General features: G+C 54.1%; 4 protein-coding genes and 2 long non-coding RNA genes across 11 annotated transcripts; 4 read left to right on the top strand and 2 right to left on the bottom strand.

Annotated features, from left to right (window-relative positions):
* The first annotated feature begins 5,581 nt into the window (after positions 1–5,581).
* On the top strand, positions 5,582–17,116 carry LOC105464481 (galectin 2). Its single transcript, XM_071080546.1, has 5 exons — positions 5,582–5,607; positions 14,415–14,532; positions 15,101–15,183; positions 16,627–16,786; positions 16,950–17,116. The coding sequence occupies exons 1-5, from the start codon at positions 5,597–5,599 to the stop codon at positions 17,097–17,099; spliced, it is 522 nt and encodes a 173-aa protein (XP_070936647.1). The 5' UTR covers positions 5,582–5,596; the 3' UTR covers positions 17,100–17,116.
* An 84-nt stretch (positions 17,117–17,200) lies between these two features.
* Positions 17,201–27,015, bottom strand: LOC105464482 (CDC42 effector protein 1). 6 transcript variants are annotated; one of them, XM_011712439.3, is made up of 4 exons: positions 26,862–26,985; positions 25,213–25,385; positions 20,613–21,352; positions 17,201–19,270 (listed from the first exon to the last, which is right to left on the bottom strand). In XM_011712439.3, exons 3-4 carry the CDS (start codon positions 21,073–21,075, stop codon positions 18,537–18,539), a joined length of 1,197 nt encoding a protein of 398 aa, XP_011710741.1. In that variant the 5' UTR covers positions 21,076–21,352; positions 25,213–25,385; positions 26,862–26,985; the 3' UTR covers positions 17,201–18,536. The 6 variants fall into 6 exon arrangements, with proteins under 6 accessions (XP_011710741.1, XP_011710739.1, XP_011710740.1 ...); XM_011712437.3 differs by lacking the exon at positions 26,862–26,985 and adding an exon at positions 25,440–26,459 and having other exon boundaries at positions 25,213–25,340; XM_011712438.3 differs by lacking the exon at positions 26,862–26,985 and adding an exon at positions 26,016–26,459.
* An 8,733-nt stretch (positions 27,016–35,748) lies between these two features.
* Positions 35,749–38,950, bottom strand: LOC105464484 (uncharacterized). The gene is made up of 2 exons (XR_976835.2): positions 38,631–38,950; positions 35,749–36,303 (listed from the first exon to the last, which is right to left on the bottom strand). It is a non-coding gene; the product is annotated as an uncharacterized lncRNA (long non-coding RNA).
* Positions 38,951–41,605: 2,655 nt separating this feature from the next.
* Positions 41,606–53,690, top strand: LOC139358955 (uncharacterized). The gene is made up of 3 exons (XR_011614451.1): positions 41,606–41,670; positions 47,847–48,063; positions 53,521–53,690. It is a non-coding gene; the product is annotated as an uncharacterized lncRNA (long non-coding RNA).
* A 15,368-nt stretch (positions 53,691–69,058) lies between these two features.
* On the top strand, positions 69,059–99,058 carry LOC105464486 (caspase recruitment domain family member 10). Its single transcript, XM_011712444.2, has 21 exons — positions 69,059–69,202; positions 69,330–69,581; positions 70,439–70,576; positions 72,869–73,194; positions 78,727–78,924; positions 80,212–80,367; positions 80,933–81,058; positions 82,491–82,682; positions 84,395–84,529; positions 84,862–84,977; positions 85,967–85,995; positions 86,460–86,583; positions 91,981–92,140; positions 92,565–92,676; positions 93,120–93,363; positions 93,540–93,609; positions 94,907–95,009; positions 96,279–96,437; positions 96,532–96,647; positions 97,215–97,327; positions 98,055–99,058. The coding sequence occupies exons 1-21, from the start codon at positions 69,064–69,066 to the stop codon at positions 98,287–98,289; spliced, it is 3,243 nt and encodes a 1,080-aa protein (XP_011710746.2). The 5' UTR covers positions 69,059–69,063; the 3' UTR covers positions 98,290–99,058.
* A 3,905-nt stretch (positions 99,059–102,963) lies between these two features.
* Positions 102,964–120,768, top strand: LOC105464487 (MFNG O-fucosylpeptide 3-beta-N-acetylglucosaminyltransferase). Its single transcript, XM_011712445.2, has 8 exons — positions 102,964–103,452; positions 109,168–109,216; positions 109,629–109,731; positions 110,432–110,585; positions 112,831–112,916; positions 115,058–115,223; positions 117,317–117,402; positions 119,832–120,768. Exons 1-8 carry the CDS (start codon positions 103,198–103,200, stop codon positions 119,896–119,898), a joined length of 966 nt encoding a protein of 321 aa, XP_011710747.1. The 5' UTR covers positions 102,964–103,197; the 3' UTR covers positions 119,899–120,768.
* The last annotated feature ends 14,607 nt before the right edge of the window (positions 120,769–135,375 follow it).

Below are 135,375 nucleotides of genomic sequence, written 5' to 3'. Positions count from 1 at the left end.
TTCCGGCCCGGGGCGGCTGCTGGGGGCCGGATCGCGGGGGGTGGGCCACCCCCCGGCGATGGGGCCCCCAGCCGCCGGGGGGGCGTTCCGGGGCGGCTGCTGGGGTCCGGATCGCGGGGGGTGGGCCACCCCCCGGCGATGGGGCCCCCAGCCGCCGGGGGGGCGTTCCGGGGCGGCTGCTGGGGTCCGGATCGCGGGGGGTGGGCCACCCCCCGGCGATGGGGCCCCCAGCCGCCGGGGGGGCGTTCCGGGGCGGCTGCTGGGGTCCGGATCGCGGGGGGTGGGCCACCCCCCGGCGATGGGGCCCCCAGCCGCCGGGGGGGCGTTCCGGGGCGGCTGCTGGGGTCCGGATCGCGGGGGGTGGGCCACCCCCCGGCGATGGGGCCCCCAGCCGCCGGGGGGGCGTTCCGGGGCGGCTGCTGGGGTCCGGATCGCGGGGGGTGGGCCACCCCCCGGCGATGGGGCCCCCAGCCGCCGGGGGGGCGTTCCGGGGCGGCTGCTGGGGTCCGGATCGCGGGGGGTGGGCCACCCCCCGGCGATGGGGCCCCCAGCCGCCGGGGGGGCGTTCCGGGGCGGCTGCTGGGGTCCGGATCGCGGGGGGTGGGCCACCCCCCGGCGATGGGGCCCCCAGCCGCCGGGGGGGCGTTCCGGGGCGGCTGCTGGGGTCCGGATCGCGGGGGGTGGGCCACCCCCCGGCGATGGGGCCCCCAGCCGCCGGGGGGGCGTTCCGGGGCGGCTGCTGGGGTCCGGATCGCGGGGGGTGGGCCACCCCCCGGCGATGGGGCCCCCAGCCGCCGGGGGGGCGTTCCGGGGCGGCTGCTGGGGTCCGGATCGCGGGGGGTGGGCCACCCCCCGGCGATGGGGCCCCCAGCCGCCGGGGGGGCGTTCCGGGGCGGCTGCTGGGGTCCGGATCGCGGGGGGTGGGCCACCCCCCGGCGATGGGGCCCCCAGCCGCCGGGGGGGCGTTCCGGGGCGGCTGCTGGGGTCCGGCGCGGGGGGTGGGCCACCCCCCGGCGATGGGGCCCCCAGCCGCCGGGGGGGCGTTCCGGGGCGGCTGCTGGGGTCCGGATCGCGGGGGGTGGGCCACCCCCCGGCGATGGGGCCCCCAGCCGCCGGGGGGGCGTTCCGGGGCGGCTGCTGGGGTCCGGATCGCGGGGGGTGGGCCACCCCCCGGCGATGGGGCCCCCAGCCGCCGGGGGGGCGTTCCGGGGCGGCTGCTGGGGTCCGGATCGCGGGGGGTGGGCCACCCCCCGGCGATGGGGCCCCCAGCCGCCGGGGGGGCGTTCCGGGGCGGCTGCTGGGGTCCGGATCGCGGGGGGTGGGCCACCCCCCGGCGATGGGGCCCCCAGCCGCCGGGGGGGCGTTCCGGGGCGGCTGCTGGGGTCCGGATCGCGGGGGGTGGGCCACCCCCCGGCGATGGGGCCCCCAGCCGCCGGGGGGGCGTTCCGGGGCGGCTGCTGGGGTCCGGATCGCGGGGGGTGGGCCACCCCCCGGCGATGGGGCCCCCAGCCGCCGGGGGGGCGTTCCGGGGCGGCTGCTGGGGTCCGGATCGCGGGGGGTGGGCCACCCCCCGGCGATGGGGCCCCCAGCCGCCGGGGGGGCGTTCCGGGGCGGCTGCTGGGGTCCGGATCGCGGGGGGTGGGCCACCCCCCGGCGATGGGGCCCCCAGCCGCCGGGGGGGGCGTTCCGGGGCGGCTGCTGGGGTCCGGATCGCGGGGGGTGGGCCACCCCCCGGCGATGGGGCCCCCAGCCGCCGGGGGGGCGTTCCGGGGCGGCTGCTGGGGTCCGGATCGCGGGGGGTGGGCCACCCCCCGGCGATGGGGCCCCCAGCCGCCGGGGGGGCGTTCCGGGGCGGCTGCTGGGGTCCGGATCGCGGGGGGTGGGCCACCCCCCGGCGATGGGGCCCCCAGCCGCCGGGGGGGCGTTCCGGGGCGGCTGCTGGGGTCCGGATCGCGGGGGGTGGGCCACCCCCCGGCGATGGGGCCCCCAGCCGCCGGGGGGGCGTTCCGGGGCGGCTGCTGGGGTCCGGATCGCGGGGGGTGGGCCACCCCCCGGCGATGGGGCCCCCAGCCGCCGGGGGGGGCGTTCCGGGGCGGCTGCTGGGGTCCGGATCGCGGGGGGTGGGCCACCCCCCGGCGATGGGGCCCCCAGCCGCCGGGGGGGCGTTCCGGGGCGGCTGCTGGGGTCCGGATCGCGGGGGGTGGGCCACCCCCCGGCGATGGGGCCCCCAGCCGCCGGGGGGGCGTTCCGGGGCGGCTGCTGGGGTCCGGATCGCGGGGGGTGGGCCACCCCCCGGCGATGGGGCCCCCAGCCGCCGGGGGGGCGTTCCGGGGCGGCTGCTGGGGTCCGGATCGCGGGGGGTGGGCCACCCCCCGGCGATGGGGCCCCCAGCCGCGGGGGCGCGTTCCGGGGCGGCTGCTGGGGTCCGGATCGGGGGGGGTGGGCCACCCCCCGGCGATGGGGCCCCCAGCCGCCGGGGGGCGTTCCGGGGCGGCTGCTGGGGTCCGGTTCGGGGGTGGTGGGCCACCCCCCGGCGTTGCGTTCCCCAGCCGCGATGGCGCGGGCCGATGCGACTGCCTGGGTCCGGTTCGGGGTGGTGGACCATCCCCCGGCGTTGGGTCCCCAAGCTTCCGGGGGGCGGGTTTTGGCGGCTGCTGGAGTCTGGATCGGGTGTCGTGGCTCTCCCTGTGGCGATGGGTCCCCCAGCCACCGGGGGGCGGAGTGTGGCGGCTGCTGTGGTCCGGATCCCAGGGGTTTCCTCACTCCCTGGCGATGTGGCTCCCAATAGCCGAGGGCCATGGTGATTGGCTCTTAGTCCCCAAGACGCTGAGGGTGCGTCACCGATATCGCAGAGTTTGTGTTCACCTTCTGCCATTTGGGGATTAACACCATCTTCTCCTCTTCCGGATATTAGGAAGAGTATCACACGGGGTTGTACAGTCTCTGCGATACTGGGAGTAATATCAAACTCTCGGCCTTCGAATATTAAGAAGAATGTCACAGGGTGAATGTACACTCTGCCGTATTGGAAGTAGTAATAGCCTGTGCCCTCCTTGGATATTAGGAACAATATCCCAGGCTGTGTGTACGCTTCCTGCTGTACGGAGTGTAATATCACCCTCTCCCTTCCAGGATATTAATAACAATATCACAGGGCCGGTGAACACAGCCTGCGAATCATTATCATCCTCTCCCCCTCCAGATAGTAGGAACGATATCACACAAGAGCTGTACCCTCCTTGCGATATTGGAGGTCATAGAATAGGCTTCTTCCGGGAATATTAGGAGCAATATTACTGGGTGGCTGTCCAGTCATGGCGATGTTGGGAGTCATGTTGTACTCTACTCCCCGGGATGTTAGGATCAGGGTCACGGGGTGTGTGTACAGCTAGTGCGATATTAAAACTAAAATAATGCTCTCCGTCCCAGGATATTAGGAACATCACAGGTAGGTGTACCCTGCCTGTGGTATTAGGAGTAATAATATGATTATTAAACATTAATGATCGATTTTAATAATTATCAATCTTACTAATAATTAATAGGATACCATCATTAATTACGGATAATCATTTCAAACACATGAGTATGCAGGCTAAAAATTAATGATTAATATTAATGTCACTTAACAATCTTATTAGTCCCTAATACTAAGTATTAGTTTGTTACCAGCATCACTGTCTATGGATATAAGTAAAATTAATTTCTGATATCATTATTTGATTATTAATAGTGATATTATTATTAATTAATATTACAAATCGTTCACATTTTAAACCACTCTGAATGTTTACTATCTTCATTGTGATCATTAATTTCTATTATTATTATTAATTTTTATTATATTTATTAATATTAATAATTAATAGATTCGTTCATGATATCCACTGGAAGGAGGATGATATTACCTTAAATATCACAAAAAGTGTACACGCCCCCATTGATATTGCTTCGAATATCCACTTGGGAGAGGAGGATAGGACACCCAACATCGCATGTAGGAGAAACATTCTTGGGATACCGTTCTTAATATTCGGGGGGAAGAGGATGATATGATTCCCAATACAGACGGTTGTACACCCTCTGAGGGTGTACACACTAGGGGTGTACACCCGTTTGTGAAAGAGTTCATAATTTTCAGAGAGGGAGATGACATTACTCGGAATGTGGGAAACAGGCTGTGAGTCCACCCTGGCTCCCAGCCGACAGGGGGCGGGCCGGGGCCGCTGCTGGGGGCCGGATCGCAGGGGGCGGGCCGGGGCGGCTGCTGGGGGCGGGATCGCGGCCAGTTATTCTGGTGGCTGAGGCAGGAGAATCATTGAACCCAGGAGGTGGGGGTTGCAGTGAGCCGAGATTGCGCCACTGCTCTCTAGCCTGGGCGACAAGAGCAAAACTCCATCTCAAAATAAAAATAAAAATTAAAAATAATAAAATATCTTTGTAGAGATGAGGTCTTTCCATGTTGCCCAGGTTGGTCTTAAAGTCTTATGCTTAAGCGATTCGCCTGCCTTGGCCTTTAAAACGTTGAGATTACAGGTTTAAGGCACTGTACCTGGCTCCCACATTTTTAATGTATAATATGAATATATTCATTTGATGAAGCTGTAAAATAGAATTACATATATGTGCACACATATTTATGTATATTAACTATGTATATGTGTGTAGGAAGGGGCGGAAGTGCCTCAGGCAGATGAAAGTCATAATGGAACCCTGGGGCCTTGTAAGGAGAACATTCCCAGAGTCCTTAGGGCTGAGACACATCTGCCAGGTGGAGATGACTGCCTCCTGCATAGCTGACACAGGTGGGGCACTGGGCTCTCTGATAATAATAAACAGCATCCGTTAAGTATTAATGAAGGGCTGGACTTTATCTGCCTTTATACTTAGTGTTCTCATTTCACACACGAGGAACCTGAACTTAGAGGTCAACTGACTTGGCCCAAGGTCACACAGTTAGGAAGAGGTAGAACCAAGATTTGAGTCCCATACTATCTGCCAAGTGGCTTTTTTTTTTTTTTTTTGAGACGGAGTTTCACTCCGTTGCCCAGGCCAGAGTGCAGTGGCATGATCTCTACTCACTGCAACCTCCACCTTCTGGTTTTAAGCGATTCTCCTGCCTCAGCCTCCCAAGTAGCTGGGATTACAGGCATCCACTACCACACCCGGCTAATTTTTGTATTTTTAGTAGAGACGGGGGTTTCACCATGTTTGGCCAGGCTGGTCTCGAACTTCTGACCTCAGGTGTTCCACATGCCTCGGCCTCCCAAAGTGCTGGGATTACAGGTGTGAGCTACCGTGCCTGGCCTGTAGCATCATTTATTATTACGTAGTCAATCCTGTTTTACTGATGTTTCACATTCTAACTCCTCCCTGAAGATGACGGTGGGGATGACTGGTATCCAGTTAATCAGTCAGTAAAGATTTATTAAGCACAGTTACTGAATGCTGAGAACAACTTTCTGACCCTCTGTCTTAATTCAAGGGTAACATTTACAGCGTTGAGGAGAACACCTCAGAACCTGTGAGAAATGGCCAAAGCGGCAGTCAGAGGAAAATTTAGAGCCTTCGATACATTTACTAGTAAACAGAGAGGATGAAAAACAGGTGAGTGAAGCATTCAACCCAACAAACTACAAAAACAGCAGTTAAATAAAAGAAAAACTAAAAGAATGCCAGGTGCAGTGGCTCGAACCTATAATCTCAGCACTTTGGGTCGCTGAGGCAGGAGGATCATTTGGGCCCAGGAGTTTGAGACCAGCCTGGGCAACACAGTGAGACTCCATCTCTAAAAAAAAAGAAAAAAAGAAAAAAGAAAAAAATAATTTTAGTTAGCTAGGTATAGTGGCATGTACTTGTGGTTCCAGTTACTTAGGAGGTTGAGGCAGGAGGATTGCTTGAGACTGGGAGGTCGAGGCTTCAGTGAACCGTCTTTGCACCACTGTCCACTCTAGCCTGGGCAACAGAGTAAAACCCTGTCTGGAAAAAAAAAATGCAGAAAAAAAATATGAAGGAAACAAAAACCAAGGTCTGGTTCTTTAAAAAGATTAGTATAGGCCGGGCACGGTGGCTCACACCTGTAATCCCAGCATTTTGAGAGGCCGAGGAGGGCGAATTACGAGGTCAGGAGTTCAAGACCAGCCTGGCCAGCATGGTGAAACCCTGTCTCTACTAAAAATACAAAAAGTTAGCTGGGTGTAGTGGTGGGTGCCTGTAATTCCAGGTACTTGTGAGGCTGAGGCAGGAGAATTGCTGGAACCTGGGAGGTGGAGGTTGCAGTGAGCCGAGATGGTGCCATTATACTCCAGCCTGGGTGACGAGAGCAAGATTCCATCTCAAAAAAAAAAAAAAAAAAAAAAAAAATCAGCATAGTATTATAGAATATCTGTGGACATCTATGGACCAAAGATTCTTTACTCAGGAGGGAGGGAGGAATATTTTTTCCTCCTACCAACCTTCCAGTAACAATTGCTTGGCAAAATATATCAGTTATCTGTCACTGTGTAATAAATTAACCCAAAATGTAGGGACTTAAAATAAGAAACACGTTTCTCATGGTTTCTTTGGGGCAGGAATCCATCTGGGGTTTAGCTGGGAGCCTCTGGCTCTGGGTCTCACAAGGCTGCAGTTAGGGTGTCGGCTGCACGAGTTGTCTCCAGGCTGGCGTGGGGTGACATCCAATGCCAAGACGTGGCTGTTGGCAGGTCCTGGTCTTCATTGGTGGTTGACTGGAGACGTCAGTTCCTTGGCACATGGGCCTCTCCATAGAGCTACTCACAGGGTGGTTTCATTGCTTCTTCCCCAGGGCAAGAGCAGAGCAGAGGGCGAGAGAGACACCGAGACAACAGTTTTTTTGTAACCTAACCTTGGAAGTGACATCCCATGACTTTTGCCATATTCTAGTATTCTTTTAGTTAGAAGCGAGTCCCGTGTCCAGCCATGCTCAAGGGAGCTGATTAGGCAAGTGTGTGATTACCAGGAGCTGGAGATCATTGGGGCCATCTCAGAGGCGACCACCACACAGAGGGCTCGAGGTCACACTGGAGGTCAAATGTTCTTTTTGCTAAGTGAGGGCAGTGCCACACACCTTGGCAGGTGCCTAAGCCAGGGATTGGCTGCTAGACAGTAAGCTCTGCTACTTTCCAGTCACATGAGTCCTGGGATCCCTAATTCCCCACCTGAAAAATGGGGTGAGAACAGAGATGAGGGCTGGAGAAAGTGGTTTGCAAAGTGCAGAATGCCCTTCAGAAGGTAGCCATTGTTAAGAGGACAAGGTTACGGAAGTGAGTATCGGGATTTCTGTTCTTCTTTTTTTTTTTTTTCCTTTGAGACAAGGTTCGTCACTGTCACCCAGGCTGGAGTGCAGTGGCACAATCACGGCTCACTGCAGCCTGGATCTCCAGGGCTCAAGTGATTCTCCTACTTCAGCCTCCTAAGTAGCTGAGACTACTGGCGTGTACCACCATTCCCGGCTAATTAAAAAAAATTTTTTTTAGTAGAGACAGAGTGTCTCACTATGTGGTCCAGGCTGGTCTCGAACTCCTGGACTCAAGCAATCCACCCACCTCAGCCTCCCAAAGTGTTGGGATTACAGGGGTGAGCCATCACGCCCAGCCATTCTTTTTTCTTTTTTTTTAAATCTTTCATTGGTATAAAACATATACACAGCAAAGTATATAAATCATATGTATGGTCATGTTCTCCTGCTTTTGAACATTCTTTTAAAACAAGTGAACTTTAAGTTCCTTTAACTTTGTGTACTTTCTGGAACCTTCTATGGTGAGATAATATTATTATGATAATCAGAAAAGTGCCACCTTTAAAAGGTATAGTTTCTGTTGATTAGTTTCCAGGGAGAAAGCGTTTTAAAATTCCTTATCTCACTGGGGTTTTACCATGCCTCTGGGAGAAAGGCCGAGAGAGGATTAATTTCCTTGTGGGTGAAAGGGGGAAGTCACTCCCCACTCCGGGCTGGCAGGGGACTGAAGGTGGTGTCCTACATGGGCACTGGGCAGTGAACCACCTGCAGACTCCTGGCACCGAGGGCCCTGGGCAAGGCCAGCTCCCCACATCCTGCCCGGAGTGGCCACCGCCAACTCTGATGGAAAAGGCACTGGCTCACCAAATCCTGGGCTCTAGAAAAGTTCTTCTGGGAATCTGCCCTCCATAAGTTGTCACAATGCAGCCAAACTTTATGTCCAAATAGATTTAATGCAGCAGTATTTTTAATAGCAAAAATTTAGAATTAATGTGAGTATTCAACAGAAAGAAATTGGTTAAATAAATCCAGTTGTTGAAAGGTAGAATATTTCACAGGCGTTAAAGTATGGTTCTGAAATATAAATTTATGGTCTTTAATGTTTCCAAAATGAAGAAAGATAAACAAATGCGCAGACAGAGGGATGTCTATAATATAAATCTGTGGAGAACCGCCTGGAAGGAAATGTGCCAATAGAGTAAGCCGGTTCCGTCCTGCCGGTGGCATTATGAGTGATTATTTTTCTTCTTATTTAATATCTCTAATTGTCTATAGTAAGCATGCCAGTTACATAAGTAACAGAAGTCAACAGCAAAGCATTTTAATCCTCCATGTCCCCCACTCAGCCCTCCCAGTCCTTCTCCACTTTTATTTATTTTTTATTTGAGACGGAGCCTCACTCTGTCGCCCAGGCTGGAGTGTAGTGGCCTGATCTCGGCTCCCTGTAACCTCCGCCTCCCGGGTTCAAGCGATTCTCCTGCCTCAGCCTCTGGAGTAGCTGTGACTACAGGTGCCCGCCACCATGTCCGGCTGCTTTTTGTATTATTTATTTTTTATTTATTTATTTTTGAGACGGAATCTCGCTGTCGCCCGGGCTGGAGTTCAGTGTTGTGATCTCGGCTCACTGCAAGCTCCGCCTCCCGGGTTCACGCCATTCTCCTGCCTCAGCCTCCCGAGTAGCTGGGACTACAGGTGCCCACCACCACGTCCAGCTAATTTTTTGTACTTTTTAGTGGAGACGGGGTTTCACCGTGTTAGCCAGGATGGTCTCGATATCCTGACCTCGTGATCCGCCCGTCTCGGCCTCCCAAAGTGCTGGGATTACAGGCTTGAGCCACCGCGCCCGGCCTGAGGTCTCTGATTCTTTGCTTCTACAACTGACTCTGCAGCTTTACTGTGTGGCCTTGGCCAAGTCGCTGACCCTCTCTGAGCCCCAGTCTTCCTTACATCTGTGGAATGGGATCACAGGCTGATCTTCTGAGGATTAGATGGTGTATTCATTGCCTAGGGCTGCAGTAACAAACTACCACCAAATTGTGGGTGGTTTCACACAATAGACGTTTGTTCTGTCTTGGTTTTGGTGACTAGAAGCCTAAAACCAAGTGCTATGCTCCTGTTGAAGGTGTTAGGGGAGGGTTCTTTCTTGCCTCTTCCAGCTTCTGGTGGCTCCTGGCATTCCTTGACTTACATCACTCTAATCTCTGCCTCCGACTTCACATGGCCTCCTCTGTGTCTCCGTCTCCGTGTTTGTATTTCTCTCTTCTTATGAGAACACTGCTCGTATTGGATTTAGGACCAACCCTAAACCAGTTTGACCTCTTAAGTGGATTACACCTGCAAAGGAACTATTTTTAAATAGTTCGCGTTGAGGCCGGGTGCAGTGGCTCACACCTGTAATCCCGTCACTTTGGGAGGCCAAGGCAGGTGGATCACCTGAGGTCAGGAGATCAAGACCAGCCTGGCCAACATGGTGAAACCCTGTCTGTACCAAAAATACTAAAAAAAGAAAAAAGAAATAAAATTTAGACAGATATTGTGGTGGGCACCCATAATCCCAGCTACTTGGGTGACTGAGGCAGGAGAATCGGTTCAACCCGGGAGGCAGAGGTTGCAGTGAGCCGAGACCGCGCCACTGTACTCCAGCCTAGGTGACAGAGTGAGACTTCATCTCAAAAAAAAAAAGGTCACATTGACAGGTTCCAGGTGGACATGAATTTTGGTGGGGCGCTATTCAAGTGCAGGGGGGATGCAGGACGTGAACGTGCCAGGGGTCCTGCGTGGAAGGGTCTATGCCCTCATCACCCTCTGCCTCTTGGGGAGGACTGCTGTGACCACAGACTCTCCCAACCTTCTCTTTCCTGGTCATTCCACCTCTGCCTTTTCTTTCCTCTCTCTCCGTCTCCAGAGGCCACATCATCCAAATTGCTTATATGATAGATAAGGGAACCAGGGCCCAGAAAGGGGCTAGGCTGGTCCCAGGCCCCTCTACCAATTAGGGGCAGAGTCGGCACTAGAGTCTGGGTCCCCAACTCCCCACCCCCCAGCTCTAGGGACGACCCCACCCCCACGAAGTTCTGCCTGTCTCTCTCTGAGACTTTGACTCTTTTGGGTGGGGACAAGGCTCCCAGGCCTGCACCCTCCCATCGCTCTCAGCATCCCTATTTGTCCAAGTGCACCACCGATCCTGGCCTTCCGAGTGCCTCTGCCCTGCAGCAGTCCCCACCTCTACCTTGGGGTTCGAGCTTTGCTGTTTCAGCCAGGCAGCCCCCAGGAGCTGCAAGGGGAGTGGGGGTGCTTCTTTTAGCCCAGTCCCAGCTCCCGCACCCCGGCCTGACTGTTGCAGGGCTCGGGGTGTGGGCACAGGCTGCTGGGAGGAGGCAGGGAGCCATCTCCTGATGCTTGGTGTTAGACGTGTGTGCGCGCAGGGCATACGTCTGTGAGTGCCTGCTGTGTGGCAGGGCACACCTGTGTTCTGCTTCTTGTTTGAGCCCCTTTGGGACTGTCCTCACTGGGTAACCTCATCTCCCAGAGGTAATGCTCTTTGTCAGCGAGAGACTGATTTTAATCCCATCTGTCTGGCTCCAAAATCTGGACCACCCCCTGTTACGTTAAGTGCAGACGTTGGGGGTTAGATGTCCAGCCTCCAATACCCACTTTCTCTAAAGCAGGGAGGTTTTGCCCCCAGGGAACAATGGATCCTGTCTGGAGACATTTTTGCTTGTCACAGCTCAGGGGAGGGTGTCACTGGCATCCAGTGGCTAGAGGCCAGGGATACTGCTCAACATCTCACAACACATGGGACAGATCCCAACAAAGAAATGCCTGTCCCAAACGTCCAGAGGCCCAAGGCTGAGAAGCCCTGGTCTGAGCAGCCTCGTGTCTGACATGCTGCCCACTGTCATGGCCCACTGTTCTGGGTTAAGCATTGCTGCCTCCTCCAGGCTTCTCTTCTAAAATGTACTGCCAGGCCGGGCACAGTGGCTCACACCTGTAATCCCAACACTTTGGAGGCTGAGGCAGGAGGATCCTTTGAGCCCAGGAGGTCAAGGCTGGCCTGGACAACATAGTGAGACCCCATCTCAAAAAAAAAAAATCAGCTGGGCCAGGTAGGATGCCTGTGGTCCCAGCTATTTGGGGGGCTGAGGTGGGAGGATTGCTTGAGCCCAAGAGGTCAAAGCTGTAGTGAGCTATGATTACATCACTGCACTCCAGCCTGGGTGACAGTGCAAGACCTTTCAAAAAAAAAAAATGTATTACTGGCTGAGGTGGGAGGATCACTTGAGAGTCAGGAGTTCCAGAGCAGCCTGGGCAGCATAGCAAAACCCTATCTCTACAAAAAATTTAAAAATTAGCTGGGCATGGTGGCACACGTCTATAGTCCTAGCTACTTAGGAGACTGAGGCAGGAGAATCGTTTGAGCTCAGGAGGCTGTGAGGCTGCAGTGAGCTATAATTGTGCTACTGCACTCCAGCTTGGGGTGACAGAGTGAGACCCTGTCTCAAAAAAAAAAAAAAAAAAACCAAGAAAGAAAAGGAAAAAAAGTCAGGTGTGGTGTCTCACACCTGTAATCCCAGAACTTTGGGAGGCCCAGCAGGGAGGATCACTTGAGGTCAGGAGTTCGAGGCCAACCAGGCCAAAGAGGTGAAACCCCGTCTCTACTAAAAATATAAGCAAAATTAGCTAGGTGTGGGTGCCTGTAATCTCAGCGACTCGGGAGGCTGAGGCAGGATAATTGTTTGCACCCAGGAGGTGGCAGTTGCTGTGAGCCGAGATCGCACCACTGCACTCCAGCCTGGGCGACAGAGTGAGACTCCATCTCAACATGTCAAAAAAAAAAAAAAAAAAAGAAAAAAAAGAAAAACAAAAGAACTTAACTGCCTGTGGGAGAGTTGGGCAATACCTTACAGTCTCCCCCTATGTGTAGCCAGTGTATCACTTCCTCCTCTGCAGAGAGGAGGTGGCTGCCAGTGAGAGGGCACTAAGGGTCTTCCCATGGCCACTGTCCTTGACTTCTGGCAGATTGCCCCAGTTCAATGAGCTCATTCAGGGCATCTCAGATTATGCTCTTTTTTTTTTTTTTTTTTTTGAGACGGAGTCTCGCTCTGTCACCCAGGCTGGAGTGCTGTGGCCGGATCTCAGCTCACTGCAAGCTCCGCCTCCCGGGTTTACGCCATTCTCCTGCCTCAGCCTCCCGAGTAGCCGGGACTACAGGCGCCCGCCACCTCGCCCGGCTAGTTTTTTGTATTTTTTAGTAGAGACGGGGTTTCACCGTGTTAGCCAGGATGGTCTCGATCTCCTGACCTCGTGATCCGCCCGTCTCGGCCTCCCAAAGTGCTGGGATTACAGGCTTGAGCCACCGCGCCCGGCAGATTATGCTCTTTCTGGAAAAAAAAAAAAAAAGAAAAAAGTCAGTGAGCAGAACTCCTACAATGTAAAAGTGTCCTCTTATAAGTTGTTCTAAATCTTTGGTGCCTGTTGCATCCTGGTCAGAGCAACCCTTGCACTCTGGTCATAGATGTGAAAACTGGTCTTCGGTAATGAGGTTTTTTTTTTTTTTTTAGACAGTCTTGCTCTGTCGCCCAGGCCAGAGTACAGTGGCACAATCTCAGCTCACTGCAACCTCCACCTCCCAGGTTCAAGCGATTCTCCTGCCTCAGCCTCCCAAGTAGGTAGGACTACAGACACCACCACCACGCCTGGCTAATTTTTATAGTTTTGGTAGAGACGGGGTTTTGCCATGTTGGCCAGGCTGATCTCAAACTACTGACCACAGGTGATCCACCCGACTCGGCCTCCCAAAGTGCTGGGATTATAGGCGTGAGCCACCACACCCAGCCTTGGGTAATGAGCTTTGAAAACCCAGCTTAGAAATCTTCCCTAGTAACCACCGTGAGGCTAGAGGAGGCTCCTGCTGTACAGAAATTCAGGTGCTACTTTCCTGTGGAAAATAAGGAGCAGATGAATCATAACAACGAGTAATCAAAATGATGGTCATTCGGGCAGACCACTGTCCAGAAAAAAAAGAAAAAATTTAAAAAAGAAAATTAAGGCTGGGCTTGGCTTGCACCGGTAATCCCAGCACTTTGGGGAGCTGAGGCGGGCAGAGCAGTTGAGGCCAGGAGTTTGAGACCAGCCTCGCCAATATGGTGAAACCTCGTCTCTACTAAAAATACAAAAATTAGGCATGGTGGTACATGCCTGTAATCCCAGCTACTCAGGAGGCTGAGGCAGGAGAATCGCTTGAACCCGAGAGGTAGAGGTTGCAGTGAGTTGAGATTGCACCATTGCCTGGGCGACAGAGCAAGACTCTGCTAAAAAAAAAAAAAAAAACTACACACACACACACACACACAAAACAAAAATGGAAAAGGAAATTAAAACAATAAATGATGGTGGCTCTTTGATTTGCTGTTGGTCTATGTGAGGCCCTGTGCATGGGATTTCACAAACATGTTCTTGAATCCTCTCAAAACCAGCTTGAAGGTTGGTGGCGTCTCCCTGGTGTGACAGGGTGTGTCATACATCTGGCGTTCAGCAACAACAACAAAAATATAGAAATGGGGGTCTCGCTATGTTGCCCAGGCTGGTCTCCAACTCCTGGGCTCAAGGGACTCTCCTGTCTCAGCCTCCCGAGTAGCTGGAATGCAAGTACACACTTCCACACCCAGGCTAGCAACTGTTTTCTAAATGAATAAATCAAATTAGTCAATTTTACAGAAGGGGAAAATGAGGCTTGGAGAGAGACTTTGATGGACATATTCAGACATGGGACTTGCGGAGTTTTATAGTTTTATAGATTCTTAGTTTTTTTTCTTGTTTTTTTTTTTTGAGACAGAGTCTTGCTCTGTCACCCAGGCTGGAGTGCAGTGGCGTGATCTTGGCTCACTGTAACCCCTGCCTCCCAGCCTCAAGCAATTCTCCTGCCTCAGCCTCCCAAGTAGCTGGGACTATAGATGCGTGCTACCATACCTGGCTAATTTTTGCCTTTTTAGCAGAGACGAGGTTAAATGTTAGGCAGGCTGGTGTCGAACTCCTGACCTCACGTGATCCGCCTGCCTCGACCTCCCGAAGTGCTGGGATTACAAGTGTGAGCCACTGAGCCCGGTCTTTTTTTTTTTGTTTTTCTTTGAGATGAAATTTCACTCTTGTCACCCAGGCTGGAGTACAATGGTACGATCTCGGCTCATGGCAACCTCCACTTCCAGGGTTCAAGTGATTCTCCTGCCTCAGCCTCCCGAGTAGCTGGGATTACAGGTGCCCGCCACCACGCCCAGGTAATTTTTGTATTTTTAATAGAGACGAGGTTTCACCACGTTGCCCAGGCTGGTTGCAAACTCCTGACCTCAGGTGATCAGTCCATCTCAGCCTCCCAAAATGCTGGGATTATAGGCGTGAGCCACTGCACCTGGCCAGATTCTTAGTTTTGGATGGGCCAAGACCTCGTGCCTCTGATACAGTCATTTTCCATATCATATTTTTGTTTCTGGCGTTCTGCAGAGGGCAGTGTGATTTAATCACTTGAACACTTTGTGGAACTGGGCAGGAAGCACTCTGTCCATTTCATCGATGGGCAAACTGAGCCTCCCCCAACTGGGCCCTGTGCCTCCTCGGGTTGGGGTGGATAACAGCAAAACAGTGCAGGGAGTGGGGAAGCTCTGGGAGGCCTTGATCAGAGCGCTCTGGCTCTGCTACTTTCCAGCTTGGTGGCCTCCTGCATCCTCATGTGGGCAGGGGAGTTATGAGACCTGCTGCTGGGTTGGGATGAGGTGGATGAAGGTGCTGGGCAAGTGTGGGATTGATTTTCTGTGGGGACTCGAGTGGAATGTTTCTCTGTTGGCTCAGGGGGAACTTGAGGTTAAGAACATGGACATGAAGCCGGGGTCAACCCTGAAGATCACAGGCAGGATCGCTGATGGCGCTGACGGGTGAGCAAGGTTTCAGGGTGGGGGGAGTCTGCAGGCCTGGAACAGGCAAGGCGGGAGGGGCGGGAGGGGCGGGCAGGGCAGCCCTGTGAACTGGTCAGGCAAGAGGGACTTCAGGCCAATGGGCCCTTTTTCACACCCTTCTCCCCACACCCCTGTTGGCCCCCACTTCATGTCTGAGGCTAGGTTTGGGGACCTGAAGAATTTCAGAGTTGATGCCGTATGCTCTGTTCTTTTGCCCCAACAGCCATTGAAAGGGAAGGTGGAGAAGTCCCTGGAACTCTGCCTGGCCCCCTGCGGGGCAGGTGCCTCTAGGGAACCCCCAAATCCCCAGAGACACCACCCTCTTTACCCAGTGGAATGGCCACAGGCTGGCCTTTCATGCTCATTAAACCTGGGCAGCCACCAGGGAAGGCTGAGTGGTCTCGCTGGCATCCTCTTGGTTAGAACCAGAGGCCTCACCGCCTCCGTGAGTCACAATCCAGTGAAGGGCTGTCTCGCCTGCAGAACATGTTAGTGCCATCTTGGAACTATGCTTTATCTACCTTTTTTTTTTTTTTTTTTTTTTGAGATGGAGTCTCGCTCTGTCGCCCAGACTGGAGTGCAGTGGCCGGATCTCAGCTCATTGCAAGCTCCACCTCCCGGGTTTACGCCATTCTCCTGCCTCAGCCTCCCGAGTAGCTGGGACTACAGGCACCTGCCACCTCACCCGGCTAGTTTTTTGTATTTTGTAGTAGAGACGGGGTTTCACTGTGTTAGCCAGGATGGTCTCGATCTCCTGACCTTGTGATCCGCCCGTCTCGGCCTCCCAAAGTGCTGGCATTACAGGCTTGAGCCACCGCGCCCGGCCCTATGCTTTATCTACTTTTGATTAGAGAGGGGGCGGGCAGATGCACATCATAGGAGCTAAGAGAAAAGTGACTTCTTTCTCTTACTTGGGCCCCTCAAGTTTGCCAAAATGTGTGGTACCCTTGGTCTGAGACTCCCGAATGAAGGCACCCCATGACCCAGAATGCCCCACTTTCAGGAACCCTGCAGGTCGAGGCCAGGATCCTGTGGTGATCTTGCCTAGAAGTCATACAACCCCGGTTGCATACCTGTAGTGACGGGGAGCTCACCACCTTAGGTTGGCTGTTTGTGGCTAAATTTAATAGGTCTTCAGATATCTAATAGATAGCATTTCTCTCTCCCAGGAGAGCCACCCCCAATTCCTGAAGCTGTCAGTATAAGTTACCCTTCTCTCAACAACTTGATCCCTGCTCCAAATGGAATGTGCTACCACAGTGCTAAGTCTGAGCAGGTTGTTACCTCCCTTGTTTTAAGGCACAGATCTCAACTAACACAAGCTTTGGTTCTTCCAGCTTGTGGCCAACCAAGATCCTCTAACCCAAGCTGCTTTATCCAGGCCTGAGCCCTGAACCTCACCTGCTACCTCTTCTCCTACAGCTTTGTAATTAACCTGGGCCAGGGGACAGACAAGCTGAACCTGCATTTCAACCCTCGCTTCAGCGAATCCACCATTGTCTGCAACTCACTGGATGGCAGCAACTGGGGGCAAGAACAACGGGAAGATCACCTGTGCTTCAGCCCAGGGTCAGAGGTCAAGGTGAGGTCAAGAGGGGAAAGGGCACTGGGGATGATGTCAAGGGGAGGGCCCAGATGGAAGGGAGCCTGGCCTGGACACAGGCGCTGGCCTTGTTTGAGCCATCAGGCACTGCCCTGGTCCATTTCCAGGGCCTCCTGCCTCCTTGACATCCTCCTTTCCACAGTTCACGGTGACCTTTGAGAGTGACAAATTCAAGGTGAAGCTGCCAGATGGGCATGAGCTGACCTTTCCCAACAGGCTGGGCCACAGCCACCTGAGCTACCTGAGCGTGAGGGGCGGGTTCAACACGTCCTCTTTCAAGTTAAAAGAATAAAAGACTAACAACCGAGATTCCCCGTCTGAGGTCTGAGTCACAACAGGATCAACAGCCCTTGGGTCCTGGGTGTGTCCCCCTATCTCTACCTGCAGTTCCTGCCCCAAGGCTAAAAGCAAACAAAATAATCCATTTTTATGGAGTCTTCCTGTGGCAAGAACTGCGGTTCAAGACTTCTTTCTCTCCTGGGTCCCTCGAGTTTACCAAAACATGGGATACCTCTGGTCTGAGGACCTCTGAATGCAGGCACCCCATGATCCAGAATGTCCCGCTCTCAGGGATCCTGAGGTCCCGTAGTGATCCTGCCACACATCCTCTGGTTGCACACCTCTAGTGACAGGGAGCTCACTACCTGATGTTGGCTGTTTGTGGCTAAATTTAACTGGTCTTCTGATACCTGAGGGCATTTCTCTTTCTATGCGTTTTAATGCTCCTGGCATTTCCAAGATACTGAGGAGGAAACTGAGATACGAGGACACCCGGCTGCCACGTTGGGAGGCTGAGACATGCTCCCAACAGTTCTACGCACTTGTTCCTGTCTACTTGCCCCCACTATCGCCAGAGCAAATGCCACGCTACTCTGTGGGATTATGGGACAAACACCAGTCCCAGGCACCTGGGCCAGGAGCTGTTCCCGGAACTGTAGATAAGGCTCCCACCTGGGTCTCTTATCTCAGGGGCATTCCAGCCTGGTTACTCATTACCCTCCCCTTGGTGTGTCTACTTCCCTCCCCTGCTGGGGGCCTTGATTGGGGGGGGTCCTTGGCTTTCTAAACTCCCTGGAGGGGAGGGGACTGAAGCAAGTAGAGCTGATGCTGTTCTCCCTGGTCCCCAAGCATCTTGCAGGACACCTTTTATCAAAACAGCCTTATTTAATCAGGCCCCAGAGGCAAGTCTGGGGTATACAGGCAGGTGGGATTCCTCCCCGGGAGGTCATACCTGACCTTTCTGGGGTAAGAGGGAGGCTGGGGCGGGGATGTTGGGGAAGCGGCCTGGGAGAGGGCTGTCAGGGTTACAGCGGGGACGCTCTGGGATGAGCTGGGGGCAGGCGGTTCCTTTGGGAGGTGGGACAATGGCCCTGTGTGGTACACTCCCTGCCCCCCACCCCCCACAGGCAGCTTAGTCTGGCACAAAGGCCACACTGTGAGGCTGGGCCCTCCAGCTGGTGGGGGTGGCGTGGAGTGGGGCCTAAGGAAGAGCTATTAGGTCCAGAGTGGCAGTGGGAGGAGGTGGTCAGCTTGGCAGGGCCTCTGGGAGCATCCAAGTCCCAGAGCAATCCTGGCCTTCCCTGTCTTCCCTCCCATGTCTGTCCTGCAGAGGTGGAGAGGGGTTTAGGGGCAACTCGGCTTCTCCCCTCTCTGGTCTGGTAGGAACCAGCTGTTAGGTGAGGGGCCGGCTCTGCACCTAGGTGGGGCCCCGGGACCATGTCCCAGCCCCTCACACCTTGACCTCATCATCCTCCTCAGCATCCGCAAATTCAAAGGTGTTTGCTTGCACCGTGCTGGGCACCGGGGTCCTGCTGTGTGCCTGGGGTGCCCTCCACTCTTCATCCAGGCTCTCCCAGGAGGCCCGGGCTTGGGGCAGCACCTCCACCCGCTCCTGCCGCGCATCCATCTCCGGGTAGTGGCGGCCACCACCCCAGCCTGCTCCCCAGTGCCTGCCGAGGGCAGGGCCAGCAGGTCCTCGTGGACCCCCTCCCACTGGGCTGGCCTTCACCTCAGCCACTGGGCCCAACCCAGCTGTTACCCCATTGGGACAGTGTCCATGGGGTGTGGAGCTTGTGGCAGGGGCTGGGGGGTTTGCAGCAGGACCCAGGGGGGTTGTGGCAGGGGCTGGGGGGTTTGCAGCAGGACCCGGGGGGTTTGCGGCAGGGGCTGGGGGGTTTGCGGCAGGGGCCGGGGGGTTTGCGGCAGGGGCTGGAGGGTTTGCAGCAGGGGCTGGGGGGTTTGCAGCAGGGGCTGGAGTCTCAGCTGCAGGGGCTTCCGCGAGGCTCATGACCCCTAGCAGCTCACTGAGGAGTGAGGGCCCAAGGTCGAGGTCCAGGCGGAAGGACAAGAGAGAGTCTGAGCGGCAAAGCCCGGGCTCAGAGGGGAAGGAACCATCCCGGTCTCGGTCATGCAGCTTTTCCGAGCGGGGCAGGCGGGAGATGGTGCAGAACCCAGAGTCCAGGCCTAGAAGAGAAATGGGCAGTGGGCTCAGAGCTGGGGTCCCTCACCAGGAATTCAGGAGGGGAGACAGGAACAGTCCTGGCTTGCTGTGTGGCTTCTGGCTAGTCCCTCCCCTCTCTGGCCTCAGTTTCTCCCATCTTTCCAATAGAATATGCTCCATGGTCACCTGTGTGATCTTCCTGTCTACCCTGAAAGCTGAAAATCATCATTATCCTCATTTCCATTATGCAGATGAGGAAAGTGAGGCTCAGTTTGGGATGGGGCGAAGGGGCTAGCCCAAGGCCATAGAAGTCTGATGAGGTGAAATCAAGCCTGGAGCTCAAATCTCCTCTCAGTCCCAATTGTGACCTCAGCCATGGCCACCGGCTCCCTGCCATGACCCTGGTTGATGGCTGCAGGTGAACCCATAGCACGTGGGCTGGTTTGTGGACACAGGATGGGACCAGCAGCCAGGGTCTGACTGTATAGAAATGAAGGACAGATATGTGCCTTCCCAAAGTCATCTAGTCCAGCCCATGCTTCCAGGACTACAGACCTGAGACAGAATCGAGTTTCTGTGGACCAGTCCTCAGTGTGTTTCTGAGCAGCTGCCTGGGGCAGTGGCGTTAGAGCATTTGCCCCAAATGCCGCAAGGCAGGGAGTGGCCACCAGGTGGCAGCAGGGGCCCATGGTTCTCAGGTGAACTCTGCCCAAACCGCCAAGGTGGCACTTCTGGCTGGGCAAGAAGGCCCCTGAGTTGTGGTCCCTGTGAGTGGTTTTCCAAATTTGTCGAGTTACAGGAAACCAAGTTCAGATAACAACAGCTCCAGTGTCCTGAGCACCTACTATGTACCAGTCCCCCTACGCCTCCCCTGGCACTGAATCTTAGCAATGACCCCGAGAGAATCATTATCCAGGTGAGGACTTGAACTTACAGAGGTCAGTTGACTTCCTGAAAATCAGGCAGAACTGGATTGGAATCCAGAGCCCAGGCCCTTCACCTCTCCATGATATCATTCCAACATGAGGGGAAGGCTTTGGTTGAAGGGGGCAAGAATGGGTGGATGAGTGGTTCAGTCGAGGCCCAGAGAGGGGGACGTGCTTGCCCAGGTCACATAGCAAGTAAGGGGAAGCCAGAACTCAAACTCCACCTCCTCACTCTCAACCTCAGGTGTTCTGGGAAGTCAGCTTGTTCCCACCACTGCACCCCCTCCCCATCCTTGATGTGGGGTTTGGGCCTGCCTTCTGTGGTGAGACCAAGGGACCCGGGCAACAGAGCTCACTTGGAGTTTGGAGGAACCACTGAACCCCTCTGGGCCTCAGTCTCAGCCTCTGAAAAGTGGGCCAAGATAACCCAGGCCCTCACCGTAGCTGGAGTGGCCATCCATGGAGCTGCTGGGGCTGCCGTCGAAACTGAGCTTGCCAACCACGAGGCTGTCGTAGGCGGCCTGGTTGAGCTGGGGCAGGGAGATGGCATTCTTGATGATGGGGGAGATGGCCGGTGGAGCCGGGGAGGGTGCAGGGGGAGACGCCATCCTCCGGGGGGGCGCCCCCACCCTCCGCACCAGCTGCAGCTTCTTGGCCAGGAAGTTGCGGGGTGAGCGATGGGTGCCCCTGGAGCTGCCACCGTGGTTGCTGAGGAAGGAGGTGTCCCCGAAGACGTCCCCACCACGGCCCACATGCATGGTGTGGCGGAAGTCCCCGAGCGGGGGGCTGATCATGTCTGCAGTCAGCCGCCTCTTTCCCTGTGAACTGGACCCCCATACCACAGGCGAGAGCTTCCCCAGGCTCATGGTGGGGGCGCTGCCGCCCCCCTGGGGGCCGGGCATCAGCTCTGGCCGCTCACAGCTGCTAGTCCATGTCCACCAGGGGCCGGGGGAGGGAGGGGGGCCGGGCTCGGGATGGCTGCTCAGCTCCTTTGCCCTGGCGGAAGCTGTAAATGACGCTGTCCTAAAGTGAGGTCACCGAATGCTGAGGCTGTGGGGGGTCCATGGCTCGCCTCTCCCCGGGGCCGGCTGCCAGCCCCCCGGAAGCAGCTGTAGATGTTCAAGCGTAGAGAAAGCACCCCCGCGGTGGTCGGCTTCTCTCCTGCCCAGGGGTGGAGACCTGGAAGGAAGACAGAAAGGGCGGTGATGGCAAGCCCAGGACAGAGGAGGAAATCTGGGGTCCAAACATTAGTAGCTGAAGAGGATAGATCATCACACCCCACCACATGGATAGAGGCCCCCAACTGATATGGGGCAGAAGCTAGGCACAAGGGGACCCGAGTGAGTCTGTATATAGAAAGTTCAAGAACACAGCCAGGCGCAGTGGCTCACGCCGGTAATCCCAGCACTTTGGGAGGTTGAGGTGGGTGGCTCAACTGAGATCAGGAGTTCAAGACCAGGATGGCCAACATGGGGAAACCCCATCTCTACTAAAAATACAAAACTTAGCCGGACGTGGTGGTGCGCGCCTGTAATCCCAGCTACCCGGGAACCTCCAGCAGGAGAATCACTTGAACCAGGGAGGCAGAGGTTGCAGTGAGCTGAGATCGCACTACGACACTCCAGCCTGGGCAACAAGACCAAAATTACGTCTCAAAAAAAAAAAGAAAAGAAAAAAAAAGAAAGTTCAGTAACAGGCAAAACCAATTGATGCCATTAGCAATCAGAATGATAGCAGCCTCTGAGCAGGTACTGACTCAACAGGGGACGAAGAATTCATCAAGCTATACACTTAAACCATGTATGAGGGAAAAATAGAAGCACTCATTCCAAGTCTGAGCAACGTAATGAGACCTGGTTTTCACAAAACATTTTTAAAAAATTAGTTGGGTGTGGTGGTGTGTGCCTGTGGTCCTAGCTACTCAGGAGGCTAAGAAGGGAAGATCCCTTGAGCCCAGGAGGTCAAGGCTGCAGTGAGCCATGATTGTGTCACTGCACTCCAGCCTGGGCGACAGAGCGAGACCCTGTCTCAAAAAAAAAAAAAGAAAAGAAAAAAGTGCTTATTCTGCAGGGCCCACTTATGAAGCACTTACTAAGTGCCAAGACCTCACCTGCCTCATCGTTTAAACCCACATAATACTTCTGAGGGGCTGGGCGTAGTGGCTCACGCCTGTACTCCCAGCACTTTGGGAGGCCGAGGCGGGGGAATCACGAGGTCAGGAGTTAGAGACCAGCCTGGTGGTGCTGGTCTCCACCATGGTGAAACCCCGTCTCTACTAGAAATATAAAAAATTAGCTGGGCATAGTGGCGGGCACCTGTAATCCCAGCTACTCAGGAGGCTGAGGCAGGAGAATTGCTTGAACCCAGGAGGCGGAGGTTGCAGTGAGCCGAGATTGCACCACTGCACTCCAGCCTGTGCGACAGAGCGAGACTCTGTCTCACAAACAACGACAACAACAACAAAAACATTACTCCTGAGGGCAGCATGGTATCAGTTAGAGAGGGGAAACTGAGGCACGAAGTGAAGTAACTTGCCTGAGGCTACATAGCAAGACATGGTGAAACAGGCCCCACATCCCAGAGCCCTGGGGCCCCAGGCTACTCTGCCTTCTGCTGAGTAACTGAGTAAGTCACCTCCCTTCTCTGTGCATTAAAATCTCTGCCACCCAGCGAAGCCAGGAGGGAACAGATGCCTCACCAAGGCTTTGTGAAGCTGGGTAAACAGCCAGAGCAGAGGTTCCTCCAAACCATCCACCTTCAAGGAGCTTCCTGGAATAAGGATCCTGTGGTCAAAAGTGGCTTTTTCCAGCTGCCTCCTCCATGCGTGAGCATATTCAAGGCTCTGAGAAGGCCCACAGGAAAAGACTTGATCACAGTTTGTCAAATTGATGTAGGAGCCTTGTTGTCCGGGAGCAAGCTTTGGAAAAAGCTCAGCTGGTGCCAAAAGCTATTTCTTGCCCATCTCTCCCTTCCTGATTCCCCATCCCCACCATACACACAATCTTCCCCAGCTCCAGCCTCTTTAAGCATTTCTTGTTCTGACCCCTTTCCTTCTGACCCCTTTTCTTCTAGTATCATACAAAGTCCAGGCTACAGCGCACCTGTGATCCTATGCTTTTCCTGTGGCCCACTGAGGGCAAAGCTGGCTCAAGGTCAGATCCACAGAGCTAGTCGAGACTTGAACTCAGAGCCTCTGACTCACATAAGTCCTTGACTGGCTTGTGGAGCCCTGTCTCACCTCCTGAGATCGGCAATGCACTTGGAGGGTGGGGCAGTCGCCTGGATTTTCCTGCCTTTCTCCCTGGGGCATCCAGCTAGGGCTCTGCACTTAGCAAGTGCCAAATCAATGCCAGCTGAATCACAGATCTCCATGATAACCTGCATGCCAAAACATCACCCTGGTCCATTCTGAGAGTGGGAGGGCAGGCTGGGCTCGGTGTCCTCACGGTGTGACCTTGGGCAAGTCACCTACCTACACAGACCTGGGACCTCAGCTGATGAAAGTCAATAGTGATCCTTAACAAGAACACCCACATCTGCGGCTCAGCCTTCTTCCTTTTTAAAAACCATTGCTGCCACCTCCAAGCATAAACATCTCAATACCGCCCTTCTAGTGTTATTTGAAATTCAAAATAGGTTAAATAACAAGATAAGAACAAAGAAGCCAATAGGACAAAGCTAGCTTTGTTTTCTGACTACATTCTCTTCCCTTCCCACCATCTGATCCTCCCCCAACCCTAACTCCTCCCCCTTGGAGGGGAGGAACTTCTGAATCACCTTTTTCCCTCCCTGGCACCCCGGGCACCGAGAAGCCCTCGTGGAATGTTTGCTGAAGTTCTGAAGCGCTCCACAGTTGGCCAACCATTACATGATGTCATCTGATTCTCCAACAACCCTGCAAAGCCACAGCTTGGCCTATCTGACAGGCAGCGCTGAGGTTCGGAGGGAAGGGAGACCTGTCCAACGTTACGTGACAGGTTCATGGCAGGGCCAAGTTTCCCTGCTCAGCAGGGATGAACGATGCATCTCTAGGGGAAGGAATGGGAGTGGGGAGGGTGTTCCTCTGTAAAAAGCCCTGTAGAAGGGTCTGCCATGTGGCCTCACCCACTTGCTCCCACCCCAGCTCCCTGTTTTTTGTTTTTTTTTTTTTTTTTGATGCAGGGTTTCACTCTGTCACCCAGGCTGAGTGCAGTGGCTCCATCACAGCTAACTGCAGCCTCGAACTCCCAGGCTCAAGCGATCCTCCCACCTCAGCCTCCTGAGTAGCTGGGACTACAGGCGCATACCACCATGTTCAGCTAAGTTTTTCCACTTTTTGTAAGGACAGGGTCTCACTCCATTGCCCAGGTTGGTCTCAAATTCCTGAACTCAAGCCATCCTGCTGCCTCAGCCTGCCAAAGTGCTGGGATTACAGGTGTGAACCACCACACCTGGCCTCCCTGACTTCTTGAGGCAGCACCTCTTCTCCCAGCAAAAGGGGCTCCTCCCCCCTGAACCCCCATGGCCACTTTTGACTTGGGGCACCAGCTTCCTCCCCAATCTTGTGATGATCCCATCTTTCAAATGTTTCTGGGCACCCCCCAATAGTACCCATCCCCCACGCCACCCTGCCTACTGCAGTATAGAGACTCTGCAGGGCTGTGGAGCTGAGGGCAGGGTACTGGGACCTGCCTCCCCATGTGGAAAACGGGAACAGCACACCAGACAGTTCCCCTCCCAGGGGAGTTGCAAGGGTAGAAAATGTAATGAAACCCTCAGATGCTGGATAGAGCAGGGCAGCTATGGGTTCAAATCTGACACCTTTACACTAACATCTCTCATTCCAGGGACCCCTGGTGGCAGCCACGTGACACTTGCTGCCAACCACAGGGCACTGCTGGCCATCAGGTGTGCCTCACCTGGCACTAGGAGTAAGCACGGCTCCAAGTGTCCTGGTGCCAGGCTCACCTCCCCTCACCTGCCCAGGAATACCACCCGTTAGTATTGAGAACACCCCTTTTACAGATGGAAAAAACAAAACTTAGAAAGGAGACATTTACCCTCAATCACAGGCCAGCATCGCTGATAAATGCCCCAGGGTGGGGGTGAAGACGATGGGGAATGGGGAAGAGGATTTGGAGGGCTTGGATGCCCAGTGCTGAGCACGGTGTGGGGTGCAGGTGCAGGCCTGGGAAGACAGGAGACCAAGCTCTGCAGATTCAGCGTCTGTGACCTGGGCAAGGAGGTCATCACACAGCTTCAGTGTCCCTGGAGTCCTTATATTTACCCTATAGAGGATAGTCAGGGCCTGGGCGCATGGCCTGAGCTCACTCAATGGTGGGAATGACGCAAGAACAAGTTTTGGAGCCAGGATCCGGCCAACAGGGGCCGCTGTGGAGGCACATGTGGTCGCGGGGAGGCCAAGGGCCGCTCTGAAGGAGAGCGGGGACGGCTGCAGCCTGGCATTCACCTGGGGGTCACCCGCAGGCCGCAGTGCTGGCCAGGGGCCCACGTCTCATCCTGGAGGTCACTGCTCGGGTGCACACAGCCCCCTTCCTGCGGGCATCCAGCTGGGTGATGCCCCCGCCCTCTACCGCTGGACAGCGGGTCCCTGTCTTGGTTACGGCAGCTCGCCCAAACTTGCTCTGGTCCCTGGGTTAAGGGGTTAACCCGGGCGGCTGGCTTCTCCTTCCCCTCAAAGTCCAGACGCTTCAAGGTGGAGAGACGGGGAAACAGGCCAGAACGGGGTAGCTAGTTGTTCTCAGTCGCGCTAGGGGACCCGGTCCTCCGTATTCCAAGGGGGGCACCGTGGGCCATTGGGGAGCGACGGGAAAAGTGGAAAGGAGACGCGCTTCGTGCCCACCGCCCCGAGTTAGAGCCAAACCAGCCGTGGACCAGGCGAGGAGGAGCGGCTGCGAGCTGCGTCTCGGGTTCCCGCGCCACGTTTCGTGTCGCTGCGGCCTCCCGGCCAGTCCTCTCTCCTCTCTAAGCCTCAGTTTCCCGGTTTAGGAAAGGGGCTTCGAATCTTGCGGGTCTGGCACGGCTGGGGCAAAGGCAGAACAATCTGGAGGGCGACCGGGATTGGAAGTCCGGGAAAAACTTCGACCACCCAACGTTCCCTGGGGGTACGCGGGAGCCTGGGGCTCAGGACGCGGAGGGTCGCTCCGCGGGGGAAGGGGACGGCCAGCTGTCTTGGCCAGAGGGGAACCGGACGGGATGACCTCATCCGCGGCTCCAGCCTGGAATGCGGCGGTCGGGGAGGGGGCAGGGTGCCTGTCCATCTCCCCGGGTCCCCCACCCCCCACTTCCCGCTCTCCGCGTGGGCCTCGGCGGAGGGGATACATTCCGCCGCGTCGCCCGCTCCCCGCCCCTGCCCTTCCTTCCCCCGCGCAGGAAGGCGCGGAGACAGCCCTCGCTCTGTCCCTCGGCTCGCCTCCTCCTCACGCAGTTTGGCCGCTGAGTTTCGTCCGATCCTCTGCCCCCTCCGCCCGCCCGGAATGGGACACGAAGCCCGAAAGTTCGGAGTTTCCCCGCGTGGCTCCTCGGCCGCGCCCGGCCTTCCCGTGGGCACCCGGGGGCGCCTCTCCCGGGCGGGTCCGGTCCCCGTCCCGGCCCCGAGAGCCTAGGAGGGTGCAGAGCCCTCGCAGGCGCCCGGACTCGCCGGCCTCCACGGCCTCCGCCCCGAGGACCCGCGCGTCCCAGCTGTTACCTGGCTTCGCGAGCCCCGGGGGCGCGGGACGAGGGTGGACTAGTCCTGCAGCGGCGGCGGCCGCGCGTCCCGGCTGGCAGCCCGGGAGAGTCGCTGGGCCGGTCTGCGCCGCCCTGGCCGCGGGCTCCGCGGGCTGGATCCGGGGGCGGGGGCGGGGTGTGGGCGCTCCCGCCTCCCGCCCCTCTCCTCCCGCCAGCGGGCGGGGCCCGGCCCCCTCCCCGGCCCCCTCCCCGGCCCCCTCCTCGGCACCGTCCTCGCCGCCGCCGAGAGCTGGCGGGGACGCGACTGGGGGGCCAGGCCAGGCCTCTCTCCTCGCCACCCCGGCCAGGGTCAGATGAGGAACGTGCGGGCTGCCCCGGGGAGGCGACTCCGGTCCCCGGCCGCCAACCCCTCCTCCACCGGTTCCCCGCGTGGCCTTGGGGCGTCCAGGCCTGATGAACTCTCCTCCCTCCTGGGCCCTCCAGCAGCGCCCTGCGGGAGTTTGGGGAATCGGGAAGCTCGATCTGAGGCCCTGAATGCCTGGGCCTTTAAACTTTGATGTTTATAAGCATGACATGCCCACTCCTTTCCTCCGGATTCTCTTTCCCTTCCACCCGGTACAGGCCTCGCGGTGCCCAGGAGGAAGACAGCCACACTGGGGCGACTGGTAGAGTCAAGGCCGGGACCCTGGAGCCGGACAGCCTGGGCTCCTGTCCTGCCTCAGTCACTACTTACCTTTCTCTGCCTCAGTTTCCTGATCTGAAAGTGGGATAGATAATAGCAGCATCAGATGTTGTGTCAAGTGTCCCCTGCTCCAAGAGCACCTAGGAGGCTTGCTTGGCAGGTAAATGAGGTCGCATCTCAGAGACTTTACAGATCCCGCCCCCCCACCTCCATGGGGAGGGGCAAGGAATCAGCCATACCCGGGACCCTGTGCCATCATCAAGGAGGGGAGATAGATTCTGGCCTCCGCCTCCTGTTGTCGTGCCCTCCTCTGACTACTCTCCTCTGACTATAGAGTCCTCGGGCTGTCAGGGCACAGGGAGGTCCCTAACACTGCCTGAGGTCCTGGGGCCTCAGGAAAGCTTCCTAGAGGAGATGATACCGGAGTTGTCTTTTTTTTTTTTTTTTTTTTTTGGCGGAGTCTCGCTCTGTTGCTCAGGCTGGAGTGCCTTGGCACAATCTCGGCTCACTGCAGCTTCCACCTCCCCGGTTCAAGCGATTCTCCCTCAGCCTCCAGACTAGCTGGGATTACAGGCACCCGCCCACGCCCGACTAATTTTTGTATTTTTTAGTAGAGAGGGGGTTTCGCCATGTTGGCCAGGCTGGTCTTGAATTCCTTACCTCAGGTGATCCGCCTGCCTCGGCCTCCCCAAGTGCTGGGATTATGGGTGTGAGCCACTGCGCGGTTGTGAGTTAAGTCTTAAAGGACGTGTAGGCAGAGGGAAGGGCAATGGAAATGCATCGTGCACAGCTGGCAGGGGGACAGCACAGCAAAGGCTGGGAGCGGAGGACCCGGCAGCGGAGGCAAACCTGGTTGGAGGAGACTGGCTGAGCGCTGTTGTGGCAGGGGACGAGGAGCCGTATTTACCCACAGGTGGAGGAGACAAGGTCTTTACTGTTCACCCAGGGGCTAGGCCTCTTCCACGGGCTCCCTGAATCCCCATGCTGGCCGCCAAGGGAAGGAGCTATTCCTGCAGCTGGACAAATGAGGAAACGGAGGCACAAAGCATTCTAGCATTTGCTCAAGTGGCACAGCAGTAGGAACTCTTTCCCTGGGGGCTGGCCCAGGAGCATTTTGTCCCATGGAGAATTGAAACAGCATCAGGACAGTGAGCCAGCAGGCAGCACTGGCAGGTGTAGATTTAGAAGACTGACTGTTGGCAGGCGTGGTTGCTCACGCCGGTAATCCCAGCACTTTGGGAGGCCAAGGTGGGCAGATTACTTGAGGCTGGGAGTTTGAGACCAGCCTGACCAATACGCTAAAACTCCATCTTGACTGAAAATACAAACATTAGCCAGGCGTGGTGGCAGGTGCCTGTAATCCCAGCTACTCGGGAGGCTGAGGCAGGGAGAATTGCTTGAACCCGGGAGGCAGAGGTTGCAGTGAGCTGAGATCGCACCACGGCACTGCAGCCTGGTCAACAGAGCGAGATTCCGTCTTAAAAAATAAAAATAAAAAAGTGCCAGTTGCGGTGGCTCACGCCTGTAATCCCAGCACTTTGGGAGGCTGAGGCGGGCGGATTACTTGAGGTCAGGAGTTCGTGACCAGCCTGGCCAACATGGTGAAACCATGTCACTACTAAAAATACCAAATATTAGCCAAGCATAGTGGTGGGCGCCTGTAATCCCAGCTATTCAGGAGGCTGAGGCAGGAGAATTGCTTGAACTTGGGAGATGGAGGTTGCAGTAAACTGAGATCATGCTACTGCACTCCAGCCTCGGCGACAGAGCGAGACTCTGTCTCAAAAAAACAAAAAACAAAACAGAAGTCTGACTGTGAGTGAAGAATGGACTGGAAGGACAGTGATGGAAGCAAATAACTAGTGATGCTGTCGTTGTTACTATTAATTGCATCAGCAGTAACCAGCACTTAATGAGCACCTGATGCATACCAAGTCCTGTAGCTCCTTAACAAGCATTATGACATTTAATTCTTGTGAGAGCCCCATGGGGAAAGTCCTGCCATGGTGTCCCGTTTGCAGATAAGTGAAGTGATTTGCGTAAAACCCCCTACTTTGACAGGATGGCCATACTTTCCAGTTTGCCTAGGACAGCCCAGATTACACATACTGTTCCAGCGTAATTATTAATAGCACTTCCTTTCATTCTCAAAGGTGACCTGTTTAGACAATCAATTACACGTCACTCTAGTCAGAGGATCCCTAGAGCGGTGGTAAAGGAGGCAGTTTGGTGCAATGTCAAAGGCCCTGAGCTCAAATCCCGGCCTAGTGGCTGACCGTGGGCAAAGCACTTGGCCCATGTGAACCTCAAGTTTCTCATCTCTGAAATGGGTATAATAGCAGTGTGGGTATTTACTAGTTGGGTGTTGTGAGCCCCAGGCAGATGAGCGAGCAAGCAGTCCTGATGGAAGTGGCTACAACCTGCCCCATGCTTGCTCCATCTTCTTCACCCGTGGGCAGGGAGGGCCGGCAGGAAAGAAAAAGTGGTTGAGAACCTCCCTACTATATGCCACATGCTTTGTCTTCTCCAGCTCATTGACAGGAAACCTGTGAATCAGGAATTCTTGCCCCCTTTTACATCTGGGTAAGCTAAGGCAGAGAGGAGCCCTCTCCCTCCTTTGCAGCCTGTCTCCAGATAGAAATCTATCTCCATGTAGGCTGTGCCCTCGTTCCTGGCTCCACTCCTGATTTAAGGATCTGACTCACGTTTTCCCTCTGGAAAACGGGAGAAAGGGAGAAGTTTCAATATCCCCAGGAAGGATCCAGGGTTGAGTAGTCTCCCTTTCTCATGCTTTTCTCCTCCCCCAATTTCCTGCAGTCCCCTTACTTCCCTTTGAGAGGCTGTGCCCAGGAGTGCAGGGGTTAACCTCGGCAGGACTGTAATCACCGTGCAGAATGCAGAACAAATGCCTCCCAGCTGGGGACTGGGAGCTGCTAGGTGAACCAACTGCCCGGAGCTCAGGATCCCCTACCTCCCTGTCTTGAAGGAACCAGGCTCCTCAGGCTACAGTCCCAGAGCTCAGCTGCCCCCTCCACTCAGTCCAGCAGATTGGGTTGGCCAAGGCAAGGGGTCTAAGGGAAGGAGGCAGGTCCTGGGCAGGGAGCAGTCTATAGAGCCAGGGAGGAGGGGGCAGGTCACAGGTAGGGAGAAGTATTTCGTCCTTGGGGACCCAGGGATGCTAGTGGCTGCTTCCAGGTTCCAGGGAGGTTTGGGATGGGAGCCTTGAACTGAGGCCACAACTATTAGCCCCTCCCTAGGGTGCATGTCCCCTTTGTACCCCCAAAGTCTGGCTGGGCTTTTGGTCAGTTAATGCATCTGCTCATTGACCCACTAATTGGTCTTTCCTGTTCTCCAGCTCTTGAGTATCCACTGGTCCATCCATCCACCAATGCGATTGCTAATTCATCCATCTACCACTGCCCACTCTCCTGTCCATCCATTTGCCCTCCCCTCCATGCACCCATTTACCCACCTACTTCCTGTCCATGTCTTGATCTGCCACTCACACACATCCAAGCACGGAACCACTTACTTACCCACCCCTCCATTGACACACTGCCTATCCCCCCGTTCATCCATCCATCCACTCACCCACCCATCCAGCCACCTACACACCCATGCATCCTTCCACTCCATCATCCATTTACCCACCTGTACACCCACCCACCCACTCTATCCAGCATCGCTTGATCCACTGCCCATACCCGTGGCCATCTACTCACCCACCTGTCCATCTACGCCTTCCACTTCCATCCTGTAATGCCCTCACACTGACTCATACCTGGTCCCTGCTGACCAATGTGGGTGTCTGAGCACGTCTCCATCTTTCTCACATACATGCACTTCACTCACCTCATCAGTGGGTTACCTGGAGGCAAAATACCCTTGAAGACTGCTTTTTTTTTGTTTTTTTTTTTTTTGTTTTTTTTTGTGAGACAGAGTCTTGCTCTGTCGCCCAGGTTGGAGTGCAATGACGTGATCTCAGCTCACTACAACCTCTGCCTCCAGGGTTCAAGTAATTCTCTTGCCTCAGCCTCCTGAGTAGCTGGGATTACAGGTGTCCATCATCAAGCCCAGCTAATTTTTTTTTTTTTTTTTTTTTTTGTATTTTTAGTAGAGATGGGGTTTTGCCACGTTGGCCAGGCTGGTCTCTAACTCCTGACCTCAGGTGATCCATCCGCCTTGGCCTCCCAAAAATGCTGGGATTACAGGCATGAGCCACCATGCCCGGCCAAAGACTGCTTTGAAATGTCACCTTCTCCTGGAAGAACTCCTTCAAAATGAGCCTCCCCACTGCATCTGGTCCATCCTCCATGTTGGTGTCTATTTCTGAGTGAGATCGCTGATGAGACAGTGATGTCTGCGCATGTTCTGTGCTCCTGGCACACTGGGAAATGGATGATTAGGACCAACATAGGAATCCTTGTCCCTCGTTCCTTGACTGAGCCAACCGAGAGTAGGTACCCTCCTCCTGGGACCAATCCAGGGATAATCACTGGCTAGACCCCTAAGGGGGCTCAGGCACACCTGGGCACTGCAGGGGAAGGGGGCAGCTTTGGACTCTTCAAGAGGTTTGTGCTGTGACCTAGTTCTCTAGAGGTGACCTCACACCTAGGGAAGACGGGCAATGGGCCAAGGAGGCTGACCCCATGCTCTCCCCTCTGCGACCCAGTGTGCATTGCCAAGTCAGAAAAACGTGAGTGCAAATCAGGACTTTGTCTCTCACTAGCAGAGTGACCTTGGATAAGTCAGTTCTCAGCATTGGTCTCAGCTCCATTATCTGTAATAAGTCATAAAGTTCATTGCCTGACCTGTAGTTACGGTCAAGGAAGGGTAGCTGTTATAATGTCTTTCTTTCTTTCTTTTCTTTTCTTTTCTTTCTTTTTTTCTTTTTTTAGATCAAGTCTTGCTCTGTGGCCCAGGCTGGAGTGAAATGGCACCATCTTGGCTCACTGCAAACTGCGCCTCCTGGGTTCAAGCGATTCTCCTGCCTCAGCCTCCTAAGTAGCTGGGATTATAGGCATCCGCAACCATGCCCAGTTAATTTTTGTGTTTTTAGTAGAGACGAGGTTTCCCCATGTTGGCCAGGCTAGTCTTGAATTCCTGACCTCAGGTGATCCACCCGCCTTAGCTCCCAAAGTGCTGGGATTACAGGCGTGAGCCTCTGCACCCGACAATTTTTTTTTTTTTTTTTTTTTTTGAGATGGAGTCTCGCTCTGTCACCCAGGCTGGAATGCAGTAGTGGTGATCTTGGCTCACTGCAACCTCTGCCTCCCGGGTTCAAGTGATTCTCGTGCCTCAGTCTCCCAAGTAGCTGGGATTACAGGTGCCCACCACCACACCCGGCTAATTTTTATATTTTTAGTAGAGACGGGGTTTCACCATGTTGGCCAGGCTGGTCTCAAACTCCTGGGTTCAAGCGATCCACCTACCTCAAGCTCCCAAAGTGCTGGGATTACAGGTGTGAGCCACTGCGCCTGGCCTGTTATGACTTTATTATTTTCCCTTTACCGGTAGGCAGGTTCATTGAACACCTGGTAAATGGGTAGCGGCTGCAGCAGGCCCTGGGCTAGGTGCCTTCTGAGGGGGCAGCGGTAAGGAACATGGGCCCTAATTTCAAGACACTTAGAGTCTGCTGGGGAAGACAGAGCCCAGGAGACTGGTGGTGATGAAAGGCCGAAGCAGCCGTTGAAGGGACCAGGGAGGCAGAAGACCGACTGAGGAGGGCCAGGGAGGCTTCCTGGAGAAGGTGGCATTTGAGTTGGGCATTCTGTCTTGGGGTAAGATTGTCTGTAGGTGAAGTTGGGGACAGAACCGCCCTCAGCAGAGAGGTGGAAGTGGGAATGGGTACACCTGAGGGCGGTTCATGATCTGGTTCTGGAAGGCTAGAAGTTGAGCTGGGTCTACTGTGGAGGACGCAGGAGAGGCATTGAATGCCACACACAGGGAGGGTAGTGTTGGGTGCTAGGCTGGGCCACTGCCCCACCCAGTGATGGTGGTCCTCGGGGATCACAGACCCCGGGGGTGACTCAGGATCCTTGATGGGGCTTCCTCATTAGCAGAGGCTGGGGGCAACCCTTTCTAATGCTGTTTTTAGTTTTGCTTTTTTTTTTTTTCCCTTGTGGCCCTTGATGACAGGAATGTGTTCCGAAAGAGCCAGGAGATGGAGACCCTCCTGGAAGGACCCTTTGGCTCTCTGGTTCCTTCCTCTGACTCCAGATCCCCACAAGTCAACACTTGATCGGGAGTGGGGGCGGTTTCAGGGTTCTCAGAAGGCTCCTGGGGGCTAGGCGCAGTGGCTCACACCTGTAGTCCCAGCATTTTGGGAGACTGAGGCCAGCAGATCACTTGAGGTCAGGAGTTCGAGACCAGCCTAGCCAATGTGGCAAAACCCCGTCTCTACTAAAAATATAAAAATTAGCTGGGTGTGGTGGCGCATGCCAGTAATCCCAGCTACTAGGGAGGCTGAGGCATAGGAATTACTTGAACCTGGCAGGTGGAGGTTGCAGTGAGCTGAGATGTGCCACTGCACTCCAGCCTGGGCAACTGAAAATAATAATAATAATAATAAGGCTTCTGAGGCCACTGAGGCCCGGAGACAATAGACTTGTCGGGGTTGCATGCGAGTGTGCAGTGGAGTCCTGGGCTGCCACACACTCCATGGCTGGCTTCAGTGTGGGTGAGCATCTGTTGAGTGTGTGTCATCTCTCAGCCTAACAGGGTGAAACAGGCTCACAGACAGGTAAGGCTCAGCACCAACTTGGCAGGGCTTCCAGGAAGACTGCCTGGAGGAGGTAGGATGAGCAAGGCTCTATAGATGTATGAGGCTGTGTGCAAACAGTGAAAGCCAGGCTGGGAACACTGTGTGTGTCTGACATGGGTATACGTGGCCAAGGTGTGTCAGCCACAGTGATGACTGAGACATGCGGGAGTCAGAGCCTGGCCTGAGGCTAGGGAGTAGCCTGGGGGCCGAGTGATGGCAGATGCGTCCCTATCTGTGTCACCCAGCTGCTCCTCGTCCCTATCTGTGTCACCCAGCTGCTCCTCGAGGTGGTGTCTGGGTGCGAAAGGATTCTTGGGAGCAGTAGGGTCAGGATGGGAGTTAATCCCAGGGGCATTTTGTGAGGCCCACGGGGAGGGCACGTCTCCAAGAGACAGCTGTCAGAGCCGGAAACGCCTCTGGAATTCCAGGCTCCGGGAAAAGAGCTGGCCTGTGGAAGAGCTTTCTCAGGCGGAGCCTTCCAGGCCGACCCAGCTCTGGTTTCTTGTTCACTGGTCCGCAGGGAAATGGGGGTGGGGAGGCCCCCACAACCCCTCTGGCTCCCTTTCTCCTGGAGAGCAAGAAGTTGGAGGGGGGTTGAGGAAGGATGTGGGGTCAGTTCCTCCAGCCCCACCCCTGAGGAGGACAGACAGATGGATGGACTGAGGGCAGAGTGGGGGTCCGCGACTGTAGTTCGAGGGGGTGGGAGGGGCAGCAGAAGGGGTCAGGGCCAAGTGACCCTGTTGTCCCTGGGTGATGAGAGTGCGCTCTCCAGACCTGGGCCAGGTGGTTGAGGCCTGGATGGAAGGGTGGTGGGGAGGGGTCCTCCAGGAGACCTTTGTTCTCACTCTGAGGTGGGTGGGGTGGAGAGAGGAGGGGCATGCAGGGGGGACAGGAAAAGCGTTTGAGGAGCAGAAACAATGGCCTATTCTCTGTGGCTCAGCCTGGCCTAAGAGATAGGCCCGTGGGCTGCAGGCCAGTCCTGCTTTGCCCTGACCATCTCCTGCATGGCCTCCTCCAGCCTGGCCCAGCCCTGGGGGCTTCACGTGGCCTTGCCTGGGTGGGCCGTGGGGGCGCCTTCCTCACCCCATGGCCATGTGCTCATTCCTGGACACATGGATCTCTGTTTTCTTCTAACAAAAGCCCGTCCACTTTGGTTAATGAAGCACTTCCATGTTCATGATCTCCTTTGTGTGGCAGAGACAGAAATGGACAGAAATGGACAGAAATGGACAAGCGAACACACCTTTTGCCCACGGCACCTGCCTGTTCATCAAAGACTGGGAGTCGGACCTGGCGCTCCTGGCTCTAGGTCCTGGGTTCATCCAGCAACCTCCTATGCCCCAAACCTGCTTCCTAGCTCCTGGTTTCCTCCTCTCTTTCCTGGACTGATGATAAGAAGAACAGCAGAAGCAGGAGGAGCATTAACTGAGCATCTCCTGATTGCCAGACACAGCTCAGAACTTGAAGTTCCACTTATATTTACTCTGATCCTCACAACGCCATTGTGCAGATGAGGAAACTGAGGCCACGGAGGTGAAGTAACCTCTCATGGCTTGGAAATGATCACGCTGGATTTGAGTCCAGGTCTGTCGCCCCTCAGTGGCCTGCTGCCTTGAGGGCAAAGGCTCTGGGACCATGCTCGGAGGGATCATGATCTCCCCTGGTCTCCACGGGTGAGGAGGAAACTTATGTCCTGTACACACATCCTTCTGGGGCAGGAATTATTCAGAAGCTTCCCTGATTGATGGCTGTTGCCTCTACTTACATCCCTTTGGTGACTGGAAGCTCACCACTGCCCCAGGAGGACAGCTCTGCCAGCCAAGAATTTCTCCCTGAAATGGAGCAGAAATCAACTCCTCATAACCTCTGCTCACTGCTCCTCCTTCCACCTCTGAGAACAGAGAGTTCCCCAGATGCTTCCCTTTGCCGAAAGTCAGAAGAAGACCTGGCTCCAAGTAGTCCCAGCTGTGGATCTTGGGCAAGTTCTTCAGCCTCCCCGTGCCTCAGTTTTCTCATCTGTCAAGTGGGAGTAACAATGCCTGTGGTTGGCCAGGCGCAGTGGCTCATGCCCGTAATCCCAGCACTTTGGGAGGGCCAGGTGGGCGGATCACGAGGTCAAGAGACTGAGACCAGCCTGGCCAACATGGTGAAACCCCGTTTCTACTAAAAATACAAAAATTAGCCAGGCATGGTGGCGGGCGCCTGTAGACCCAGCTACTCGGGAGGCTGAGGCAGGAGAATCACTTTAACTCGGGAGGTGGAGGTTGCAGTGAGCTGAGATCGCGCCACTGCACTCCAGCTTGGTGACAGAGCAAGACTCCGTCTCAAAACAAACAAACAAACAAAAAAATACCCAAAAACAAACAAACAAAAAGTGCCTGTGATCAAACATGTCTGCGAAAGGAACTTTAGAAACAGGTTGGGGGTGTGTTGTAATCATTGCAGAGGCTCAAGCTCGTTGTACTTTTCTCATTTGTTTCACGGACTTAACTTTCACTTCACAGCAAACGCTCATGAAGCCCCAGCTCAGCACCTGGCAGCAGGGCACAGCCACTGCCTTTGTGGTGTTTTTTTTTTTTTTTTTTTTGAAAGAGTATCACTCTGTAGCCCAAACTGGAGTGCAGTGGTGCGCTCTTGGCTCACTGCAACCTCCACCTCCCGGTTCAAGCGATTCTGGTGCCTCAGCCTCTGGAGTAGCTGGGACTACAGGCACCCACCCCCACACCTGGCTAATTTTTTGTATTTTAGTAGAGATGGGGTTTCACCATGTAGCCCAGGGTGGTCTCAAACTCCTGAGCTCAGGTGATCTGTCTGCCTCGGACTCCCAAAGTGTTGGGATTACAGGCGTTAGCCACCGCGCCTGGCCCAGCCGCCGCCTTTGAACTCAGAAGTTCACACTCCCAGGTTGCAGAAGAGGGGACGCAATGGTTTAGGGTTTTATGTGCAGAGTCATCTTTATGAATTCATAAAGACTCTGACAACATCCTCATGGGCAAGTGGAGGATCTCACAGGCAAGGAAACTGCCCGGAGAGGTGAAGTGACCTGTCTGAAGTCCCACACCACTGTTCCAAAGGGGATTGACAGTGGATTCTCACCAGGCCATTCCCCGATTGGGTCTGCAGGGGTTAACCCGGCTGGCTGGCGCCTACCAAGCAGGAGGGGGGATCTCACAGAGAGTGAGAGTTGGAGAATGGGCAGCCCCCTCTGGATCTCTGACTCCCCCTCAGTGGGCAGCTTGAGCCCCTGCCAGCCTCTTGTTGACTCAGCCGGCCTCTCTTCTGCCAAGTCCTGCTGGCCAGAGCTCCTACGGGGAGGGTCAGGCCACATTCTTCTCTGGCTGGAGCCTGAGGGGTGGCTGGCACCTCCTGGTGGAGTCTGTGTGCTGGAGAGAAGCTCATCTGGTTTGTGGGCACTGGGACAGATGCTGGGGTGAGGCAGAAAATGTTTTTTGGGAAGGTCAAGGATGGCTTCCCAAGGAACCATCTCAGAGCAAATGGATTAGCCTGGGAACTGGGCTACTTGGTTACATGGCTCAGCTTGGTCTATTTTTTTTTTTTTTGAGACAGGGTCTTGCTCTGTTGCCCAGGCTGCAGTACAGTGGCATGAATATGGCTTACAGGAGCCTCGACCTCCCAGGCTCAAGCAATCCTCCCTCCTCAGCTTCCTGAGTAACAAGGATCACAGGTGCCTACCACCATGCTCAGCTTGGCTAATATTTAAATTACTGTAGAGACGTGGTCGTGCTATGTTGCCCAGGCTGGTCTCGAACTCCTGGGCTCAAGTGATCCTCCCATCTCAGCCTCCCAAAGTGTTGGGATTACAGGCATGAGCCACTACACCTGGCCAGCTTTGCCATGAATGAGCTGGGTGATCTTAGTGAGACGCCCCCACCATCCTGCACCCCACCTCAGTTTCCCCATCCATCAAATGGGTATATGTGATCACATACCCTGCCTGCCTTATTCCACAGTTGTTGGGAGGATCAAAGGCAAAAACAAGTTGGGCCGGAGTGAACGCCCTTTGTAGAGCAAAGGCCCACACATGCTAGCTGGCCAGCCTGGCGTTCTCTAGGGGAGCAAGTGAAGGGAAGGGGAGGCAGGGGCAACCCTTAGCTGTGGTGTTATCTGCCTGACATCCCTGCCTCCTCCCTGCTGGACATAGTGACACTGATAGTAATAGCACTTCCTGGCCAGGCACGGTGGCTCACACCTGTAATCCCAGCACTCTGGGAGGCCGAGGTGGGCAGAGCACGAGGTCAGGCATTCCAGACCAGCCTGGCCAACATGGTGAAACCCCATCTTTACTAAAAATCCAAAAATTAATCGGGCGTGGTGGCGCTTACCTGTAATCCCAGCTACTCTGGAGGCTGAGACAGGAGAATCGCTTGAACCTGGGAGGTGGAGGTTGCTGTGAGCTGAGATTGCACCACCGCACTCCAGCCTGGGTGACAGAGCAAGATTCCATCTCAAAAAACAAATAATAGGCTGGGCACTGTGGCTTACGCCTGTAATCTCAGCACTTTGGGAGGCCGAGGTGGGCAGATCACAAGGTCAGGAGATCGGGACCACGGTGAAACCCCGTCTCTACTGAAAATACAAAAAATTAGCTGGGCGCTGTGGCGGGCGCCTGTAGTCCCAGCCACTCGGGAGGCTGAGGCAGGAGAATGGCATGAACCCAGGAGGCGGTGCTTGCAATGAGCTGAGATTGCGCCACTGCACTCCAGCCTGGGTGACTGAGCGAGATTCCCTCTCAAAAAAAACAAATAATAATAATAATAATAGCACCTCCTGCCAGGCGCACAGCCCTCCAGGGTTTACAAAGTCCTTTCATTTCCATACCTGCCGCCCTGGCGCTGCCCTTCCTTCTACAGGGAATACTCTTTCCCCAGAGAAGTGAGAGGCTGTTTTCTGCTCAGTTCAAATGCCCCCTCCTCAGGGGCCTACAGGACCGGGAATCTAAATTAAGTTCTTGGCTGGGTGCGTTGGCTCACGCCTGTAATCCCAACACTTTGGGAGGTTGAGGTGGGCAGATCGCCTGAGGTCAGGAGTTCGAGACCAGCCTGGCCCACATGACGAAACCCCGATTCTACTAAAAATACAAAAATCAGCTGGGCATGGTGGTGTGTGCCTGTAATTCCAGCTACTTGGGAGGCTGAGGCAGGAGAATCACTTGAACCAGCCAGGTGGAGGTTGTAGTGAGCCGAGATGGTGCCATTGCCTCCGGCCTGGGCAAAAAGAATGAAACTGTCTCAAAAAACCAAAACAAATAAATTATCTCCCATCCCTACCCCCCAGCACCCTCCCTTCCGTGCCGCTGCTCTGTGCCTCTGGTGACTGCCATGACCTTGTTCAGGGGATCATCTTCCCCCATGATGTTAACCTCCGCGAGGGCAGGGATGGTGACTGCCTTGCTCATTGCTGTGCCTGGTGACAGACAGCAGCCTTCCACAGTAGCTATGATTGTCTTCCTTCGTAGAGAAGCTCAGAGAGACCAAATGCCTTGCCCAAGTCCACACAGCTGGGAAGGAATGGAGCCAGGACTGGGGCCCAGGCCTCTTAGATTCCAGTCCGTGGCTCTTTCAAGAAATGCCCACAACTGCAATGCCTGTTTGCTCTGCAGGCCCTGACTCCCTGGAAAAGAGAAAGCATGTCTCACTCCTTTGTTACCCCACAAGGTCCAGCTCATGTCTCCTCCTTCCACACAGTAGGTGCTGTGCACATATTTCTTTGGAGGATGTGGGAGGAATAAGCTACTATATTCAACATGCAAAGCCTGGCTGCCATCCTTATGGGCCTCTGTCCCTTCACCAGGGACTAAGGACTAATGCCTCGGGCCCAGGGTAGGGGCATTCCAGGGGCCTCCTCACCCTGCTCAGGCAGTCCGGCTGGGCCAGCAGCTGTGGGGTGGCCGGATGCCCCACCCCTGGCGCCTTTGGGCCCTGAGCCCAGGCCGCAGGCTGAGCTGTTGGCTGGCACTGCTCCTTAGGCTTGGGGCAGGAACACCACAGGGATTTTAAAAATAAAGGGCCTTGAGACAGTGGCCTGGCCCAGGCAGCCACGGGGCGGGGCAGGGCCCAAACAGGGATGGTGGGGGAATGCTGAGCCCGCAGCGGGCTGCAAGGCCAGGGTGGCCTCATTTTCTCCTCCAGAAACGCTGCTCTCTTCCAAGAACACCTCCTCCCAGCCTACTCTAAACATGGATCTCAAATATTTCCCGAGCACCTACTATGTGCCGGGCCTTGGTGGCAGTGGGGTGAATCCTCCAGACACTCTTCCTCGCAACTGTATGGCTCTCCTCAGAGGGGTCCCTCCCTTCTTACCCAACCTCAGGCCACAGACTATTTATTGAGTACCTACTGTGTGCCAGGCGGCTCTGGTCTTTCACTCTCGGCCTCCTGGGTTCTTTCCCCCTCTGCTCTCACTCCCTCAGGCACTTCCCCTGTCCAGCCCATTTCAGTCCCCTTCTTTCTCCTCTGGCCCAGCTAACAGGAAATGCAGCCAGGGAGGTCAAGAGTCCCCGGCCTCTAGAGCCCAGCGTCTGCACACACAGGGCCGGTCTACATGGTGCGGTGGGGAAAGGGCAGCTTCCTGTTTACGACAATCACAAGTACCCTTGGGTGGTGCCTGGACAGGCCTCCAGGGCAGCCCCTCTAGTCTAGATCTAATCCCTCCCTAGGAGGGGCCCCCTGAGTACCCCCACAGGCCCCAGGCAGCTAGTTCAGACCCAGGCCACTAACACCCGTGCCCCCACCCGCAACATGGGACGGGTAGAGAAGGGAGGAGGAGCGAGGAGTCTTGGGAACAGCCTGGAATGTGGGAGTTGAAGGTCCGCAGGAAGCATCCCTGGCTCCAGGCCCCACTCCAAGTCTGGGTGCCCCGCCCCAGTCCTCTCCTCCCATCCCGGGGCCTCCCCAGCTCTGATGGGGGCGGGGCTGAGGGAGCCAGGAAGGAGGAGACCAGATTCCTTCCCGTCTCGCTGGGGCCTGAAGCTTCAGCTCTGGTTTGACCAGGCTCTGGCGGCCTAAATCTCTCCATCCCTAGGGCAGGGCGTTGAGCCAGTTCACGGGTCAGCCCCCATCTGCTGCTGCCTCCCTCTTTTCCCCCCTGCTGCCTCCACAATCCCAGAGGAGGGGTGAGGACATCAAGAGGCTGGGACCAGCAGGGAAGACCCCCACGGAGGGGTGGGGCTGGCCAAAGGTGCCCTTGGGGAAGCAAACAACCCTGCCTACCTCCCCCTCCAGGCAGCCCCAGCCAAACGATCCTGTGATTGCCCAATGGGTATTGACCGAGGGCCTGAGGGTCAGGGTCGCTGGTGCAGAAGAGACTGGGCAGAGGGAGGCCTGCCCCATCGTCCACACCCTCCCTCACCTAACCCAAAAGGAGGTAGGTGACCCCAGTCCTCGTTTCCCCTCTGGACCCCGGCCCCTTAGGGCACAACATGGTCGATGCTTGGGGCAGTCATCCCCCAGAGGCCGTGGGGTCACATTGGAGCTAGCTAGCTCAGAGGAGGCAGTCAGAGAGGGCTTCCTGGAGGAAGGAGGCCACCCTCTCAATTTAGAAGCCTAAAACCGGGAAAGAGTGTGCCTGGCCCAGGAAATAACTTGGCCAAAGGCATGGCACTTCTAGAGAAATGCTAGTGACATGATAGGGTTGGGGAAAGGCACAGGTGAGGGAAGGAGGGGAGGTTTTAGGGAGTGTAGGGCTGGGGTGGAAGGATGAGGTCATTCGTCCCAGTGGACTTTCTGTGGCTGTGGAGCGCCCTCTTTTGCCCCAGGCAGGAAGGCAGGGGGAGCCTGGTAAAGGAACCACTGCAATTTAATGTGGCTAGGCAGACTTGGCGAGGGGACGGGCCTGGGGACTGGGACTGGAACTACAGCCTCTAGCTCTGTGAAGCTGCCCTACTGCCCTGGGAAGACCCCAGGTTTTCAGCCCTGTGAGACCCGCTCTGGGTCGGCGCCTCCAGGCGCTTGACTGGGGCACTGGGGCAGTTCAGGCAGGCTGTTCTGTGATGGGGAACAGAGTCCTGGCTCTTTGAGTTTCCAGCTATGTAACCTTGGGTGAGTTATGAACTCCCTTGGCCTCAGTTTCCCCCTCTGTAAGATGGAGCTAAAAATAACTGCCCCAGAGGGCTACTGGTGGATGAAATTAATTAATTTCTATTTTAGAAAGCACCTGGCACTAGTGAGCACTCAATTCCAGTTAGGAAGCGTTATTATTAATTGAGAAGAAGAGAAAGTTGGCTTTACCCCAGGGACATGTTGACAGGTGGGCGGAAGGTATTTCACCAGAACAGTCTTCAAAGAAGGACCTGATACTCAGCCTCTAGGATTCCCAGACTTGCCTGATCCAAGAAACTCCCCAGGGCTGTGGTTCGAAATATCAGCTTCTGGCCGGGTGCGGTGGCTCATGCCTGTCATCTCAGCACTTTGAGAGGCCGAGATGGGGGTGGATCACCTGAGGTCAGGAGTTGGAGACTAGCCTGGCCAACATGGTGAAACCCTGTCTCTACTAAAAAAAAAATCCAGATGTGGTGGTGCGCCTGTAGTCCCAGCTACTCAGGAGGCTGAGGCAGGAGAATTGCTTGAACTCGGGAGGTGGAGGTTGCAGTGAGCCCAGATTGTACCACTGCACTCCAGCCTGGGTGATACGGCGAGTCTCTGTCTAAAAAACAAAAACAAAAAACAAACCGAAAATATCAGCTCCCCTCGTCCAAGTCTCTGACTGGGCAGGTCTGGGTGGAACAGGTCTTGGGATTTATAAGGAGGCCCCAGGCCTGAGCCTTCTACCAGGCAGGTATGGGGAACATTCCTCTCTGTTGACAAGGACTCACCCAAATGGTTCCTCCTTGGGAAGTGAATCTTCCTTCCTTCTTTCCTTCCTTCCTTCCTTCCTTCCTTCCTTCCTTCCTTCCTTCCTTCCTTCCTTCCTTCCTTCCTTTCTTTCCTTCTTTCTTTCTTTCTCTTTCTTTCTTTCTTTCTTTCTTTCTTTCTTTCTTTCTTTCTTTCTTTCTTTCTTTCTTTCTTTCTTTCTTTCTTTCTTTCCCTCCCTCCCTCTCTCTCTCTCCCTTCCTTCCTCTTTCTCTCTCTTTCTTTCTTTTTTTCTTTTTTCCCTCCCTCCCTCCCTCCCTCCCTCCCTCCCTCCCTCCCTCCCTCTCTCTCTCTCTCTCTCTTCTTTCTTTCTTTCTTTCTTTCTTTCTTTCTTTCTTTCTTTCTTTCTTTCTTTCTTTCTTTCTTTCTTTCTTTTCTTCCTTTCTTTCCTTTTTTTTTTTGAGATGAAGTTTCACTCTGGTTGCTCAGGCTGGAGTGCAATAGTGCTATCTCGGCTCATCGCAACCTCTGCCTCCCGAGTTCAAGCTAATCTCCTGCCTCAGTCTCCTGAGTAGCTGGGATTACAGGCCTGCACCACCACGCCCAGCTAATTTTTTTGTATTTGCAGTTGAGATGGGGTTTCTCCATGTTGCTCAGGCTGGTCTGGAACTCCCAACCTCAGGTGATCTGCCCGCCTTGGCCTCCCAAAGTGTTGGGATTACAGGCGTGAGCCACCATGCCCGGCCTGAATCTTTCAAAATACTTTTAAAAACCCTGCTGTTTATTGAGCATGTACTGCCCACCTGGCACTGCTCTGAGCCTCATCCGTGTTGATTCACATCATCCTCACCACAATCCTACGTTGCAGTAGGCACTTAGATTTGTTCCCATTTCACTGATGGGGAAACTGAAACCTACAGAAGCTAAGAAACTTGTCCAACATCACAAAAACCCTGTGACTTGTGAGGTGTCCACTTGAGATTTGAACCTGGACATGGGCTCTTACCCACTGCTTTGCAGTTTCCCAACCTGCCTCAGGGTCCTTGAACACTTGATGAAATTCCTCCAGGAGTATTGGATAGGAGCTGGGATCCTTACTTTTCACTCTTTTGCCCTTTAAGTTTGCGACAGTTGAATCAAGAAATGGCTGAATGCTTGAGGCCCAGAGTTTGAGACCAGCCTGATTAGTGAGATCCATCTCTAGGGTGAGTCTACAGTGAGACTCCATCTCTAGGGTGTGGTGGCAGGTACCTGTAATCCCAGCTACTCGGAAGGCTGAGACAGGAGAATTGCTTGAACCTGGGAAGTGGATGTTGCAGTGAGCTGAGATCATGCCACTGCACTCCAGCCTGGGTGACAGAGAGAGACTCTGTCTCAAAAACAAAACAAAACAAAAAAAAAAGAAAATGAGCTAGACATGGTGGTGCTACTCAGGAGGCTGAGGCAGGAGGATCGCCTGAGCCCAGGAGGCTGCAGTGAGCCATGATTGCACCACTACACTCCAGCCTGGGCCACAGGGCAATTCCCAGTCTCCAAAAAAAAAAAAAAAAAAAAAAAAGGCCAAGTCTGCTTTAAACCCTGCTGGAAAGGCAGACGACTGGGGTTCAACTTCCTAGGCCCTAATTACTTTCTCTGGGGTGGTCTTGGGTAGTTCCCTCACCCTGAACTTTGGTTTCTGTATCTCTAAAATGGGGATACAGTACCTCCTTGGATACCCTTCCTGATTTACCCAAGACCGGGCTTGGGAAGGGAGGTTTGCGGATGGTTCAGGCTGTGGGTTCCTTGGGACCCAGGGGTGGTGGGCTCAGGGATAGGAGTGTGGACAGTCCAGGAGTTACTCAAACTTGTCTGTCCCCAGAGCCAGGCTCTTTCCTAGCTAGTCTCACCAGTGGCTGGGGAGGTCATGCTGTGATGGCAAAGTTGGGGGTGGCAGGAGTAGCAAGGAAGTCTGGTTGCGAGCCTGCCTTCTCCCATCCACCCCACTGACACCCAGCACGCCCTGGCTGGCAGTTGCTAGTGATTCACCAGTTTTAAGCCCTAGTTTCATTTGTAATCAGGAAACGGGCCACTAGAGAGCCCGGGGCACTTTCTGGTGAGCCCAGACACCCTCCCAGAAACCTAGTGGGGAGGAGGAAAGCAGAGGGCCTTGTCCCAGAGAATTTGCATAATTTGTTCTTTGAGGAGGGTGAGAAATCCCCAGGGCCCGATTTCCCTGGAAACCATTTGCTCATGAGCTCATTCGTTCTCGTTTATTAAACCCTGTGCTGTGCCAGTTACCAGGGACCTAGACAAGTACAGTGAAGTCTTCCGGGGGCTTTGGGGATGGGGAGACCGCCGTGTAATTGGGGTAACCCTTGCAGAGCACAGCGAGGGATGTGTTTACAAAATTTGGAATCCACGGAGGAGAGGGTGGTGAATTCGGGCTTGGTGTGGGTAAGGGGAGGTTCAACAGTTCTGAGGCCCCTACCAGGAGGGTTGACAGTGCAGGCTGGGTTTGGCTCCTTCTGCCACTTCTGAATGGTTCTTCTCCCATCTGGGCCTTGGTTTTCCCATCTATGAGCTGGACACAGGAATGGTGCCTTTTTCCTGGGGTTGTTATGAGAATCCAAAGGGTTAACACATGTAAAGCACTTACAACAGCACCTGGTGTATGGTCAGCCTTGTGATGTTTTAGCTGATGCCATTGCTGAGTGGTGGGTACTGTGGGAGGGGCTGCCCAAGACATGGGTTGGAGCATGCCTGGCAGACAGGGAAGAGGACATGCCAGGGGAAAGCCACTGCCTGTGCAGAGGCCCAGAGGTGTGTAGCACATGGATGTGTTGAACACTGATGAGGTGCGAGGTGGGAAGGAGCATTTGAAGATACTATCATTCCCTTTGGACATTCTCCTCAGGGGCAGCAGGGAGCCATGGAAGGCTCTTGAGCAGAGGAGTGACATGGTAGAGGTGAATGTCAGGGCTACAGAGTGGTGATGGACTGGAGGGGCCAGACTAGGGCAGAGGGACCAGTGAGGAGTCGGCACAAGAAGCCTGGTGGGAGATAGGGGGCCTGAACAAGGGCATTAGCTCTCGGGATGGAGAGGACAGGAGAGGACTAGTAGAGGGGGACAGCATGTAGCTGAGCCAACGGTGATGAAACAAGGAGTGAGGAACACAGTGGGCTGAGGGAGATGGAGGAGTGCGGGTGTCCTGGAAGCCGCTGATTGAGAAGATACTAATATACTTAGGAGGGGATGTTGAAGGAGGACTTTGAAGTGTCTCTAGGAGTTGTCCAGCAGATCAGAAAGGGAAGGGCATACCAGACAGAGAGTCCCCAAAGCAAGAGTGCAGAGGTGTCAAAGAGCCTGTGTGTTTGGAGAGCAGTGGGCGTGGTGGAGTTTGGGTTTTAGGGGGAAGTAGGGGGGCCAGGAGTTTGGAGCCTTGGGCACCATCCTGTAGGCTATTGGGAGTCGGGGTCAGTGAACCGTGCGACAGGAAGAGACTTTAAACATCTCTATTAGTTTCCTGTGGCAGCTATAACAAATGACCACAAACTTGGTGGCTTAAAACAATAAAAATTTATTCTCTCCACGCCAGGTCCAGGACTCTCGCCTGTGATCCCAGCACTTTGAGAGGCCAATGCAGGAGGATCGCTTGAGCCCAGTGGTTTGAGACCAGCTTGGGCAACATAGTGAGACCCTCATCTCTACACAAAACTTTTAAAAATTAGCTGGACATAGTGTGAGCTGGGAGTCCCAGCTACTTGGGAGGCTGAGATGGGAGAGAATCGCTTGAGCCCAGGAGGGTCAAGGCTGCAGTGAGCTATGATCACACCACTGCACTCCAGCCTGGGCAATAGAGCAAGACCCTGCCACTGAAAAACAAACAAAACGAACGAACACGATTAGTTTCTGGAATCCAGAAGTCTGAAATCAAGGTCTCGGAGGGGCCCCCACTCACCCTGAAGGTGCTAGGGGAGGATCCTTCCTGGCCTCTTCCCGCTTCAGGGGGCTCCAGGTGTCCTTGCCTTTGTGGCAGCCTCACTCCTGCCTCTGCCATCGTTGCTGTGTAGCTGCCTCCGTGTCAGCATCTTTTCTTCTTGTAAGGACACTTGTCAGTGGATTTGGCACCCCCCGGATAATCCAGGACGATTTCATCTTGAGATCCTTACCTTTTTTTTTTTTTTTTTTTTGATGGAGTTTCATTCTTGACTGTCCAGTGCTGGCGTGCAATGGTGCAATCTGGGCTCACTGCAACCTTCTCCTCCCGGGTTCAAGCGATTCTCCTGCCTCAGCCTCCCAAGTAGCTGGAATTACAGGTGCCCGCCACTATGCCTGGCTAATTTTTTATTTATATTTTTATTAGAGACGGGGTTTTGCTGTGTTGGTCAAGCTGGTCTCGAACTCCTGACCTCAGGTGATCTACCAGCCTCAGCCTCCCAAAGTGTTGGGATTACGGGCGTGAGCCACTGTGCCTGGCCGAGATCCTTATCTTCATTACATCCGCAAAGACTCTTTTTTTCAAATAAGGCTACATTCCCTGGTTCCAGGTGGACCTGTCTTTTGCAGGGGGGGGCAACTGGTCAACCCACTGCAAAATCCCCAGGCAGAGCCCTCTCCCATGTTCCTCTCCTCCTTGGGGCTCCCAGCCCCTCCAATGCAGCCTCCTTGAGTAGGAACTGTGTGGTCCTCATTCACCTTTCCACCCCTAGGCCCCAGAGTGGGCAATGTGTTTGCAGATATAACTCTGTTCCTCTCTTCTTCCCTCCCTCCAGTAACCGATGCCACCAGAGGCTGGAACTGGTGCTGCACGCGGGATGAGGGCGCCACCGTGTGTCCAGCTTGGAGCAGTGTGGTCGCAGGCTTGAGCCCAGTGTCTGCCCTGCTGACAGCCACTTACAGAGCGCCTGCCGTCCACCAGTAACTCCACACACATCAGTCCTCTTTTTCATGGCCGCAATATAAAGAGGGGATTACTATCCAGATTTTCAGGTGAGGAGACTGAGGCTCAGACCTTGCCAGTGTCACCCAGCCCTCAGCTGCTGCCCACTCCAAAGTCACACCCACGCCATGCTGTGGACAAAAACCAGACCTGTGCATGGGTCTGGGTGCGAGCCTTCAGACTTCTCAGGGTGTCCTGTTTCCTCTTCTGTAAAGGGGGGAAGGTGCCAACGACTGCCCCTGCCAGGTGGCGCCTTCCCCGTCTCTGGCCTCTGAGAGAAACCTGCAGACCCCTGAGGCCCGTGGGTCTTGGGGGAATGAATTTTTGGGAAACACAATTCTGGGTACTTTCCAAACATTAGTCTTTTTGAATATTTTGGTGTTCATTGTTTTTCTCTAAACATTTGCATATGCTGTGAACTATTTGGTGATTTAAAAAACCATACTTACTGGGTTTAAAACTTTATGTAGGGCTGAGTGCGGTGGCTCATGCCTGTAATCTCAGCCCTTTGGGATGCCGCGGTGGGTGGATCATTTGAGGTCAGGAGTTTGAGACCAGCCTGGCCAACATGGGTGAAACCCTGTCTCTACTGAAAATACAAAAATTAGCCGGCTGTGGTGGTGGGTGCCTGTAATTCCAGCTACTCGGGAGGCTGAGGCAGGAGAATCACTTGAACTGGGGAAGTGGAAGTTGCAGTGAGCTGAGACTGTGCCACTGCACTTGAGCCTGGGCGATGGAACGAGACTCTGTCTCAAAAAGCAACAATAAAACAAAACGAAACCAACTTTATGTAGGCCTCCAGTTCGCCTCTAAAAGACGACAGCTGGCTGGGCGCAGTGGCTCACACCTGTAATCCCAGCACTTTGGGGAAAACCAAGGCAGGAGGTTCATTTGAGACAAGGGCTTTGAGACTAGTCTGGGCAACATAGTGAGACCCTGTCTCTATTAAGAAAAAAAAAAAAAAAGGCCCCGGCACCGTGGCTCACGCCTGTAATCCCAGCACTTTGGGAAGGCCGAGGCGGGCGGATCACGAGGTCAGGAGATCAAGACCATCCTGGCTAACACAGTGAAACCCCGTCTGTAGTAAAAATACCAAAAGAAATTAGCCGGGCGTGGTGGCAGGCACCTGTAGTCCCAGCTACTGGGGAGGCTGTGGCAGGAGAATGGCATGAACCCGGGAGGCGGAGCTTGCGGTGAGCCGAGATTGTGCCACTGCACTCCAGCCTGGGCGACAGAGCGAGACTCCGTCTCAAAAACAACAAAACAAACAAAAAACCCCCCAAAATAGCCACATGTGGTAGGTGGGGGGGTGCCTGTAATCCCAGCTACTCAGGAGGCTGCAGCAGGGAAAATTGCTTGAACCCAGGAAGTGGAGGGTAGCAGTGAGCCAAGATCGCACCATGGCACTCCAGCCTAGGCAACAGAGCGATACTCCATCTCAAAAAAAAAAAAAAAAAAAAAAAAAAGTAATAAATAAATGAAAAACAACAGCTGATGGCAGTTTTCCTCCATATTCTCCCAGAGATGATCTGGGATGATTTATATGTGTATGTATGTATGTACATGTATACAGTATATGCAGACACATCACACGCACATTCCCCCACTTCTTTTTTAAAACAAATGGTGGCATACGATATACAATTCTGCACTTTCTTTTGCCACTTAATGACATTTTTGCATTTATCCCATATGATTGCATATAATTTACCTTTGGGGGTTGTATTACTGTAGGCTGCCTTAACAAGCAGACCGGGGGGCTGAAATAGCAGAAACTGATTTCCTCACAGTCTGGAGGTTGGAAGGTCAGGATCAAACTATGGCAATGGTGGTTTCTTCCTAGGCCTCTCTCTTTGGCTTGTAGATGGCTGTCTTCCCCTCATCTTTCCTCTGTACACATCTGTGTCCAAATCTCCTCTCTTATAAGAAGCAAGGGTACAATTTTGATAGATATTATATACATGAAATAAGTGTATACAGAGTGAACACGCCATGTAGCCAGCAACCAAATAAAGACCCAAATCATATTGGATTAGGGTTTGCCCTAAGACCTCATTTTAACTTTTTTTTTTGAGACAGGGTCTCTCTCTGTTGCCCAGGCTAGAGTGCAGTGGCATGATCTCGGCTCACTGCAACCTCTGCCTTCCCGGTTCAAGTGATATTCCTGCCTCAGCCTCCCAAGTAGCTGGGATTACAGGCATGCACCACTACCTCCAGCTAATTTTTGTATTTTTAGTAGAGATGAAGTTTCACATTTTGGCCAGGCTGGTCTCAAGCTCCTGTCCTTAAGTGCCCCTTGGCCTCCTGAAGTGTTGGGATTACAGGCATGAGCCACTGCGCCCCGTCCCTCATTTTAACTTAGTCACCTCTTTATGTTTTGTTTTTGTTTTTAGAGACAGTCTCACTCTGTTACCCAGGCTGGAGTGCAGTGGCACAATCACGGCTCACCGCAGTGTTGACCTCCTGGGCTCAAGCTATCCTCCTGCATCAGCCTCTAGGGTAGCTAGGACCTCAGACAGGCACCACCACACCTGGCTAATTTGTATGGAGAGGAGGGTCTCACTATGGTGCCAGGCTGTTCTCGAACTCCTGGGGTCACGCCATCCTTACCCCTCAGCCTCCCAAAGTGCTAGGATTACAGGTGTAAGCCACCTCACCCAGTCTTTTTTTTTTTTGAGACCAAGTCTTGCTCTGTCACCCAGGCTGGAGTGTAGTGGCACAGTCTCAGCTCACTGCAACCTCTGCCTCCCAGGTTCAAGCAATTCTCCTGCCTCAGCCTCCCGAGGAGTTGGGATTACAGGCATGCACCACCATGCCCAGCTAATTTTTGTATTTTTAGTAGAGATGGGGTTTTGCCACGTGGGCCAGGCTGGTCTAGAACTCCTGACCTCTGGTGATCTGCCTGCCTCGACCTCCCAAAGGGTTGGGATTACAGGCATAAGCTACCGTGCCCAGCTTACCCAGTCTTCAGTCACCTCTTTAAAGACCTTATCTCCGAATATGGTCACATCCTGAGATACTGGGGGTTAGGACTTCAACATATGGATTTTTGGGGAACACACCTCAGCCCATGGCAGAGAAGCAGGGGTACAATTTTGATTGAAATATTGTATATATGAAATAAGTGTATACACAGTGAGCAAGCCATGTAGCCGGCAACCAAATAAAGACACAGAAAGCAACCAGGCTCCATGAACCCCTGCGAGCCCATTTCTACAATTCCTCCCATAAGGAAGGACTGTCCTGACCTTGCAGATTTTAACCTGGTTTTTGTCCTCCTCATAAATGGAATCCTGTCCTCTTTTCTGTCTGGCTTCCTTCACTCAACATTATGTTTATGGGATTCATCCACGATGTTGCCTGTAGTTATACATTTATTATTTATTTGCAGTGCTGTGTAGTAGTACTCCACTGTGTGAATATACTACTACTTTTTTTTTTTTTTGAGACAGGGTCTCACTGTGTCGCCCAGGCTTGAGTGCTATGGTGTGATCTTGGCTCACTGCAACCTCTGCTTCTTGGATTCAGATGATTCTCATGCTCACTATAGCCTTGACCTCCTGGGCTTGAGTGATCCTGTCCGGCAGCTGGGACTGCAGGCACGTGCCACCATGCCTGGCTAATCTTTAAATTATTTTTTGTAGAGACTGGCTCTCACTATGTTGCCCAGGCTGGTCTGGAACCTCCCGGGCTCTAGCAATCTTTTTGCCTTGGCCTCTCAAAGTGTTGAGATTACAGGTGTGAGCCACTGTGCCCAGTGATGTATTTAGATCTTATTTAATTTCCCACAATAATGTCATTTTATTAATTTTAAAAATTGAGATATAACTCATATGCAATAAAATTCATCTGTTTTAAAGTGTACAATTTAGTGGGTTTGTTTGTTTGTTTATTTATTTATTGAGACAGAGTTTGGGTCTTGTTGCCCAGGCTGGAGTGCAATGGCACCATCTCGGCTCACTGCAACCTTCACCTCTTGGGGTTCAAGTGATTCTCCCGACTTAGCCTCCCAAGTAGCTGGAATTACAGGCACCTGCCACCGTGCCCAGCTAATTTTGTATTTTTAGTAGAGACGGGGTTTCCCCATGTTGGTCAGGCTGATCTCGAACTCCTGACCTTGTGATCTATCCCTTTCGGCCTCCCAAAGTGCTAGAATTACAGGTGTGAGCCACTGCGCCTGGCCGGGTTTTTAGTGTATTTAAAAAGTTGTGCAATCATCACCACTAGCTAATTTCCGGATATGTTTTCACTCCCGCCAAAACCCCACACACCACCCGTCGCCCTCCATTCCTGTCATTCTCTGTTTCCCCTTCCCCTAGTCCCTAGCAAATTACTTTCTGTCTCTATGGATTTCCCTATTTTGGACTTTCCATATAAATGGGATCATACAATCTGTGGCCTTTTGTGTCTGACTTCTTTCGCTTAGTGTAATGTTTTCAAGGTTCATCCATGTGGTAGCACATATCAGAACTTTATTTCTTTTTATGGCTGGAATGATACATTTATTATCCACTCACCCATGCATTTGGGTCCTTAACACTTTTGTTCTATTATGAATAATGCTGCTATGAACATCATGTGTAATGAACATCATGTGTGGGCATGTATTTTCAATTCTCTTGGGTATTTTATACCTAGGAGTGAAGCGGCTGGGTCATATGGTAACTCTATATTTAACTTTTTGAGGAACTGCTAAACCGTTTCCCAAAGAGACCGTGCCATTGTACATTCCTACCAGCAACGTGTGAAGGAGCTAATTTCCCCGCCTTCTGGCGAACACTTGTTTTGTTTGCCTTTTTGATTACAGCCATCTGAGTGGGTGCGAAGTGGTATCGAATTGTGGTTTGGATCTGCATTTCTTAGTAACTCATACATAATAACGTTCTGTAGTTTTCAGTGTACGGATCTTGCACATCTTTGGTTTATTCCTACCAACTTGATGTTTTTGATGCTTCCATAAATGGCTTCATTTTAAAAATAGACTTTCTTTATTTTTTAGAGCAGTTTTAGGTTCATAGTAAAATTGAGCTGAAAGTACAGAGATTTCCCATATAACACCCACCCCGCTAACTCAGAATTCTCCACGAACATCACACACCAGGGTGGCACATTTGCTATAATCAGTGAAGGTACATGGATAGATACATCTTTACCACCCAAAGCCCATAGTAAGCTTCATTGTAAACGCTTGGTGTACATCCATGCTTGGTGTACATCCTATGAAATTGACAAATGATAATGACATGTATCCACCATTATAGTATCTAGTATCATAGTCAATAGTTTCACTGTCCTAAAAATCCTCTGTGCTCCACCTAATCATCCCCTCCCTCCCCGGGGCCCCTGACAAACACTGATCCTTTTGCCATCTCCATAGTTTTGCCTTTTCTGGAATATCATATAGTATGTAGCGTACTCACACTGGTTTCTTTCACTTAGCAATATGCAGTTAAGGTTCTTCCATGTCTTTTCATGGCCTGATAACTCATTTTTTTTTTTTTTTTGAGATGGAGTCTCACTCTGCCACCCAGGCTGAATGCTGAATAATATTTCACTGTCTGGATGTACCACAGTTTATCTGCTCACCCTCCAAATGACATCTGAGTTGCTCTCAAGTTTTGTAATTATGAAGAAAGCTTCAATAAACATATGTGTGCAGGTTTTGTGTGGAAGTAAGTTTTCAACTCTTTTTGGGTAAGTATCAAAGAGTACAATGATTGCTGGTTTTATGGTAAGAGTGTATTTATTTATTTATTTATTTATTTATTTATTTAATTTATTTAATTTTTGAGACAAGGTCTCACTCTGTCAGCCAGGCTGCAGTGCAGTGGCATGATCATGGTTCATTGCAGCCTTGACCTCCTGGACTCAGGTGATCCTCCCACCTCAGCTTCCTGAGTAGCTGGGACCACAGGCACATGCTACCACACCTGGCTAATTTTTAAAGCCTTTTTTTTCGGTAGAGATGGGGTCTTACTATGTTGCCCAAGCTGGTCTTGAGCTCCTGGGCTCAAGCGATTCTCCCACCTCGGCCTCCCAAACTGCTGGGATTACAGACATGAGTTACTGCAACCAGCCTATATTTATTTTTGTGAGAAGCTTTACTGTCTTGCCAACTGTCTTCCAATGTGGCTGTATCATTTTGCATTCCCGCCAACAAAGAATGAGAGTTTCTGTTACTCCACATCCTTGTCAGCATTTGATGTTTTCAGTGTTTTAGATTTTGGACATTCTAAAAGGTGTTTGTACTGGCATTTTGTTGCTTTAATTTGCACTTCCCTAACGACACATGATGTGGAACATCTTCTCGTGCTTATTTGCCATCTATTCATCTTCTTTGGGGAGGTGTCTGTTCAGATCTTTTGCCCATTTTATAATCAGGTTGTTCATTTGCTTTCTTTTCTCTCTTTCCTTCCTTCCCTTCCTCCCTCTCTTTCTCTCTCTCCCTTTCTTCCCTCCCTCCCTCCCTCCCTCCTCCTCCCTCCCTCCCTCCCTCCCTCCCTCTCTCTCTCTCTCTCTCTCTCTCTCTCTCTTTCTTTCTTTCTTTCTTTCTTTCTTTCTTTCTTTCTTTCTTTCTTTCTTGTCTCACTCTGTTGCCTAAGCTGGAGGACAGTGGCATGATCTGGGTTCACTGCCACTTCTACCTCTTGGGTTCAAGGAATTCTTCTGTCTCAGCCTCCTGAGGAGCTGGGATTACAGGCATGTGCCAACATGCCCAGCTAATTTTTGTATTTTTAGTAGAGATGGGGTTTCACCATATTGGTCAGGCTGGTCTCGAATTCCTACCTTAGGTGATCCACCTGCCTCGGCCTCCTAAAGTGCTGGGATTATAGGTGTGAGCCACTGTGCCCGACCTTCTTTTCTTTTCTTTTCTTTCTTTCTTTTTTGAGATGGGGGTCTCCCTATGTTGCCCAGGCTGGTCTTGAATTCCGGGGCCCAAGTGATCCTCTTGCCTCAGCCTCCTGAGTAGCTGGGACTATAGGCACGTTCCACTGTTCATTTTCTTATTGTTGAGTTTTCAGAGTTTCATATATTTTGGGAAACAGTCTTTTTTTTTTTTTTTTTTTTGAGACGGAGTCTCGCTCTACCGCCCAGGCTGGAGTGCAGTGGCCGGATCTCAGCTCACTGCAAGCTCCGCCTCCCGGGTTTACGCCATTCTCCTGCCTCAGCCTCCGGAGCAGTTGGGACTGCAGGCGCCTGCCACCGCGCCCGGCTAGTTTTTTGTATTTTTTTAGTAGAGACGGGGTTTCACCGTGTTAGCCAGGATGGTCTCGATCTCCTGACCTCGTGATCTGCCCGTCTCGGCCTCCCAAAGTGCTGGGACTACAGGCTTGAGCCACCGCGCCCGGCCAAGGGAAACAGTCTTTTATCAGATATATCTTTTGCAAATGTTTTCTCCTAGTCTTATCTTTTTATTCTCTTGACAGTGTCTTTCTCAGAGCACAGGTTTTAAATTTTTTTTTTTTTTTTTTTGAGACACAGTCTCGCTCTGTCGCCCAGGCTGGAGTGCAGTGGCACGATCTTGGCTCACTGCAAGCTCCGCCTCCCGGGTTCACGCCATTCTCCTGCCTCAGCCTCCCGAGTAGCTGGGATTACAGGCGCCTGCCACCACGCCCAGCTAATTTTTTTTTGTATTTTTAGTAGAGACGGGGTTCCACCGTGTTAACCAGCATGGTCTTGATTTCCTGGCCTTGTGATCTGCCCGCCTCGGCCTCCCAAAGTGCTGGGATTACAGGCCTGAGCCACAGCGTCCAGCCTCATCAATTATTTCTTTTATGGATCATGGCTTTGCAGTTTTACCTAAAAGTCATTACCCTCTTTCTGAGCCCGTGACAAACCAGAAGGAAAAAAATAAAGAGAAAAATAAGGCTGGGAGTGGTGGCTCATGCGTGTAATCCCAGCGCTTCGGGAGGCCGAAGTGGGAGGGTGCTTGAGCCCAGAGGGTCCAGGCAGCAGCGAATCATGATTGTGCCACTGCACTCCAGCCTGGGTGACAGTGCAAGACCCTGTCTCCAAAAACAAAACCAAAAACAGCAACAACAACAACAAAAGAAAAATAAAAAGAAAAAGTCATTGCCAAACCCAAGGTCATCTAGATTTTCTTCCATATTATCTGCTAGGAGTTTAATGGGTTCATTTAAAAACCTTTGTTTATATTTGTGGCTAGTAGACAGAGATATAGTTGATCTTATATATTGACCCTATATCTCGTGACTTTGTTAAATCCACATAAGTTTTTTAGAGATGTGTGTTTAAGTCTCCTTCCATGACTAGACTTGCCCATTTCTCCTGTTAGTCCCATTAGGCTTTAGTTGTATTTTGAAGCTCTGCTATTGGATGTATACAGATTTGGGATTCTGATACCTTCCTAACTGAAATGAAGTTTCTGCTCATGCTTCCTACCTTAAATTCTACTCTTTAACTTTGGGACAGGTACAGCAGATTTATTGTGGTTATTGTTTGGGTGATATATCTCTTTCTATCTTTTAATTTGCAGCAGCCTTTCTGTGTTCTTTTTTTTTTTTTTTTTTTTTTTTTTTTTTGAGAAGGAGTCTTGCTGTGTCTCCCAGGCTGGAGTACAGGGGCACGATCTTGGCTCACTGCAACCTCTGCCTCCCAAGTTCAAGCAATTCCCTGCCTCAGCCTCCTGAGTAGCTGGGATTACAGGGGCCTGCCAACACGCCCAGCTAATTTTTGTATTTTTAGTAGAGACAGGGTTTCACCATCTTGGCTAGGCTGGTCTTGAACTCCTGACCTCATGATCCACCCACCTCGGCCTCCCAAAGTGCTGGGATTATAGGTGTGAGCCACCGCACCCAGCCTTCTGTGGTCTTATATTTAAATCATGTATCTTGTAAATAGCATATAGTGGGGTTTATTACTTTTATTCAGCCTGACAGTCTTATCTTTTATTTGGAATATTTTGAATAATTAAAAAAGAACTACATGTTTCAATTTAATCAGTATGAATTGATTCTTTGTAACAAAAGGTGAAAGTTCTTTTACATTTTTTCCCTATTTCCCCTCCTATTATTATTGTTGATGTTAATTTTGCTTTCGCGGGGTTTATAACACTTAAATGCTGTTTTTTCATCATGCTACGGTCTGAATGTCTGTTTCTTCCTAAAATTCACATGTTGAAATCCTAACCTTCAAGGTGATGGTATTAGGAGGTAGGGCAGCCAGGTGCGGTGGCTCATGCCTGTAATCTCAGCACTTTGGGAGGCTGAAGTGAGACTCGCCTGGCGAAGGTGATGCAACCGTCTCTACTAAAAATACAAAAAATTAGCTGGGCGTGGTGGCAGGTGCCTGTAATCCCAGCTACTTGGGAGGCTGAGGCAGGAGAATTGCTTGAACCCAGGAGGCAGAGGTTGCAGTGAGCAGAGATGGCGCCATTGCACTCCAGCCTGGGCGAGAGAGGGAGACTCCGTCTCAAAAAAAACCTAAAAAACAATTAGGAGGTGGGGCTTTGGGGAGGTGATTAGATCACAAGGGTGGAGCCCTCATGAGTGGGATTAGTGTCCTTATAAAAGAGACCTTTGAGAGACCCCTTACCCCTTCCATCATGAAGACACAATAAGAGGGTACCATCAATGAACCAGAAAGTGGGCCCTCACCAGACCCAAATCTCCTGACTCCTTGATCTTGGACTTTTCAGCATCCAGAACTATCTATCAGACTATAAAACAGGCTATACCTAGTCCTTCCCTTTCCCCTGAACCTGGGCAGACTTATATTTTGACTAATACAATATAACAGAAGTGACACTGGCTGACTTCCAAGGCCAGATCATAAAAGGTGATGGCTTCCTCTGGCTGTCTCTTGCCATGTGTCTTTGAAACCACCATGTAGGAAGCTGGCTGCCCTGCTGCCACCATGTTGTAGAGGCCAGGTAGTGACACCACAGAGAACTGATGTCATGTGAGCAGAGACGAGCTGTCCCTGCTAAATCCTGCCAATTGCAGATTCCTGAGTTAAGTATATGGTTGTTGCTAAGTCAATGCAGTCATGTTTTTGGGTGGACTCCTATCAGCAAGAGATAACTGAAACACCTGCCAACCTTATTCCCCAGTGCCATCTCCGCTCCACTCCTGCCAGCTGCTGCACCCAGCAACTCAGTTCCCTATTGTAGGAATCTGTTCCACTCTCCCAGGCCCAGCTTCTGCCCCATCTCCTCCAGGAAGCCTTCCTGCTTGCAGTACGGGCAGTGTTGAAAAGCAAGTCACCTTTGTGAACCAGAGTGTGTCTAGGTTCAAATTCCAGGTCACACAGCTGGGTGCCCTTGGGCAAGTTCCTTGCCTCTGAGCCTCAGTTTTCTCATCCATAAAATCTGGATAGAAATTGTGGCTGCTGGCCAGGTGCGGTGGCTCACTCCTGTAATCCCAGCACTTTCAGAGGCCGAGGCGGGTGGATTATCTGAGGTCAGGAGTTTGAGACCAACTTGGCCAACATGGTGAAACCTGTCTCTACTAAAAATACAAAAATCAGCCAGGCACGGTGGTGCATACCTGTAATCCCAGCTACTCAGGAGGCTGAGGCAGGAGAATTGCTCGAACCCAGGAGGTGGAGGTTGCAGTAAGCCGAGATCACGCCACTGCACTCCAGCCTGGGTGACAAAAGCGAGACTCAGTCTCAAAAAAAAAAAAAAAAAAAAAAATAGAAATAGTGACTGCTTCACTGGTTCGTTGTGGGGAGGAAAGATGTTAATCTATGGAAAGCACTCAGAATGCTCCCTAGCGTATAACAAACATTCCATAATGTTGGCAATTATTATTATTATTATTATTATTTGAGACAGAGTTTCACTCTTGTTGTCCAGGCTGGAGGGCAATGGTATGACCTTGGCTCACTACAACTTCTGCCTCCCAGGTTCAAGCGATTCTCCTGCCTCAGCCTCCTAAGTAGCTGGGATTACAGGCATGTACCACCACGCCCGACTAATTTTTGTATTTTTGGTGGAGACGGGGTTTCACTATGTTGGACAGGCTGGTCTCGAACTCCTGACCCCAGGTGATCCGCCCACCTTGGCCTCTCAAAGTGCTGGGATTACAGGCATGAGCCACGTGCCTGGCTTATTATTATTATTTTTTGAGACGGGGTCTTGCTGTGTCACCCAGCCCCAAGTGCAGTGGCGCGATCTCAGCTCACTGCAACCTCCACCTCCCAGGGTCAGGCCATCCTTCCACCTCAGCCCCTCCGAGTAGCTGGGACTATGGGCATGTGCCACGACACCCAGCTAATTTTTGTATTTTTCTTGTAGATACGGGATTTCATCATGTTGCCCAGGCTGGTCTCAAACTCCTGGGCTTAAGTGATTTACCTGCCTTGGCCTCTCAAACTGCTGGGATTATAGCCATGAGCCACCTCACCCAGCCATAATGTTGGCAATTATTGTATTTCCCCAGGCACTAGGGTCCCATCCTGCACTCTGGGAGCCCACTCATTGGGAACCTAATTCATACTATTAATTAATTCATTTTACACATATCTCTTGAGAGCACCTGTATGCCAGGCACTGATGAGCTAGGCTTAGTGTGTGGGATTTACTAGGAACCTACTACATACTATCCATTCATTGATTCTACCTGTATCTCTGGAGTACCAGGTACTGAGCTAGGATCTAGGGATGCAGCGATGGAGGTGCGAACACCACCTCTGCCCTCAGGGCTGTACATTCTATAGAGACGGGAGTGGACAAATACATTAAAAAGTTGACAGTTTTTTTTTTTTTTTTTTTTTGAGGCAGAGTCTCGCTCTGTCACCCAGGCTGGACTGCAGTGGCGCCATCTCGGCTCATTGCAATCTCTGCCTCCCAGATTCATGCCATTCTCCTGCCTCAGCCTCCCGAGTAGCTGGGACTACAGGCGCCTGCCACCACGCCCGGCTAATTTTTTGTATTTTTAGTAGAGACGGGGTTTCACCGTGTTAGCCAGGATGGTCTCGATCTCCTGACCTCGTTATCCGTCTGCCTCAGCCTCCCAAAGTGCTGGGATTACAGGTGTGAGCCACTGGCCCCTGGCCAGAGTTGACAGATTTCGATGAGTGTACCAAAGTGAAAAATAGGGACTGGAGACAAAAAGACTAATTGGAGGGCTGGGCACGGTGGCTCACGCCTGTAATCCCAGCACTTGGGGAAGCCCAGGCGGGTGGATCACCTGAGGTCAGGAGTTTGAGACCAGCCTGGCCAACATGGTGAAACCCCGTGTTTACCAAAAATACAAAAAATTAGCCAGGCGTGGTGACGGGTGCCTATAATCCCAGCTACTCAGGAGGCCGAGGCAGGAGAATCACTTGAACCCGGGAGGTGGAGGTTGCAGTGAGCCAAGATCGCACCATTGTGCTCCAGCCTGGGCAACAATAGTGAAACTCCATCATAAAATAAAATAAAATAAAATAAAATAAAATAAAATAAAATAAAATAATTGGAGGACCTCCTTTCTACTGGGTGGGCAGGACCTGTGAGCAGAGAAACAAAGGGTGTTTTGGAACCAGGCATGAGGAAAGGGGAGGGAAAAGTATTCCAGACAGAGGGGTGGAGCTGGTCCAGAGGTGTCTTTGGGGCCAGGTGCGTGGGACTTAGGCCAGGATGGGCATGAGATGGTGGGGGTTGGGGGGAGTGAGCAGAATTTGCTGCCACCCTGATTGCTGGTCAGGGTTGTCACAGCAGATAGTATACTCATATATGACAACAGCCAACACTATGCTGAACACTTACTGTGTGGAGGCCACTGTGCTAAGCAATTTATGTGTATTAATTCATTGTGTCCTCAGAACAACCCTATCCGGTAGGTGCTATTAAATAAAATGCATGGGAGGCCATTGTTTCAGACTAGCCTCCTGTACTAGGCCCATCCTACCAGACCAAATCAGAAGGCAGTCACTTGTGCTAAGAGCTCCATGCTCAAACTGAACTTTGAAATGAGTCTGTTGTTCTAGAAAACAGGAGCTTCCAGTCAACCTGAGTCTCTGCTCTAACCCTTTACAAGGAAAGTAACTGTGAAACAACTATCCCGTTTTTCGTTCTCCGTCTCTGCCCTCTTTAGCACCTCTCTGCCTATAAAAAAGTTAACATCCTCTGTTCAGCTTATTGGAATCTCCCTTCTATTTCACAGAGGGAGGTGTTGCCTGATTCTAGAATTGCAAATAAAAGGCAATTAGTTTTTTTTTTTTTTTTTTTTTTTTTTGAGATGGAGTCTCACTCTGTTGTCCAGGCTGGAGTGTGGTGGTTCTCTCTCGGCTCACTGCAGCTTCCACCTCCTGGATTCAAGCAATTCTCCTGCCTCAGCCCCCCGAGTAGCTGGGACTACAGGCGCCTGCCACCAAGCCCAGCTAATTTTTGTATTTTAGTAGAGATGGGGTTTCACCCTGTTGGCCAGGCTAGTCTCGAACTCCTGACCTCAAGCAATCCACCCGCCTCAGCCTCCCAAAATGCTGGGACTACAGGTGTGAGCCACTGCACCCAGCCCTAAAATCCAATTAGATCTTTAAACTAAACGTGTTGTCATTTGACAGTGCTCCTATCCTCCCCATTTTACAGATGAGGAGACTGAGGCCCAGAGAGAAGGTGTGAATGCAAGTGGTCCAGCTCCAGAGCCCGTGCTCCTGACCCCCGGCCATGCTGCAGTCCCTTTCATTCAGGCTGCCCCTACTGAACAGGGATGGAAAATGGGGCCAAGAAAGGAGGTGTCAACTCCCCAAAGTCCAGTAACAAAAGAGGGGCAGGGTACGGATTTCAGCTTGGGTTTCCACAGCCACAGAGGCTGCTCATTCTCCCAAGTGTGTGTTGAGGCTGATGTAGGTGACTGGGTGCGACCGGGGCGCTCTGCCCATGGCCTTACCTGAGCCTAGGCCTCCTCGCTTGGACCTGGGGTAGTCACAGGCCCCGCCCCCCGGGGTAGCGTGAGATGGAATGAGTTCAGCACCTGGCTCAGTCCTAGTGTGAACCCCAGTGGGATAATTATTCACTAGCCTTCCAGGCAGGGACCGCCCACTCACCAGCTCCTCCTCTCCTGTGTGGGGGGCGCCTGAGTCATGGGAACAAGGACGAACAGGACCGAAACGGTGCAAGTTAAAGCAAGCGAAGGACGAGGATCCCTGTAGGAACCTGGCATGAGACTTCTGGGCTCTGGGCCTTCGCACTGACCATTCCTTCTGCCTGGAGCACCTTTCCTCTTTTGCCTCTTCTTCTGCTTTAGTTTTTGATGCCCCTGGGCAGTCGAGGATTTCCTCCTCTCGTCGCTGCCAGCAACTTAAAGTGGTTGGGTATGAACCTGTTTCCTCAGAGCAGTGCTTGGGTTGGTCCATTCATTTGGGTCCTCAGGGCACCAAACAGGGCTGAGCACAGAGTCTGGGCAGGGGACTGTGCTGGCAGGTGGGGGAAGGTCACAATATGGACTGCGGGGTGAGGAGGGGTGGGGCAGGGCAGGCCCTCACCCCACCCTTAACATCAGTGATAACTCCCTTTCAGGTCCACACGTGCCCACTGTAGGACCTCACCAAACCTGTTCCGTCTTCTGAAAAGTGGGGAGAAGACGAGGACTTACCTCGTGGGTTTATTAGGAAGATTTAAGGAGCTAACCCTGGAAAATGCTTGTACATCATATGTTGGATGCATAGAAAGTGCTTAAACCTGTTTGCTACTGAGCAAAGTGCTTGTCACTGAGTGCCGTGTTTGTGCCAAGCACTTTACATAAAGTCATTCATTTAATCAGACACAACCGTGATTGTCTCTACACATCAGTCCCGTCAAGGGTCGTGACCTGACAACCTCACCGATCTGGGATTTGAATCCAGGTCAGGATGATTCCGTGGTTGGGGCTCTGTGGTTGGGTGGGCGGCAGAGGAAGGCACGCCAGCCTGCGCAGCCCCGGTGACTCAGAGCCGCAGCTCCCCTGGCCCGCCCTTTCCTCTGAGTCAGCCTCAGTGATTCCACAGGCTCTTCTCTGGAATTCAGGGCCCCAGGCAGTGTTCCTCCATGGAGATGCTGGTGGGTGCCTTGAGCCCCCATGGCCGCCCTTGGCTGTGTCCTGTGGCCCCCTGGGAGCCCCTCTCAGGTGCAGGGGGCTTGCTAGGGTGAGCATCTCCCTCCAACCACCTTGTGGTGCAGAGGGGCAAACTGAGACACAGAGAGGGGCAGGGACTGGGCTGGATGGCACAGCCTCAGCGAGGGGAGCCAGGCCAGGGGAGCCCAGCTTCACTTTTTTCCGTCTTTTCCCAGCCTGCCCCAGTCCCATCTCTCACCTCTTGGCACAGCTTCCTGCCCCATGCTTGGATATCCCCAGCCTAGCCCAGCTCCTTGCCTAGCCCAAGGTCAGGCAGTAGGCACATAGCTCTATAATTGGTCTGAATTGGGGTGAGGGTGGGTCAGCATTTCTACTCCGTGCTCTCAAGGCTGCTGGAGGTGGCCATGGGAGAAAGGGAAGGTGGGGACAGGGCCACCCTTCCTCTGGCCCCTGCAGGAGTCCCGGTTCTCAGGCAGATGCAGTCACCTGATACTGGAGGGCCAACACCATCCCTCTGGCTGTTCCTATCTCACTTCCTTGTGCTCTGCTCTCTCTGCCTTGGGGAACCCAGGGCTCACTTGGGCCACTGCAACCTCAGTTTCCCCAATATCTATAAAATTATAAAATAATAGTGTTGTATATGTGTGTTTTTTTTTTTTTTTTTTTGAGACAGAGTCTCGCTCTGTTACCCAGGCTGGAATGCAGTGGCACCATCTTGGCTCACTGCAACCTTTGGCTCCTGGATTCAAGTGATTCTCCTGCCTCAGCCTCCCGAGTATCTGGGATTACAGGTGCCCGCCACCACACCTGGCTGATTTTTGTATTTTTGGTGGAGATGGGGTTTTACCATGTTGGCCAGGCTGGTCTCGAACTCCTGACCTTAAGTGATCTGCCCACCTTGGCCTCCCAAAGTGCAGGGATTACAGGTGTGAGCCACTGTGCCTGGCTATAAAATAAAGGTCTTAAGTACCCTTTCAGCCTAGACTCTTGTGATTGGGCACAATAACCTCCCTAGCCCCTTCTCTCCCCAGTCTCATAGAATAGGACCTAGGGAGCCGGGCACGGTGGCTCATGCTTATAATCCCAGCACTTTGGGAGGCCGAGGTGGGCAGATCACAAGGTCAGGAGTTTGAGACCAGCCTGACCAATATGCTAAAACTCCGTCTTGACTGAAAATACAAACATTAGCCAGGCGTGGTGGCAGGTGCCTGTAATTCCAGCTACTAGGGTGGCTGAGGCAGGAGAATAGCTTGAACCCAGGGATCAGAGGTTGCAGTGAGCTGTGATCGCGCCACTGCACTCCAGCCTGGGCGAAAGGGCAAGTCTCTGTCTCAAAAAAGGAAAAAAAAAAAAAAAAGGAATGTGACCTAGGGAAGGCTGCTATGTAAAGGTGCCCCAGGGGGACACTGGCAATGGGGAGGAGAAGTGACATCTCCAGACGAATTCAATTGAGGATGGGCATTTAGCATCGGTCTCGTGCTCAGGCTGTGCCAGAGCCCCTCAGATGAGGGGTAGAGAAAGGTTTAGGAACTTGTCCATGATCACAGGCACACATTGTCCTGGAATTTGAACCATGAGTGTTCTGGCTGTGGTGTAGTGCAGCTCATCCCAGGAATTCACCCCACTCTTCAGCCCACTCACTCATCCCCTGCTGAACACCTGAGTGCCAGGTCCTGTGCTGGGATCCATGCGGTCCAGGCCCCGATCCTAGTGAAAAGATGGCCAGAGGAGGCAAGATGGGGTTGGGGGCTGGGTCAGGGAGCACAGGTTCACCAGGCACCCAGACTTACGGACTAGATAACTCCAGACCCACATTTCTGGATGCAATCAGAGGCCGACAAAGGGGAATGGAAGGGTTGCTAGCGCCAGGGGCATCCTTGAAGGAATGAACAAAAAGGTGGATCCCTGCTTCTGTGGCCTCTGTGGCTGATTTGGGCAAGACAATGATAGCGGGGTATTGCTACCGAGAAAAGCGAAGGCCAAAGTCCTCATAATGACCTTCAAGGCCTTTGCTCTGTCTGCCCCCCTTCCAATCCTCCTTCAACCTCCTCTCCTCCCCTGTTGCACTCCTCATCCTCACCACTCTTGGAACATTCTAGCTCACTCCTGCTAGCCAAGGACGGCTCTGTTCTTGGGATGGAAGTAGGCAACACACGGGTTGCTGACATTTTCCTGGTGCAGCAAAGCAAGCACCAAGAAAATGTCAGATAGAGAGGAAATGGCTGTCGGGGCTCAGAAAGCAATACCTGCCAAATATGGCGCTTTGACAGGCCGAATAAAGATGCAGCCTCAAGGTCTCTCTGCCCACCTTTCCCCCATCCTGTCTGTCAATCCTCTGTTTCTCTCAAAGCACAGGAGGAGGCTGTTCTCTGAAGTTCCCTTATCTACTAGAAACTGGACTCCCGAAGAGGAGCACGATTGCTTTCGATCCCTTCCCGGAAATCTCATTAATGGGAGATTAAAATTCATATCACAGAGGAAGAGAAAACTAAACATCACGTCTAGAGTCCAGACAAACTTTGTCCCAAACGAGTGTTTCTTCTTCGGTCCCATTCAATGTCCAAAGAAAATCATCTGTAAGATAATGTCTGCCTCCCAGGCCAATTAATGCCTCCTAACAGTCATTCACTCCAAAAGCCCGTCTCCCCTTCCCCAGTGAAGAAGCAGAGATAAACATCTGGACCTCAGTGGATTATTGGGTAATCATTCTCCTATGACTCCCCTGTGCTATGCATGTTAAATACATTTTTTATGCTTTTTTCCTTCTACTTATCTGCCTATTGTCAGCGCATTTCCGGCAAACCTTTAGAGGGAGAAGGGGAAGCTGTCCTTTGGCCCCCAAGTAGCACAGAATGGCTTGGATGGAGTGTATGGAACTCCCTGCCGGCGGGGGGGGCTCCTGAATCAAGGGAGGGGAAATTTGATCTGAGACCTGAAAAGCTAGAAGGAACCCTCCATACCAAGAGTGGAGGGACAAGCAGTCCCAGCAGAGGCAACAGGTTGGACAAGGGCCTTGATGTGGAAAAAGCTGACAGGTTCCAGGAACAGAATGAGGCTGATGAGTGAGTGGGGCAGTGGGAAGTGGGAGGCGGGGGAGCCAGCAGGGTCTGGGGGCAGTTTGCGTTTTATTCCAGTTTGGTGGAAACCATTAAGAGGTTTTAAGCCAGATAAAAGCCTGTTCTGTTTTTAGAACCATCATTCTTTCCAGCTTAGGCAATGTGGCAAAACCCTTCTCTACCAAGAGTACAAAAAGGTAGCCGGGCATGGTGATGCATATGTGTAGTCCCAGCTATATGGGAGCCTGAGGCAGAAGGATTGCTTGAGCCCAGGAGTTCAAGGCTTCAGTGAGCTACGATTGGGCCACTGTACTCTAGGCTGGGTGATAGCGCCAGACTTTGTCTCAGAAAAACCTCCCAAACCAAACAAACATCATTAAGGCTGTAGAGTGGAGAACATACCATAGCCCAGAACCCTGTGGGTGGGAGTTTGTGGGGGCATGTGTGGCTTGGACCAATGGGGCTACAGGTGGTAGGACACGGACCTGTTTGAAACATGGAGGCATGCCTTTTGATGAGTTGGGAAGAGGACTGACATTCCTGTACCCATATCACATACGGAGCGACTGCAACTCAGAGGCAGTCCCTGCACATGGGAGACTATTGTCCATTTTTCAGACGTAGACGTTGAGAGGGGGAGGAATTTGTCTCAGTACATGCAGCTAAGGCTGAATGTTGGTCTCCAGGGCACTCTCTGCTCCTGGACTGTCTGCCTTTGTAGGTGTGGCTGGGACTACTCACCGCCTGCCTTTTGCAGACAGGGAAATGGAGACTCAAAGAAGAACAATACTCATAGTGGTGAGCCCATGATAGAATCCAGGGCCCCTGGTACAAAGTCTAGATTCTCTGTGTTCCTGCTGTAGTCCCTGCCCGCCTTCCTGGCATAGCTATAGAGAGCAGATGAATGTAGCAGAATCCACAAGAGGACAATAATGGACGTGGTACCTAATCACACACTAGCACACTCGGTGCTATGGACACCCAGGGAAAGATGAGGAGGCTCAGATGTTTGTGGGGAAGTGGGTACGCCCCTGTGTGCCTCCTGCCTGGCTTGATGCCCGCAGTGGGCGAGTGTGTATGTGTGCATGTATATGTGATGGTGTGTGTGCATGCCTGTATAATTGTACATGTGAATGTGGGAGTGTGGTGCCCACAGGAACACTGTCGTTCCCCCTGGAATGCCGGGCACCAGGCGAGCTCAGGGTACCCAGCTACCTGCCTGTTCGGACCCAGTGTGCCCTCACTTCTCTGTCCACTTATCTGCAGAGACCTCTTGGCTTCTGTGCCTTATCTTTGGGCCCTGCTTAGGCTTCTTGATGAAAAAATAATTAACTATAGCCTCATTTTCCAAGGCGTCCATCCTGCTCTGCTGGCCAAGTTAAAAATACTCACAAGGATACTCACAAGGAGCAGGGCTGCTGGTGGGAGGAGCTGCCACTCTGTGTGGGAGGGCAACCAAGGCCACAAAGAGGGAAAGGACTTACTGAAAGGGAGGCCTGGTGTGTGCCTGGACTCAGGGCTTGGAGAGGAGAGAGGCCAGGGGCTGGGCTCCGGCCTATTCCCACTGTGGCTTCACTGTGTGAATTTGGGCAAGTTCCTTGCCCTCTCTGAGCTCTGCTTCCCCTCTGTTAATTGAGGAATTTGCACTAGAATTCAGTTCTCCCAAAGCATTTCTTCTGCAGGTAAACGGGTAACACCCAAAGCAGAAACACGTGTACAACAAATCCAAACCAAAAAGAGGCTGTGGTTAATTAAGTTTGGAAAAGGACAGCAGGATATATAAAGTTAAATCTGTTTCTTTACTGCTGGGCCTTTTTCTTTCTTTCTTTCTTTTTTTGAGGGGAGTCTCACTCTGTTGCCCAGGCTGCTGGAGTACAGCCGCACGATACCACTGCAACCTCCGTGTCCTGGGTTCAAGCGATTCTTGTGCCGCAGCCTCCAGAGTAGCTGGGATTACAGACGCGCACCACTACGCCCAGCTAATTTTTGTATTTTTAGTAGACATGGGGTTTTGCCATATTGGTCAGGCTGGTCTCGAACTCCTGACCTCAGGTGATCCACCTGCCTCAGTCTCCCAAAGTGCCGGCATTACAGGCATGGGTCACCGCCCCCCGCCTTAATTTAAGCAGGGCTTTTCAGAGCCTTTATTGATTGAAACCTTAATTCTTTGGATAAGTAATACATATGTCCACGGCATCTAATTCAGAAGTTGTGGAAGGGGTTTGGGGAGCTCACACCTCTTTCCTGTACCGGTTGTGCCTCCTCTGTTCCTCCCTGGCAGCAGGTACCTGGAAGCTTCTAATGCATAGCGAGACTGTATCGCATGCACCAGCAGATACCGTGTAGACTCAGTCATTACCATGGTAAGCGACAATGGGCCTCCCAGGCGGGAGCAGGAGTATGGATGGCTAGCCACAGCCCGCCCCCAGCATCTCTAGGACCAACATCTGGAGGAACACCCTTTGAGAATTGTGGGGTCCCTGGTCCCCAAGTGCCACAGGGGTTTGCATAGGAGGGAAGTTGGCAGCGCCGCCCTGCAGGTTCAGACCCCCCATCTTGCAAAAGGCGCCCATGACTTCTGCCCTTTGCTGCCCCCAGCTGGGCTGTCCTGCGCTCCAGGGAAGCTCCGAAGCCTGCAGTGTATGTGGGGACCCGGGAAGGGCAAGCCCAGGTTGTGTGCCCGCAGGCTGCGCCGGGAGTGAGCGGCTAGCCTCGCGCAGGCGGGTGCGCTGTGGGCGTAGGGAGGCGATGCGCGTGGCCCGGGGAAGGTGTGTCGCGGCGCGCTGGGGGTGTGAGCGCGCGTGCCCGCCCCCGCCCCGCCCAGAGGCCGGGCAGGTGTGGGCGGGCGGCCAGGACCCCGCCGAGCCGGGCTGGGAGAGCCGGCGGGAAACAGGAAGCAGGGGGAGGCGCGGCCGGACGGCCGGGAGGGAGGGCGTGCGGACGGACGCGCGGGGTGACCGGGGGCCGGACGCGCGGCCCGGGGCTGGCGGCGATGTGGGGAGGCCCGGGCAGCCTGGGCGGCGGCGGGGACGGGGGCGGAGCCGGGGGCACCGCGGGCACCGCCCCCCTGCGCCTGCGGAGCCGCCGCCCGAGCGCGGACCCGGGAGCCCGAGGCGGCTGTAGCGTGCGAGGTGAGTCGCGGGGAGCTCGGGGCGCGTCCCCGACGGCAGGTCCTGCGGACGACGCCCCCGGGTGGGCTCGGCCGCACACCCAGCCCCAGGGCGCCCTGGTCGACCCCCGTGCGCCTCTTGCCCGCAGACCCCGAGGACACGGCCATGCCGGGCCAGGCGGAGGCGGGGGAGGCCGAGGAGGAGGCCGGGGCCGGCTCGGGGTCCGAGGCGGAGGAGGACGCGCTGTGGGAGCGGATCGAGGGCGTCCGGCACCGGCTGGCTCGCGCCCTGAACCCGGCCAAGCTCACGCCGTATCTGCGCCAGTGCCGGGTCATCGACGAGCAGGACGAGGAGGAGGTGCTGAGTACCTACCGCTTCCCGTGCCGCGTCAACCGCACCGGTGAGCCGCGAGGCCCGAGTGGGTCACTACCCGGGCCGGCCATGCCCTTGGCGCAGCGCCCAGAGCCGTGGAGCGCGAAGCTAGGGCTCTGCTGCCCTGAGGCTCGGTCTCTGCATCCGTAAAGTGGGCCGGCTGGGTATGCCCACCAGCCTGCCTCCTCCCTAACAACCACTGCGCCCTGGTGGTCCGCGTTGCACACACCGGCGTCAGAGTTTTGTCTCGGGGTTCTCTCCCACTTCCTGGGTCCACATTAGAGCAGAGGGTTGGATGTGGCTGCCAGGGCCGGCTGGGCCTGGGACCTGCCGGTCACAGCTGGCGGACTTGGCACCTTTCCTGCGCTCTTTGATGTCTGAGTTCTGTCTGTCCCCTCCTCTGTGCGCCACACACTCCTGGGGCAGTCATTTTTCAAGTGTCAAGACCCATCTCAGCTTTACGAGGGTCCGCGACCCTCTCCCACAGGGTGTGCCTTTGAACCAGAGCTCACAAAGGCATGATGGAATGGTCTTAATGGTGGAATTTCAGGCATGGCCAATGGGAGAAGTATTTTCTTTGCTTCTGGGGATAGAGGGGCTTCTCTGTGCCGCTGAAAAGGCAGGCTGTATTTGCGGGCCCGCATCTGTGTCTGTGGGGGGTGCTGGGGAGCTCTGGGAGCCCAGGAGTCATGAGGGAGTGTGCTCCCCTGGCTATGGCAGACTGGCTCTCTTCTCTTCCCTGATGTGTTGGGACAGGCCCCTGTGTGTGTCACTGGCTCAAAAATTTGGGGAACGTGGGCCTGGAGCATGGTGGGGGCAGAAGCAACCAGGCACCTGGGGAGGCCCTCCCCTGGACCCTGGGTGCATCCCCCCACTACTCTCCAGGGCGCCTGATGGACATCTTGCGCTGCCGTGGCAAGAGGGGCTATGAGGCCTTCCTGGAAGCCCTGGAGTTCTACTATCCCGAACACTTCACGCTGCTCACGGGCCAGGAACCTGCCCAGCGGTGCTCCATGATCCTCGGTGAGTGGACCTGCGGTGGATGCTGGCACCTTGGCCTCCAGTGCACAGGCTCCTTCCCCCATCCCTGTTACGGAGGCGCTCCCACAGTAAGGGAAACTGAGGCATGGAGCGGCTGAAGGGGCTTGCGCAGGGCCCCACGGTAGGCTGAGGGTGGGGCTGGATGCTAGTGCTGTTATTCCAAGTTTGGAGCCACATGCTTAAGATGGCTCTTTCTCCCTGATGCTGTTTTCAGACATATGTCTGACATACGCAGATGTACAGTTTTTTTAATGTAAAAAATACAGAGGCTTCAGGTGACTTTGAATTTTTTTTTGTGTGTGTGTGTGACAGAGTCTCGCTCTGTCACCAGGCTGGAGTGCAGTGGTGTGATCTCGGCTCACTGCAACCTCCGCCTCCCAGGTTCAAGCAATTCTCCTGCCTCAGCCTCCTGAGTAGCTGGGATTACAGGCATGAGCCACCATGCCCTGCTAATTTTTGTATGTTTAATAGAGATGCGGTTTCATCATGTTGGCCAGGATGGTCTTGATCTCCTGACCTTGTGATCCGGTTGCCTCGGCCTCCCAAAGTGCTGGGTTTATAGGCGTGAGCCACTGCGCCCAGCTGAATTTTTTTAATATAAAACACACACACACGCCTACATGTGTATTTTGCTTTTTTTTTTTTTTTAGAACAACTGATTTTATTGATTTTTTTTTTTTTTTTTTTTTTTTTTTTTTGAGGCGGAGTCTCGCTCTGTCGCCCAGGCTGGAGTGCAGTGGCACGATCTCGGCTCACTGCAAGCTCCGCCTCCCGGGTTCCCGCCATTCTCCTGCCTCAGCCTCCCAAGTAGCTGGGACTACAGGCGCCGCCACCACGCCCAGCTAATTTTTTTTTTTGTATTTTTAGTGGAGACGGGGTTTCATTGTGTTAGCCAGGATGGTCTCGATCTCCTGACCTCGTGATCCGCCCGTCTCGGCCTCCCAAAGTGCTGGGATTACAGGCTTGAGCCACCGCGCCCGGCCTGATTTTATTGATTCTTTCACGTCTGTTACATACACTTGTTTTAAGTGACTGCATACTATTCATTAGTGAAGTTAGGACATAATTCATTTAACCCATTTCCAGTTGAATGGATACCTAGGTTTCCATTTTTGTATTATTACAACGATGCTGGGAACATCTTTGTATGTGTGTCTTTGTGCAAATGCGTCTCAGGCGAAGAGGTTCTGAGAATAATTTCTCAAAGAGTCTGTGTATTTTAACTGTTAAATCAACATACCTCCTACCAGGAGTGTGTAAGTACCCATTTGAATCCTGGGGATCATGTTTAAATATTTTTGCCATTCTGATATGTAAAAAATAATGTTACTGTTTTAAGTTTATATTTCATTGAGTGATACAGTTCCCAGGTTACTATTTATTAAACCTTGGGTAAATAACTGCTCTGTGCTTCAGTTTTCCTGTTTTTGAAATGGGTACAATAATAGTACCTACCTTATAGTGTTGTCATAAAGATTAAATAAGATGTATCTAGCACAAAGAATTAAGTTAACAAATATTAGTAGCTACTGTAATTATTGTTGGTAGGTTGGTGCATATTTTCCTGTATTTATTAGCCATTTTTATTTTGGGACTTGCCTATTGATAGTTTTTGTCCATATTTTTATTTGGTCGTTGATCTTTTCTTATTGATTTGTAGGAGCTCTTTATATATTATGGCTCTGAGTTTTTGTTATATTTTCTCCCACTCTGTTGCTTATTAACTTTGTTACATCTTTCATTTTTCAGAAGTTTAAACTTTTTTTTTTTTTCTGAGATGGAGTCTCGCTCTGTTGCCCAGGCTGGAGTGCAGTGGCGCGATCTTGGCTCACTGCAAGCTCCGCCGCCTCCCGGGTTCATGCCATTCTCCTGCCTCAGCCTCCCGAGAAGCTGGGACTACAGGCACCCGCCACCGCACCCAGCTAATTTTTTTGTATTTTTAGTAGAGACAGGGTTTCACCGTGTTCGCCAGGATGATATCTATCTCCTGACCTCTTGATCCGTCTGCCTCGGCCTCCCAAAGTGCTGGGATTACAGGCATGAGCCACTGCGCTCGGCCGGTGTAAACATTTTTATATGGATTTGTCCATCTTTTTTCTCTTACAACTCCTGGATTTTGTGTGTTGTTTAGGAAGACCTCCCCTGCTCCCAAATTCTACAAATATATTCTAGAATTTCCCTCTAGTGTTTTTCTGATTTTTTTGACACAGTCTACTATCTCCTGGATTTTACTTGCCTGAGCTGCCTATTCTGTCCCCTGTTCTGTCCTGGCAGATGAGGAGGGGCCTGAGGGCCTGACCCAATTCTTGATGACAGAGGTGCGACGGCTGCGGGAAGCTCGCAAGAGCCAGCTGCAGCGGGAGCAGCAACTGCAGGCCCGGGGCCGGGTACTTGAGGAGGAGCGGGCAGGGCTGGAGCAGCGGCTGCGGGACCAGCAGCAGGCTCAGGAGCGCTGTCAGCGGCTGCGGGAGGACTGGGAGGCGAGCAGCCTGGAGCTGCTGCGGCTCAAGGATGAGAACTACATGATCGCCATGCGCCTGGCACAGCTCAGTGAGGAGAAGAACTCGGCTGTACTTCGCAGCCGTGACCTGCAGCTGGCGGTAGGCCCTGGGGAGATGAGTCAGGGAGGCAAGGGAAGGGGCAGCTTTTGCAATATAGTAGCCAGCCAGCCTGCGTCCCAGAGCAACCATTGCTGGCTCTTTGACATGGATAAGTCCTTTTAGTGCTCGGTGTACCTACTTCATTGGGTTATGACTGTAATTCTCAATGGGGGGTGATTTTGACCCCCTAGAAACATTTGGCCATGTCTGGGAGACATTTCTGGTTGTCACAATTAGTGGGGATTTATTGGCATCTGGTGTCAGGGATGCTGTCAAACGCCCTACAGGGCACAGGACAGTCCCCAACAAAGAATCACCCAGCCTAAAACGTCGGTAGGGCCGGGGCCGAGAAACGTTGGGCTATGAGGATTCAGTGAGTTTTTTTTTTTTACTGAGACGGAGTCTCACCCTCGTTGCCCAGGCTGGAGTGCAGTGGTGTGATCTCGGCTCCCTGCAGCCTCTGCCTCCAGGGTTCCAGTGATTCTCCTGCCTCAGCTTCCCAGGTACCTGGGATTACAGGCATGTGCCACCACACCCAGCTAATTTTTGTATTTTTAGTAGAGATGGGGTTTCACCAAGTTGACCTGGCTGGTCTTGAACTCCTGACCTCAGGTGATCCGCCCGTCTGGGCCTCCCAAAGTGCTGGGATTATAGGCGTGGGAGACCATACCCGGCCCGGTGAGTTTCCATTTAAGACACAGAGTTTCAAACATGTACAGTCCCTAGCACACTGCTCACAGCTTGTGTCAATAGTCATTGTTGATATTATCAAGAGCCACACAGGTTATAAACATCGTGTCTTCTAATCCTTCCCAAAGCACCATACGCCAAGTCCTCATTTGCAAATACAGACTCTGAGACTCAGATTAGTGAAAGGACTTGCTCAAGGTCACAGAGCCAGGAAGCTGCACAGCCTGGGTTTGAACCGGGTCAGGCTGGCTCCAGTGCCAGCCCGCTTCCCACGCTGCTGTTCCGCCTGCCCCCTGTGTGGGGAAGTCTCACCCGACTCCCTCCAGCAGCAAGTGAGGTAGTGCCTCCTGCTGCATCTCACTTTCTTGGTTTCCGACTGGGACTCAGCAGGGGGATAATACTGGTATTTGACTGCCGCAGGGCATTGTTCCAAGGATTTAATGAGCTCATCCACGTCACGGGCTTAGCAGTGCCAGCCGCATGGCACACAGGAGGCTTTCCCCAGCCATGTTGCTCAAGGCTCCACAGTGGGTTCTGACCGTGGAGTTTGAAGCCTCCCTACCCCAGGACCCTTGGGCTGTGGCTACAGCGTTGCAGGTGGCCATGAAGCTGTAGATGTGGGTGCAGCGGTGTGCCAGTCCTCGGTTTGTGCATGCCAGGTGGGTCGATATCCTGGAGAGGTTGAGCCCTCATGGGGGTGTTGAGGCCACTAGTTGAAGGGTCCAGGCCGCTGGTCCTGCTTGAGGATGAAGGGGGCTGGTTTCAGGTTGTGAGATGACCTTGAGGCCATCGTTTGAGGGCCTGGTTGGTGTGTGGCATGAGATGGAGGCTTTCTGAGGAGTGGTGGGCAGGGACAGGGACACAGGTCCCAGGCCTGCTCTACTGCGAAAAATCATGTGGCATGGGAAGGCTTTCCTTTCTGTGCCTCAGTTTCCTCATCCTCATCACAGATAAAGATGATGTGACAATTATAAAACACCCTTGTGCTTTATAGGTACCATCCTAAGTGCTTGCCACGCATAGACCCCTTTAATTTTCCAGCCACCCTACGCTGGGGTGGACACCATCTTCCCCATTTCTAGAGGAGGAAACTGAGGCACAGAGAAGTTGGTTAGAGCACTTTCCCAAAGTCTCGGGATTGATGGATTTTTTTTTTTTTTTTGAGATGGTGTCTTGCTCTGTTACCCAGGCTTGAGTGCAGTGGCGAGATCTTTGCTCACTGCAACCTCCGCCTCCCAGGTTCAAGCAATTCTTCTGCTTTAGCCTCCTGAGTAGCTGGGATTACAGGCGTGTGCCACCATGCCTGGCTAATTTTTTTTTTTTTTTTTTTTTGTATTTTTAGTAGAGATGGGGTATCACCATGTTAGCCAGGCTGGTCTCAAACTCCTGACCTCAGGTGATCTGCCCGCCTTGGCCTCCCAAAGTGCTGGGATTACAGGTGTGAGCCACTGTGTTCGGCCGGATTAAAGGATTTCTGAGTTGGCTCTCAGTGCTGCTTGAGGGGTGGTGGCTGGGAGGTGGGAGTGCTCCCCTTTCTTTACCCAGAGAGCTTCCCCTTTTTTCTGAAACAGACATGGGCTTGCTGTAAAGTTTTCTCGGAAGAAATAATCTGCTGCTCAGAGAGGACGGTGTGAGGGCTGCGGACTGGGGGCTCTGGGAGAGGCTGCAGCCCGCATGGCTTGTCCCATCTTTGGGTTGGGTGTGATGGGATCAGGAGATGTCCTGTGTGTGTGGCCATCTGGGGGCTGCTGCGACAGGGGAGGGGGATGGAAAAGAGATGGTTGGAGGTGCCTCTGTAGTCTGCAGGTCATCTACCTCTAGGCAGAGTGACTGCTTTTTCCTATTTTAGGGGCCTAAGCAGTGAAATTGGCTGGGCGCAGTGGCTCATGCCTGTAATCCCGGCATTTTGGGAGGCTGAGGCGGGTGGATCACGAGGTCAGGAGAGCAAGACCATCCTGGCTAACATGGTGAAACCCCGTCTCCACTAAAAATGCAAAAAATTAGCCAGGCATGGTGGCACGCACCTGTAGCCTCAGGGACTCGGGAGGCTGAGGCAGGAGAATCGCTTGAACCCAGGAGGTGGAGTTTGCAGTGAGCCGAGATTGAGCCACTGCACTCCAGCTTGGGCAACAGAGCGAGACTCCATCTGAAAAAAAAAAAAAAAAAAAAAAGGAAGTGAAATTAAACTTAGCTACTATAAGTTTGTCTTAATGTATAATTTATGTTTAGAGCTTTTCTGCTCCAAAATTAACAAAGGTGTTGCAGATGGATCTGAACAGAGCACCTGATCGTGCCTGACTTGGCAGCTTCTGTCGTCACCTCCCATGTACAGGTGTGTGGCGGCTGGGATTTAATACCCTGTTTTATGAGGTGCAAATTTAATGAGCGGTTATTTCTAAGCAACATAAACTGAAGGAACGAACGCTATAATTTTGTGCTCAGTGTGTTTGTGCACCGGGATTAAATGCATCCGTATTTCCTGTTGCTCGTCGGAGACTCCCAGGTGTCCTGTCCTCTGAGCTCATCAGGGAAGCCGGCCGGCCAGGGGTCAGGCAGGAGGCCCTGGTGTGTGGCTGCGGTTTGCTGAGAGGGTGTGACCACAGTTGTCCTTGTAACGAGCTGTCTTTCTCTGGCTATTCACAAAGCATGTTTTGTGAGTGGAAAGGAATGTGGGAGTCATGAATTTCTTTTTGAGTCTCTTGCGGAGGAGGAGGAGTGGACTGTTAATTTGTGGAATTGCCTGACCCAGCCTCCAGACCCGTGCGCGTGTGTGTGTGTGTGTGTGTGTGTGTGTGGTGGGGGTGCCATTCTAACCTCTCAAGGCTGGGGGAGTAGCAAGTCATTTTCCAAGAGAGGCCAGGGGACTCCTGGGGCACCAAATATTGCATGCCTGACTATGGCACCAGAAGTCATTGTGACCTTTTCCCAACAATGACTTCATTTTATAGCCTGCCACCTGCTGCCACTCTTGTCACTGTCTGGCCACCTCAGACCCCACATGCGTCACAGTTGGCTGAGTGCACTCATAGTCCAGCAAACTGACCATGCACGTCTGCTCCCAGCTTGGTGGTCACCCCACAGCTGCCCACTCACCACACTGGGCCAACTTCTGGCTGCACACTCCAAACTGGTGATCGATTAGGGGCATGGGATTTTATTTAACGCTGTGAAGACAGCCACGGTCACACTGTGGCAGCTCTGTAGCCTGCCTTTCACAGTTTAGAGGCCTCTGCCCACTTGCTGTCTTGTTTAATTCTTGCAACACCTTTGGAAGGCAAATGATGAGGCCAGGAGATCGACTGGGCCCATTTTACTGATGAGGAGACTGAGGCCCAGAGGAGGTAAGTGACTTGCTCAGGATGACAGAGCCCAGAAGTAGCAAAATTGAAACTTGAACCCTGGACATGGAGCTCTTGAGGGAGCATGAACCAAAAGCCAAATCTTCTGGAGTAGAGGCTCTCTTAGGAATTCCTTTCAGGGTGGACCGGACTAAGTCTGTTCACTGAGAGTATGTTGAGGTGAGATGTTGGCTTGTAGGGGGAACGTCTGGTTCCTGGGCTGGATGAGACCCTCAACTCTTAAAACCATTGTCCTCTCCTCTCCCCTCACACCCCAGGTACAGATGAGAAGATTGAGGCACAGAGAGGGACCATGACTTGTCCAGGGTCACACTGAGCTAGAGACGGAGCTGGAGTCTGACCCTGTTTTCATTTTTTGTTTTTTTTCTCCTTCTTCTTTCTTTCTTCTTTCTTCCTTCTTCCTTCTTTCCTCCTCCTCCTCCAGCCTCTTCTCCCCTCCTTCCCCCTCCTCCTTCTCCTTCTCCTCCTTCTCCTTCTTCTACTCCTCCTTCTCCTCCTCCTCCCTCCTTCTCCTCCTCCTCCCTCCTTCCCCTCCCTCTTCCTCCTCCCTTCTCCTCCTCCCTCCTTCTTTTTTTTTTTTTTTTGAGACAGGGTCTTGCTCTGTTGCCCAGGTTGGAGTGCAGTGGCACGATCATGGTTCACTGCAGCCTCAACCTCCCAAAGCTCAAGTGATTCTCCTGCTTCAGCCTCCAGAGTAGCTGGGATAATAGGCACGCACCACCACACCCAACTAATGTTTTAAATTTTTTTTGTCGAGACGAGGTCTCACTGTGTTAACTAGGCTAGTGTCGATCCGCCCACCTCGGCCTCCTAAAGTATTAGGATTACAGGCGTGAGCACTGCACCTGGCCTGGTTTCCCGTATTCTTTTTTTTTTTTTTGAGACCGAGTCTTGCTCTGTTGTCCAGGCTGGAGTGTAGTGGTATAATCTTGGCTCACTGCAACCTCCACCTTCTGGGTTCAAACGATTCTCGTGCCTCAGCCTCCCTAGTAGCTGGGACTACAGGCATGTGCCACCACGCCCGGCTAATTTTTGTATTTTTAGTAGAGACGGGGTTTCACCATGTTGGTCAGGCTGGTGGGATTACAGGCGTGAGCCGCTGTGCCTGGCCCCCCTTCTTCTGGATGTGGCCCTCCTCCTTTTCTGCCATGAGGATACTGGGCTAAATTGACGGGAGTCAGTGTCAGAACTGCGGGACAGACAGCATGTTGTGATGCAGCACGTCCACCCACAAGTTCTTAGAGTGGATTCCCCTGGGGGCGGTGTCCTTGGCCTTACTGCCCACTGCTTCTTCCTCAGCCCTGTTTGTTTTATATCTGCCCAGCCTCTCCTGTTTTCATAGACAAGTCTGGGGAGGGACCCTGCTTCGGCTTCTCTGGGAATCTGGAAGGCATCCAGGAGTGAGGGAACAGGACTTCCCACCCCTGTGACCTGTGGCTCCCAATGTGTCCCCCTCTGGGCTGACCCATGTCTTGGGCTCCAGGTGGATCAGCTCAAGCTCAAGGTGAGTCGGCTGGAGGAAGAGTGTGCACTGCTGCGAAGGGCCAGAGGATCGCCTCCTGGGGCAGAAGAGAAGGAGAAGGAGAAGGAGCCGGACAACATGGACCTTGTCTCTGAGCTGCGTGCTGAGAACCAGCGGCTGATGGCATCGCTGCGGGAGCTGCAGGAGGGCCTGCAGCAGGTACCAGGACCAGGGGTCGTGGGCACAGGCTGGGGGGTGGTAAGGAGGGCCTGCAGCAGGTACTGTGGCTTGTGGGTGCAGGCTGTGGGGTTGGGGGTTGAGAGGACCTGCAGCGGGTACCAGGGCCAGGGCTTGTGGACACAGGCTGGGTGGGGGGTGGTTGGGAGGGCCTGCAGCAGGTACCAGGGCTGGGGCCCATGGGCATGGGGGTTGGGGGGGTGGTCAGGAGGGCCTGTAGCAGGTACTACGGCCAGGGCTCGGGGGCACAGGCTGCGGGGTGGGGGGTCAGGAGGGCCTGCAGCAGGTACCAGGGCCGAGGCTTGTGGGCACAGGCTGGGGGGGCGGTCAGGAGGACCTGCAACAGCTCTCACGGCTGGGGTTCATGGACATGGAGTGGGGGTGGGGGTTAGACCCGGAAAACAGGCCCTCTTGCTGCTTGCTCATCCTCCCAAGTCCTGGAAAGCTGAGGATTTCAGAACCAGGGATCTGAGATCTGGATGGAGTCCCAGCAGCCTCTTGCCTGAAGCTCTGAGCTGAGGGCCCTTAGCACGTGGCTGTCCCTGATTGTCTGGTCTAAGGTGTGTGAGCAGCCTCCAGAAGGCCCCCGAACTCCCTAAAACTGTCCACCTGATTTTGAGTGTGAGCATTTTTCTGGGGAAAGGGCCCCAGCTTTCATTTGATTTGTAGAGAGTGTGGTCTGGTGGTCCCAGGGCTTGCTTAGTGTCCTGTGGCAGGTCAGTGGCAGGTCAGCGGCTGCATGGGCCTGCCTCCGGGCCATTGTTCCACACAGGAAGTGGGGGATGGAAACCAGTGTGTTTCATGAGGTTGGGGCACTTGGCTGGAGTGTGGGTCTGGGGGCAAGATCTTAGGCCCAGGGTCTACCTGTATGGGCCAGGCTCAGCCCCTTGAAGGCCCCTAGTCATGGGGGTGGGAATAGGCCTTGGAAATGGCCACCGTCTGCTGCCCCGGATGGTGGGTGAGGGCCAGAGCACAAGTGTGTGCCTGGTGCTTGTTTAGGAATAAGATCCTGGCTGAACTTGTCCAGTCACACCCTTATTCACTTAGCTTATTAGCCAGATGCTCCCTGGAGGGTAGCTAGGGCTGGTGGGGCCACGCCCACTTTGCCGAGGGGGAAACAGAGATCCAGAGAGGGTCCAGTCCCCAGGCCAGCATGGCAGAGCTGGTCAGGTGGGTTTGGAGGGCTGACAGCCGTGTGTCCCCTTCCTTCCCATGCCCAGGGTGGGCCCCGAGCCAGACCCTGAGGTGGCCCTGCCCTGTGATCCCCAGGAGGCAAGCCGGCCAGGGGCCCCAGGCTCCGAGCGCATCCTGCTGGACATCCTAGAGCATGACTGGCGGGAAGCTCAGGACAGCAGGCAGGAGCTGTGCCAGAAGCTGCACGCCGTGCAGGGGGAGCTGCAGTGGGCCGAGGAGCTGCGCGACCAGGTGGGGCCCTGCCCATGCCCTGCCCCTGGTGGGAGAGGGTGTCAGCCAGGGCCAGTGTGCTCACACCTTCCCTGAGCATCCGCTTGACGCAGGTGCCTTACTGAGAACTGCATTCGTTCGTTCGTTCGTTCTCAGATGTTGACAGAGGCACCCTTCTAGGCGCTTGGGATGCTGCAGTGAGCAAAACAAAGGTGCCTTTTCCTTTAGGGGGAACTCCAGCAGGGGAGACCGGCAGTATGTGAGACACACAGTCCCACGTCATATAGCCAAAGGCGATGAGCACCGTGGGAGACGCAGAGCTGGGGAAGGGGCCGGTTGCAGTTTCAGTGGGGAGGCCAAGGGTGACCAGATGGGTGAAATGATGATCATTCTTCTGGTTTTACAGATTAGGCAGTTGAGGGCCCGTGAGGTAAAGTCAGTGGCTCAGACCACTCCACTGGGCAGGAGGGGACTTGTTATCGGGTCTCAGGCTCTTCGCTCTCACTGGCCCTCCTGGGCACCTGCTGGTTAACTTTCTGGTGGTCCCCAGCCCTGTGGTCTGACCCCGCCCCCGTGCCACCCTCAGTACCTGCAGGAGATGGAAGACCTGCGGCTCAAGCACCGCACACTGCAGAAGGACTGTGACCTGTACAAGCACCGCATGGCCACTGTCCTGGCCCAGCTGGAGGAGATTGAGAAGGAGCGAGACCAGGTGAGCCCAGCCTGCTGTGTACGAGGCCCTGGGCCAGTTGCTGCTTCTCATATGGGAGGAGATGAGAAGCAATGGAGGGGACTAGAAGGGTAGAAAGAGAGGTTAGCAGCTCCCTGGTGGGTTAGCACAGGGCACAAAGGCTGGGGGAACAGACAGGGGACCTGGAGCCCTTGAGATACCAACCTTACACCCTGGACCCACTGGCCTCGTCTGAGCTCCTATGGCAGTTACAGAAGCTGGTCCTGGTGTCTTCATTTCTGAATATCCGTTGTTCTGTCCATCTCAAAGACAAGGCCAGTACAGAGGAGGTGCTTACAAATAGAAGCCGATGAAGAAATTCTCAAAAGTTTTGGCTCTCCGTCCCTGGGCACTATGAGCCTTGTCTCCTGCCAAGGTTGTAGGGTGGGCTGAGGACCTCTGGCCAGTGTCACCAGGTTCCATGTGCAGTGGGGGAGGGCGGGAGGTTTTTGTTCTTGACCAAGTGTGAATCCCACTAGAGGAGTTGAAGTCTACATATTGTTATTATTATTATTACTTTTTGAGACTGAGTCTAGCTCTGTTGCCCAGGCTGGAGTGCAATAGTGCGATCTCAGCTCACTGCGGTCTTCACCTCCCGGGTTCAAGTGATTCTCCTGCCTCAGCCTCCCAAGTAGCTGGTATTACAGGCATGCCACCATGCCCGGCTAATTTTTGTATCTTTAGTAGAGACAGGGTCTCACCATATTCACCAGGCTGGTCTTGAACTCTTGGGCTCAATTGATCCACCCACCTCAGCCTCCCAAAGCGCTGGGATTACAGGCGTGAGCCACCGTGCCCAGCTGAAGTCTACATATTAGAAATGCCCTCAGAATCCCCTGGCAAGCTTGAAAGTGCAAAACTGGGGCTTCATTCTCCAGATGTTCTCATTCAGGTGGTCTGGGGTGGGCCCCAGGAATCTGCATTTTATGGGGCTGCCCTCAGCTCTCTCTGAGGCATGGCTGTCAAGTCTGGACCATGGGTCTAGATCTAGAGCCCCTGGTCTCCACTGTGGATGCAATGGGCTGGGTTTGACTCCCGGCTTCTCCACCAACTGGGATGCTGGGAGTCAAGCCCCTGGCACACAGCAGGTCTCGTGGAAAAGTTTTCATTTCTTGGTGAAATGGTGAGAGCCTGGATTCTGCAAATGGACTGCCCGATTTGAATCCCAGCTCTCTCTCTCCTGGCTTGGTTTCCCCAATCTGCAGAATGAGAATAATGATATTAATAGTATCTCACTAAGCCAGTTAGTATGAAGATATTTAAATGAGTTGATATTTAGCTCAGGGCCCGGCACACAGTGCTCAGTAAGTGATAGCTGCCGTTCTCCTTACTGTCCCCATTCTCCAAGTCATAGGCCAGGATAGCTGGGCCAGGGTGACTCCTTCAGCTGCTGCCTCCCCTCCCCCAACCCTAGGCCATCCAGAGCCGTGACCGGATCCAGTTGCAGTACTCACAGAGCCTCATCGAGAAGGACCAGTACCGCAAGCAGGTGCGGGGCCTGGAGGCAGAGCGGGATGAGCTGCTGACGACACTCACCAGCCTGGAGGGCACCAAGGCTCTGCTGGAGGTGCAGCTGCAGCGGGCCCAGGGTGGCACCTGCCTCAAGGTGAGCGGGTCAGGACTGTGGGAGTCCTGGTGGGAAGGCTGGGGTCCTGGCAGGAGCTCTTGGCCAGGGCTGGGAACGTGCCGGCCCTGGTGGGAGACCTCAGCCAGGGTAGGAAGCTTGGGGGAAGTGGTAAGAGCCCTCAGTTACGAGTGGGAACTTGAACCCAGGCTGGGCTGGGTGTGGGCTGGTGAGCAGGCAGGGGGCATGTTGGTCTCTGACTCTCTGGGGTTGCTTCTGGGACACTAAGAATAGTTTGGAGCTGGTCTTTGCATTTAGGTGGGGAAAGCTGGCTGCCCGAAGGCCTGTGTGCTTGTTAGAATGCAAAGCCTGGGCCTCAGAGACCGGCTAGTCAGGACTAACATGAGCCTAAGCATCCCTCAGAGAACAGCTGGTCTAATCCTCTCATTGCACAGGGCCCAGAGAGGGTCAGGGGCTTGCCCAAGGCCACACAGCCAGATGGCACTGGAGCTGGAGTCCCAGACCCATTGTAAATTGGATCGTGGTCCTCAGGCTGCTGCTGGGAGCTCTGCTTTTCCCTTTTTCTTTTTTGAGACGGAATCTTGCTGTGTCACCGAGGCTGGATCCCAGGTTAAAGCTATTCTCTTCCCTCAGCCTCGTTAGTAGCTGGGATTACAGGTGCCTGCCACAACGTCCAGCTAAGTTTTTTGTATTTTCAGTAGAGATGGGGGTTTCTCCATGTTGGCCAGGCTGGTTTCAAACTCCTAACCTCAAAGGATCCTCCCACCTCAGCCTTCCAAAGTGCTGGGACCTGCTTTTTCTTTTTCTTTTTTTTCTTTTTTGAGACGGAGTCTTGCTCCGTCGCCCAGGCTGGAGTGCAGTGGTGCGATCTCAGCTCACTGTAGGCTCCTCCCCTCCCCGGGTTCATGCCATTCTTCTGCCTCAGCCTCCCAAGTAGCTGGGACTACAGGAACCCGCCAACTCGCCCGGCTAATTTTTTGTATTTTTAGTAGAGACGGGGTTTCACCGTGTTAGCCAGGATGGTCTCGATCTCCTGACCTCGTGATCCGCCTGCCTCGGCCTCCCAAAGTGCTGAGATTACAGGCATGAGCCACCGCGCCCGGCCCCAGCCTGCTTTTTCCTATTTTGAGTTGCCTGACAGTGAGCTCTGCAGGATTGGTGTTTGAAGCATTGAGTCCCAGAGGAATATATAGGAAAAGTCAGCATTAATCCATGACTTGTTTTTTTTAAACCCCCAGTGGCTTTTTTGCTGTCTGGTAAAGACAGAGTCCCTTTTCATGGCCAAGAGGCCCTGCGGATGGGATTCCTTTTGTCCTCTCGCCTGGTTCTGTAGGTTTCAGCCTTTCAACTGGAATGCATCACAGTCCTGCCTCAGGGCCTTTGCACATGCCGTTGGTCTGCCTGGACCATCCCAACTGGACCTACTTAGTGCCTGTATACCCTTGAGTTCTCAGTTCAAACCACACTTTCTTTGGAGAGTACTTGGACTCCCAGGCTGGATGGGGTGTTTGTATGTTTTCCACACCCCAGGCACCTTCCTTTTGCTGTCGTCTTAGCTTGAGGCTATTTTGTTCACATGTCTCTTGGTTTACAGTTTGTCTCCCTGTCTAGGCTGTGAGCTCCCTGAGGACAGGGATCTGTCCCTGTGCTGGCACATGGCAGGTGCTCAGTAAAGGACTGACTGTCCTGGGCCTAGCACTGCTCACCTCCTTCCTCCCCTCTCCCTCTTCCAGGCCTGTGCCTCCTCCCATTCCCTGTGCTCCAACCTCAGCAGCACTTGGAGCCTGAGCGAGTTCCCCTCCCCTCTGGGAGGCCCAGAAGTACCTGGGGAGGCCGCTGTCATGGGGGGACCTGAACCTCACAACTCGGTAAGACAACTGCCCCATCCCAAATAAGGGGGGACGCTGCTGTAGCATTATTACTAACGTAGAGAGTGCGTTCTGAAGGATCATTTCACAGGTGAGGACACTGAGGCGCAGGGAGGCCAAGTACTTTACTGAAGCTCACCCAGAACCATTTCCCTGCCAGGCCTGGGTGCCAGGAGGCCTGGGGAGCCACCCACACACTGTAATCTTGCAGACCCCATTCCTCTGTTCCGGGCCCTAGTTCTCATCTGTGGAATGGGCACAAACCAGGTGTGCTGAGGACTGGGGTGGTGCTGAGCAGTGGGGGTGACCCAGGCCCTGTCATGGCATTGCAGGAGGAAGCCACAGACAGTGAAAAGGAGATCAACCGGCTCTCCATCCTGCCTTTCCCCCCTAGTGCTGGCTCCATCCTCCGCCGGCAGCGTGAGGAGGACCCCGCACCCCCTAAGAGGTGAGATGGCTGGGGATAGCAGTAGACACCCAGGGAGGTGGGGCTGCTGTGTCCTGAACAGCCACCTCCCAGAATCTGCAATGCCAAAATCAGGTCCAGGCAGGCACTTCCCTTTATTGCCCTCAGATGGCTGGAGCTCTGGAAACCCAGGCCCTGTGAGACACAGGGGCTACCAAGGTTAGGGTTAAGACAAGGCCGATGGGCAGAGCGAACTCAGTCCTAGCCAAGCATCCTGGCAGGGGAGTCACTGGGGGTCAAGCCTCGAAGATCCTATACCCAAGGAGAAGCTTGATGGTTCAGGACTAGGGGGCGTGAAGAATGTTTCAAGGTGTCAGGGACCTCGAGCAAGAAAGCCAGGCCTCAGGTTTGGGCATCAGCAGCAAATAGGGACCAGAAAATAGGGACCAAGGCGTACCCTCTGGTAGCAAGACCAAGGGCGGGAGATAGCCTGCCTCCTGGGGCGCGATCCCTGTCACTACTTTTCCCCTGTAAGTAGCCCTTGATTTTTTCCTTTACTGGTGAGAGGCTGGGCCTGGGAGGCTGTGGTCAGTATGGCCTTGGTCTGTGTGAATCTGTCCCAAGGAGGCATCTGATGAGGAGGCCATGGTTTAGTTTAGGAGGCGTACCTGGGAGCCACAAACCACAAAGGTGGCAAGTGAGGGTGAGGTGAGGGGTGAGAGATCAGGGGTGGCTTCCAGGAGGAGGTGGCATTGAAAGAGCTGGCTTTGAAGGGCATGCCAGGGCATTGTAGGTGGAACAACACTGGACAGAGGCCAGGACATTAACTTCTTGCCCTGTGAGTTTAGGGGAGCCAGGTGGCATGGATGCCCTGTACCTGGGACCCCGCCTTGAGTCCAGCCTGCATTTGCTTGGGGGCTGTGAGACCTTTATCTGGTGTGGGGGCAGGACGAGGGAACAGGGCAGAGTGCCCACCATGCCTCACCTCCTGCCCCCTCCCTGCCCCCCCTCCCTGCCCTCTCTCTGCCCAGATCCTTCAGCAGCATGTCAGACATCACAGGTAACAGCCCTTGGGTTCCATGGGGAGGGCTCCTCTGGGGAGGGGGGAGGTGACTTTGCAGTCCACCTGAAGCCTGCCACCCGCGCTACCCTTGGCCTGCATCCCCTTCCCTGAAGCCCCACTGTGGCCCCTGCCAGGCAGGAAGGTTGTGCTTGGGAGGCCCCTGGGGGCTTTGGTTCTGGCCTTTCACCCTGAGCCCAGTCCTGGGCCTCACTCTTGTTCCTGGCTGTGATGTACGAGGCTCTTCAGTTCTGGGCCACCTTTCACCCTCTTCCAGGAAACTGCGGGGTCAGCCTGGTGGGCCCTGACCTGTCTCTGAGCCCAGTGGGTCTGATGTGTTCCTGGGGCCTCCAACCTGCCAAGGCCCCTCGGGTCCTGGTCTGGAGGGGGTCAGCCCCGGTCATGGACCCCGGCCATCCCTGTTTCCCAGTCCCAGACCCCTGAGCGTTGTTCTTTTTCCCCAGGGAGTGTGACACTTAAGCCTTGGTCCCCTGGCCTCTCTTCATCCTCGTCCTCCGACAGCGTGTGGCCTTTGGGAAAGCCGGAAGGCCTCCTGGCTCGGGGCTGTGGCCTGGACCTCCTCAACAGGTACTGTAGCTGCCTGTGGTGGGTGGAGCTGGGGTGATTGCTTGAGAGGGGAACAGGAGTGAGGTGGGAGGAGCAACTGCCTCACCCCTGTTTTATGCAACTGTCTGAAGATTAAGGTCTGTAGACACTGGCAGCCCTTAGATTCAAATCCTGCTGCCGCTCTTGATTGTCCCTGTAACTTGGGTGGTCCCTTCACCTCTGTGGGCCTCCATTTGCTGAGTAGCTAAAGGGAGATAATGACCCGTTTTGCATGGAGGTCTTTTGAGGACTGTGCTCACAGAAGCAAAGCACCCAGCTCTGCCAGGCACATAGCAGGTGCTTAGTGATAGTTGTCACTACAAGCTATCCTTGTCCCAGTGTCCTGCCTGTCAGTCCCTTGGCTCTGAGTCCCTGGGACTGAGCCACCCAGCAAAGTTTCATGCTGTGGGTGGGCTTGGGTCTCCTCAGGAGCCCCTGTGACTGGGCCAGCCACAGGCCCGTAACAGGAGTCACAAAGCCCATTAGCACAGAGTGCACTGTAGGCGACGTGCTGTCGGTGTGGCCGGTGCGTGGCCGCTGTTCACACTTGCCAGCGTATCTAAGGAGGGGTGAGGCACAGCGGGGGCTGCACTGCCATTGTGGTCTTGGAACTCAGCTGTGAGCAGAGGGCAGGTAGGGAGAGCATCCGGTGACTGTGGAGGAGGAGTGAGGGGGAAGGGCGAAAATCAAGGCTTCCTGAGTCAGGCCGGGAAAGTGTGGACTTTGGCTTGTACACTCTGGGAAATGTGGGAGGGTTTAGTTATTAACTGCAAGGCCAGCTGCTGGCCGTTTTACAGCATGCTGTTTGTCCTGGGAGTAGGCATAATTACGATGATCTCTGTTCCATAGAGGAGGTAACTGGGGCTCAGAGAGGTTAAGCAACTTGCCCAGGGTCCCACAGTTGGGAAGTACCAGGTCTGGGTTCGTAGTGACCTGATGAGATTTGGGTTTTGGAAAGGGCGTAGCAAACGTGAATTGTCAGCGCTGGAATGTGGGGGTGTTGGCTGCAGAGGGACGGGTCACGCAGCAGATCAGTGCAGCATTGGACCGGGGCCTCTGGCCTCCGGAGCGGCTTTGTCAGGCCAGTGTCCAGGCCCTGCCCCCACCAGGCCCCCGGCAGTGGGCCCAGCGAGACATTGTTTTTGCCTGTGCAGGACGTGCTTCTCGGGGAAGGGGTGGAGGTGCCTCCCTTCCTGCTCGCCTCAGCCCTTCCTCCCTTCCTCCAGTTTGGGCTGCAGCAGGGGTCCTGGCTGCTGTCCAGGGGGCGCCAGCATGCAGCCAGGGGGCAGGAGCCTCTGTCCCAGTCCCGCCCAGGCCCCACGGTCACATGGGGCCACTTCTGCTGCCCATGCTGTTCCTGGGGAGGAGAGAGGATTCTGGGAAAGAACACAGGCTGGGGAGGGCGCAGAGGTGGACCGAGAGAGAGAGAGAGAGCCACCGCGCCCGGCCAAGGCTGGAATTTTAACCTGGTTACACAGACCAGGACACTGAAGTGCAGAGACAGTTAGAAATTGGTCCCAAGGGACGTGCGTGGTGGCTCACGCCTGTAATCCCAGCACTTTGGGAGGCTGAGGCAGGCGGATCACGAGGTCAGGAGATCGAGACCATCCTGGCTAACACGGTGAAACCCTGTCTCTACTAAAAACACAAAAAATTAGCCGGGCGTGGTGGTGGGCACCTGTAGTCCCAGCTCCTCGGGAGGCTGAGGCAGGAGAATGGCGCGAACCCGGGAGGCGGAGCTTGCAGTGAGCCGAGATTGTGCCACTGCACTCCACCCTGGGCGACAAAGCGAGACTCGGTCCCAAAAAAAAAAAAAGAAATTGGTCCCAAGTCATAGGCCCCTCGGAGCTGCTTGGGGATTCCGACATGCCTTCCCCCTGTCTCAGCTGCTGGAGATCTCACATCTGTGTTGTGTGCCCACTGTGTGCTGGGCACCATGTTAGGCATTTTCTCTCCTCTTTCCCATTTCCTGTCCATCTCTTGCCCTCAGCCTCTGCCCTGTCTTTCCCAGCTCCTGGAGCCTGAGTGCCGGGAGGGGGATGGTGGATAGTGAGGGGCTGGGGCAGGCAGGGGGATGGGCTGACAGATAGCCAGGTGGGAGACAGCAAGGGAGAGCTCATGGGGCAAGTGAGGTGCTGGGTGAGAGGGGCAGGGCATGGAGAGCACTGGAGGGTTTCGGGGTGTCGTCTCCCCAGCATAGCCCCGCCACTGCCCCAGCTCGCTCACGTGGCCCCAGGGGATCTCTGGCACTTTCTGTCTTTGTAAAGAGAAGGTTCCCATAAGTCATTGCCTGGCTCCATGGCCTACTAGCTGTGCCATTCTTGGCAAGTTAACTTTCCTGTGCCTCAGTTTCCCTTATCTCAACCATCGGGTTGTCAGGAGGATTGACTGAGGTGATCTGTGTGGCATGCTTCAGTCTAAGCATCAGGTCCCTGACCTGGTACCAAGCAGGCATGCAGACTACTCAGACATCTTCCCACGGGGCCCTGGGGGACACTCACTGAGGCCATGTGGCCCGTCACTGCTCAGAGCTGGCAGAGCTGGCAGACTTGCCCCATTCCTGTCTGCCTGTGACCTGACCTGACTCGGGGCGGGTGACCGGGAGCAGGTGGCTGGGGACACCGTGCTTCCTAGCACCCCACAGGCAGCCAGCTGGTGAGCCAGTCCCAGGAGCGGGGAGCAGGTAGCCCCTCTCCCTGCCATGTTATTTCTCTACCCCTCCTGCTTGTCTCTACCTCTCCTGCTGAGGCGGGGCGGGGGCGGGGGGCGGCTGGGAGGGACCCTATCTGGACCCTGCTCCTGGCAAGCCCCCAGGTGGGCTCTGCAGACTCCGAGGATGCTGGGAGTGGGTATTCCTGATCTGCGGATTCTCAGAGAAGTCACTGGTCCTTTGAGGAGGTTTGCAAGGGTGTCCTGGAGGAGGGGGTGCCTGAGCTGGGTCTTCAGGGATCTGTAGGAGTTGTCAAGAAGAGCCTGAAAAACCTGTGGTCAAGGCTGGGATCAGCCTTGATACTTGCATTGCAGAGGGGAGGGGTGGGGGGGAGGGAGCGAGTAGAGGTGGGTGGGGTGGGTGGGGTTGGCGGAAGAGCCTGGGTGCCGGCTGCTCACTGGGCTCTGGTCTGGGGAGGCCGTGATGGTCAGTTGTCTGTGGGTTTGAAACAGGTGAGGAAACTGAGGCGAGAGAGGTGATTTGTTATGAATTACATCTGGTGCCAGTCAATGTCTAGTTTTGACAGAGCACTTAGTGTCTCCTGGGCCCTATTCTGAGAGCTGCCCATGTCTAAACTCAGCGAGTAGCCAGGGAGGTAGGTGGAGCTGAGGCTCAGCGGCTGAGCGGCCTGGCCATTTGACCCCAGAGTTCCTGCTGGCGCCCTGCGTGCTGTGCTTCTCAGACCATCTGACCACAACCCACAGTGAGAGAAACCTGGTACACACGCCTGCAACAAAAAGGTCATGAGATAATAATTGGATTTTCCTGGGGTGGGGGATAGCCTTGTACTTTCTATTCCATCGCATTATCTAGCTGTGCCAGTCACAACCCAGTGAATGTCACCACCCACTAAGGGCCAGGCCTGCAGTTTGGAGGCCCCAGAGCTCTCTGGTTTCCCCTTCTCCCTGCATTATCTTTTATTCATGTGCCCCCCCACCCACACCCACAGAGGGCAGGGGGTGCCACTGTCAGCCTCGTGTTATGCATGCGGTAACTGATGCTCAGCAACCGGCTCATTTGCCCAGGCTAGGGTACAGTTTGCCCTGGGGTTTGGAGCGGACCGTGTGCTCCAGCCACACACCCAGGGCCGGCATAGCCAGGCCGGGTCTCAGGCCTGCCACCTTTCCATGCCACCTCGATGCAGCCAGGACATGAGCACTGACTGATGCCTCCCACGCCTGCATCTGCCCAGCCCCTCGGCCTGGTTCTGTGTCTTACCTGAGGGGGCAGGGCTGCTCCCCAACGGTGCTGATTGGGTGAAGGTCCTTGCAGCCTCGCCCTCCCCAGGCTGGCAGCAGGGGGCAGTGCAGCTGTGTCTGGGCTGCAGCTCCTGGGTGGATGTAGATGCTTTGCCCTGCTGCCTCTCCAGCCAGCACACCTGCTGACCTTAGTCTCCCCACCTCCTCCAGGCCAAGGTGTCTGGCAGGGGACTTTGGGTCCATTTGTCTCTGAGCCTGGCCACAAGGCCTCACCTTTTCTCATCCAGGGACAGGCAGAACCCTACCATGAAGGGGATTTTGGTGATGTCTTAACTGTCAGTGGTCCCCCTGCCCATGGGAGGAAAACCAGACACCTCTGTTCCACGCCCTCCAAAGGGTGGCTCCAGCTTGCCTTTCCTGGGAGCTGCTTCCCAGGATGTAAAATGAGAATTAGGACAAGGAGCTCAGCATGGTGTCTGGTGCATGGAAAGCACCCAGGAAGTGTTCGCTGCTGTTGTTATTAAATTCTTCCACACATTGTGTGTTCTGTCCTCTACACCTTTGCTTTGATATATTCCTTCAGCCTGGAACTCCGTTTCCTCCACCTGTCACCAAAGTGCGTCTATTCTTCACCAGTGTGTAGCCCAGGTACTTCTTCCGTGGGAAGCTTCTCTCTGCTTCTATGGCTGGTTGTAACCACCTTCAGATCTGTGCCACGTGCTAATGGCGACCTCCCTCCTCAGACTGTGAGCATAACAAGCGTTTTTTTTTTGAGACAGAGTATCACTCTTGTTGCCCAGGCTGGACTGCAGTGGCACGGTCTCGGCTCACTGCAACCTCTGCCTCCTGGGTTCAAGCAATTCTTCTGCCTCAGCCTCCCGAGTAGCTGGAATTACAGGCACCTGCCACCACGCCTCCCTAATTTTTTTGTATTTTTAGTAGAGATGGGGGTTTCACTATGTTGGCCAGGCTGGTCTCGAACTCCTGACCTCGTGATCCACCTGCCTTCGCCTCCCAAAGTGCTGAGATTACAGGCGTAAGCCACCGTGCCCGGCTGTATAACAAGCTTTTATTAGTCATCTGCTATGTGCCAGACACTGGGTTTGGTGCCAGGGATACAGAGCGTAACAGTATAGAAGTTTGGTCCTGGAGGCATTCGTTGTGATGGAGGAAACGAAAGGGCCGTGGCAAGGCAAAGTTGGAGTGCTCCTGTGGCAGGCTCCACTGCACCGTGTGCCCAGGTTCAGGGGAGAGGCCGCTTGTGATTTGAGCTTTGAAGGATGGTCAACATTTCCCAGGTGGAGAAGGCAAGGAAGGGCATTCCAGGCAGAGGGCACAGAAGATGGAGAGGCCTGGGGGTGGCAGTCATGGCATACTTGGGAAATGGAATCACTGTGGTTTTCCAAGAATGCTGAACTGAATCCAAGTACTGACTGGACTCTAATTCTCATCTCCTTTCTCCCTTCTCAGGTCTCTAGCTATTCGGGTGTCTGGCCGGAGCCCCCCAGGGGGCCCAGAGCCGCAGGACAAGGGACCAGATGGACTGTCGTTTTATGGGGACAGATGGTCTGGGGCTGTGGTGCGCAGGGTGCTGTCTGGGCCTGGGTCCGCCAGGATGGAACCAAGAGAGGTGAGGCCCCGCCTCCTGAGCTGGGGGGCGGGGTCAGTGCTTTGGCCCGGGCTGGACACCGCCTAGTTGGTGGATCAGGATCACTGGGCGGAGCTTCTGGGGATTGGCCAAAGCAGAAGCGGGCTGTGATTAGCTGCGGTTGCCCGCTCAACCAGGGTTAATTGAAGTCTGATTGGGCGGGGACTGGGAGGTGGAGCCAACTGACAGCAGTTACATCCCTGCACTTCAAGTCGGATGAGCTGGGTGGGTTGGGGAGTCCTGTGGATGAGGGCGGGTCTGACTGGGCTGGGCATGGCAGTTTCTGAGGGGGCGCTATCTGAGTTGTGAGGCATGATCACCCCCACACCCGGTCTTCCTCCAGTCCCTGGGCTGCTCTGCTCTCAGAGTCTCACTTCTTTCCCTCCCTGCCTGGGTTTTCTCCCAGCAAAGGGTGGAAGCTGCTGGTCTGGAGGGGGCGTGCCTGGAAGCCGAGGCCCAGCAGAGAACCTTGCTCTGGAACCAGGGATCCACCCTCCCCTTCCTGATGGACTCGAAGGGTAAGTCTGGCTTGGGAGTTGGAGCTGATGGCCCTAGAGGGGTCCTCTAACCCATGGTGCATGGGGGCAGGGGGATCAAGGACCTGAGAAGGGACCAGCCTTGCCCCAGTTGCCCTTCTCCTGGCTTCCCCGCTGCTGACACCTCTTTCTGTCTGTCCTTGTGCCCTTTCTGTCTCCCTCTGTAAGCAGCTTACAGAAAAGGAGCACTGCATTAGGAGTCCAGAGACCTGGGTTTGAGTCCTGGCTCTTCTCCTAGAAGGCACTGGCCTTGGGCAAGTCCCTGCTCCCTCTGGACCTAAGTCTCTCATTCTAAGAAGGGGAAGGTGAAGTCCTGGGAGCTCAGGCCTCGAGAGGGCCATGACTATGGCCCCACCGAGGCCGATCCTGGACCTCACCATCCTCCTCTCGTCCTCCTTGTTGCCCCTTGCCCCATCCATGCCCAGCCTGCCAGTCCTTCCACGAGGCCCTAGAAGCCTGGGCAAAGGGGCCAAGTGCTGAGCCCTTCTACATTCGTGCCAACCTCACCCTGCCTGAGAGGGCAGATCCTCATGCCCTTTGTGTGAAAGCCCAAGAGATCCTTCGGCTGGTGGACCCGGCTTACAAGCGGAGGCAGGAATGGTTCTGCACCCGGGTTGACCCCCTCACTCTGCGGGACCTGGACCGGGGCACCGTGCCCAATTATCAGAGGTGATGCAGAGCCAGGAGCTGGGGATGGGGTCCTCCTGGGAGCCAGGGCCCAGATGGGGGTGCTCTCCCTCCTCCTGCAGTCCCTCACCATCCTCTGGGACAGGGCGGGGGATTCAAGGAGAAGAGATGCGGTGCTTTCCTTCTTCCTACACACATGATGTCACTCCGTCCCACAGAGCCCAGCAGCTCCTAGAAGTTCAGGAGAAATGCCTGCCCTCCAGTCGGCACCGAGGCCCCCGCAGTAATGTGAGCACAGCTGGGCGGGAAGTGGGTGGGGGGGCCCCAAGGGTGGAGCCCAAAAGGGAGCTAGCAGGCTCTGTTCTCTGGCAACCTAGGAAGACACTCCCTCCCTCCTTCCCTGGTGATTTAATTGGTCATCTACTATGTGCCCAGCAAACAGAACAGCAGAGCTCACCATCCGGGGTAGTTTAGAGATGAAATGAGGTAAAGTGTGCCTAATACTCAGGAGTACCCCTAGCACATTTGATAGGCCAGGCGCGGTGGCTCAGGCCTATAATCCCAGCACTTTGGGAGGCTGAGGCGGGCGGATCACAAGGTAGGAGATCGAGACCATCCTGGCTAACACGGTGAAACCCCGTCTCTACTAAAAATACAAAAACAAAATTAGCCTGACGTGGTGGTGGGCACCTGTAGTCCCAGCTACTTGGGAGGCTGAGGCGGGAGAATAGTGTGAACCTGGGAGGCGGAGCTTGCAGTGAGCTGAGATCGCGCCACTGCACTCCAGCCTGGGTGACAGGGCGAGATTCCGTCTCAGAAAAACCCAAAAAACAAAAAACAGCAGTCACGTACCCTTTTCCAACGCCTGGATGGTGGCTGGGCTACATGGCCAGCCCTGCTGTGCACAAGGGCAAGTGAGGCTCAGAGCCATCAGATAAAGGAAGAGCAGGGCCCCAGCCAGGCAGCCTGCATTCGACCCCAGCTCTGCCACTATCACTTGTGTGACTGGACAATCACCTGAACCTTCCTTGAGGCTGTTTCCCTATCTGTAAAATGCGGGGGTTGCACTGCCTCTCAGGCTGTGTGCATGGCGGGAGATGGCCTCCGTGAGTTATTGCCCCTCAAGGGCTTAGTGAGTGAGTGTCATGTCATAGGCATTGGAGACCTGTCAGATGTTGTTATTGGTTTCATTAATGTTCCTACCAAGGTCACATTGCTAATTCATTGGAAGAGACCCTAAAGTTTGCCTCGTATGTGACATTTGGTTCCTCTTGGTCTCTGGGCCTCAGTCTCCCCATCTGTAACTTAGGGGTTAGACCTAAGGCTCCTCCACCGGGCTCAGACGGGCTGGTTTCCTGGGGCCACAGGGATGGCTGCTCTCATCTGCCTGGGGGACTGCGCTGGGCCAGGGAGGGGCAGGAGAGGGCCTGGTTGAGGAGGACATCTTTGCTGACCCAGGCTCTTCCGGCAAGCCTGGACCACAGTGGCTGTGGGGTCCACTCTGCCAGGGGTCCCGTTTCCTCCTCTCTCCCTGAGCGGGCGGGGCTGAGCTCTCAGATGCTCCTCTCTTCCTGCACCCTCCCAGCTGAAGAAGAGAGCCCTGGACCAACTGCGGTTGGTGAGGCCCAAGCCCATGGGGGCGCCCACAGGGGACTCCCCAGAGCAGCTGCTGCTGGAGCCCTGTGCAGGTGAGTGCGCGGGGGCAAAGCTGTATCCGTGTTGCTCCCGGTGTCCAGGGATGTGTGCAGCTGGGTGTCCTTTAGCTTGGGTGGCCTCTTTGGCCTGGAAGGGCCTGTTGTGAGGGTTCCAACAGGGGTGGGGGTCATGCTGGTGACCTGAGAGACAAGACCACCCTGCTGCCATGGTGATCGCCAAGGTTGAGGGAGACCCTGCGGGGAGGTGCATGTAGGCGTGACTGCGACTGTGGGTTCAGACAAACATGGGCTTGTTCTTGTCTGGCAGAGTGTGTGTAGTGGTAGGTGCTGTGAGGACCCAGGGGGGTTCCCGGAGGCAGTAGGGTGAGGTCTCAGGCCAGACAGGGAGAAGGGGCTGTGGGAGCTCAGATGAGGGAGTGGCAAATCTGGGCAAGAGGAGTGGGTAGTCAGGGAAGACTTCCTGGAAGAGAGGGAGTTTCCGCTGGGGCCTTCAGAGATAAAGAGGAGTTCGTTCCAGGCAGAAGGCACAGAGGCATGGCTGTGTGTGGTGTGTTTGGAGGGTCTTGGGTACAGCAGGTGAGTATTGAGCACCAGCTCCGTCAGGCATTGGGGATGTGACTGTCCCTGCCCTCATGGAGCTTGCCGTCTAACTCGGGGGTAGGGGGTCAGATAATCCCACCTGTGAACACAATTAGAGAGTGTGAGGTGTACGGTGGAGGAGAACCGGGGGCCATGGGGCACATGCCAGGGGCCCTGCTGTCTGGGGACCAGGGAAGGTGTGACCTAGGCTCTGAAGGGAGGGCAAGGGTTAACTGGACTGAGTGGCGCGGGGGTGGGGCTTTGGGCAGCCTCAGGTCATGCAAAGGCCCTGTGGTTGGAGGCAGCTGAAGGGAGAGTGGAGGTGGTGGTGTGCGGTCAGTGGCTGGCAGCCTCCCCAGGCTCTCAGGCAAGACTGCATCACCTGCGTGGGGGCTGTGGTTTTTATTCCTGAGAATCTGGGAAGTCACTGGTGTGTTGAAAGCAAGGGAGTTAACATGATCTGATTTGCTTTTTAAAGCCTCTGTGGCTGCTGGGTGGAGAATGACCTGTAGGGGGCAGGGATGAGGCAGACAATCAGGGAGGAGCCTACTGCCACCGTGGGTCCTACTAAGGGAGAGTGTATGTGTGTGTGTGTGTGTGTGTAGGAGGAGCAGCAGCAGGACTTAGGAAGGGATGGGTGGCGGTGTGGGTTTTGGGGTATCAAGGAGCTGGTATGCTGCCTGCCTGTGCCCTTATCTCTTCTGCCCCCCTCCCCTGCCACAGAGCCAGAGCGGAGCCTCAGACCCTACAGTTTGGTGCGGCCGCTGCTGGTGTCTGCCCTGCGGCCCGTGGTGCTGTTGCCTGAGTGCCTGGCGCCCCGGCTCATCCGCAACTTGCTAGACCTGCCCAGCTCCAGGCTGGACTTCCAAGTGTGCCCAGCGGGTGAGACCGTGTGCCGTGGAGGGGAGGGCTGGGGGGCCCTCTGGGCAGCTGGGCCCACGGACCCTTCATCTCTCCCTCTCCACTCCCTGTGCAGAGAGCCTCTCCGGGGAGGAACTGTGCCCATCCTCAGCGCCTGGAGCCCCCAAGGTTCAGCCTGCCACCCCTGGGCTGGGCAGCAGGATCCGGGCCATCCAGGAGTCTGTTGGGAAGGTGGGTGCTGAGGGCTGGTCTGGGGTGCTCAGAGAGGTGGCCCAGAGTGGGAGCTGCTGTGCTGGGCTTGAGCGCCGGCGTCTGAGTGCGGGCCGTGCTCTTGCTGCTCACTGGCAGGGCGGCCCTGGGCAAGTCCTTTCCCTCCTGTGGCCCTCAGTTTCCTCACCTGTGGCCTGGGTGTGTGGGGGCAGTTGACTGCATGTGGGCCCCCCTTGAGGTGTCTGGCTGACACAGCTCACCTACACGTCCTTGTCGCTGAATTTGCCACTCTCCTGGGAGCTGGCGGTTGGCTGGCGGGTGGAGGGTGGTGGGTGGGTTTGGGTCGGCTTCATCCTCTGGGTGGGGAGGTTGGGTCCTGAGGGGGAGGTCTGTATCTCCAGGTTGCTCCATGAGCCCAGGCTTCTTGTCTGTCCTGTTGGGCTCCTTCCTCGTTGCCAGGGTCCCTCTGGGTGGGGAGGCAGGACTTGCATCTGGGAAGGCGGTGATAGGGGACCCTTCTGGGAGCACAGCGTGGGAGGCTGATGTCTCTGGCCCGAGAGTACAGTGTAGCCTCGATCCTCCAAGCAGAAGCACTGCCTGCTGGAGCTGGGCGCTCGGGGTGTGCGGGAGCTGGTGCAGAACGAGATCTACCCCATCGTCATCCATGTGGAGGTGACTGAGAAGAATGTCCGGGAAGTCAGGTGAGGCAGGTGGGCGGGTGGGGCAGCGGGCAGGGCACTCAGACCCCAGAGCTTGTGCCTTGAGGATGTCTCTCTCCCTCCCCTCTCTCTCTCCCTCCCCCACTCTCTCCCTCCCTGCCTCTCTCCCTCCCTCCACCCTCCCCCTCCTTCTCCCCTACCCCTCTGTCTCCCTCCCCACCTCTCTCCCTCCCCACCCTCCCTCCCCCTCCCTCTCCCCTCCCTCTTCCCTCTCTCCTTCTCCCCTACCCCTCTCTCCCTCCCCCATCTCATTCTCCCCTACCCCTCTCTCCCTCCCCCATCTCATTCTCCCCTACCCCTCTCTCTCCCTCCTCCTCCTTCCCCCTCCCTTCCCCTCTCTCCCTCCCTCTCCCTCCCCTTTCTCTCTCCCCCATCTCTCTCCCTTCCCGGTCTTTCTTCCCTATCCCTCTCTCCCTCCCCCCTCTCTCCCCCGTCTCTCTCCCTCCCCCCTTTCCCCCTCCCCGTCTCCTCCCCTACCCCTCTTTCCCTTCCCCCCTCCCCCTCGCTCCTCCCTTCCTCCCCCCCTCCTCCCCTACCCCCCTCTCTCCCTTCCCCCCACCTCTCTCTCTCTGTCTCCATCTGCCATCTGTCTCTCTTGAGTTGTCCGTCTTCTCTCTCTGACTCTTCCCCCTTTGTCCGTCCCTGTCTCCTTGTCTCTGTGTCCGTCTTGGTCCCCCACTTTGACCACCGCCCACTCCTCTCTCGGCAGGGGTCTGCTGGGCCGGCCAGGCTGGCGGGACTCAGAGCTGCTGAGGCAGTGCCGTGGCTCAGAGCAGGTGCTCTGGGGGCTGCCCTGCTCCTGGGTGCAGGTGCCCGCCCATGAGTGGGGCCACGCAGAGGAGCTGGCCAAGGTGGTGCGTGGCCGCATCCTGCAGGAGCAGGCCCGCCTCGTGTGGGTGGAGCGCGGCAGCAGCAGAGGCTGCCCCGGCAGCAGTGAGGCCTGAGGTTCATCTGATACCTGCAGCTTCTTCCCAAGTCAGGGGGGACCCTGGTGTCTGCGGTGCAGCTGGGCCCTCCCACCCTGAGCCTTCCTAGACCCTTGGACTCTCAGACACAGGGCCCTTGGCTCTGGCATCTCACCCCCAAGACTGTCTCTGGCCCTGCCGAGCCTGCAGGAGCCCCGGGACAGAGCGCCCATTCCCCTCTACTTGCTGCTCTGGGCCTCCCCACATGTCCTGGGGTCTCCACATTCCCACTAGTGGGTCTCACATGTGTGTCTGTGTCTTCTCCTTAAACACTCACCCTGGAGTCTGTTCTCACACCTGTGCACAGGTTTGCACACTCAAGTTCTCACGGGCAGGCTCAGGTCTGTCCCGCTGCCCTGGGCACGAGATCTCCCGAGGACCTGGGCCTGTTCTGCTCCCAGGAGCGCCGAGCCTGTTACCGCATGACTCCTGCCATCCAGCTCAGGTTCCTCATGGATTCAGCCATGCATGGACTGGGGGCTTCCCTGGCCCACGGTGCCCCTCGTGTCTCCTCACATGGGTGTCTGTGGTTCTCTCCTGTGTAAATGAACGCCCTAACACGCGTGCGTTCCTGGTGGGCACACGCAGGACCGTGCCTCACAGGGCCCACTCCCTGCCTATGTCTCCCTCTTGTGGGGCCGGGGAGGGCGGCTGCTCTGTCATGAGAATGTACGGCCCGTGGGTGATTAACGGGCCTTTTTCACTCAGAAGCTGCACATTATGGAACATTAAACACTTTTGTCATAGATGCTGGTGGCCTTCTGCTCACATGTATCCCTGGCCTGGGCCCCCGCCACTCTCCTCATTTGTCTCCCAGCTCAGGTGGATACCACCTTTCAGGTCCCCGCTTGCCCATTGGGAGGGTCAGATTTCCTGCCTGCCTCTTTCCAGGGCCGCCTGCCATCTGTGCTGGCGTCACCTTACCTGCCCCTGAATGACCAGAGTAGGGCCCCACAGATGGGCCACCCCAGTGCTCAGCCCTGCCCACAGCTGACCATCAGAGGAATGTCCCCCGGAGTGGAGCACCAAAACTGGCAGCGTGTGGCCTCAGACTGAAGGGACCTGGCTGCTGAGCCCAGGAGCTCAAGAGCAAACCCTTGGTATGCACGCAGGTTCCTGAGACAGCTCTACTAGAGAAAGGATGGTTGCTCCCACTGGGAGCAATCCAGGCAGCCTTACTGGAGGAGGTGCCACTTGAGCTTGGGAGTTGGGATTCCTTCCTTCCAGAACCACCTATTGGACCTCTGTGTCCAAGTGCAGGTGACTGTACTCAGCCACAGTGAGGAGCCTGGGCAGGCCCCTGGGGCTTAGGGTGTGGGTGTACTAACTACGCAGGGTAGCCTCAAGGGCAGAAGCTCAGAGGCAGCACGGGTTGGATCTGGCTACCTTAGATGGGGTCAGAAATGAGGTTGGGAAGGGTAAGTCCAGGGGTGGAGGGTTGGGAGCACAGGGGAGCTTCAGCTGTGCCCTGGAGGCTGTGGGAGCCTCTGGGGATGCGGGAGCAGGGTTGTGGGAGTTGACACAGAGAGGGCTGAGGCCGACGGGGGGCAGGGGCAGTGGAGGAGAGAGGAGCAGACAGGAAGGAGGGGCTCTGTGGCCTCCAGGGATGGGTTTGGATCTCCATGTTTGACAAGAAAAATGCTTAAGAAGGGGTCAGGGCTGGGGATTTGGGGTGGTGGGTGGAGAAGGGAATGGGGAAGCTGAGAGAGGGGATTGGGGTATGGATTGGGGGGCCACAGCTCCATCTTTAGTGGGAGGAGACAAGGAGTGGGTGTAGAGGAGAGGTGGTGAGGGTCTCAGAGACTGGACCACGCAGGATGACGGTGCCTGGGTATGGAGGCCAGGGTGGACGGTGGGCCCAGGCTGTCCCGGGAACTCAGAGAGGCTTTCCCAGGATGGAGTACAGGCTGCACAGGGCACTGTAGTTTGGTTGAAAACCAAAGCTCTGGTCAGCCAGGTGACCCTGGCAACTCGGATGACCTCTCTGGGCCCAGGGCCCCACCCCGTGAAGTGGAGGCCAGGATGGTAGAGTGAGCGTGGAGGTATGGATTGGCCACGGCTCGGTGAGCACGTGTGGCTGGGGCTGAGCCACTGCTTGGGAAACAGCTCTTCCCACTCTCTCCACGACAGGGTGTCTTTAACAAGGTGCAGATTGGACCTTGAGGCCTGCCAGTCTGTCACCACTGGGGTAGGGGCTGGAGAGTTGGACCCTGAGTGGCAAAGGCAGTGCCGTGGGGGAAGGGCAGCCTCCCTGCATGGGAGTCAGTGGCAATGCCCCTTTCCACTCCAGGCCTTCCCAGGTGTTGACCCTCCCATTCCCCCAGCCTCGTCCTCTCTACCTCAGGCAGTGGCAGTGGGCTTTCAATTTACCCTTAGCTGTGCTCCTCTGCTCATCTGACACCTGCCTGGGCTGCTCTCCCTGCCTGAATCTTCCTGAACTTTGAAGCCTGGCTGAGATACTACCTCCATGAAGCCCACCACCAGGTCCTCCCAGCCCTTGGGACTTCTCCTGGGCCATGCCATGTTCTGCCTTGTGGCAGGACGAGGGCATCTGTGTGGCTGTCTCTCAACGTCTGTGGCTCCCTGGGCATGGAAACTGGGCTGTGCGCATTTGGGTACATGAACCTCCCCCTGCCCCACAGTGAGCCTGGCCCAGTGCTTGGCCTGGGGACATGCAAGGGCCCTGTGACTTGGCTGTTACCCTTTCTATGAGGTGGAGAAGCCCACTCATCCTGTAATCGTTGCCAAGTCATATTTTGGTCCCCATTTCAGAAATGATGAAGGTAACTTGCCTAGTCACACGGCCAGTGAGTGGCGCAGTTGGATTTTTTTTTTTTTTCTTTCTGAGATGGAGTTTTACTCTTGTTGCCCAGGCTGGAGTGCAGTAGTAACATCTCGGCTCACTGCAACCTCCGCCTCCCTGGTTCAAGTGGTTCTCCTGCCTCAGCCTCCCTCCTAGCTGGGATTACAGGCGCCTGCCACAATGCCTGGCTAATTTTTGTAGTTTTGGTAGAGACGGGGTTTCACCATGTTGGCTAGGCTCATCTTAAACTCCCGACCTCAAGTGATCTGCCTGCCTCAGCCTCCCAAAGTACTGGGATTACAGGCGTGAGCCACAGCGCCCAGTCCCCAGTCAGGATTTGAACCTGGTCTGTGGAGCACAGAGCCTGGGATCATCACTAAGGCTGGCATCATCACCATTCTGAGAATATGGCCTGTGAAGGGGCCTGGCTGGGGGCTGGCCCATGAGAGGGTGATTCAAAGGGTTGGTTTTCCTTTCCTCTCCCCAAGCTGTCCTCATGCAGGGTTGAGCCCAGCAGGGCCAGTTCACTTCGCCAGCCACCTGGTACTTTGTTGTGTTGAATTAACATTGATTGAGTTATTGTCTGCCAAGCACTGTTCTAGGCACTGGGGATTAGGGACTCAGTGATCAAAAAAGAAATCCTGCCCTGATATTCTTATGGGGAGGACTGACAATAAGTAAATTAAACATACAGAATGTTGGAAGATGAAAAGCATGATGGAGAAAACAGTGAAGAAGTGGCTTGGGAGGGACAGGCCTAGGGGGCTGGGAAGGAGGCGGCGAGGGGTTGCAGTGTTAACAACGTGGTCAGGGAAGGCCTCACAGAGATGGTGACCTTTGTGTAAAAACCAGAAGGGAGTGGGGGAGTGAGACGTGCAGGTCTCTAGGGAGGGGCCCAGGTGGGAACAGCAAGTGCCAAGGTCCTGTGGCGGCCGCATGCCTGGGCCAGCCAGGATCCCAGGGGTCTGGAGTGGAGTAGCAGGAGATGGGGTGGGAGTAACTTGGAGGCCAGCTCACACAGGGCCTTGTGGGCTGCTGTGTGCTTTTTGGCTTTTGTTCTGAAGAAAATGGGAGCCAGTGCAGGCCTTGAGTGGAGGAGGGAGGAGGTGTGAGTGAGCTTGTGCGAGACATGATGGAGGTGGTGGCTGGAGAAGGCCCTCTGTCTGTCCACTGGCTGGATGCTGGGAGAGAGGCAGCTCCAGAGACTGCGGAGTGAAGTCAGGTATGGGCTGGGGCACAGCTGGACAGGTACCCTCAGGGGACCTCCTGTGAACCCGAAGAGGACCAGAGACCTGGGTTCCACCAGCTCTGTGGCTGAGTTGCTGGATTGTTTTTGTTCATTCTGTACCTTTGTGCCTTATGTCCTCAGCTATAAACTGGGAATGACAGTCCTAGTGCTGTTGTGAAGACCACAGGAACTGAGCAAACAACTGTGGGAGCCCCAAAGGTTAAGAGGTTATCACGGAGGGCTTCCTGGAGAAGGGAACCCTTAAGCTTTGAAGTCCAGATAGAATTCAGCCTAGCGGAGGGAATGTGGGTGAGACTGGTGGAAGATGGGAGAGCATCCCGGAGGAAACCGGTGAGCAAAAGCTGGGGGCTGGATGAAGCAGGACACCAAAGTAATGGGTGTTGAATGGGCCAAGCTGACAGCTCTCTGCAGGAGTGGACGGTGCTGGAGGACCCTCTCTTCCACCAGGCACGGAGGGTTTGCTGTGACTTCCTCCCACCGCAGCAGCTGGCAGAGCCGGGGCTGCCCCTTCTGCTGGTGCCTCCTTTCAGCCGCGTCTGTCTGGGGTTCCCTTCGTCTGGCCCCGCCCCTCGGGCTGAGCGGGGCGGGGCCAGGCGGTCCCGGAGGCTGCGGCAGGCCGGACAGCGGGAGCAGGTGGAGGGCTGGCGGCGGTCGAGATCGTGCTGCCATGGCTCAGCCTCTGGGTCCAGAGCCTCAGCTCCTACCTCTTCCCTCCTTGCCAGCCCCTGATGTCTGCCAGACTTTTGCCTCTGCTGGAGCCCCTGCCTGACCAGCTTCCCCTCCCTGTCTGGTTGGGATTTGGGGGCTGAGCTGTCTGGGGTCCCAGGGCCAACCAATGCAGTGCCGGCTCCCGCGGGGCCTGGCTGGAGCCCTCCTCACCCTGCTGTGCATGGGGCTCCTGTGTCTGCGGTACCACTTGAACCTGTCCCCGCAGCGGGTGCAGGAGACCCCCGAGCTGAGCCAGCCGAGCCCGGGGCCCCCTGAGCTGCAGCTACACGATGTCTTCATCGCAGTGAAGACGACCCGGGCCTTCCACCGCTTGCGCCTGGAGCTGCTGCTTGACACGTGGGTTTCCAGGACCAGGGAACAGGTGACAAGTGGGTGACATTGGGCCCTGGGAGTGTCCCCTGGCCTAAGGGGTTCTCAGAGGCCTTTCTACTGGGCTGGGGTCCCTGACTGCCTCACGGGAGAAGCTGCCCGCTACCTGCCTAATCTGGGACCCTCTTCCCCTCTCCTTATTCCGGGCTTCAGGGGCTGCCTGTGGTCCTGCCTGTGCCCTGTACTGGTCCTGACTCCAGGTCCATCCAGGTCCCTCCACTCCACCACTTTTGGGGGCCAGGCTGGGCCCCTGCTCCAGGCTCCCGGGTCCTTCCTGGGGGTCCTTCTATTCCTAGCTGCTCCCGTGAGGGCTTCACCCCCAGCCACCCAGACCCAGCCTGGCATCGGGGGTAATGGTGGATGTTGGGCAGCTGGGGTGGAGGCTTCCAAGAGGTCCTGACCCTGACCCGTGCCCAGGCCAGGCTGTTCCACCCAGGCCTTAGGTGCTGTCCTGCCCAGGCTCTGAGGGTGGGGGACTGGGGGAGAATCTCTAGGTGGGGTCTGTTCTTGGAGGAGGCATCCCTTCAGGCTTCCCGACAGCCCCTCCTGCTGTGCCTCTGCTGCCCTGGGTGTGCCGAGGCTGCCATGTCTGGTCTCCTGCGCTGGCTTCCTGTGGGCTGCTTCCGAGGCAGGGAAGGAGAGCGCATGCCACAAGGGTGGTGCCTGAGGCAGTGGTGGGCAGTAGGTCGGGGAGGCCTTAGTGAGGCAGTAGGTGGGATTGTGTGTGTGTGTACGCGTGCTCACACGCACGGAGCTGGAGTGTGCTAGATGTGCGTGACAAGAGGCGTGTCTGTCACATGGCTGCATGGCTCCGGCAAGCCAAGTCCCTTCCAGCCTTTCCCCTCCTCGCATCCAGTATCTTCCTTAAGCGAAGTCAGTGATGTCGGGTGTTAGGGACCGTTGATGGGGGAGGTGGAAAACGGGTACACACACACACGCGCGCACACACACACACACACACACACACACACATCCGTCCCCTCTTTGGCGGCTGGCTCAGTGGGAGGAAGTGACTGAGTCTTTGGAGATAGTTGAGGCCTCCTGGAAGACCAAAAGGAGGGGGAGAGGATGGCTGGCAGAGGCCAGGCCCTCCTGGGGAGGGGCACCCTGCCCTGATTTCTGCCCTTATACTCAGGATTAACTCTTCCCCAGCTGGCCCCCAGCACCCCAGCTCTTCTCTGGGCCCCACACGGCTTCTCATCTTGGGGAGATCCTGGTTCTTCCTGCGGAAGCCGCCAAGGCGGGCCCTCCCGCAGGCCTTCCTGTTTATGCGTCTGTGTACCCGGGAGCGTGGCCTCACGTGGCCCACGGCCCTTTCCTGTCTTGTCTCCATCACTGCGGTGCTGCCCTTGCCCCGGATGAGGAAACTGAGGCCAGAGAGGAGGAAGTGCTGGCTGGCGTGGTGTCACGCAGAAGGCCTGAGGGGGCAGTGCCCAGTGGGACCTAGAACCTTGCTCCTGGCTGGGTGCTTTTCTTGCCTGCTGAGACTTGGGAGCCCTGTGAGGCCTGGGTCACTGGGCTACAGGAGAGGGTCCTTGGCCTTCAGCCTGGGCAGCTGTGCCTGGCAGTACCAGGCCAGGAGAGGCAGGCAAGAACATCCCCTTCCCTGTCCCAAGCTCGATCCCACATGCGAATCAGGCGGTGGGGTGGGAGTGGGGGTGCTGGCAGCTCTGCCGCCGCTCAGGGCTGTAGATCAGGCGAGTTGCTTGTTTCACCTTCACAGTAAGCCCCAGAGATCGGCTGTGATGACCGTGATGTTCCCGCCTTACAGTGCAAACACTGAGCAGGGTTCGGCCGAGGTGGGAGATGAATCCACTCAGCTGGACCCAAGGGGCGAGGGGCAGACTCTAGAAATCTTGTCCTTGAAAGAAGGAAGCATGCTGAGATAGAGGAGGAGGTGGGAGGACAGGGAGGCCCTCGCTCGCTACCCCACATCTCTCACCCTTTGGCTCACTTCTGTCTGTGACCTCGGCCAAGGCCCTCCCCTTTCAGCCCGCAGTTTCCCTGTCTGCACAGGGCAGGAGTGTCTGGACCGGGCCTGAGCTGGTTAACTGCAGCGCTGGGCGCCTGCCTGGCTGGTTAAGGGCAGTCGGGTGGCAGGTGGGTCTTGTGGCAGGGGCCGGGACTCGTGTGCTGGCCTTTGTCCTGGGCCGAGGGGTGGGCTGGGGGAAGCGGGTTTTGTGCTCAAGGGGAGCCTTTCTCCTCCCTATGGTCCCCTTGTTGGGAGGAGACGTGGCAGCAGCCCCACACCTCCCCTCGTCTGCAGCAGATGGTCCCCGGCCACCCCTCCCCTGCCCTAGCAGCCTGCGTATCCCTTTGTTTCCCGCGGCTACCTGTGAAGTTTTCCCCATTGTCAGGTCTCCTCCTTAAACAAGTCAAATACAGCCCTTGGCTCCGAGGAAACTCTGCCCATTGCTCTGTGCCAACCTTAGGATTCCCAGGGACTGAAAGCACCAGCCTCACCGCCCTCTCCCGTGCCCCCGCCCCCTCTGGACCTGGGCTCGCCTTCCCGGCTCCCTCCTTCACTCTGCTCACGGCTGCTGTGTTTTGTTTAGTTTTGGTTTGGTTTTTGTTTTTTTTGAGACAGAGTCTCACTCTGTTGCCCAGGCTGGAGTGCAGTGGCGCGATCCCGGCTCACTGCAACCTCCTTCTCCTGGTTTCAGTCGATCCTCAGCTTCCTGAATAGCTGGGACTACAAGCATGTGCACCACGCCTGGCTAATTTTTCTCTTTTTAGTAGAGATGGGGTGTTGCCATGTTGGCCAGGCCGGTCTTGAACTCCTGGCCTCAGGTGATCCGCTCGCCTTGGCCTCCCAAAGTGCCTATTCTGTTCTATTCGGGTTACTAGATCTTCACCCGGAAACGGTCCTCGGCCCATTTGGCCCATGCTCCAAGCTTGAGAGTACTTCGGTATCTGGTGGCTGTTTGGTGGCAAAAGTTTGCCGAGGGCAGGGCAGGAAAGGCCTGGCTTCTTTTATAGGATCCCTTGAGGCTGTGTTGAAAACAGTCTTGGGGTGGGAGCAGAACAGAGCAGGGAGGCCAGGGAGGAGGGCCTGTGGCAAAGCAGGCAGCAGGTGATGACAGTGGCCAGTGGAGGGGACCCGGGTGGCCGGGGCGGGCTGGAGGGAAGAGCAGCGTCCCAGACTATTTGGAGGCTGGTGAGCCGAATTGATGATAGGCTCAGGGGGAGGTGTGAGAGGAAGAGTGGAGGAGCAGAGAGTCTGAGGTTTTGGGTTCCAACCAGTGAGAGGGAGGAGCAGTTCTTGGGGAGCACGGGGGCTCAGTCTTGATGCGTTCAGCCCCCAGGAGACGTCGTGGTTTCAGGGGATTTGACAGTTTGGAGCTCAGGGAGAGGCTAGGGCTGGTGGTGTCCACGAGTCTCCAGCTCCCTGATGGTGTTTAAAGCTGAGAGGCTGCATGGCGCCACTGACGGAGTGGGCTTCATGGAGAAGCGGACCAGGGCCTAGGCTGGGACCACCACCATTTCCCCCTGCGGAAATCCGGAGACCTCCAGCATTTGCTAAATCTGACAGTGGGAGACAGACCCCAGGGAGAGAGGCTCAGAGGGTGGACACTGCCCAGGCCTTCCCGAGGAGAGCCAGGTGCCGGAACAAGGAGACAAATTGGACCCAGCCTGTGGCCTCCAGGATGCCATTGTTTGGTGGAAGAGACGGAGAGATAAATTTCTGTAACCAGGGAGTTTTGCTAACTGCTGTTAGTGACAGGAGGAACAGAGGGCTGAGGAACACATAGCAGGGGCCCCTAAAGTAGCTGGAGGAGTGTCAGGGAAGGCTTCCTGGGGGAGGTGATGCCTGAGCTGGGAGCTAGAGGGTGGAAAGAGGGCACAGCATGTGCAGAGGATCAGAGGTGTGGGCCCGTGCGTGCGTGCGTGCGTGTGTGTGAGACAGAGAGAGAGAGAGAGAGAGAGAGAGAGAGAGAGAGAGACAGAGAGAGAAGCCCCAAGAGTGGGCAGGAAGTAATGAGATCAGACTACATCAGGCAGGCTGGCCAGGTGGCCCCTCACTGGCCACAGGGAGGCTGGCCTTTATCCCAAGGGTGGTAGGGAGCCATGGAAGGTGTTAGTGGCTGGTGGTGGAGGTGGATGTTATCCAATTCTGGTCCTGGCAGGAAAACATATCTGAGGGATAGAGGCAGTCTTGCAATAGTCCAGTGAGAGGTGATAGTGGTTCAGAAGCAGGGCTGTGGCCATGGGCCTTGGGAGACAGCCTGGCTCCCTCCTGCCCCTTCCTGTGTCAAACCTGGCTCCTGGCCTCCTGGCCTCCTATGCCTCAGTTTCCCCTGAAATACAAGTAGGTGAGCCTGACTTCACTGTCAACTCTTCCTTGCTCTTTTACACACAATCTTGTTTTATTCTCACAGCCACTACTCACAGCCATCTACCCCTTTTGTAGATGGGTAAACTGAGGCTCAAGGCTGGGGCTGTTCTGATCTGAAGGGCTAATTCCTGGAAAGGAGGGAGGGGATTGTGGATAAGCAGAGGGGAGCATTGCAATTGGAGGCCCTGAGCTTCGAGGGAGGAAAGGGCTAAGCCACGAGTGTGGCCCCAGTGGGGGCTGAGAGAGAGTCTGGGGGTTTTAAAGAGGTGGGGCACTTGGAAAGGGTCCAGAATTGTCCTGAGTCCTGGGCCGGGCAGTCCCAGGGCCGGGGAGGCCCTCGAAGGCCCTTGAGGTGCTCACTGGGTGAGAGGACCCACTTGGGCAGCTGAGAAGCTCTGCCCGTGTTGGGCCGGGCGTGAAATGGGAAGGACAACAGTCCCCAGCCTGGCGTGTCTTTGTCCCCAGCCTGGCTTGTCTTTGTCGCATCCATGTGCTTCCTCTACCTCTCATTCAGAGTTTGGGTTTGGATTATGTAGGGGCTGAGCAGCTTTAGCTGCCTGGGAGGCGGCGGGGAGAGGTCCGTGGGTTCGAATGTCAGCCTGGCACTTGCCAACCCTGGTCCATCGCTCAGCCTCCTTTTCGTCGTCTGGGAAGAGAACAGATGAAAACACCTGCCTTGTGAGGTTTGAGGGTCGCTGGGGGCAGGTGCATGTCCAATCTGGGAGAGCTGGACTGGGCTGTGAGGCGGCATTTCCGAGATGGCTTTCACAGGGGGTTTGTGTAGCTGTGAAGGTGTGACGTCTCCCTAGTGGTGCGGTGTCCCAGGGCCTGGGTGTGGGTCTGTTCACATACAGTTTGTGTCCTGATAATGGGTTTAAGGTTGTGTTACGTGACTGTGGAGGAGCCGAGTGCAGCTGTGTGTGCGTGCGCGTGTGCGTGTGTGTGCGCGTGTGTGTGCGTGCATGTGTGTGTGCGTGTGTGTGCGTGCGTGTGTGTGCGTGCGTGCGTGTGTGTGTGCGTGCACGTGTGTGTGCGCGTGTGTTTGTGCGCGTGTGTGTGTGTGTGAGATAGAAAAGGGTGAGATGCTGCCCAGGTGTGTGGTTGTGGTTGGGTCCCTGTGGCTGCTCTGGAAAGGGGGCGAGGGTATGTGTTTAGACTGTGGGCTGCGTACACCCTGAAGTTGTGTGTCTACAAAGGCTGAGTTGTGTGTGTGTTATATGTTGTCCTGAAGCAGCGTGTGACCATGAGAGGGGTGTGTGTGTCACTGGAGGAGTACAGAGTCCATCTGGGGCCTGGTGTTGGTAGGCTGTGGATTGGTCTGGGGTGTCGCTTGGGCCGACGTGAGTCCTGACCCCTTCTTCTCCTTCCTAGACATTCGTCTTCACCGACAGCCCAGACAAAGGCCTCCAGGAGAGACTGGGTAACTCTGCCTTGCCTGGGTGGGGGTCTTTAGCTGTTGCCCAGGAAAGCTGGGGTGGCTGTGTCCTGGCCTGAGGGTTTCCAGGAAATGGGCTGCCCACCCTTGGCATGTGGGGATCCCCCTTTGCCCAGGAGGGAAGTGGGCCTCTTCCCTGGAAACTGGTGTGGGCGTGGGTAGGGGAGGAGCTGTGCTGGACAAGGCCCTGGACACCTGAGTGCCAGTCCAGCCTGCTGTCCACTAGCTCTGTGGTCCTGGGCAGGTCTGCCTTCCCGGGGCCTCAGTGTTACCATGTGTAAAATGGGAGTGGGTGGGCCGCTCCAGCCTCCCTGTAGTCCAGCCTTGCTCTGTATTCTGTGTTCAGGGCTGTGAAGGGGGGAGCTGGGCAGGGTCCCCTGACTCCTCACTTCTCCAGGGTCCCACCTTGTGGTCACCAACTGCTCCGCGGAACACAGCCACCCAGCTCTGTCCTGCAAGATGGCTGCTGAGTTCGACACCTTCTTGGCCAGTGGGCTTAGGCAAGTGTTCCTGGGTCTCTGGGGATAGGTGTGGTCTGGGCCCAGTGAAAATAACCCGTGGGCCTCCTGGGGTCTGACTTCAGCCCCCACTCCCCTAGCAGGCAGTGGGCAGATGAAGTCCAGCTGGGTTCCAGTCCTGCCATTCAGGATTGGATATGTGACCTTGGGAAAATGACTTTTTTTTTTTTTGAGATAGTTTCACTCTTGTCGCCCAGGCTGGAGTGCAATGGTGCGGTCTCGGCTCATTGAAACCTCCGCCTCCTGGATTCAAGCGATTCTCCTGCCTCAGCCTCCCGAGTAGCTGGGATGACAGATGCCCACCATCACGCCTGGCTAACTTTTGTAATTTTAGTAGAGATGGGGGTTTCACCATGTTGGCCAGGCTGGTCTCGAACTCCCGACCTCAGGTGATTCACCCGCCTCGGCCTCCTAAAGTGCTGGGCTTACAGGCGTGAGCCACCACACCTGGCCAGGGCGAGTGTCTTAACCTCTTAGTCTTGGTCCTCAACTGTGAAGTGGGTACCCTCCTCACGAGCTTACACAATATGCAACTTGGCACAAAACAGATGCCTTAAATGTCAGCCTCCCCCACCCCTACCCCCATTCTGTCACTGTTGACCGACTGTGGGGGTGTTTGGGGACCCTGGCTTGGAACTCCCCACCCCGCAACAAGTTCACTCTCCCCATTTCATCCCTACAGGTGGTTCTGCCACGTGGACGATGACAACTATGTGAACCCAAGAGCGCTACTCCAGCTGCTTAAAGGCTTCCCGCTGGACAGCGACGTCTACGTGGGAAGGCCCAGCCTGAACCGGCCCATCCGCGCCTCAGAGCCACAGCCCCACAACCGCACGGTGGGTCCCTCTCCTCCTCCTTTGCCTCTTGGCCCATTGGTCCCAGGGCCAGGCCAGTCCCAGGGGCGGGGGTGTGCTAGAGAGGTGAGAGGGGTTCTGGGTTGTGGGTTTGGCCCCAGGTGGGTTTGGCACCTGTAGTCCCAACTTCTTGGGAGGCTGAGAGAGAGAATCGCTTGAACCCGGGAGGCAGAGGTTGCAGTGAGCTGAGATGGCGACATTGCACTCCAACCTAGGTGGCAGAGCGAGACTCCATCTCAAAAAAAAAAAAAAAAAAAAAATTGCTGGAATACTGTGGGGCTGGGTGATCAATTGCTGCTGCCTGAGCCCCAGAACCCTTCCCCCACTTCCCCTCCTTGGGCACCCTCTCTCTCCAGACACCTCCACTAGCCTGTGACTGAAGAGTTGACACCTGGCACAACAGGGGGCTCCATACCCACCTCAGTTCCTGACCTGGATGGATGCTGATTCGGGTTGCCAGATTCATTAAACAAATAAATGAAAAACCACTACATCCAGTTAAACTTGACTTTCAAATAAATAATGAGGAATTTTTTAGTATAAGTATGTCCCAAATATTGCATGGTTCTTTCCCTGTCCCCAGGACCCACTGGATATCAGGTGTTAGAGTGGTCCAGGACCTAGGGCTCCCTTGGCCCAAGGAAAAAGGCAGGTTGGGAGGTCCCTCTCTAGAGGCAGTGCCTGGTGCAGGAGCTGGGCACACAGCGGGGCTCAACCTCCCTTCTCAGGTCACCATCTGCTTCATTAGGAAAAAAACAAGAGCAGAAAACACAAAACCTTAATTATCAGTAGCTAATCAGCCTCTGAGCCTTAATTAAATTCTTCTGGGCCCTGGGGTTCTGTGTGTGAGTGATTCCAGGGGAGCCAGGGGGTCCCCCAGGCTCCCATACCACTTCACTACTGGCCACTCACCTATGCCTAAGCCATTTGCCTCTGGGGTGGAGAACTGCACGCTGGAGCCTGACTCCCTGGGTTTACATGGCAGCCCTGCCATCTCCTGGCTTTGTGACCTTGATGAAGTCACCTCACCTCTCTGTGCCTCAGTTTCCTAATCTGTGAAATGGGTAATAATAGCCCGTACTCAAAGAGTGGTTGTGAACATAGAAGAAAGAATGAAATGAGGTCATCTATCCAAGTCCTTGGAATGAGACTTGGCACAAAGTCAACACTAGAAAGTGTTAGTGATCTGAGGCCAGGCGCGGTGGCTCATGTCTGTAATCCCAGCACTTTGGGAGGCCGAGGTGGATGAATCACCTGAGGTCAGGAGTTTGAGACCAGCCTGGCCAGCCAACATATAGTGAAACCCCATCTCTACTAAAAAATACAAAAGTTAGTTGGGCGTGGTGACGCACGCCTATAGTCCCAGCTACTTGGGAAGCGGAGGCAGGAGAATTGCTTGAACCTGGGAGACGGAGGCTGCAGTGAGCCGAGATCGCAACACTGCACTTACACTTGAGCCTGGGCAACAGAGCAAGACTCTGTCTCTGAAAAAAAAAAAATAAAGGAAGTGTTAGTGATCCGTATTGGACACAGCCTGACCTTCGTTTCCCAGCCACATCTTTCCTCTGCACACTCAGGCCCCGTCAACCTAGGCCCAGCTCTGTGGCCCAGGAGAGCAGGTGCAGTGTTTGGCAGCCCCCTCCCAAGCCACATGGAGTGAGGTAGAAACCTTTCTCAGGGGAAAGGGGCACAGTGGCCTTTTAGTAGAGACAGGGTTTCACCATGTTGGCCAGGCTGGTCTCGAACTCCTGACCTCAAGTGATTCACCCACCTCAGCCTCCCAAAGAAAGTGCTGGGATTACAGGCATGAGCCACCTAAACAGAGTCTTGCAGGATGGGCTGGAGTCAGCCAATGCTGAGGGGAGAGAGGAACAGAGTCCCAGGCAAGGACTTCAACTGACCGCACACACCCCATTAATGCCGCTGCCCTGGATGCCTGGCCAAGGGGCAAGTGGGTAAACCAGTACTCGTCCCCTTTAACTGGAATCCAGCTGGACTTGAGTCTGATCAGTGACCTCATCACTCCTAATTAACTATGTGACTTCGGGCCTCTGTTTTCTTATCTATAGAATGGGCACAGTAGTGCCAGACCGTAGCAAGATTCTAGTGAGATTCAAAATAAAGAGCTTTTGAGCCATGCGGGTTGGGGGTGAAGGGTAGCCTGGCTGTCCCTTTCCCCCACAAATCCCACCAGGCTCACTCTGCCCCTTGGCCTCCTCTCCCTCAGAGGCTGGTACAGTTCTGGTTCGCCACCGGGGGTGCTGGCTTCTGCATCAATCGCAAACTGGCTTTGAAGATGGCTCCGTGGGCCAGGTAAGCAGAGACCCCGAGGTGGGCAGGAAGGCGGGGGGGGGGGGTGGCGGCTGGGGTACAGGAGGGGCCTTGGCAGCAGGAAGGGCTTTGAGAGTGAGCTCAGGAGAAGCTGCTCCTCATTCATGTGTGTCACAGTGCGGCAGTTAGTGGCGAGCAAACCACCTGCCACCTGCCCTCGGGGCTGCGCGGCCGAGTGTATGACTTGCCACACACAGGCGAGTCAATCATCTCCAAGAGCCCCAGTGCCTCCGTCTGCCCATGGGCCTGATAATACAATGGCCAGTGGTGTGGTAAGGGTTCAATGAGAAAATGTCTGGGCTGGCCCTGGTAGGTGCTATTTGCTGCCCTTTTCTGACCGGTCAGTGCCGTAGGGGAGGCGAAGGCCGAATGTAAGGGCCTTCAGAGGAGGGAGAAGGGCCTTCTGGTTGAGGGCAGAAGGGAAGACTTCCAGGAAGAGGTGGTATTTGAGCTGGGTCAGCCCCACGTACACTACACTGGGCCATCTAAGGGAGATGATGTTACTCCTAATATCACAGTGGGTGTACACCCTGTGATATTACTCATCATACCATCGAAGGGAGATGATATCACTCCCAATATCATGAGGGGATCTCAGGGGTAGTGGAGGCCGCAGTGTGGGTGGGGGTGGGACACTGGTATTCCAGAAGTGGCAAGGCCTGGCCTCCGGAGGTCTTTCCGGGCTGTTGTTATTATTAACAGCACCATCAGCGGCCACTCTCTTGTATTGAGGCTGACTCTGAGCCAGCTCTGTGCTCCATCAACAGGATCACAATGCCTCAGGGAGAAGGTGGCCTTAGCCTTGTGTTTCTAGATCTCAGGCGACTGAGGCGCTGAGATGAAGCCAGTCTGAGGTCAGCCAGGTTCAAGGTCACTCAGCTGCTGGGTTTGGCTCCAAGGTCTGCAAGCCTTGCTACTACCCAAGCCTGCCCTGCCTTGCCTGGCTGGGAGGGGCCCCCCGGGACACGAGCGGGCTCATTGTCCTGGGGCCTGTCCACAGAGCTGTGTGTGTGCACATGACCAAGGTCATCCCTGTGCCTGGGATGCCCCCACCCAGGCTTCTGCCAACCTCTAAATTACCTTTGTGTGAATTAGAAAAAGCCCACTGCCTCCAAATCCTGCAGGTGCAGCTTGAGGGCTCGCAGGCTGGGGAGGGGAGTACAGGCTGGATTTCTGCACCCATTTGTCCCTTGGCCAAGCATCCAGGGCGGCAGCATAAATGGGGTGTGTGCGGCCAGTTGAAGTCCTTGCCTGGGACTCTGTTCCTCTCTTCCCTCAGCACTGGCTGACTCCAGCCCATCCTGCAAGACTGCTTAGGTGACTCATGCCTGTAATCCCAGCACTTTGGGAGGTTGAGGTGGGTGAATCACTTGAGGTCAGGAGTTTGAGACCAGCCTGGCCAACATGGTGAAACCCCGTCTCTACTAAAAATACAAAAATTAGCCGGGTGTGGCGGCGGGCTCAGGAGGCTGAGGCAGGAGAATCGCTTAAACCCAGGAGGTGGAAGTTGCAGTGAGCCGAGACTGCACCACTGCACTCCAGCTGGGCAATGAAGGGAGACTCTGTCTCAAAAACAAACAAACAAACAAACAAACACAAAAAAGCTACCACCTCCTCTGGGAAGCCTGCCTGATTCTTCCTATACCCCCAGGCAGCGTGCTTCCCTCTGACTTAGCACCATTCTTTGAAAGACCTGCTCCCTGCTCTGTCTCCCTCCAGAATAGGGACTGCTGTTGGGGGCAGGAAGCATTTCTTTCTCATCTCTGTATCCTCAGCCCTAGTGTAGTATCTGGCATCAGCAATGAATAAATGAGTGAATGAATGAATAACAAGACAGGGAGAGAAGGAAAGGCTACATTTATAAAGGGCCTCACCTTCCCATTCCCTGTTTAATCCTCACAACAGCCCCGTGAAGACAGGGCCATTAGCATCCCCATTTCATAGAACAGGAGACTGAAGCTGAGGCTCCCCAAGGTTCCCAACTTGCTGAAGGTCATACAGTAAGCAGGAGGCAGGTGCTCTACTCTGCCAGCTTGTCCCATGGGAGGGCCTTCATAGGGTAGCCCACGGTTTTGGGTGTGGAGGGCCTGGGCCAGTGTCTACAGTCTGGCTCTGTCCCTCAGCGGCTCCCGTTTCATGGACACATCCGCTCTCATCCGGCTGCCTGATGACTGCACCATGGGCTATATCATTGAGTGCAAGCTGGGCGGCCGCCTGCAGCCCAGCCCCCTCTTCCACTCCCACCTGGAGACCCTGCAGCTGCTGAGGACTGCGCAGCTCCCAGAACAGGTGAGCTGGCCTTGGGGCAGGTGGCAAATGGGAAGGGGGAACCAAAGGAACGTGAGGTCTCCCCAACCCTCCCTCCTGGTGTGTGAAAGAAACCTGGAACTCCAGATTATGGGGCTTGGCTGTTCCCTATTGATGGGGAAACTGAGGCCTAGGGTGGCAAAGGACCCCCTAAGGGTACACAGGGACTCAACCCCTTCACCTCTAACCCTCAAGGATTAGCATTTGTGAAGCTGAAATTGTTTGATCTGGTCCTCAAATGCCAGCCGGAAGGACCTGAACAGATGAGATTAGGCTGTCTCCAGGTTCCCAACACCCTGCTCCCCACCGCTGCCTCTACTCAGTCTTCCATCCTCCCCACATTCCTCCCGGGGAGCCCAGCTGGCCCTTTCTGATTTTCCCCGTTGGGAGCCCCCTCCTTCATCAAAACTCCCCTATCCATTGCTCAGTGCTGTTCCTGCCAACCCTGAGGTTACCGGGATGGAGTGGGTCTTCGGGGGGATGCGCAGCATTACGTTAGGCTGGGGGAGAAGGGGGACCCCATCCCACCACCTGGCAGGTAATACAGGTCCAACTGGCTCTGCCTCGGAGAGGCTGCCCTCTGACGCTGTAGATGGTCCTGGCTGGGAGTGTGCCCGGAATCTCCTGCCTAACAGTGTGACAGAAAATCAACATAGACTGGCTAACCTGAAAAGGAAATGGTTGGCTCACATAACTGAGAAGCTGAGGGCCTGGCTGGCTAGGTCCGGCGGGGTCTAGGCGTGCAGATGGCCTCCCAGACTCTCTCCACTCTAGTCCGCTCTCCCCCAAGTTGGCCCGTCCTCAAGCGGGCTCAGCTTTCATGTTGGCAAGATGGCAGCCCCAGCGTTCCCCCACCATCGGAGGAGAGCGCCTCCTTCCTTCAGATCCCAGGGCTGGCATTCATGGGTCTGACGACTTAGTTTGGGTCACGTGACCGATCTCCTACCAGCACCTGGAGTTAGTGTTGATTGGCCAGGCCTGGAACTGGGGTGTGAGGTTGGTCCTATTAAGATGGCAGGGCCTGAAGCCAGGAAAAGGAGGCAGATTTGAGGCAGCCCAAACCAGGGCACCCTAATGGTTATGGTATCCTGAGTACCCACAATGCCAGGCACCACGCTGAGGGCTTTCCCTTCTTCTTCTTCTTCTTCTTTTTTTTTTTTTTTGAGATGGAGTCTCACTCTGTTGCCCAGGCTGGAGTGCAATGGCACGATTTTGGCTCACTGCAACTTCCACCTCCCGGGTTCAAGTGATTCTCCTGCCTCAGCCTCCTGAGTAGCTGGGACTACAGGCACCCACCACCATGCCAAGCTATTTTTTGTATTTTTAGTAGAGACAGGGTTTCACCATGTTGGCCAGGCTGGTCTCGAACTCCTGACCTCAAGTAATCCACCTGCCTCAGCCTTCCAAAGTTCTGGGATTACAGGCATGAGCCACCGAGCCCAGCCACCCTTCTTTAACTCTCTGTTTCCTCACAGTATTTACATGAGGTCAGTACTAACATTATCCCCATTCTATAGATGGGGAAAATGAGACCCAGCGAGCTGAACTGACCACGGCACACAGCTAATATGGGGCAGAGGGGCACTGGAACCCTAGCTGGGTGGTCCCTATGCCCGCAGTCTTTAACCACTGTGCTCTGCAGCCTCTGAGCTGAAATCATGATCCATGTCGTCACTGACTGGTGCAGTACAGGCTCCGGGTGAAGAGGGATGTGCCAGGGCCCTCCAGTGAGTCTCAGAAAACCTCCATTCTAGTCCAGGCATGCAGCTTACTGGAAAGGTGCCTTTTTCTGTTGAGCCTCAGTTTCCAAATCTGTAGATGGGGTATTGTTCCAGCCTCTCAGGGGAGCTCAACTCTTGAAGGAGCAAATGAGATTAAGGGCATGGCAGTGCTTTTCCAGCTGTGAAGTGCCTTGGGGCGTGGGGTGGGCTCCCACCACCAGTGGGGAATTTCAGGTTCCGGGGCAGCTTTCCCTGCAGCTTAAACGCCCTCCTCTACCAGTGCCAGGATGCTGCCCCCTTGTGGGGATCCCCAGTGCGACACCCCAACACTCACTGTTTTATCTCCTTGCCCAGGTCACCCTCAGCTACGGTGTCTTTGAGGGGAAACTCAACGTCATTAAGCTACAGGGCCCCTTCTCCGCGGAGGAGGACCCCTCCAGGTGGGTCTGAGGGCTGGAACCTTGGATGGGAGGAGTGGGGGCTGAGTCCAGGCATCCAAACATGGGGGAGCTGTGAGGGAGCGGAGTTGGACAGGTTTTGGTGGCTGACAGCGCAGAGCTAGGAGTGGACGGAGTGGATTTCAGTTTCTGACCCTGCCACTGGCTTGCTGTGTGACCTTGGGCAAGTGTCTTGCCCTCTCTGGGACTCAGTCTCCCATTAGTAACACCTGGACGCTGGCCATCGTGGATCTGAAGAGCTCTCTCAGCCCCAATCCTCTGGGTTCTTCAGGAGTCCCTGGAAGGCTGAAATGCCTTCCCTGAGCACAGGCAATGCTCTCATGGTGGAACTTCAGGTTCTAATGGGGGATTTTTATTTTATCTCTTTTGGACTTATTGTTTCTTTGATACTCTTAAATGTTTCTTTTAGGTAGGTAAAGGGTTGGAATAATGCCTTCCAGTTCTACCCAGAACTGGCCACGGGAAGATGGGCCACTCAAATCCGCTCCTGACTGGTCTAGAGCAGTCTTGGAACATAGCCTGTGATATGCAGCTTCCTTTCCACACACCAGCACCTGCCAGCCATGGCTGGTTTTTTTTCATTTTTCTTTCTTTCTTTTTTTTTTTTTTGAGATGGAGTCTCACTCCGTCGCCCAGGCTGGAGTGCAGTGGCGCGATCTCAACTCACTGCAACCTCCACCTCCCGGGTTCAAGCGATTCTCCTGCCTTGGCTTCCCAAGTAGCTGGGATTACAGGCACCTACCACCATGCCTGGCTAATTTTTGTGTTTTTAGTGGAGGTGGGGTTTCACCGTGTTGGCCGGGCTGGTTTCTAACTCCTGACCTCAAGTGATCCACCTGCCTCGACCTCCCAAAGTGCTGGGATTATAGGCATGAGCCGTTGCCCCCGGCCCAGCTATGGCTTGTGATGCTGGCCAGGGGTGGTGGGATGGGGGTGGAGAGGAGTAGGGGGAGGGGACACATGGACTCTGGGCCCATCAGTCCAACCCCAGAACTGATGCTTGACCCCTCCCAGCATCTCCACCAACTGATGGGCTGGCTTCACCTTGCATGCCTTCAGCCATGGGGAGCTCCTCCCTCCTGTGGCAGTCTGTTCCATCTCTAGGCAGCTGAACTGGCCCCAGCCCTTCTATTTCCATTTCTGCTCCCTGTAGTGACATGCAGTAGGTCTAGAAACTGGGGAAGGAGGCCTGATCCTACCTTTGGGGACTGAGCAGGGACTCAGGGAGGTAATGAGTAGAGGAGGGCATGGGTGAACTCTGGGTCCACTTGAGTGACAGAGACTTATCCAGACGGATTCCTGGGGGATGGGGAGTCCAGGAGACTGTGTGTGTAGGGGATGAGGGTGAGTATGCAGGTACAGGCTGTTATGGCAGAGTAAGCCAGAGCCCTGATATTGACTGGGGAGTAGTGGCTGGCCGGGGAAGGCTTCTCTGAGGAGGTAACATGAGGGACCTGAAGGGCTAGCAGGAGTTCGCTAGGAGAAGAGCAGGTGGCAGATCGCTCCCGCAGAGGGGACAGCATATGCAAAAACCTGGTGGCAGGATACAGGCCTTGACCTGCTCAAGGTAGGAAAGGGAGCCTGTGTGACCAGAATGTGGAGAAGAGGAAGGAATGGTGTCAGATTTAGTTGGGGACGTGGCAGGGGGCCTCTCCAAGGCCTTTGTAGGCTCTGTCTGGACGCTTGCGATGCTTGGGGGAACCAGGGCCCCTGGCCTTGACATTCTGCAGTGCTGCCTCTCCCGGGGCAGAGGGCTCCCACGATGCTGAGGGCCCTTGCGGCCAAGGCTGCATTGAACAAGTTGGGTATTACAAGGAGACAGAATTTGGCTCGATATAGGAACAAAAATTCAAAATTCCAAGATGAATGAAGCTGCCTTCTAATAGAATGAGCTCCCGTCAGCAGAAGTGTGTAAGCCATAGCTATACTGACAAGAGGTTTAAGAATTGCTGTTAAATTTCCTCAAAGCCCACAGATTTTAGAAGTCATAGATTACTGTCAAATGGGTCTGGAGCCACTTAGAGATTCAGATGCATATGGTCAGATGATTGGCCTTAGCTGAGGTCTCTTTATGGCTTCTCTGGCTTTTGAAGTTTCTCCAAACCAGCAGTTCTCAAGTGGGGGTGATTTGTCTCCTAGGGGACATGTGGCAATGTTGGAGACATTTTTGATTATTATGATTCGGGAAGATGCTACTGGAATCTTGTGGATAGAGCCCAGGAATGCTGTTAAATATCTCGCAAGGCACAGGACGGCTCCACAACAAAGAATTCTCTGGCCCTAAGTGTTAGTGGTGTTGAGTTAGAGAAACGCTGCTCCAAATCGTCTCTGTGGCATGTGTCCACCTAGGAGAGCGGGCTGAGAGCAGAAGTGGGGGTGACCATCCTGTTCCTTTTCTGGTTTCTCTGCAGGTTTCGCTCCCTCCATTGTCTCCTCTACCCAGATACACCCTGGTGTCCTCAGCTGGGTGCCCGATGAATCCTGAACTGCTGGGCAAAGGTTGGGCAGAGGCTTCTGGGTGTACTGAGGGTCCCTGGCAAGTGTCTTGTGATAGGCAGTCCCTGGCAGGGCCCTCGGGTGGTTGGCAAGCCCAGGATCTGGGTGACAATTGGCACTGAAGGCACCCCAGGCCCCTGGGAGGTGAGTTAGACAGCCCAGGGGACCAGGTGGACCAGGTGATGGCCAGAGAAGCTCCAGGGGCCAGACTCCCTCAGGAGGCTGAACTGAAAAAGGGCAGGGGGCACTTAGCTGGCCTGGGGCTCAGGGGTCCTAACCCTTTAGGCAGTGACATGGCCTCTGGGTGGGGTCTGGCCCTTGGCCCTGGCTCATGTCTCTCAGTCATTCCCCTGGGGCTCAAGCACTGGGCCACCCACTCCTGCCTCCCTCGCCTGGGTCCTGGGTTCCTGAAGGGATATGGAAATCATGGCGGAATCCAGGCTCTGAAGCACCTGCTGTTGTTGCCAACCAGTCTCCCAAAGCTCCTTGCTCCCCACCCCTTGCTAACAGGACCAGATTTGGTTTGGATCCTCAGCATGCTAGGACCCAGATGATGGAGCATAATGGGTCCCAGCCAATCGTGATGATCCTTTTTGCTCATTTCCCAGCCTCCCTTGCTGTTAGGGGTTACCATGGGACCAGCTCTGGCCAGAGGGAACTAAGCAAATCCAATAGAGACATTTCTGGGGAAGGTTTTGCAGCCCACTCCCCATCTTCCTGCTGTGAATGTGGGTGTGATGGCTGGATCTGGGGCAGCCACCTTGCTACCATGAAGGAAAGGCCAAGACAATCATCCCAGCTATTCCCTCCAGCATCTGGTTCTGTACGAAAATTAAATGCTTATTTGTTTAAGTCTCTCTTGGTCCAGTTTTCTGTTACATGCAGCCAAAATGTTCCTGACGAGGGTAGGGTCTTTATCTGTCTATCACAGTGGAGATGGCAGTCACTTTTGGTGGTGTGATATGATGCGTGCAAAGACCATGTTACAGAGCCTGGCACAGAGAAAGGAAGGGCACAGTGGATGGTGACTGTTACTAGTGTGTTTGTGAGTCATAGTGTGTGAGGCAGTGCACAGGTGTGTGTGTGTGTGTGTGTGTGTGTGTGGCATGTACCTTCTACATGTGTCTGTGCATAAAGATGTACATGTGTTTTTTTTTTTTTTTTGACAGAGTCTCACTCTGTTACCAGGCTGGAGTGCAGTGGCACAATCTTGGCTCACTGCAACCTCCACCTCCCGGGTTCAAGCAATTCTCCCAATTCTCCTGCCTCAGCCTCCTGAGTAGCTGGGATTACAGGCACGTGCCACCATGCCCAGCTAATTTCTGTATTTTTAGTAGAGACAGGGTTTCACCATGTTGGCCACGATGGTCTCAATCTCCTGACCTTGAGATCCGCCCACCTTGGCCTCCCAAAGTGCTGGGATTACAGGCGTGAGCCACCGCGCCCAGCCTGTGGTGTGTGTTTTTGTGGCTGTGTTGCACATGTGTACATGATGTGTACATGTAAGCGTGTGTGCTGTGAGGTGTGGAGTGGTTCCTCCTTTTCTCTGCCCCTGGGTTGGGGGAGGTCAGAGAATCAGGGAAGGCGGAATGGAGACTCCGGGCTGAGGGACTTAGCCTCAGGTATCAGCCAAAGGGCGATTTGACAGCAAAGGGCAGGAACTGAATAAACGCAAGTGCCCTTGGAATGTCAGATCCCAAGGAGGTGGATGGATGAGTGAAAGTGATCATGGTGAAATTTCAGGTATGGCGGCATGTAGGCAGGGAAGGGTTAGAGAGGGGAGGTCTGTATCATGCCCAGTGATGCTAGGAGTTGGAGTCACAGTGGGCCTCTCAGATGGGGAAGGAAGAGGAGGGATCCTGAGGGCCAGAGGGGCCCTGACACAGGGAGCTAAGGCCAGGGGCTCCACCCCTGAAGAATCAGGAACTGTCTTCTGGCTACATCTGTGTTGGGGACATCTGGAACCACTGAGCACCTGAAGCTGGCCCCTTGTTTTCCAGGGAGGAGAGGTCCGGAGAGGGACTGCCACGTGCTGTGGTCACACAGTGAGTTGGGTGCAGCCGGCCTCTTGTGCTTCTCCAAAGCCCCGTTTCTTTCTGGGCTGGCCCAGGGCTGGGTTTATGGAATGCCAGTCAAGTGAGGGCAGCCTCTGGCCCTGCAGCCTGGTAGGGCTGGAATGGTGCCATCCATAGCCACCGTCCTCCCCACCCCACCCAGGGAAGGCTGCTCGTCGGCCCACATTTAGACGCAGCAGCAGATTTTCGGGTTGCTCCCAGATCCTGAGGGTCGGGTGGAGGGAACGGGACTTAGGCCATCTGCTGCCTCCATTGTCCCAGAATAGCTGGGGGTAGGGAGGGGGAGCAGAGTCAGCAAGGATCAGAATTGGGATGGAGGAAGGAGGGAGTCTGAGTTTAACCCTTTGCGTGTCTGCCTGGGAAGTTAGGAAGCTCCCTGTGCCCTGTGCCAAAGTGACCCATCTGGGGCCCAGAGGGAGGGGCTGAGTGTGGGGTGGGGTAGCAAGGTTAGGCCACCTAGTCTTGGCCTTGCCATGCCCCTTGGGCACATAGCTGCCGCTCAGCATCCTCGCGTTTAGCCTGAGCCCTGCCTGCCCATTTTAGGGTGCATGTGGATGGGATACTTTGAGGACCATGGGTGGTCACTGATCCTTCGGCTGGTTGGCTGAGGGTAGGCCCCCATGATAACAGGGACAGAGAGTGACGCCAGAACAGGAGCCCTGGCCTGGGGCAGACATTAGAAGGAGCCTGGAGATCTTCTCCAGGGGTCTATGGCTTCCTCATCCAGCCCCTATCCCCAGCAAGGAGTGTGCAGGGGGCCCAAGGTAAACCTCCTCTCCTCCCAGCAATTTTTTTTTTTTTTGAGACAGAGTCTCACTCTGCCACCGAGGCTGGAGTGCAGTGGTGTGATCTTGGCTCACTGCAACCTCCACCTCCCGGGTTCAAGCGATTCTCGTGCTTCAGCCTCCTGAGTAGCTGGGATTATAGGCATGTGCCACTACGCCTGACTAATTTTTGTATTTTTAGTAGAGATGGGGTTTTGCCAAGTTGGCCAGGCTGGTCTTGAACTCCTGACCTCAAGTGATCTGCCCACCTTGGCCTCCCAAAGTGCTGGGATTATAGATGTGGGCCACCGCGCCTGGCCCTGGCAACCTCTTAATTGATGCACCTGCACCTGCTGTGAGTGAGGTGGACTCCACCCCGGGAGGCTGGTGAACTAGCATCTCAGCTTTGCCCTTCTGTAAGTATTGATGCCAACAGAACTGTAAATGTAAATAGCTACCATCAAGGGCATGCTGGTGGTCAGGCACTGTTCTAAGTGCTTGACATAAATTAATTCATTTCATTCCCACCTATTTGAAGTAGGTGCAATCATTATTCCTGTTTTACAGATTGGGAAACTGAGGCACAGAAGGGGAGAAGGTCCTTGGGCCAGGTCACAGGTCTCCTCGGTGCCAGAGCCAAGGTTGGAGGCAGCCTGACTCTGCAGTGGTCATCTCGCTGTGGGACGACTTTGAAGAGTTGGAGAACCTCCTCAGGCCTGGGCTCCACCCTGCTGCCCACCTGTGGCTCTAGGCCCTTAGGCAGGTGGCTTCACTCTTCACTGGCTTCATCTGTAAAATGGGCACAGTGACTCCTATGCAGCAGGATGTGAGGCTTTGAGATGCTGCCTAGAAAGCTCCTGATGCGGGGTAGTTGCTCAGTAAGTAGCACCTCTCTGTCCTTGCTGAGCTCACGTTCTCAGCAGTAAGAGGTGGGGGTACTGGGCTGGCCATCACCTCCACTCCCTGCCCGGGCTGTCATCACAGCAGCCTCCTCACTGCTCCCGTAGTCTTCTCTCTACTGCTCACTGGCTCCAGGCACAAGGGCCTCCTTGCTTGCTGTGGCAGGTGCCACGTTCTCTGCCAGCACCAGTTCTTGCCTCTCCTTGTATTGCACCCCCCATTCCTGCACAGCTGGCTTGTTCTTGTCAAGCTCCCATGTTCCATCTCTTAGGGAGGCTCCCCACTCCCATTACACAGCAGCCACTCGTGGTCATCAATCACCTCCTGTTACAGTCACTCATAACCCGTCACCCTTGCAGACCTGCCTTCCAGGTATTTGTTTGTTGTCTACTCCCACCCAGCTGTGAGCTCCATGATCAGGGATCCCCTTGCTTCTGTTCCCTGCAGCTCGTGACCTGGCATAGTAGATGCTTAACAAATATTTGAGGAACAAATAGAAACATAAGTGAATGGACTTCTCAGATCTCTTCCATCTCTGTCCGTATTTTAAGATTCTGTGAAAGGTACTGAAATAACTGAGGCAATGCAATGGGGGCTTCTTAATGGAGGGATCAGACTGGCAATAGCAGAATGCACCAAACCTTCTTCTTCTTCTTCTTTTTTTTTTTTGAGACGGAGTCTCGCTCTGTCGCCCAGGTTGGACTACAGTGGCGCGATCTCGGCTCACTGCAAGCTCCGCCTCCCAGGTTCATGCCATTCTCCTGCCTCAGCCTCCCGAGTAGCTGGGATTACTGGCGCCCACCACCATGCCTGGCTAATTTTTTGTATTTTTAGTAGAGACAGGGCTTCACCGTGTTAGCCAGGATGGTCTTGATCTCCTGACCTTGTGATCCACCCGTCTTGGCCTCCCAAAGTGCTGGGATTACAGGTGTGAGCCACTGCACCCGGCTGATCCTATGATTTCATGTGCTGGCCGTGGCCGGCGTCTTGAGCCCCTTTGCCTTCATTCTTCCCTAAGGGTGAGCAGTGCACCAGTGCCCCACACCTTCTTAGTATCGCCCAGAAAGCATTCTTAGTATGCTTCAGATGTGATCCCATAGGAAGGATGCAACACTTCCCAGGAAGTCTGCTAGCTAGAATAATTGACACTACATCACATCCACCCTCTGGACCTAAACGCCAGTCCACAGGAAGCAGGAGGACAGTGTAACATGTTAAATGACACCATGAGGGTTCGGTCCGCCACATCAACAATGAGGACAGTCTCACATGATGAAGGGCCTGGTTTCCTCAACAAGTAAAAGGGCATAAAAAGGAAGAGAGAAAGGACTGTTAGAGAGGAAAAGAGATTTAAGAAATAAAGCACCAAAATACAATGTATGGGCCAGGCACTGTGGCTCATGCCTGTAATCCCAACACTGGGAGGCCAAGGTGGGCAGATCACCTGAGGTCAGGAGTTTGAGACCAGCCTGGCCAACATGGAGAAACCCCATCTCTACTAAAAATACAGAAATTAGCCAGACATGGTGGCAGGTGCCTGTAATCCCAGCTTCTCGGGAGTCTGAGGCAGGAGAATCGCTTGAATCTGGGAGGCGAAGGTTGCAGTGAGCCAAGATCACACCGCTACACTCCAGCCTGGCCAACAAGACCTTGTTTAGATCTTTATTCAAACAGACAAACCCTAAAATGGCATTTTTCAGGACAATGAGAAAATTTGAAGATGGACTGCATATTAGAGGATCTTAAGGAATGGTTCATTTTATTAGGTGTGGTGATGATGTTGGACTTATTTTTATAAATGTGCTAATGTGTGAGAGATACATTCTGAAATATTAATGGGTGAAATGATCTGATGTCTGACATTTTTGTTAAAAAGGGGCTTGAGGGAGGAATGGAATGAGAATGGCAAAGTGGAGATGGCGGTTAGAGCTGGGTGAGGGGTGCGTGGGAGTGCCTCATATCAGTCCCTCTACTTCTGTAGGGGTTTGAGATTTTCCACAATAAAAGTAAAATGGAATAAATAAAAGTGGGTCTGTACATACTTCATTTCTCTGGCTGTGGCTGTCCCCTTCCAGTTCTCCCCTCCTCCATGCCCCACATTCAGGCCCAGAGAACATCTGTTTTCACCAGGCACAGCTGTCCTGGCCCCACTTCCCGTTAGCCCCAAACACCCGGAGAAAGGAAAGCCAGGCCTTGACTCAATGCTGGCCTCTGCCTGATTTGCATTTGGCCTGTTGCCTGGTTTCCCAGAGGCCCACCCTGATTTCTTTGGGTTCTGAGCACTTGTCTCAGCTGCTCTGTAACCCAGGAGCACTGCCCATGGGCACATTCCTCTCCCCATTCATCCTCCAATAATTGCTTACCTCCTCTGGCAGGGGTCAGGGTGGCAGAAGTGGGGATGGGATGGGTCCCTGTGTCAGATGCTACACGGGACAATCAGGTGCAAGCCCTGCTCTCAATAGGGAGTCCCAGTCCCAGCTGGGACATGATTGAAAACATAGCAGCCACGCGGTGGCTCACACCTGTAATCTCAGCACTTTGGAAGGCTGAGGCGGGTGGATCATGAGGTCAGGAGTTCAAGACCAGCCTGGCCAATATGGTGACACCCCATCTCTACCAAAAATACAAAAATTAGCTAGGCATGGTGGCATATGCCTATAATCCCAGCTACTCAGGAGGCTGAGGCAGAAGAATCGCTTGAACCCGGGAGGCAGAGGTTGCAGTGAGTCGAGATTATGCCATTGCACTCCAGCCCGGGCAACAGAGCGAGACTCCATCTCAAAACAAACAAACAAACAAACAAACAAATAAATAAATAAATAGCACATCATGTAAACAATGATAATCAGCAACCGTGGGGTGCAGGGAGGGTGGACTACATTCTGGGGGGTTCAGGGTGGTAGGAATCAGGCACATTGTTGTGTGAAGTGGCATTGTGTCTGGGTCCTAGGCCACGAGGAGATCTGAAGGAGCAGACTGTGTCATACTCCGTCTTGCAGATAGGGCCATGGAGACTCCAAGGAAAGATACAGATGCTGGTTATGGTTATAATAACTACTGTTTTCATGTGCCTTTGTATCTCATCTCGAAGGATAAAGACCAGGTATGTGCCTGGTGCTGTGTCTACACAAAACAGAAGGGGCTCCCTCTGTCCCTCCCTCCCCACGTCTACCCTGCCTGATGCAGCTCTGTGCCTCACAGTATCCGGCACAGTGCTGGGTACATAGCAGGCAATCCATGAAGACCAACTGATTATTGAGGTCAGTGTTCAAACTCAGGCCAGTACCAAAATGGCTGGATAGAATCACAGGCAGTTAGGATAGTTGGTTAAAACAGATCCCAGGGCTCCATATTAGACCCTCAGAGCCCAAGTCTTTAAAGAAAGGGCCAGGGAATCTGTATTTTTACCTGCCCCCCCCCACCCCCCACCCAGGAGGTCGTAAGTTGCTGCTGGGTTAGAGAAGGAGGTGAGGGAATTAGAATAGAGTTCAGCACCGTGGACAGAGCCACACTGCCGCCTCCATCGACTCTCCTGGGACTGACTAGCTGGGGGCAAGGAAGGTCAGTCTCTGTATGCGGCAGGGATCCACAGTCTAATCCTGATGGGGGCCAGGTGACACCTGTGGTCTTGACCCCCTCATGACACAGCCTCGGTCCCTGCTTCGGGAGCAAATTTCAGGGAGGACAACAGTCTCACTGCAGAGACAGCTTCGACTCTGCGCAGGGAGGAGCCGTATAATAAATACCCCCTCGATTTCCTTTGTAAGTTGTAAGCGACCCCCATACTGTGCAAGCAGCAAAGCATGAAGCCTGAGCCTGTGTGAACAAATTAATCCCCCAAACATGGTTTGAGCACCTACTGTGTTCAAGGGCTGTGCTGGTAGCCATAGGGCATGTAGCGATGAGAGAGAGATACAGCCGCCGCCTCAAGCCACCTGCAGCTTGTCAAACATGGTTCACTGGTTGTTAGAAAGGAGAGCAGCCTTGAAGATAAGCAGACCCTGAGTCCGGTCAGTGTACGTGTTAGAGAGGCAGCCAGGGGAGTGGAGAGAACAGACATTTGGTGGCAGAGGCTTCCCGCATTTGAGAACTGGCACTGACAAGCTGTGTGACCTTGTGCATGTGTCTTTGCTCTCAGAGCCTCAGTTTCCTGATCTGAGAACTGGGAGTGACTGCATCCTTCCTTCTATCCCTGCCCCACCCCCCAGCATGTACTAGGAAAGTGCCCACCTGGCCTGGTTCCCAGGACCCAACCTTAGCACCATTCATTTATTCATAGACTCCGCATTTGCTGAAGATCCATTATATGCCAGGTACAGTGCCAGACACGGACAATAAGGCGGATGAGAACTGGCACCCAGGGATCTGATACTGGGAGAGTAGGCAGACATGGCTCCTTCTCTTTTGCTCCTGTACCTCCCCAGCTGGGCGACGTTTCCAGCTTCCCTTGCAGTGAGGGTGGCCATGTGACTGAGTTCCGCCTGATGGATGTGCCCCACTTGCAGGGCTGGCCCATAAAACCCTCCCCCATGAGATGATCTCTTTTTGTCTTCATCCCTGGCTGGTGAGAGAAGACTTCGGGTGCAAAAAGGGCAGAGCCTGAAGACAGGAGGGGCCCAGAACCAGAAATAGCAGGAGGAAGTCTGTTCACCAAATAGTGGCACTGAACTGTTGCGAGCAGCAGAAACATACTAGTGTTGAGTTGAGGCCCTAAATTTTGTGGTGTTTGTTGCAGCACTTAGCCTGTCCTGACAAATACAGAGAGACAGACATCAAGCAGGTGCAAACAAGCAGGAGTTTCAGAGATGATGGGGTGATGGAGGAAATACACAGGAAGGGGACAGTGGAGAATCCTTGGGGAGGATATATTATGGATTTCCTTTGTTTTCTTTTTTTTTGAGACGGAGTCTCGCTCTGTCACCCAGGCTGGAATGCAGTGGCACGATCTCGGCTCACTGCAAGCGATTCTCCTGCCTCAGCCTCCTGAGTAGCTGGGGTTACAGGCGCCTGCCACCATGCCCAGCTAATTTTTGTATTTTTAGTAGAGATGGGGTTTCACCATATTGGTCAGGCTGGTCTTGAACCCCTGACCTCAGGTGATCCACCTGCCTTGGCCTCCCAAAGTGCTGGGATTACAGGTGGGAGTCACCTGCGCCCAGCTGGATTTCTTTTAAATTCTTCTAAGCTTAACGAATAAACCTTTAACTCCTCAGGGGTCCTGGTTTTAGGCCATATAACTTCCTTCCCTTCTCAAGCCTCCTGAAACCCCATCTCAGGTGATGTGTCAATCACTCACTTAACTTCTCCACATTCTGGGTTTTATTCCAAGCACCTGCTGACTAGGTTTGTCTTTCGTTTTCTGAGTTGGAAATCTGCCCCTTCATGGTATGTAACCCCAGCCACCTTTCCCCTTCCCGCCCTTGCCTTCTGGGTAGAGAGCCCTCTGAACTATATTCCCCCTCACTCCACCTCACTGACGACGCCCCCCAACTGCAAGCTTTGTTCAGTAATCAGGTGAAAACATTTTTGTACCTTTAATAGCTTTATAGAGGCAAGATGCAAACCATGAGAATGAAAACCATCCAATTTACCAATTGGTTTGCAAGAGACATTTATGTAGTTTAAATCCACTTTCTTTAAATCTGATGCTTTTTAAATTAAATTGAAACAAATTCAAATACATAAGTAATATGTTCACTGTTCCATTTATCTACCGCTGCATTACAAACCACCCCAAAACCTCATGGCATAAAACAGCACCAGCGCTCATTTTGCTTATGAGCCCGCAATTTGGCAGGCTCCGTGGGAAAGCTCGTCTCTGCTCCATCCACCTCTGCACCGTGTTGACTGAGGTGGCCCCAAGTGGGGTGGGACAATCAGGAGGCTTTCTCACCTGTCTGAGGCCCAGGTGGGGCAGACCCTGATAGCTGGGGCTGGAACAGCTGGTCCTATCGGGCCAGCACTGGGCAGGCATCATTTCCTATGACTATGAGTGCTCTCCAGTATCTTGTTGCAGGGTAGCTGGACTGCTACATGTTGGCTCAGGGCTCCCAGCTAAGAGAGCTCGGTGGAAGCCAAAGGGCCTCTTATGACTTGGTCTAGGAAGATAGGCAGCATCATACCATTAGAATCCAGTAACCAAGGTCAGCCCATATTCGAAGGGAAGGGATTTAGACTCCCACTTTATTTATTTATTTATTTGTTTATTTATTTATTTATTTATTTATTTATTTATTTATTTATTTTTGAGATGGAGTCTTGCTCTATCGCCCAGGCTGGAGTGCGGGGGCGCCATCTCGGCTCACTGCAATCTCCACCTCCCAGGTTCAAGCGATTCTCATGCCTCAGCCTCCCAAGTAGCTGGGATTACAGGCACACGCCACCATGCCTGGCTAAGTTTTGTATTTTTAGTAGAGAAGGGGTTTCACCATCTTGGCGAGGCTGGTCTTGAACTCCTGACCTCAGGTGATCCACCCGCCTTGGCCTCCTAAAGTACTGGGATTACAGGAGTGAGCCACTGTGCTCAGCCCTAGACTTCCACACTTTTAAAAATGACATGATTAATTTTTTAAAATTGCTTTAAAATATATATAACAAAATTTGCCATTTTAGCCATTTTTTTTTAGATGAGTCTCGCTCTGTTGTCCAGGCTGGAGTGCAGTGGCATGATCTCCACTCACTGCAAGCTCCACCTCCCGGGTTCATGCCATTCTCCTGCCTCAGCCTCCCAAGTAGCTGGGACTATAGGCGCCCGCTACCACGCCCGGCTAATTTTTTGTATTTTGTTTAGTAGAGACAGGGTTTCACCATGTTAGCCAGGATGGTCTTGATCTCCTGACCTCGTGATCTGCCCACCTCGGCCTCCCAAAGTGTTGGGATTACAGGCGTGAGCCACCACGCTGGCCCATTTTTTTTTTTTTAAAGAGACAAGGTCTCACTCTGTTGCCCAGGCTGGAGTGCAGTGGTATAATCATAGCTCACTGCCACCTTGAATTCCTGGGTTCAAGTCATCCTCCCACCTCAGCCTCCTGAGTAGCTGGGACTATAGGGGCATGCCACCACAGTCTGGCTAATTTAAATCTTCTTCTTCTTCTTCTTTTTTTTTTTTTTTGTAGAGACAGGGTCTCACCATTTTGCTTGAACTCTGGGTTCAAGCGATCCTCCTGCCAAAGCAATCCTCCTGTGCTTGACTTTTAACCACTTTTAAGTGTACAATTCAGTGGCATTGATTTTATTCACAATGTTGTGTGACCATCACCACAACTTTTTTGTAATGTTTAAGCATAATGTTTTCTAGGATCATCCATGCTGTAGCATACATCAGCACCCCATTCCTTTTTATGTCAGCATACTATTCCATTGAATGGATATGTCTCAGTTTGCTCATCCATTCGTATCAATGGACATTTGGCTTGCTTCCATCTTTTGGCTATTGCGAATAATGCCGGCATGAACATGGGTATGCAGATACCTGTCTAAGTCCCGACTTTCAAGTTTTTCAGGGCATATATCCAGAATTGCTAGATCATATGGGAATTCTATGTTTAATTTTTTTTGAGGAACTGCTATACTGTTTTCCATAGCAGAGCATCATTTTATATTCTTACCAGCCATGCCCAAGGGTTCTAATTTCTCCACATCATGGCCAACACTTATTTTCTGTGTTTTTTTTTTTTTTTTTTTTTTTTTTTTTGAGACGGAGTCTCACTCTGTCACCCAGGCTAGAGTGCAGTGTCATGATCTCAGATCACTGCAACCTCCACCTCCTCTGTTCAAGTGATTCTCCTGCCTCAGCCTCCCAAGTAGCTGGGACTACAGGTGCGTGCCATGGCACCTGGCTAATTTTTGCATTTTTAGTAGAGACAGGGTCTCACTGTGTTGGCCAGGCTGGTCTCGAACTCCTGGCCTCAGGTGATCCGCCTGCCTCAGCCTTCCAAAGTGCTGGAATTACAGGCGTGAGTCATCACACTTGCCTGTTTTTCTTTTTTAAAATAGCCATTGTCCTGAGTATGAAACGGCACCTCATTGTGGTTTTGATTGGCATTCCCCTAATTAGGGATGCTGAGCATCTTTGCAGGTGTTACTGGCCACCCATTGTATAATTTCTTTGGAGAAATGTCTATTTAACTCTTTGGCCCAGTTTTTATTCAGGTGGTTTTGTTGTTGTTGTTGTTGAGTCCTCATTCTTTTTTTGACAGCCACATGGCATTCCATATAATAGATGATGTACAGTTTTCTATTGACCAGTCCTCTACGGATGGGCATTTGGATGGTTTTTCCGATCATGTGCTGTTCCAACAATGCTGCAGTGAATTTTCTCATACATGTGTTATTAAGTGCAGGTGTGAGTACCATTGGAGGACTGGTGGATTAAAAAGAAGGTGCATCTATGGCCGGGTGTGGAGGCTCACGCCTGTAATCCCAGCACTTTGGGAAGCAGAGGCGGGTGGATCACGAGGTCAGGAGTTCGAGACCAGCCTGACCAACATGGTGAAACCCTGTCCCTATTAAAAATACACACACACACACAAATTGGCCAACCGTGGTGGTGTGCATCTGTAATCCCAGCTATTCAGGAGACTGAGGTAGGAGAATCACTTGAACCTGGGAGGCAGAGGTTGCAGTGAGCCAAGATCGCACCATTGCACTAACTCCAGCCTAGGTGACAGAGTGAGACTCCGTCTAAAAAAAAAAAAAAAAGAGAGAGAGAGACAGAGAGAAGAGGTGTATTTATCATTTAGGTAGACGCTGTCCAATTGTCCTTGAGAGTGAATATGTCCACTTTTATTCCCACCAGCCATGTAAGAGAGCAAGGCACAGCTACAAAACAAACACGTATGTTTTCGGGATCGTGCCAAAGATTTTGTCTTCCTTGGGGAGGCTAATCTGACATTTCCTCATACTGATGAAAACATTGGCCTAACATTGCACTCTGTCAAGGGATTTGCAACTTAATTGCATTTGTTCATAAAACAGAATTAATATTGCATAACTTGCCATCGACAGAACTAATTTTGACCCTGCAGTGTGACAAATCTATTTATGCTTTATGTTTTAAAAATCCCCTCAAAGCTAAAAAAAAGCTACTATTTAAATACCATTAAGCTGATATCAAAACTCAGACTCAATTGCAACGTGTCTCCCAATATTTCCAAATAGCACAACATTTATTTTTCTCAATTCCTTCCCAGAGGTATAGCCATGAAAATTCATGAGTGGGAATTCTTTTATCAGGAGTATCTAGCAAGATAAGGGAATAACTCACGTATCAAATATTAACTCAACCTGCACGTAGTATGCTATATGTGGATTTAGAGAAGTAGACAGCAGCTCTTTACCAAGCCCACACCAAACCACATGCTCCTCCGACTGTAATCAAGAAAGTAACTGAAATTGTTATGGGCAAATCAGGGCCTAATTAAAAGAGATAAACAGATAATAACCACATTAACTCCATTATATGAATATATGTTTATAATGAACCAGTCACAGTTTTCAAGAAGAAGGTGGATGTTCTCAAGGGGTAAAAAGTATCATAAGCGAGATACTAACTTGTAAATAAACTCAGGACAGCAAATTCTATATGCTCTGTAACCAACTAATGTAATATTTATATTAAGTATAATAAAGACATACGCCAAGTAAAACATGATGTGCAGGTGAATAAATGAGACATTCTTAATTGGTATAGATTAAAGCCATAGTAAATACACATTAGCTTTATACTTAGTGTCAATCTAGAAGCTGGTTTACATAAATATGAGCTCACTTCTCTTTCCTTGCATGAAACCTTCAAGTTCACTTAGTTCAACCTCTCTCCCAGCAGAGTTTGCCTTTCTCCAATGACGGCAGTTTCACTCTTTCTTTCCTTCTTTCCTTCCTTCCTTCCTTCCTTCCTTCCTTCCTTCCTTCCTTCCTTCCTTCCTTCCTTCCTTCCTTCCTTCCTTCCTTCCTTCCTTCCTTCCTTCTTTCTTTCTTTCTTCTTTCTTTCTTTCTTTCTTTTCTGAGATGGAATCTCGCTCTGTCGCCCAGGCTGGAGTGCAGTGGCGCGATATCGGCTCACTGCAAGCTCCGCCTCCCGGGTTCACGCCATTCTCCTGCCTCAGCCTCCCGAGTAGCTGGGACCACAGGCGCCTGCCACCACTCCCGGCTAATTTTTTGTATTTTTAGTAGAGAGGGGGTTTCACCGTGTTAGCCAATATGGTCTCGATCTCCTGACCTCGTGATCTACCCGCCTCGGCCTCCCAAAGTGCTGGGATTACAGGCGTGAGCCACCACGCCCGGCCTCACTATTTCAAAAGGCAGTTAATCCATGCTGCTTCTGATTCGCTGCCCAAATTGGGTGCCTGTGATTTTCTCCTCCTCTGAGGGTTGTCCAGGGTACACCATCTTCCTCCCCCGCCCCCTGAGATTCAGAGACAGAGTCACCCATAGATAATTTTTAAAACTCCCCAGGTGATATCAAGGTACAGCTAAGTGTGGGACCGACTGCCCTGTAATGATCATCCATGATCTGCCTTGTCAGCTGTACATGCATTTGTTTCTTCTTTGTTCATTCATTACTAGCATTTATTGAATACCTATGCTAGGAGCTGAGAGTACATACATGTTATTTACCTAATGTCTTTCTTTACATGGATGCTTTTGTATCTAAAGACATTTGTTTTAAATATTAATGAATGTGATGGGTCAGATACAATCAAAATAGATACATAACTCTTACAGAAGTTCATCACTATTATCTAAAAATTACCCTGATCGTTTACTAGTGTTATTCACACGACCTTTTAGGAAATAATGAGTTCATTCATTCCTCATTCACTCATTCCTTCCTTCATCCATCCCACATATCCTGAGGCTCTCTGGCAGTCCATACTCAATGACAGGGACCCTCCCCTGCCCGCTGCTGGAAAATGCTCAGTGTCTACCTGCCACCCACAGTCACACTCCCTGCTGCTGGAACAGGAATGGAGCTGTTCCCAGATTCTTCGGGCCTTTAGGAAGCACAGTCTTAGGGTGCTGTGCTCCTCCCACAGGTGCCCACCCTTTCCTTCCAGCCAGCCAGGCAGTCCTGGAGGTGTGTGTGGGGAATGCTGCTACCTGGCTGGATCCGGGCTTGGAGTCCCAGTGGACAGTGCAGAATATCACCAGCAGGGGGCACTCATGCATCACCACTGGCTTCTCACCTGGGCCAGGGCAAGGCAGGCCTGGCTGGAAGGTTAAGATGATTGGGGTGCCGCTGGGGGGTACCAGGCCAGGCTTGGGAGGGGCCTTATGGGATAAAAAGGCATGAAAGTGGGCCCCTTGCACTCAGATTCTGAGAAAATCCTCCCCAGCCAGGGGGAAGAAAACACACAGCACATTTCCTTACCAGATTTAACAAACATGACCATCTGGGGGACAGCAGCCATCAGTTAAATAATCCTGCCGTTTGGTGAAGGCCAAGGTTGCCTCTTGGGCATATGCTGGTTCTTTGTAGGGAGAGGAGTGGGACAGAGAGCAGGACTTTGGGCCAATGGGGGCTCTCCTGGGGACTGGCCCCCTTAATCCCACCTCCAGCCCAGCCAGGAGAAGACCAGTCCAGGTGGCCTGGGCCTTCTGCAACTGTCCTTTACCAGTCCCTTGGGCCTCATGTTCCCCTTCTGCAAGATGGGACTGAAATCATTCCCACCCTACCTGCTTCTCCTGGGAGCATGAACGCGGAAGTGTGTTGCCAACAG

The sequence above is a fragment of the Macaca nemestrina genome, chromosome 15 (genome assembly GCF_043159975.1).
Source record: "Macaca nemestrina isolate mMacNem1 chromosome 15, mMacNem.hap1, whole genome shotgun sequence".
NCBI lineage: Eukaryota > Metazoa > Chordata > Mammalia > Primates > Cercopithecidae > Macaca > Macaca nemestrina.
The sequence above is the reverse complement of the archived record's forward strand: the minus strand, read 5'-3'. Positions and strand labels throughout refer to the sequence as shown.

Excerpts from the sequence above, each read along its gene's own strand:
- LOC105464481 (XM_071080546.1), top strand. Across the intron at positions 15,184-16,626 it reads ATCGCTGATGGCGCTGACGG|CTTTGTAATTAACCTGGGCC; the intron begins GTGAGCAAGGTT and ends CTTCTCCTACAG. Across the intron at positions 16,787-16,949 it reads GCCCAGGGTCAGAGGTCAAG|TTCACGGTGACCTTTGAGAG; the intron begins GTGAGGTCAAGA and ends TCCTTTCCACAG.
- LOC105464482 (XM_011712441.3), bottom strand. The coding sequence starts at position 21,075 with ATGCCCGGCCCCCAGGGGGGCGGCAGCGCCCCCACCATGAGCCTGGGG. Across the intron at positions 19,271-20,612 it reads GGATGGCCACTCCAGCTACG|GCCTGGACTCTGGGTTCTGC; the intron begins GTGAGGGCCTGG and ends TTTCTCTTCTAG.
- LOC105464486 (XM_011712444.2), top strand. The coding sequence starts at position 69,064 with ATGTGGGGAGGCCCGGGCAGCCTGGGCGGCGGCGGGGACGGGGGCGGA. Across the intron at positions 69,203-69,329 it reads AGGCGGCTGTAGCGTGCGAG|ACCCCGAGGACACGGCCATG; the intron begins GTGAGTCGCGGG and ends TCTTGCCCGCAG. Across the intron at positions 92,677-93,119 it reads CTTCCTGATGGACTCGAAGG|CCTGCCAGTCCTTCCACGAG; the intron begins GTAAGTCTGGCT and ends ATCCATGCCCAG.
- LOC105464487 (XM_011712445.2), top strand. The coding sequence starts at position 103,198 with ATGCAGTGCCGGCTCCCGCGGGGCCTGGCTGGAGCCCTCCTCACCCTG. Across the intron at positions 110,586-112,830 it reads CACAGCCCCACAACCGCACG|AGGCTGGTACAGTTCTGGTT; the intron begins GTGGGTCCCTCT and ends CCTCTCCCTCAG. Across the intron at positions 117,403-119,831 it reads GCGGAGGAGGACCCCTCCAG|GTTTCGCTCCCTCCATTGTC; the intron begins GTGGGTCTGAGG and ends GTTTCTCTGCAG.